Source organism: Melitaea cinxia, chromosome 27, assembly GCF_905220565.1.
Source record: "Melitaea cinxia chromosome 27, ilMelCinx1.1, whole genome shotgun sequence".
Taxonomy (NCBI): Eukaryota; Metazoa; Arthropoda; class Insecta; order Lepidoptera; family Nymphalidae; genus Melitaea; species Melitaea cinxia.
Genome location: NC_059420.1, coordinates 354,613 through 474,062, shown reverse-complemented (window position 1 = coordinate 474,062; position 119,450 = coordinate 354,613). Strand labels below are relative to the sequence as shown.

General features: G+C 40.8%; 1 protein-coding gene and 1 long non-coding RNA gene across 2 annotated transcripts; one reads left to right on the top strand and one right to left on the bottom strand.

Annotated features, from left to right (window-relative positions):
- Window positions 1-17,007: 17,007 nt before the first annotated feature.
- On the bottom strand, window positions 17,008-104,453 carry LOC123666816 (spectrin beta chain, non-erythrocytic 5). The gene is made up of 80 exons (XM_045600842.1): window positions 104,294-104,453; window positions 87,359-87,526; window positions 83,947-84,063; window positions 83,261-83,418; window positions 82,668-82,783; window positions 82,034-82,146; window positions 81,179-81,366; window positions 80,352-80,490; window positions 79,336-79,422; window positions 78,614-78,744; window positions 77,443-77,665; window positions 76,607-76,898; window positions 76,317-76,470; window positions 75,342-75,477; window positions 74,356-74,568; window positions 73,306-73,455; window positions 72,779-72,949; window positions 71,924-72,110; window positions 69,954-70,126; window positions 69,259-69,449; window positions 68,986-69,183; window positions 67,879-68,053; window positions 67,492-67,604; window positions 66,823-66,935; window positions 66,010-66,134; window positions 65,686-65,831; window positions 65,078-65,180; window positions 64,477-64,550; window positions 64,091-64,184; window positions 62,876-63,030; window positions 61,749-61,857; window positions 60,831-61,021; window positions 60,221-60,458; window positions 59,485-59,703; window positions 58,931-59,124; window positions 57,668-57,770; window positions 56,580-56,725; window positions 55,440-55,674; window positions 54,621-54,794; window positions 53,863-54,226; window positions 52,791-52,879; window positions 52,061-52,174; window positions 50,719-50,848; window positions 49,645-49,845; window positions 49,354-49,442; window positions 48,903-49,043; window positions 48,339-48,472; window positions 47,826-48,011; window positions 44,219-44,360; window positions 43,690-43,794; window positions 43,030-43,176; window positions 42,625-42,730; window positions 42,038-42,213; window positions 40,892-41,019; window positions 40,230-40,342; window positions 39,194-39,267; window positions 37,835-37,961; window positions 37,260-37,434; window positions 36,998-37,099; window positions 36,311-36,421; window positions 35,414-35,768; window positions 35,151-35,275; window positions 34,344-34,483; window positions 33,576-33,724; window positions 33,170-33,351; window positions 32,620-32,781; window positions 32,165-32,313; window positions 31,015-31,201; window positions 28,869-29,004; window positions 27,471-27,666; window positions 26,618-26,697; window positions 25,836-25,941; window positions 25,330-25,496; window positions 24,268-24,506; window positions 23,559-23,746; window positions 22,795-22,864; window positions 22,083-22,171; window positions 21,407-21,757; window positions 18,965-19,055; window positions 17,008-17,441 (listed from the first exon to the last, which is right to left on the bottom strand). Exons 1-80 carry the CDS (start codon window positions 104,411-104,413, stop codon window positions 17,330-17,332), a joined length of 12,360 nt encoding a protein of 4,119 aa, XP_045456798.1. The 5' UTR covers window positions 104,414-104,453; the 3' UTR covers window positions 17,008-17,329.
- LOC123666817 lies at window positions 79,698-90,427 on the top strand. Its single transcript, XR_006745354.1, has 3 exons — window positions 79,698-79,948; window positions 82,721-82,725; window positions 90,416-90,427. It is a non-coding gene; the product is annotated as an uncharacterized LOC123666817 (long non-coding RNA).
- Window positions 104,454-119,450: the final 14,997 nt, after the last annotated feature.

Here is a 119,450-nt window from a genome sequence, read left to right as displayed (position 1 = left end):
TGGTTTTTTGACACTATCAATTAGCTTCATATCCATTTTGATTCACATACGACATCAACGATGTGCCAAGTACGCTACTCTTAGCTTCGTGCGCTTCGATCCGCACCATAGCTGATATTATTAATATTTTAAAAGAGTAATGAGATAAGATACAGCGAGATGTATCCTGCTCTAAATCTGGAGCAGTCAGACCGGGGAAGTACCTCAATCTTACAGAAGATCACAGCTAAATAATACTGCTTTGCCTGGGGGTAGGGTTTGCAACGAGCTTCCGATGCTTCTGGTATTGCAGGGGTCTACAGGCTACGATAACCGCTTACCATCAGCTGACGCTTGTTTGCTGACCTAGTCATGTGTAAAAAAGATTTCAAGCCTTGTGATTAGTCAATTCACAGTCCGCTCCGCTTTAATCCGCTCAGCTCCGCGTCAGTGGAACCGCACCTTAACTTCCGTACATGTAACATTTCTATTACGCAAACTGTTGCAATTTATACACATAATAAATTATAATTATAAAATCATAAAGCGTGTAAAAACATGTACTGATTCAAATAAATTACTAATTTATTTAATTGTGTTATATATATTACTCCTAACTACTTTCCTTCAAATGGGTGGTTCTGTAGGTGTTATAGATCACGCATCGCATGATGAGAAAATTTTTGCCATTTTTTTTAAATTTTACTTTGTCTCTGACAACATACTTCTGCATAATTCTATACTATTTTTCTTAGCCCGAATAAACGTCGATAAAGTCAAATATTTACACTAACTGCCGCATAGTACTAGGGAACCGCATATGGAAACGAGTTCTTTTTCTCGTAGATAATTTTCCATTGTAAATTATAGCTATTGTTACGAGCACACAAAATGGACCATGCGGAACATTGATCTATAAAAAAACCCTTTCATAAATCATCATCATTTCATGAAGCCGACCGATGGCGGGATAACCATCCAACTGCTGGCTTTGAAATACACAGGCCGAAGACGGGCAGTAGCGTCTTCGGTGCGACAAAGCCATTACTGCGGTCACCAACCCGCCTGCCCAGCGTGGTGACTATGGGCAAAACACATGAGTTCGCGTTGTTTTTGGCGTAGACTTGTGGAGGCCTGTGTCCAGCAGTGGACTGTATAGGCTGTAATGATTTCATAAATCAATGGTGCGGAATGAGTCTTTTAAAGTTATCGTCTATGTCAAATTAAAAAATGAGCTACCTACAGAACCCCCTTGTTGAAGGAACGAAGCCTGCTTCAAGCTAAGCCGAATATACTTTTTAGCATTTTTTTTTTAAATTTCACCTTTCCTCTTAACAATGTCATATAACTTTCAAAAAAAGTTGAACACTCTTTACGTGCGAAAAGTCAATTGTATTTTATACGAATATAATTAGAAACTCATTAATTCGTACAAACATTGGCCCCAATTTGTCGGATACAATGCGTTGCCCAAGAATCCTTCACAATAATAACCGCGGGAAACGTATAATTGCAAAAAAAAGCTTCCGTTTATTTCCTAATGATCCTCATTTTCACATCAGTCTTTACCTCGTTATGCTTAAATTCGGTAGCAAAAAAAGGTTTTTTATTTCGCAAAAAAAAGTAAAAAAAATTCGTTGCTAATTTAAATTGGCGCGAAAATTTAATGTCAAGACTTGTCATTTCATTTTTATGACCGTTCAAAAAAAATCGGTAAAATTTTAAAAAGTTCTATAAAATGTTATCGGTATTTTTAATTTTCCTCGCGTTATTTTGTTCTAAAGTGACATCGTGGACGGTTGATTTGGACGAAGTGAAAAAACATCTCAAAGATAATGAAGTGATTTTAGTTGAAACTGGAGATGAAGTTAAAAATGTTGAACAAAGTATACCGGATGAAAACTATGCAAGTGATTTGGAATTCGAACGCTTTAAAGAAAAAGAGGTATTATATATTATGTCAATTACTTAAAATGTATAATTGTGTTTACTCGCTAACGAAAAAAACCGACTTCAATTACATCGACAAGTAATACAACGTACGTATACAAAAAAAAATGTGAGGTCAATACGCGCTATCAAATATTACTCAAAAAGTGGTGATCAGATTTCAATCAAATTTAAATGAGACCGCAAGACAAACATCTGATTTCGATTAAAACAAGAATTATCAAAATCTGTTCACCCAGTGAAAAGTTATGCGGTATAATGCAACGTAGGTCGACGAAAAAATAGTCTAGTAAATACGCAATATTAGATATAACTCGAAAAGTATTTGTAAGATCACAATGAAATTAAAATGGAACCACATGACACGCACCACCTTTCGATTTAAAATAATTGTGTTTGCTCGCAAACGAAAAAAAAAACCGACTTCAATTACATCGACGAGTAGTACAAGGTAGATCGACGAAAAAATAGTCAAGTAACTAAGCGTTATCAAAGATTACTCAAAAAGTATTGATCAGATCTCGATAAAATTTATATGTGACCACATGACAAACATCAGCTTTCGATTAAATTAAAAATTATTAAAATCGGTACACCCAGTAAAAAGTTATTGCGGATTTTCAAGAGTTACTCTCGATTTCTCTGGGACCCCATCATCAGATCCTGGTTTCCTTATCATGGTACTAAACTAGGAATATCTTCTTTCCAACAAAAAAAGAATTATCAAAATCGGTACACCCAGTAAAAAGTTATTGCGAATTTTCAAGAGTTTCTCTCGATTTCTCTGGGATTCCATCATCAGATCCTGGTTTCCTTATCATGGTACTAAACTCGGGATATCTCCTTTCCAACAAAAAAAAAGAATGATCAAAATCAGTACATCCAGTAGAAAGTTATGCGGTATAATACAACGTAGGTCGACGAAAAAAGCGTCAAGTAAAAACGCATTATTAGATATAGCTCGAAAAGTATCTGTAAGATCACAATGAAATTTAAAAGGAACCACATGACACGCACCACCTTTCGATTTAAAAAAAATCATTGAAATCGGTAAACGCAGTTACAAGTTCTGAGGTAACATACATAAAAAATACAGTCGAATTAAAAACCTCCCCCTTTTTTAAGTCGGTAAGTAAGCAAAACAGTCTAAGATACAACGAAATATAGGTACTGGACCTTTCATATCAATTTGTTTATTTTTCTCATTCTAAATATCAAATATAAACCAAACTTGGTCCAAGTTACTTGGAACATTCATGACGAAAGTTCGTTGGTTTGCCCTTACGCTGCTTTTGAAAGAATGTTCGAAGTAGTTGAAAGCAGAAAGAAAATGAGGGATGAGTGCCTGTTATCGGCTCGACAAAAGAGTTTACTCAGGCTTATTTTGACACCTGATATTTTTAAAGAACATTGTATCTCATTTTGTTAAGTTTTCAGTAGAGCGTTTTACGATTTTGTTGCATTTAAAAAGTGGCAAAGTGATATTAAATAAAGCCGCATCCGTAATAAAGTAAATTATTCTACTATTAATTTTTGCGTTCTGTAGTATAAAATTGACCATTCATTAATTACGTGAGCTTAGAATGGGGGGTAGGGGTCCAATTGAATTTCACCTAATCTCATTTAAACCGAGGGAGGGGGGATAATCGAAAATCTCACATTAACTTAGAAAAATAAAAAAAATGTTACAGATATTAAGAATCTTTTTTGAGTGTTCATTTTGCCCGCTAAATTTAATTTCATGACTATAATAATAATAATAAATACTCTTTATTGTATGCCACAAAGAAACATTACAACAAAAGTGATACATGAAAAGAAAGAGGTGAAACTGATCGAAAAATAGCTCACGTAATGAATGCTTGATGATGCCTTACAATAAATTATTTTGAATTACAATTAAAAAAAAAACATATAAAAATAGTTCCACTGACCACTAGTATAAATACGGCTCCCAGATTGAAAGACACGTTATATTCTCCTCAGTATTTTGATGATATCGTTAGAAAACATTGTTTCATTAGTTACAATGTTCTTCATATCAAGTGTCAATTTATCGTCTTAATAAAAACAACCTCATTTTGTTCCAATGTAAATATTTATAAATCTGACGCAGTTTAGCCAGTTGCCTATTTTTTAACGGACTTCCAAAAAAGTAAGACGTTCTCAATGCGATTGTAGTTTTAATTTATTATGTATGTCACGTCAGAACCTTTTTAAGTATGAAAACTTTGTAATTAAACGCAAAAAAAATCACCATCTCTCAAAGATAAATTAGTAGACATAACTAAATGGGTAAAGATTTAGTTAGAACAAGAACCAAAAACAGACTCATCTACATACCGTAAATTCAATATTTACTATCCGGGTAATTTTCAGAAATAAAGGTTTGGATATTTTCGAAAGAAAAATCTGCAAAAGGTTGAGGAGCAGGATTAAAAAAACGCTAAGAAATTGATGCGTCTAAATTTTTCAAAAAAAAAAAAAAAAGAAAAAATAGGTTGAAAAGCCGATTTGTTTTTGGAAAAAATTCATTTGCAGTAACAAAAGTATATTTGACTTAACACGGGCACAACGTTTCTGAATCTGGATGATACCTCTACAGTTCCTCGATAAAAATATACAGAAAATTGTTAAGCACGCAGAAAGCAGTAGGTACATTAGCGCGGAGGTGTTTTGCGTTAGCAGGAGTTGGAAAATCAATTCACATCAACGGCATAACAATAAATTGTCTTGATATTATTAACAAATTGAGAAAATCATAGCTAAGGATTGGTCTCCAGAGTAACTTTATGTTCTAGCAAGATAAAGATTCCGTACAATAGAGAGCTCGGAGAAGAAGGTTTACAGCTTGAAAATTAACAAAAAAAACCGTTCTTTGGGAACCAAATTTTCAGTTCAGCTAGCACAGACAGTCGTTTAGTGACGCTGTTTCATGCAAGATATTACTAATTTTGTACTAAAACACAGATAATATATGATTTTCAAAAGAGTAACCGCGGAGTTACTTGCTGATTCTTCTCTGCAGAATCTACATTCCGAATCGGTGGTAGCTTCACTTTTACAAAAATAATAATCATTTTTAAAATTTTGGTTTGTAAAATGACAATGCTCTTGGGGCTTGAATAAAGTTGTTTTTGATTTTGATTTGACCCCTAATTAAACTGTGAGGTCTGTTTTTGACTGAAATTTTGATATGAGTGACATAACAATAATAATTACTATTATTTTTAAGCTTTTTGTTGGGACAATATATCGGTATTGAGTCGATAGATGGTAACAGAAAATGTTGTATATCTGTGGTGATTACAAATTATATTTTTTCTTTGTGTTAGTACTTTTACTTTCCAGCTTTAAATGTCGAACTATTTTTAATAATGTTTCTACATTGAAACATTATCAAAACTTTACATTGAATATTTTTTTTAAAGAATACTTGGGGTGTGATCTACAATCGATACCGAAGCCAAAAATATAGTTTTTAGAATTTTTGTCTGTTTGTCTACGTATGTCCGGGATAAACTCAAATAATACTGCATGGATTTACTTTAAATTTGGCTCGAATATTATTAAGAAGTCGGGTCAACATATAGGCTACATAATATCACGCTATCACCTACGTGGAACGAGCAGTGAACCTTTATTCCATCAACGCATTCTGTAACAACGTGTAATCTTACGACGCATATTTGAATGTTGTTGTTATTATGTTAATAACCATCCGATTAGCTAGCTTCACACTATAAATACAGACATTCTGTAGTATATTTAGTATCAGCATTCCACCCGTGCGAAGCCGGGGCGGGTCGCTATTGTGTAATACAATAAAACTACATAATAAATTCATGTACAAAACTCTTTAAACAAGAGGGCTTGTGCATTTTTTGCCCAGAGAATCGGCGTAGCGATTCAATGGATAAATGTTGCTTGCATTCTTGGCGCAATTCCACGCGGACATGATGGGCAAGGTTAATACTTAATATACTACAGAATGTCTTTATGTACAATGTTCACAGCTTTTTTGTCATTAGACAATACAAACGTGTCTCTCAAGCTATCTATTAAGGAAACCGCATCATTGCATCAGTTGCGTAGTTTTAAAGATCTTAAGCATACATAGGGACAGACAGACAGCGGAAGCGACTTTGTTTTATCCTATGTAATGATAAATTATGTAATAACGTTAATGTTGATAGTAAAAGTCTTAAAGGTAAAGTATAATTTATTCTTTTAGCACATTTTAAATAAAACCTTGTGCTTAAAAAAGTTTTTTACTTTAATTTATTTATTTACTACTTTTTAGTTATCGCTGGACAAGTTTCTCAGCCTGATAATTTCAGTAAATCCTTTCATCATTCAATCATCCTTAAAAGTCCGCCACATTTAATTTAGACCATCGTCACTTTTTTTTCCGTGTTACTCTCACCAAGCCCTTTCATTTGGTACCAATATTGCAGGACTGCTTTAAAAATTACTCTCCTGCCATCTTGAGTGTGGACGCCATGTTGGATTTAGAATAACGTCACCTAGCTACACATGCACTGTAATCCAAACTAAATATGTGTACAAAATTTCAGCTCAACCGGTGAAAGATATTTGCTTCAAAATTGTGTTTCACGATTCCGACCTAACAAACATACACACATACATTGCGAGTTAAATAAAAACTTCTAAAATATTTTGTTAAAAAATTAAAATATAATTGTGTATAGTATTGGCTAGCAAACGAAAACAACCGACTTCAGTTACATTGGCTGTCGTCACTACGATTTTCGAGGGATACCAGTCTACTAATAATTATTAAGAAGTAATCGTATGTCCAATGGAAACTTCTAATTACCGTAACATCTGCTGTTCTCGAGTGCACATCCCTAAATAAAAGTATTTGGCACATCACTACCGTACGCATCGCGTCTCCTCAGTGTGTGCCGAGGTCCATCAGCAGTTGTATGACTCTCATGTTAGTGTACCACCAATGAAGCACGTGAGTATATAATTACCGTAGCCTTGGTTAAAAACTTTTCTAATTACCGTTGTTCTTATTTTAATACTAGATTTTTAAGATAGACCCAAGTTGATCATGTAAATGGAGACAGTACTTTGGCCTCTGTACGTTGTAATAAGCTAGAATTTGTATACTGCGTCGGTTTTAAACATTTTTGTGAAAATGTATCGTTTTCTAATTACCGTATACCAATTACCATATGTTTATAATTACCGTTGTATGAAAAAGTAATACTTGTTTACCGCGGTTTTCGTAGATTATTATTATCATTGTCCGTAAATATGTCTATATTATATGCTGACCATTCATCAAATTATTTAATTTATAGGATAGGAAAACCCAAAAAGACCAAAGAGGAAGTTAAAGAAAATAGAAGGCTTGCCGCGCGACAACGCCGAGAACGAATTAAAAATGCCCTTTTTTGTATTAGCAATCAAAGAAAAAATAAAGGAGAAAGAAGGGTACAATAAAAAAAATAAAAAAATACTGCCTATCTGCGAAATGTCACCAAAAGCCGGAAGAAAACTCAAAAAAGAAGTAGAGAAAATTTTAGAACTTACTATGAAAGACAAAAGGAAAAGGGAAAATTGAAAACAATCGAGGAAGAAGGGACCTTAGATATAGAGGTGCTTGATAACAATATAACAGATCCTCTTGAAACTCTGTCACACCACATCTCAATGATTTATCATATTCGCTGCGCTAAAAAGTACACTAAAAGAGTACAAAATTGTCCCGAAAATCCCAAATCAAAAAAATAAGATAATCAGCAAGACGAAATTTTTCTGCAGTCGAGTTCTTTTGAAAAAGAATTAGTTCCCTTGAAAAAGACACCAAATTTTAAACCTTCTTTAATCACATCAACGCCGCGTCCATCTAGTGCTCTGTCATCATCTTCTACTGAAAGTATGTTATTTTATTATTAATCAATAATGAGCATTTGACCGAAAATAAACGAACGAGCGTCTTCCTTGTGTTCAACACCAACTTCACCATCTTCAAAGATAACTGTCGAGAAACCGATACGTAAAAAAATCTCACTCTTATTGTTATTTAGAAGGCATGTATAGAAAACAAATAAAGAAATGTCATATTTGAGACAAAACAATAGAGCTAAGAAGAGCAAAAGAAAAGTACAGGAAGCAAGCATTAAGACTGAAATATAAAACACGTTACATCCAAAACCAAAACAAAGTCATGATAAAGAAATAGAACCAAAGTATTTACATAATAATAATATAGGGACTACTGTAGAGATAACCAAACAAGACGCCCAAATTTTTGTAGAGCAAGATGAGATCAGTCACATTTGTCCTGGCAAGAGAGAATATATTTCAAGAAAAACGTGGCGTGAACTCATGTGTCTTGTCTTGTCTTGCCCATAGTCACCACGCTGGGCAGGCGGGTTGGAGACCGCAGGGCTGGCTTTGTTGCACCTAAGACGCTGCTGCCCGTCTTCGGCCTGTGTATTTCAAAAGCAGTAGTTGGATGATTATCCCACCATCGGTCGGCACTTTCAAGTTCCAGGGTGGTAGTGGAACTGTGTAATCCCTTAGTCGCCTCTTACGACACTCACGGGAAGAGAGGGAGTGGCTATATTCTTATTGCCGTAACCTCACAGCATATTTTCTAATTACCGTTACATTAAATATAAAAATTTTCTAATTACCGTATTCATAAATTTTTTAAGTCTCATTATCTAGAAAACCACAATTAACTGTTACATGCCAAATTAATTATTGAATTCGTATTTTTGATTTGTTTCATATTTTAATGTGTTTAAGTCAAATCAGTGAAAAATAAAAAACGTCACGGTAATTAGGCAAAGAACGCCGAATTGGAGAATGACCGTTATCATGGTACCACCCTTGGGATACCTCCTTTCCAACAAAAAAAGAATTATCAAAATCGGTTCATAAACGACGAAGTTATCCCTGAACATATTTTTGAAATCAGTTAAAATGATAATATATTTTTCTAATGTTTAAGCGAATTTCACTCATTATAATGAAACAACGTTTTAGGATTTTATCGCGCTTTATTAAGTTTCTTAAATGCTTCTTCGGATACTTTACAGTCACCATGGTCCTCTCGAGACCATGTGACCATTATAATAAAATTACATTGTCCATCAAGACTTATTAATAAACTTCTCGGTATCTTATTGAATAATATCTTTGTTTTTTTCGAGATTTCTCTAATGCAAAATATACTTACGGTATATTAAGAAGTATATATTGTCATACATTCAGGGCCCCGCTAGGGTCAAGGGCTCTGGGGCAAGGGGTGTGCCCGTATGATAAAGACGGAACTCTATGTATCGTGTACTTATTGGGTACAGTAAAGTTTTAATCAATAAATAAATAAAATAATATACCTACAGAAAAATATGGTACAATTGCGTCCGATTGGATTACGAGTAGTGGTTTGCAGCATTTTCTCGTTTAAGTCTTCAATGTACCGAAAGAAATTTGGATCGATCGTTTTATTTCCAGATGAGCAGTATCATTCGTAACGGTAGCGTCTACCTGGAAGGTCTGAGCAAGGCGCTGATGTCCTACCGCAATATGTTGCACAACTGCAGCCGCATGAACACTACCTTGGTAAGTAGAAATAAATACCAAACATGTTTTTTGTCATCACTATGGAAATATACAAGTCTCATGATAAGCGGTTACCATATGGATACCCGAAACTAAACGACATACAGCGCATATTATCGCAATATTTGGCTAGCTTAATTTAACTGAGGTAAGGCACAGCAGGACGTATCCTGTTCAAAATCTGTAGCAGTCCGACCGTAGCACCTCGACCTTACAGAAGATCACAGCTAAATAATACTGTTTGTTCCTGTGGTGAGTAAGGTGACCAGAGCTCCTGGGGGGAATTTGGGGGTAGGGTCGGCAACGCGCTTGCAATTTTTCTGATGTTGCAGACGTCTATAAGCTACGGTAATCGCTTACCATCAGGTGAGCTGTACGCTTGATTGCCAACCTAGTCGCAAAAAATAAATTACAGGAACGCATAAACGCTTGAGAGCAATTTTACGTGACTGTGACCTATAAGATATTCTATCTGTAGTTCGTCTTTGCCCTTTCATATAACCTTTCAACAGCTTGAAATAATTTTATATTCTATAATATTTATTTCTTCTTTATTGCTTTAATGAGGTTATTGAGGCTTTTGAGTTTTTTTTCAAAAACCACTAATTTTGTTTTTAAACGAAGGTTGTAATTGACTTTTAGGCAGAGCCCTCCAAGAAGCGCAATGAATTGATGTCTATCTGCGGTACAGCGGCCAACAACAGCGAGTACATTCAGAAGTTGTCGGAGCTAGCGCTGATGACGACCAACCAGCTGAAGGACAGAGCAGACGACAAGAAGGTGAGATTTTATTAAAATTATAATAATCTAGTTCCACGTGTAAATTGTAACCAGTTGATCTCTGTACACGAGAAAAATTAAATGTCTCATAAAAAAACTCTAATTGATACTATATTCGTCAGATAGCTTTACCAACAACAGGAGAAGCAATATCTAAAGAATGCACAACAATTTCTTGACAGGGTGACGAGAGGAATGAGAACGAGTTGCTCTTGCAGCTGGCGTGGCTGCTGGACCGACTGGCCTACCTCACCGGGTACGAGCCCGACCCGAAGGAGTACATTAGCACAGGCATGTATTTACTAACTTAAAATTTAAGGGCCTTTATATTTTTTGATTGATGTTAGTAAATATTTTGTAATATAGCTTTTTATTAAAGTACAAAAATATGCAGTGTCGGGTTTGTAGTGATAAAGTTTTTTACTGACAATTGGTTACGAAATTGTACACTTTTACTTTTTTAATGAAATTAGGTCAGAAAACAAGCGTACGGCTCGCCTGATGGTAAGCGATTATCGTAGTTTATAGACGTCTGCAACACTGAAGCATAGCAAGCACGTTGCTGACCCTATACCCAATTCCCGCCAGGAGCTCTGGTACCCTTACTCACCACAGCAACATAACACTGTTTGGAAATAATAATATTTAGCTGTGATCTTCTGTAAGGTCGAGGTACTTCCCCAGTCGGGCTGCTCTAGATTTTAAGCATGATATTTTTTGCCCTACCTCAGTTAAAAAGTGCTGTCGCTACAGATTCTTAGGTTTGATAGCGGCCACGAGTCTGGGTGTATTATATTATGTGTCTGTATGTATATGTACTTATAAAGAAAAAAGTATATTAGTCGACTGTTATCTAAAATACAGGCATTAAAATGCCTACCTAATGTGACTTACCTTAAGAACTGACGATTGCTTAATTATGTGTGTCAAACAAATTTATTTATATTTAAATCACAGAAAATCCTACAACACCAGACATTGAAGAGAAACAGAACAGCACTACCGAAAAAACCGATACAGATTCATCGGAAATTCTCGAACAAATGGAAAATGGCCGACCGACGTCAAAACTCCCGCTCAAAGAAAATGTCAAAAAGATACGAAAGCGATCCGCGGACCCTTTGGAAAATGTTATGAAGTATTATGTAAAATATAAAGTGTGGAATGGAACTAATTCTGACAATTTAAACAATAATGTCGAGGACTTTGATGTCCAAAATGAGTTAACGGTAAAACCCATCAGCAAGAGATCGATAAAGTTCGTTGGTCGAAGAAATAAATATAAATTTCGAAATTAATTATTAGTTTTTAATATTTTCTATTATTTGTTTTACTAATAAATGCGATTTTTAATGTAGATTATGTTTTTATTCATCATCATCATCATCATCATCATCATTATCATCATCATCATCATCATTACTTTAGCCTATCGCAATCCACTGCTGGACATAGGCCTCCACAAGTTCGCGCCAAAAATGACGTAAAATCGTGTGTTGCCCATAGTCACCACGCTGGGCAGGCGGGTTGGTGACCGCAGGGCTGGCTTTGTCGCACCGAAGACGCTGCTGCCCGTCTTAGGCCTGTGTTTTTCAAAGCCAGCAGTTGGATGGTTATCCCGCTATTGATTGGCTTTTTAAGTTCCAAGGTGGTAGTGGAACTTTGTTATCCCTTAGCCGCCTCTTACGACACCCACGGGAAGAGAGGGCGTGGCTATATTCTTTACCGCCGTAGCAGTAATTTCATTGATTAACTACCTGTGCCCGTGACTTAGTCCGCATGGAATTTAAAAAAAAAAATCAGTTCGCAGAGTTATAAAATAAATAAATTACTTAAATAAAAGTAGCCCAAGTTACTCCTTATTACATCAGCTATCTGCAACCGAAAGTGCCTCTAAAATCCGTCCGGCCGATTCAGAGATTAGCCGGAACAAAAAGACAGACAGACAAAAATTCTAAAAATGTTATTTTGGTATATTATTGGTATGAAATGAAATGAAAACTGAATTAATGAATGAATTTATTTCGCCATAAGGTTGATATACACACTTAACGAAAGTCAAAATAATGTCATTTACAAAAACAATAATACAAATAAATTTAAAAAAAACTCGACAATAATAAAAGAAAGTTAAGGTAGCAAAAAAATCAGACAATAAAATAAAAATTTATATCTTAACATTGGGTACATTACAAACTTAGGTAATATACCCAGTGTTATATGCAACCTTAACTTAGTCAAAATAATCAAAATATTAAGTTACTTTAAATTTCTAATGTCTCGGTAGACATTACCTTCCTATTATGTCCTCGGCTTTATTAAATACTAGCGACCCGCCCCGGCTTCGCAAGGGTGCAATGCTGATACTAAATATACTACAGAATGTCTTTATTTATAGTGCGAAGCTAACTTATAGCATGGTTATTAACATAATAACAACATTCAAACATGCGTCGTTATATTACGCGTTGTTACAGAATGCGTTGAGGAAATAAAGGTTCACTGCTCGTTCCCGGTAGGTGATAGCGTGATAATATGTAGCCTATATATTGACCCGACTTCTTAATAATATTGGTGCCAAATTTGAAGTAAATCCATGCATTACTTTTTGAGTTTATCCGGGACATACATACAGACAAACAGACAAAAATTCTAAAAACTATATTTTTGGGTTCGGTATCGATTGTAAATTACACCCCAGGTATTCTTTTAAAAAAATATTCAATACAGTAATGGTTTGACTTTCCTACCATTTTATTATATGTATAGATTACAATAAATAGGACAAACTAATGTCCCTAGTGTAGGCCGAGAGAAAAAAAAACCAGAGGAAAAAACTCTCGGTACTCCCCCCTCCCCTTTAAAAATTAAAAGTCATATACAAGACAAAAAGTAGCAGTATGATCATGAAATGATCAGGACAAACACGAGACAGCCAATCGTGTGCGTCGAAACTACCACACGTCACCTGCTCACAATAGTTTAATTATATCTATTTACAGATTGAGATCAAAGACCTAGCCTGGTCAAGCTTTATTCAATCCCATCAATCATCAAGCCTTTTTATCATTAAGATATTCATTGATGTTATGATAGGCTTTACAACTTAAAGTTCGCTTAGTAATTTTTTTAAACTACAGTAAAAGCAGAGATTGAAACGCAGCCGGAATTTTAATGTATAATAAGATAGACATTCCTATAAAGGAACTACTTTTTTCCTGAGTCGGCATTTAGGAAATATTAATTTGTGGTCGTTCCTGAGTGTTACACTTACTTACATCATGTAAGGCATGTCGATCACTACGATTAACACATAAATGCCTATTTTTCCGTATGTACATTATATTTTCATAAATATACTGCGATGCAAAGGTCAGGATGTTGATCTCTTTAAATTTCTCTTTTCTCATTCTTTACATCCTATTTGGTAAATATAACGGATGGCCCTTTTCTGCAGAATGAAAATGACATTAATATCAACCGCATTGCCCCACAGCAAAATGCCATAAGACATTATACTATGGAACTAGCTGAAGTAAACTAATCTAGCTGTATCGACATCTGTTAATAACCTTATCCTTTTAACCGCGTACGGTGCAGAACTCAGTTAGTGTCCGTCAATTGACAGACATCCATATGCATTTAGTAAAAAGCGGTTATTTTAGTATTACAAACAGACACTCTAATTTTATTCATTTGTATAGATTATCAGGCGGATCGTATACTTGTTTGCCATCTGATTGTGGTTAAAAAAACTCTTAAAGTTACCCTTTTTTGTTTGTGGCACTTTTGCTTGGTTGTAAGCAAGTTGTAAGCTTTAGTTTTATTTCAATTTTGTAGGTTATATTGACGTTCGTGTAACCGCTCTACAGGTTGGGTCGAAGAGAATCAAAGAGTATATTCACTACGTTTTACGTTACGTAAAAGTTCAAAAACACTGCACACATTACGGCGTTCAAATAAAAATGAATATGAAAACCACAAACTGTAGGTAAGTCTGCTTTTTCGGTGTCGTAATGTCAAGAACTTTCTTAATTCTAATGGACGCCGGTTTCGATGACTATAATAATACTTTTATGACAAATAGAAACTTCTAATAACTTCACAATAGCGTAAAATACTATTTTTTACATAACAAAAGTGGCAAACAAGCATACAATCCATCTGATGCTGGACGATTACCGTAGCTTAGACGCCTGCAACACCAGAAGCATCGCAAGCGTGTTGCCGATCCTATCCCCAATCATTCCAGGAGCTCCGGCTATCTACAGGATTGCCTAACACAGGAACAAAACACCACTTCCCCAGTCGGACTGCTCTAAATTTTGAACAAGATATTTCATATTTTACTGTATTTCATACAAGATATTACCCAATTTGTATAAAAACACAGTTTATATATATATATTTTTAAAGAGTAACTGCGGAGTTTCTCCTACGTAGTAGAGTAATTTCGGAGTTTTCGGATGCCGCGTTGGTGCAACGGTCACAGCCATGGATTGTACCTGTTGCGCTGGCGGTTGCGGGTTCGATCCCCGCACGTGACAAACATTTGAATTGGCCATACAGGTGTTTGTCGTAGTCTGGGTGTTTGTGCAGTCCTTGTGGGTCTCCCCACCGTGCCTCGGAGAGCACGTTAAGCCTTCGGTCCCGGTTTTTATTATGTACACCTGATAGCGATCGTTACTCATAGTAGGGAATATATCCGCCAACCCGCATTGGAGCAGCGTGGTGGATTAAGCTCTGATCCTTCTCCTACATGGGGAAAGAGGCCTATGCCCAGTAGTGGGATATTACAGGCTGAAGCGCAACTGCAGAGTTTCTTGCCGATACTTCTTTGCAGAATCAACATTACCGAATCAATGGTAGCTTCACTTTTAAAAATAATGAAAATTTTGATTTGTGATATGACGTTTCAAAGGTGTTTTTGAAAGTCTATTTCAATAAGGATATTTTTATTTTGATTACGCCTAACCTTAGTAAAACTTATTCAAATATTTATTTAAAAGGTTGAACTAAAAAAATATATCTATACAAATAAATAAAATTGGTGTGTCTTTTTGTAATATTAAAATAACCGCTTCTACTAAATGCATATGGATGTACACACGGTACATATACAAAGATAGCTTTATTTTTACAATTTTTGTCTGTTTGTTTCGGCTAATCTCTGGAACAGCTCGACCAATTTTGACGGCACTTCCGCTGGCAGATAGCTAATGTAGTAAGGAGTAACTTGGGCTACTTTTATTTTAGAATTTTATTCATTTTAACTCTGCGAACTGATCAATAACTTCTTCTAGTTCATAAATAAAACACAAATTATTATGCAAAAATATATATATTCAATATAAGTTTACAATAAACAATGTGTAGACACTCGTTCACGATCGTTACAACATACAATTACGATTGATTCTTAAACCTAATATTTAAAAATACTTAAAACTGACAATGGTTTAAAAGAAAACATGCTTTGACATGAGGCCGATTTGTGAATAGGGTTTTGACAAATGATCCTTATTTTAATCAGTATATTATTTAGCCCACAGCTTGGCAACGATATCTAAAGCAGAAGAATTTGGACTTTAATATAGATCAAGTGGAATATTTATACTTTCTTGATTCCTGCGTTTCGTCTTCAGAACAATTCGATCTAAAAACGTAAATAAGACAGACTCAGATAATTCGAATTTAATGTCATGCCTCATACTGATCAAAATATACAATCGTACGTTTTACACCCTAAAAAACAGCTTTCGCCACCAAATTCCTTAACAACATGAATAAACTCAGCAAACTCAACGACTACACTGTATTGGTGGTTGTACTTCGTCTAGAACAAAGTTTGGGGACCGAAGCCCAAGTATAAGATTACGCTTAGACTTAAAATCGAATGCTGAATGTCTGATTTTGATATTGGACAAAATTTGTCCATTTCTTGTAAATGTCAGAAAAACCTTTTATTTCTAAAGAAATATAAATTATTATTTTACGATTTGGTTAAATGAAACTTAGCCAGAAGAAATATCTTAAAATTGATTGTATATATTGTACTATATTTTTTTTATATGTTATTATTAGAATAATGTACAAAGCTCGTACATTGAGGTTAGGTTTAGGCGTAAGCTTATTCTTGGGTTATACATTTAAACAATGATTTTGGCTTAAAATCTGGATTATATTTTAACGATTAAACACATCTTAAGCTACGTTTTATGGGGATTACAAAACAGGAGAATAGTTTTTTAACTTCGCCCATATAGACATTTTAGTTCCTTTTTTCGTCACTAACGGCTTTGATGTTTTTTTTTTTCAAGTTCGTAATATTTTACTTAAGCTATCTGAGTGTTCAATTTATAACCGACTTCACAAAAAAAGGGTCTGTAATTATTCTGATTTTTTTGTATGTATTTAAATATTAGGGGTGAAATCATTAGGAGGTTATAATACGGGATGAAAATAGATTTAAAATTAATTTCAACGAAAACAGCTAACAATATAACCAATTATATATATGTTGGTATCTTGTTAATATGTCAAAACAATTTACATAACACCAAAACACATTCTCCTGACTCCTAATCCCCTACTATTCCCCTATTATTGTCAATTTCAAAATACTGGCAGATATTCCTAATAAAATACAATCGAAATGCGATTGGAATGTTTGTAAATCAAAACACAAAGTTTAGATCTGCCATTTATTACGCCAATTTGTGACTTAAAAACAAAAAAAAAAGTTAAAAAAATTACAATATTTCAGAATAAGACTGGTCATAAATATTCAAATGGACAATTTCGAAGGCACTTTACTTATATACTAAAAAAAAACTTTCAAAATATCTACAAATCAAAGGCACGAAACGACAAGGTGTATAAATATTTTTTTTTAATTATAAATTACATTAAAACATAACTGGCGACACTAATGTGTTGCCATTACAAAAAAAAGAATAATTATTCTTTATTAAAAAAATTGGTCCATGATTATACAATTATGAACGTATGTTTACATGTGACTCTGCGGTCTCTTCTTCCTGCTGAAAAGTCCTCCGAAGACTCCCTTTTTATCTTTCTTCTCCTTCGTACCCCCCACTGAGAGTTCTGACTCTCCCGACGATCTGTAGAAGAAATTAAAATTAACAATGACGCATTAGTTCAGCGGTGTCAGCGCTGGCTGTTGCGGGTTTGATACCGTTTAAGAGAAAAATCTTTTGTTGTAACTTGTACATCTATGCTGACGCTAGACCATTTCCTTTGCCCTAAGGTTGCCTGGAAGAGATCGCTTTTTAGCGATAAGGCCGCCCTTTGTACCTAATGAATATATTGTCAATATTTTTTTTTTCTTTCTTTGATATGTATTATTTCTGTTTTTGGTGTACAATATTCTCTTTATAGACCATTCAGTCCAATTTAGAAGAAAGCCCAGTGGTCACAGGATATGACTGTTACGCTACGTCACTGGTTCAATCCTTGCTTTTGACAAATATTTGTTTAGATATCCGAGCATAGGAGTTAATACCGCTGAGAGTCATTGAGTTTTAAGTGAATATTGATTTATTTCACAACATATTCGAGTAACAAGTAACAAAAAAGGAATAATAAATAAATATAAATATCTACACAATACACACACGGTCGTCTGTTCCTAAAGTAAGCAACCTAATGCTTGTGTTATAGGTAACAGCCAACTGGTATAGCTACATTTTTTTTTCGATAAACATACTTATAAATAATACATATATAAATATATAAATAAATATATATATTACACCCAGACTCGGGGTGGGAATCGAACCCACAACCCTCGGAGCAGAAAATAGGGTCACTACAAACTGCGCCAACGGGCTAGTCAAACAAACAAATCAAATAGGAACAATCAGTTCCTAAGTGTAATTTGAAAGTAATTACTATTATGATCTCTACTTCTCCTAGCTAGGTAGCCGCTATCTGTATTAAGGAGAAACGATTTTCCTCCCGAGAATTCTACAATTTTTTTTTTTCATTACTTTGCCATGAGTTGTTCAGAATTCAAAGTTACATTATATATTATATTTAGTAAATAAGGAAGTTAATTAAACAAATAGAACTTAGACGGTAAAAGGAGTAATGCCTACTGGTGGCTGTTAAGTTTGAGAATCTAATATATAAAATTCTCGTGTCATGGTGTTAAACATTGAACTCCTCCGAAACTCGACCGATTTTAATAAAATTTTGTGGGCATATCGGGTAGGTCTGAGAATCGGCCAACATCTATTTTTCATACCCCTAAGTTATAAGGGGGGGGGGGGATTAAGCGGGTTAATAACATACATGGCAAAGAAAAGTTTGCGGGGTCAGCTAGTCTATTTATATATTTGTATTAAAAATTTTGATGAAAACTAATAGCGCATTATAAATTCATATATGTATAACAATCGTAAAAAAAATCATTATCAAAAAAAAAACGGGTGTGCTTTAGACCACACGACTGAAGTAAAACTTCTATAGCTCCATCTAACTTATATCTCCCTCTCAACTTCCGTTCGCCTCGCCCGATCACACTTTTCGTAACGCTCTCGTCACGCATTATCTTACTCCCCAAATCAAGCGCGCGTAAAGAAGTTTTACTTCAGAAACAATCTTGTTTATTCAATTATCTCACCGTGAGGCAGGCCTCTGGTCCAGAGCGGGGGACCCTCCACTCCCGGCCACGGAGGCGGGTCTCGTGTTGTTGCCGCTGCCGCCGCCATACGCTGCGGTCAACAGGCCTTATTAGTGCATGTTAGATATACGTGTTGTACCATCACCCATGCTCAGTTTGGACAATGCGTTCTATATAATTACTATTAAACGGCTAGACCGACTTTTTTTTAAATTTTGTGTGCATATCGGTTAGGTCTGATAATCGATCAAAATCTATTTTTCATAGCCCTAAGTTATAGGGGGGATTAAGAGGGTTAATAACATATATGGCAAAACAACGTTACGGGATCAGTAGTACGTGATATGAAATTAGCCTTAATTATTTTTTAGATTTTAACATAATTTGTTTTGAAGTCTAATTACAAATATAATAATATATATTGTATTTCCATTTAAAAATAGGAAGAGGTCCTCAATTCGTACCTTATAACTTGTATACTAATATTACTGAGTGTACCGATTTTGATGACATCTTTTTTAAATGAAAGCATGTTATTGCGATGTCCCATTTAAAATTTTATCGATATCTAACAAGCGCTTGAGACATGGAGAATGAAATATGCAATGTTTTATTAAAAAACATATCTTCAGATTTAGATATGCGATATTTAAAACTGGCAGACAAATCAATTTAATTATATATACATATTTATATAGAACGCACGATCCAATACAAACAAAAACACCACACATAAGCCTCGACAAACTACAAAGAAAGCTTTCAACTTAAAAGCTCACCTACAAAAAAAAATATCTAAAAAATATTAATCTAGAATAAAATTAAAACAACACACTACAGTACAATAAATATATAGCTATATATAACATATATATATATGATATACATTGAGGGCATGTTCCACCGGTTGTGGATAGTTTATCCAGCAAATAAGTTACGAATAGACTCTAACATCAGGAGGTAGGAGGCCTAGGGTAGGAAACTAAAGTTTAGATTTAAATAATTATAGCGGAATGCAATGATGAAAAAGAATAATATGTCAAACTTTTATCTGTCTGATAACGTTATCCGTCAAATAGTGTTATCCACAACCGATGGGACAGGCTTACTTCTAACATCGTCAGAGACCACAAACATAGTAACCAACCATAACAAGCTGTAGAAAGACGCCGCGCCATACTTATAACACATAGCTATAGTTATGTAATATAAAAGCCAGATGATCAAAATCATTCAATATAATCAGCTACTAAAATCCCATCCCACTGCTGGGCATAGGCCTATTTCTCCATGTAGGAGATGGATTGGAGCCACCGTCTACTTCACTGCGGGTTCGTGGAAATATTCCCTACTATGAGTAACGATCGCTATTAGGTATTTATGATAACAATATTACTAATATTACGCTAAAACGTGTAAAGGTATGTTTTTTGTCGTCACGCAATAAATTACTTAACTGATTTTGATAAAATTCAGTACAAAGGTAGCTGGAAATCTAGAGTAACATACAAGATGGTCTTTACCTCGATTCTCTGTACAGAAATGTGTACAAATTACGTATTAGTAGCTGATTATATAATTCACACAAAGCGAAGCTACAGATAAAGAAAAACGCCACCGGTATCAAAAACACAGCCAAGCTTAATTAATAAAATAAAAAAATAAACTAAAGATTCTGCAAAATAAAAGTATTAAAACTACAGATAAAATATATTTAAAAAAATTGTCTTACATTAGAACAGATAATAAAAACTAGTTTTTTATCTATGGAAGAAAATTACATACAAAAGATAACAAATATATATAAAATTAGGTTATCATATAAAACATACATTGTACTTTGTGTAACACGTAGAGAATATGACTCGATCCTGAGCAGCGTGTGGTTAAAAAAAATATTAACATACAGATTAAAAATATCAAACAAGAAATGTCAAAAAAAAATGGCGCAAAGAAATATGACATTCGATGACAATTTGAAAAACAATATATAGGTTACTCCCAAAAATAATAATGTTAATAGTTAATCAAAAAAAAAAATAATTGACACTCGTTTTAAAATATCAGACATATTTCCGGGAATAACTTTTGCAAGTACTACGGAACTATGCATAAAAAGATTAATTAATTAATAAAATTATAAAAATATAGAATAGAGAATACAGTACATAAGCGTGGAAAGATAAGAGCCTTGTTATTATACAATAAATATCTCAACGAAAACCGAACCAACTAACTACTGCAGATGAATTTATTATAAATGTGGAACTTAGGAATGTTGAACTGAACAATAGAAATTGCATGCGTTTCTGCACGCGAGTGTGTGCGTGTGCTTGCTTGTAGATGCGTGTGCGGTGTATGTGCTTGTGATTGTCTCTGTGTGTGTTTGTTTGTGTGTGTGTGCAATATCCCCGCACCAACCATCAGAGCACTACAACTGACCGAGTTCGCTCGCGGAGTAGAACTGCGACGAGTCCGAAGCCTGCCAGTTATTGTTCTGCCGCTCGTAGTTCCAGCCCGAGCTTCTGGCTGGCTCCTTTTCAGTGTAACTCCGAGCCATCCTCTGCTGATAGCTGTTCACCAGTGCCGTCACCGACTTGTCGCTCTTGTCGTAATTGGACCTCTCTGAAGAGCTTCTGTCTGACCGGTCATATCTATCGGGCAGGTTGGCATTCCTGTCGCCCATCCTTTCGGGTATGTTCGGCCCGCGCTCGGGTAACATCGGCGCGCGTTCGGGGATCGTGGGCGGGCGGTCAGGGGGCCCTGAGGTGGGGAGTGGGGGGACTCCTTCCGCTGCTTTTGGGTGTAAAGGTTTGTTAAGTAACGCGGACTAAAGGTGCTGAATCTTATCTTATTTAGATATCTTTAGGTGATTAAAAATCTTTGTAGATGCGATAGCTGTATTTAGATTATCAAAAAAGAATCAGCCACTTTAGCCAAACGGCGGACGACACAATTGCGACAACACATTCGCTCGACATCACAACACAGCACCAAAGACAAAATTAACAGAAAAAATCCAAAATCAACAAAACATTTTCGTCTAAATCCTCGAAATTGGGTAATCTTGGCCAAAATTTCCTGAAAACTCGAGAATAATACGAGATATGATACTCACTCTCTCTTTGTGACTTGATAAAATCCATGTTGACGTCCCGTCCGTTGGAGAACCTCGAGCGGCCCCAACTTTGAGTTGCTTCGGAATTTCTGTGAAAAACGTATAGACATATAAATATTACGAATCCAAAACACTCACAACGCGAACTTTAAAGGTAGTTTAACAGAAGGCAAATTAACAGTTTTCCCGATCAAGTTACTGGTCAACGAAACAACACTGTTGTTGAGGAAGTAAAGCCGGGCTGCCTCAATAGGCGTTATAACGTTTAGCAGAAGGCAAATTAACAGTTTTCCCGATCAAGTTACTGGTCAACGAAACAACACTGTTGTTGAGGAAGTAAAGCCGGGCTGCCTCAATAGGCGTTATAACGTTTAGCAGAAGGCAAATTAACAGTTTTCCCGATCAAGTTACTGGTCAACGAAACAACACTGTTGTTGAGGAAGTAAAGCCGGGCTGCCTCAATAGGCGTTATAACGTTTAGCAGAAGGCAAATTAACTGTTTTCCCGATCAAGTTACTGGTCAGCGAAACAAGACTCTTGTTGAGGAACCGAAAGCTTTTCCATGATTTTTTTATATCTAATGTTTGTTAGATGACTTTTCTCAAATTCGCCAGTGGTACTTTCTTGAATCCAGAACACCATATATGCAAATGAAATTATTCTGTCGTTACTTTCGTTAAATAAACCACTTGATAAGTAACAGAGAGTGTACCTCAGTATAACTTCATCTTCCACCGCCGGAGGTGGCTGTCGGGGTGGCAGCGATGGTAGGACTGACGACTCTGTGAACAAAATAGGCCATTCTAAACATTTTTCAATATCATATCAAAAATTGACCGCTCCAGCGGGATTCGAACCCGCGTCTCCGACTGACCGTGTCGGCGCTCTAGCCAATTAAGCTATGGAACGATGTACCCGCCAGAGCGAAACTTTTGACATGATGATTTTTATTTTCGGTTTAAGCGAACCGTGGCGCCGTCTATAGTGAGTTCTTTACAGAGACCCGTAACTATTCAAAGTTTCATATTACAATGAAAATCTTTGACAGGAGACGACACCGTGCTATTTTTAATATGTACGATTTTATTTTTGTGTTACTCACTATAGACGGCGCCACGTTTCGCTTAAACCGAAAATAAAAATCATCATGTCAAAAATTTCGATCTAGCGGGTACATCGTTCCATAGCTTAATTGGCTAGAGCGCCGACACGGTCAGTCGGAGACGCGGGTTCGAATCCCGCTGGAGCGGTCCATTTTTGATATGATATTGAAAAATGTTTAGAATTCCTAATGTGTGGGTAACACAAAAATAAAATCGTAGATATTAAAAATAGGCCATTTTATCAAGGAACTAAAAAACGACTGATAGAGCATTGATTGCTGACATACTTTAGATGTTTGGTGACAAACACACATGCAGAAAAATTGCATGTATTAAGTTAATTAAATACTACAACCCCCCCTTACCCACTTACCAATTTTCCTCTCCGTGGTTTTATCCTCCTGCTTGTCTGCCGGCGCGTCTGCCGGTTTGTCAGTCTGTCTGTCAGGCGTGGCGGAGGCTCGCTGGCTGTTCCGGTGCTCCTGGAGTATCTCAGCCTGCGTGCGAGGCCGACGCTGAGGCTCTGGTGACGAGGCCGCTGATGATGATGATGACGCGTTCCTGGGGAAGCGGAGGTTAATTATCTATGAGCTTTTATTTACATTTAAAGCGGCAGTTTGTGGAAGCGCCGAAATTATTTATAATTTTGTGTAAGCTATCGCATTAGATAATGCAGATGTAAAATAATTATATATTTTTTTTGTCATGAAGTTAATAATCTGTAACGTCGACTATTGTAGTATATATAAATGTATTTTTGTCACCGTAATAATACATTTCATCATTACAGCCTATACAGTCCACTGCTGGACATACGCCTCCACAAGTTTACGCCAAAAATAACGTGAACTCATGTGTTTTGCCCATAGTCACCACGCTGGGCAGGCGGGTTGGTGACAGCAGTACTGGCTTTGTCGCACCGAAGACGCTATACATTATAATACATTTCTACCATAATAAATTGATAGTAACAAATGTTTGAGACTGTTACTTTTTCACACACTCAAAGTCTTTTGCAAGTAAATGTAATTGAAGATTTTCTTAACATGCTGTATATAACTAAGCTAAAGGGCGGCACTCACTGCTGCAGCCGCCTGCGGACGGCGGCGGTGGGCGAGTCGGCGGTGGGCGGGTCCGTGGGCGGCGCGTAGGGCGTGAGCTGCAGCTGGGGCGGCAGCTGCGCGTGGAAGGCGACCTTGGCGACCCAGTCGCGCATGAGCTCGCGCCCGCCCGCCGCGAACAGGTACTCGGCGCCGTCCGCGCACGCCAGCCGGAACACGTGCGCGCGCTTGGTGTAGTCGCCGGCCGCGGAGCAGCGCGCCTGGGGGGGGGGGGGGAGAACACCTCCTTATCAGCCGTGTATTTACAATTTATAAAAACTTAGCAGTATAAAGGAGTACAATAAACAAAATAATAGGAAACACAAAAATGGTAACGAGAAAGAAAAGGCCAACTAGGTTTCTGCCTCAGCATTGTTTGTGATAGCAAGAATTTGTTTCTAAAAAGGCTATTTTTATGGCACAACCTGTATAACAGTGACTAGAAGATGCAGTTGGGTGTAAGTTAAGGAGGGGGAGGGGGAGGCGTGCGAGTAACATTACTTGTAGGATCATGAAGCTTGGAGAGAAGAACGATTGTAGAAAATAGTGTCCTGGAAATATCGACGAAATAGCGTAGCGCTGCGATCGCTGTTGTGTCAATAAAAGCGCGGGCTGTTGTGCGCTAATTTGACTCTCTTACTTCAACTAACTTCATCTACTTGTACTCATAAGCACATGGCATAAACAACTAACTTTACAGACTATTTACAGACGGTAGCGCGACTGATGGCTGAAAAATGAACTATTCATTCTATAATTATGTACAAATTTTTAGGGACAGGCGGGCTAGTGCTTTAGTACGTAGCGATCGTTCTCCTTCTCACCAAGCTCCATGTGTAGGATAAAAGCTGTTGACATGTAGCAAAATAGAACATTCCAATACACGTGTGCTGCCATCTATCGATTGAATGCGTGAACTAGTTAGGGGCTGTCATAATTTTCTTGTATTTGAAAATGTAACGATAATGTCTGGTAACAAGGCACGAGACATTCGAGAGCCCGCGCTTGGGTCCCTTGTACAAGTGAAACAGCGCGGCGACTCACGTTCATGATGGCGACGGGCGGCGCGGCCGCCTTGCTGCTGGCGAAGTCCAGCTCGTCGCGGAAGAAGCACAGCAGCTGTCCGCACAGCACGGTGTAGTAGGCGCGCCACGAGCGCACCGTGGCGCGCTTGCCGCCGCAGCCCGCCTCCTGCTTGCGCTCCAGGTACCCTGGGGGGGGGGGGGATTTAGTAAAATGGCGTTTTAAAGGTGTGTTTTTATATCTCTATGGTCGTAAACAAGCTTGATGATCCACCTGATGATAAGCCGGAAGCTGTGGACGCCTAAAGCACCCTGTATATGTTTTTTTTTTTCGTTTTTATATATAACTCGGTCGGCAAACAAGCGTACGGCTCATCTGATGGCAAGCGATCACCATAGCTTAGACTATAGACGTCTGCAACACCAGAAGCATCGAGGAGGGACTGTCTATGTGTCAGTATGATTTGTTACGAATTTTAATCAAAAGACGATGGGTTGGTAATAGAGACGACAGAACAAGTCCGTTACCCTCGATCTCCACGGGCGGCAGGTCGTCGGGTCGCTTGTGTCTGCGGAAGCTCTGGGTTCGGCGTCGGGTCGTGAACGATGGCGTGCGCTTCGGTGTCTTTACCACCTACACAAACAAAAAGTATTCATAATAAATAAAGTAAAGAGAAAGTCACTTTTCATACGTGCTTTGACCAAAACGTGGACAGTATTGAACTGATGTGTTTGGACGGTTACAGCAATCTAATGATTTTGCGTTTATGGTTATGCTGGCTGTTGCAGGTTCGATCCTCGTACATGGCATACATTTGTATTGGCCATACAGATGTTTTTTTTTTTTGTTTTAAATATATAGACTAGCGCTTGACTGCGATCTCACTTGGTGGCAAGTGAAGATGCAGCCTAAGGTGGTGCGCGCTTGCCTAGAAGATGCCTATTCACTCTTGATTCAAAGATACCCAAGTTATAGTTCGTTGGAAAAACGGAAGCGTATTAGGAACGAGGAAGCAAATCGTTTTGTGCGAGGTCGTGGGATTTCAACCACATAGCGGTGTAGATTCATGCGATGCCTTGCGGTTCGGTGGTAGAAAGGTGATGGTGGAACCAAATTGTATAGTTCTAGTGTTTGTTGTTATCTGGACGTTTGTGTTTGTGCTTTTGTTTCCGGAGGCCTTTTGTTCTTTAATTCTGTATATGAATGAATATTATAAAAATTGCAAAAATCAAATTTATTGATATTACAAATAAACTTGATACTTTCGAAATAGTTTCGGAGACAACACATAACAATACAAATGACTCACACTCATGCTCTCCGCTCTCTTCACGTTGGGGTCCGGTTTGGGCAGTCTCTCGAACTGCGGAGCCGGACTGAGGGTCTCCTCTGAAGACGCCACCATGTTGATGCTCCCCACGGTACCGCCGCTGAGCTGACGTTCCACCTGAGGGTTGGGAGGTACATTCATATTTTGTACTAAAACTGTTACTGTAGAAGCACTCACTTATAAGAAAGTGCTGTTAAGTCTTTGCATAACTTTTTTAACTGAGGGCACAGCTAAAGATATCCTGCTCAAAATATGGAGCAGCCCGACTGGGGAAGTACCTCGACCTTACAGAAGACCACAGCTAAATAATACTGTTTTCAAGCAGTGTTGTGTTCCTGTGGTGAGTAAGGTGACCAGAGCTCCTGGGGGGATTGGGGATTGGGTCGACAACAAATTGCGATGCTTCTGGTGTCGCAGGCGTCTATAAGCTACGGTAATCGCTTACCATCAGGTGAGCCGTACGCTTGTTTACCGACCTAGTTATATATATATCTAATATATAAAATTCTCGTCTCACAGTGTTTGTAGTTAAACTCCTCCGAAACGGCTTGACCGATTCTCATGAAATTTTGTGTGCATATCGGGTAGGTCTGAGAATCGAACAACATCTATTTTTCACACCCCTAAGTTATAAGGGGGTGGGGGGGGGATTAAGGGGCTTTATAACATATATAGCAAAACAACGTTTGCGGGGTCAGCTAGTATGTATATATTATAAATGACCTAGCTACATCCAAGAGAAAGCTGCTAAAATTGCTTGACTCCTTTATAGCTGTCTATAATTAGTACTGATGCTGTGGGTAGTCGATTTAAGTAAACAGCCAGTCAGTGCTCACCAGCGGCGGGCGCGTCTCCGGGCGCTCCCGCAGCCCCCCCTCCCGCAGCCCCCCCTCCCGCCTCCTCTCCTCCGTGATCCGCTCCATCTCCCGGCGCTTGACCTGCTGCAGGCGCTCCGCCTCCTGCCTCTCTGCGTGCCTCTTGCGCGCCTCTTCCTCCGAGCTCTGCTGCTCTTTGAACGCTTTCTCGATCTGGAAGTACAATATCAATTATAAATAAACGCCTGACATTGACCGGTCCTCACTAGGATTTAGGATAGGACCCCAAACTAAATTTCACTACAAAATTACAACCGTAAAAAGTAGTACATAAATAAATAAATATCTATACAATACACACACGGTCGTCTGTTCCTAAAGTAAGCAACTTAATGCTTGTGTTATAGGTAACAGCCGACTGGTATATAGCTACATTTTTTTTTTTTCGATAAACATACTTATAAATAGTACATATATAAATAAATATTTATATTACACCCAGACTCGGGGTGGGAATCGAACCCACAACCCTCGGAGCGGAAAGCTGGATCACTACAAAGTGCGCCAACGTCGCGCTAGTCAAGTCAAAAAAGTAATATTAGTCGAAGGTCCTGTTACGCCAGTTATGGATAACGCTATTTGACGGATGATAGTGTCCGACAGTAATCCGTCCGATTCATTATTCTTTTTTTCCATCGAATTCCATTATATTTATGAGATATTTCTAATCGCATATATTAGATTTAAAGTTGCAGTTTATCGATTGAGGAGAAAAAAGTCCTTCTTCTTTTTCTTTACTGTTAATGGCTTTCAATAGTGCCAAATGAGCACAGATGATTTTGCCAATGTCACGTAGAAGAGAAACAGGTCCTACTGGACTATTCTACGTCCCGCTGTCAAAGTCTATTTGTATCGTCATCTATTAAATAGCGTTATCCACAACTTATGATACAGGCTCGTATTAATATTATAATAATATATGTTATTGGACATTTAAACAAAGAACAAAATTAACAATACAAGAAATTAAAGTCACAGATTGTACAACCAGAGCATCTTTTTGCAAAATAATAATCTCATCCAGATAACTTGATAATGAAAGTAATATTGCTTTGCAAATGTGAATAATAAAGCGTTTTCGGTGCGACAAAGCCAGCCCTGCGGTCACCAACCCGCCTGCCCAGCGTGGTGACTATGGGCAAAGCACATGAGTTCACGCATTTTTGGCGCGAACTTGTGGAGGCCTATGTCCAGCAGTGGACTGCAATAGGCTGAAATGATGATGAATGATGATGAATAATTTTATAAAGAGCTTCACATGCAAATTTTATGATCAATTATTAATTGAATGTAGTGAGTTTAAAATTAAGTCTTTTGCATTAAGCTATTCTTCTAAATATCTCAAAGATCCTCACCAGCGTGATCCTCTTGAGGGCCTGGAACTTCTCCTTCTGGGCGTCGATCGTCTCTTCCAGGTCGCGATGTCTGTTGATGAGCTCCTCCGTCTGCGCCAAGCTCTCCCCTAGCTTGCCGTCGCGGACCAGGGGAATTCTGGGGGGGAAATTATTTAGATAGTTATTGACTGAGATGATTAAATATTTTGATCATCATTGTCATCATCATTGGCCTTAGTCCGTCTATTGCTGACAATTTAGACAGTGTCAGACAGACACTGTGTCGCCTAGAACGCTCTTCAGGAAAACGCAGAGTTGCCTAAGCTCTGCGCCACCCTCTCGACCTCACTGGCTAGGCCCACAGGAACGACGAGTCGATACGTGTGGAGCCAGTTGGGCTGCAGGAGTCTTTCGCAGTTTAGAGCTATGCCACGAATGCTTAACGGAGACTTTATTCCGGGTTTCTATTGAAGTTTTCCTTCTCCACGACCCTGATGATTTTGAGCCAGGTAAATCCCTCGGTCACCTTTTATATCCCCCTCGGGAAGAAAACAAGTTTATGCCATGAGCGGGGATCGAACCCTTTAAAGACAAATACAAGACAGACTTAGTATTATATCACTTGAGATTGGCCAAATAATGTCCAAATCAGCCCTTTGGTGTTGGGTACCGCGCGCGCGCCGCCCACACGGTGTCATCAGTCCAGAGGTGGCAGCGGCGCGGTACCTGGCGGAGATCCAGCGGTCGAGCGCGGCGGCGTCCCGCAGGAACAGCAGCGCGTCCAGGTGCAGCTCGTAGATGCGCGCGCGCGCCGCCCACACGGTGTCATCAGTCCAGAGGTGGCAGCGGCGCGGTACCTGGCGGAGATCCAGCGGTCGAGCGCGGCGGCGTCCCGCAGGAACAGCAGCGCGTCCAGGTGCAGCTCGTAGATGCGCGCGCGCGCCGCCCACACGGTGTCATCAGTCCAGAGGTGGCAGCGGCGCGGTACCTGGCGGAGATCCAGCGGTCGAGCGCGGCGGCGTCCCGCAGGAACAGCAGCGCGTCCAGGTGCAGCTCGTAGATGCGCGCGCGCGCCGCCCACACGGTGTCATCAGTCCAGAGGTGGCAGCGGCGCGGTACCTGGCGGAGATCCAGCGGTCGAGCGCGGCGGCGTCCCGCAGGAACAGCAGCGCGTCCAGGTGCAGCTCGTAGATGCGCGCGCGCGCCGCCCACACGGTGTCATCAGTCCAGAGGTGGCAGCGGCGCGGTACCTGGCGGAGATCCAGCGGTCGAGCGCGGCGGCGTCCCGCAGGAACAGCAGCGCGTCCAGGTGCAGCTCGTAGATGCGCGCGCGCGCCGCCCACACGGTGTCATCAGTCCAGAGGTGGCAGCGGCGCGGTACCTGGCGGAGATCCAGCGGTCGAGCGCGGCGGCGTCCCGCAGGAACAGCAGCGCGTCCAGGTGCAGCTCGTAGATGCGCGCGCGCGCCGCCCACACGGTGTCATCAGTCCAGAGGTGGCAGCGGCGCGGTACCTGGCGGAGATCCAGCGGTCGAGCGCGGCGGCGTCCCGCAGGAACAGCAGCGCGTCCAGGTGCAGCTCGTAGATGCGCGCGCGCGCCGCCCACACGGTGTCATCAGTCCAGAGGTGGCAGCGGCGCGGTACCTGGCGGAGATCCAGCGGTCGAGCGCGGCGGCGTCCCGCAGGAACAGCAGCGCGTCCAGGTGCAGCTCGTAGATGCGCGCGCGCGCCGCCCACACGGTGTCATCAGTCCAGAGGTGGCAGCGGCGCGGTACCTGGCGGAGATCCAGCGGTCGAGCGCGGCGGCGTCCCGCAGGAACAGCAGCGCGTCCAGGTGCAGCTCGTAGATGCGCGCGCGCGCCGCCCACACGGTGTCATCAGTCCAGAGGTGGCAGCGGCGCGGTACCTGGCGGAGATCCAGCGGTCGAGCGCGGCGGCGTCCCGCAGGAACAGCAGCGCGTCCAGGTGCAGCTCGTAGATGCGCGCGCGCGCCGCCCACACGGTGTCATCAGTCCAGAGGTGGCAGCGGCGCGGTACCTGGCGGAGATCCAGCGGTCGAGCGCGGCGGCGTCCCGCAGGAACAGCAGCGCGTCCAGGTGCAGCTCGTAGATGCGCGCGCGCGCCGCCCACACGGTGTCATCAGTCCAGAGGTGGCAGCGGCGCGGTACCTGGCGGAGATCCAGCGGTCGAGCGCGGCGGCGTCCCGCAGGAACAGCAGCGCGTCCAGGTGCAGCTCGTAGATGCGCGCGCGCGCCGCCCACACGCCGCCCAGCGCCTCGCGCCGCGCGCGCAGCGACGACACGCGCGCGCCCACCTCCGCCGACATGAAGTGGCCCTCGCGCACGAGCTTCTCGCCTGGGGGGGGGGGGTTCCATGAATCAAGCTTTAGTGCAGGATAGTGGCCTCTTACCATCATACGGATTGGGGGGAGTGATTTAGCTGCCAATAGTAACGATAGATATCTGATATCCTTGAAAATATAGAGAAATATGTTTAAGTCAATCTGTAACATTCTACAGCTGGGTATAAGCCTCTCTCTCTCCATGTAGGTGAAAGGTCGGAACTTAATCCAATAATAAACACGAGTGACGATCCTATTCGTCGTAACATAAGCACTGAAACTGATAGCTTTTCGTGCTCTCCGAGGCGCGGTGGGGAGACCCGCAAGAACATACACTACGTTGTTCCTAAGCTCATCAGGTTATTGCGTATTCTAGACACAAAACTAGGAAGACTTTTTTAGATTTTCTTTTCGGACGAATAGAGGACACAATATTATATCACTTTTTTTTTTAATCTTATAATATACACACACGGTCGTCTGTTTCTGAGGTAAAAAAATTAACGCTTGTGTTACAGGTAACAGCCAACTGGTATAGCTAAATATTTTTTTGATGATATATTTTCACAAAAATTTCAAAATACTTTTTTCCTCAAATTTTTTTGAAAATATAATTATAGCCTATGTCACCCGCGGATAGTGTAGCTTTTCCCAACAGTGAAAGAATTTTTCAAATCGGTTCAGTAATTTCGGAGCCTATTCAATGCAAGCAAACAAACAAATGTTTCCTCTTTATAATATTAGTATAGATAATACACCCAGACTCAGGCGGGAATCGAATCCACAACTTGCGAAGCAGAGAGCAAAGTCAAAAAAAAAAAAAAAAAAATTTCGGCTTTTTGATTAATTCATTCGAATATTTATGAAGTATACAATAGTTATGAAGAGGATAATACGAGAATAAAATAATGTATGCAAGTATTCAGAGCAAAAGCAAAGATTTGGATATCAGTCATCAGATCATGGTACCAGCTTACCATCCGAATAGAAGGTCTGGAAGCTCTCCTCCTTGGCGTCCATCTCCGCCGCGATGTCCTGGTGCCGCGCCACCAGCCCTTCAGCGCCGGCCACATCCGCGCTCAACTCTGGCGCCGTTACCTTCGCGAGGGTCTCGTTAGTCCAAGCCCTGCATTATTACCAGGTTAGTACTTACAATAATAGGCTTATAGATTTGGGATGTCAAACTTTTTCAACACATTTGTAATTTTTGTTTTGTTTGCCCATAATATAATAGATATGAACAAGTCACAACATGTCGAATTCCTGAAAATAAACAACTGTAATAAAAACTTTTCATCAGGTCTAGTAGAATACCAAAATCTATAAAACCTATTGATATTTAATCTGTGGCTATTGCCCAAGACCCCTGGCCGTTGCCAGCAGTTCCTAAGCCAGATCACCCCTCCCAAACCCTTAGCTACTGTCCACTCACATGAGCTCCTGGTACTTGTCGAAGTACGCCTGCAGTTGATCAGCGAGTTCGAGTTGGTGTTCATTGTGGGCAGCTCGTTCTTCTAACGCTGCTAAAGATTCGGTCACATCTTCTAACTTGGCGAGTACGTGCTCCTTCGCGTCTGGGAATGCTGCACCCAATCTGACGAAGCAAAAGATATAATTAAATTATATTCTTCATCTAATAACGGAATATATTAGACTATAGACCAGAGTCCCACTAATTTCCTCTTAAAGGCCTCATCAAAATTTCAAAAACAATTATTCTAGTCCAAAGTATTTCAGTCTTGTCAAAATATTTCTTCTGAAATATTAATAAGACAGTCATAACGCAAACTTACTTGACAATCATATACCAATTTCGATAAGGATTCCAGGCAAAAATCAGAGAGAATCGATCAAGTTACTAGCCCAACTTATTGGATTGAACTTGGGTAGAAGTGATGTCAGTTATCAGAAGAACAGTCAGTGACCAGCCTAACAGTCTGAAGTGTCAAGTGATGTTATTTGTCACTTTTCTGTATACTGACCGTTCAGCCTCCTGCGCCAGGGTCTCGTGCTGGTCCCGGATAGCACGCAGGTCGGCCCGCAGCGCCCGGAGCTGGTGAAGGGCACGCGGTAACTGTAGCGCCGCTTCCTTTTCCGCCACCCAGGCTAGAGTCTCCTCAGCAGAGCGGTCGAACTCGTGCACTTGTCGAGCACCAGCCAGCGCCTAGAAGGGGTGAGGGGGGGCAGGTTAGTATTATTCACTTAATGTTTGAGACGGTCCAGGGATAGGAGTACTTCTGGTAGAGAACAAGCGGTCGCAATCCACACATCGTAAGCGATGCTTCTGTGGTTGTAGGCATTTATAGGCTACGGTAATTGCTTAGCAGTAGTCTGACCATACGCTTATATACCACCAAGAAACGGTGGTATAATAATAAGTAAGCTCACCTCCTGTCTAGCAATCGCCAATTCCTTAAGGTCGTCCCAGAGACCCCTGATGTCCTCGATCCTCTGCTTAACCTTGTCCGCCTCTGGAGTGTTCTCCTCTAGAAGAGCGTTGCCAGCTTCGCACACTGCTTCGATGCGACCCTCGTTGGCTGTAAAATATATTACTCAATATTAATCAAGTTAGAAGAGGGAGAACAAGTCTGAACTTATCCAAGTACATGACAATAAGCAATTTGTATACTATATTTTATCGACGCGTTGGCGCAGCGGTCGCGAGTACCCATATAGAAATTTGTCGTGGTCTGGGCGTTTCTGCTTGTGTATTGTATTTTTCCGGACCCCCGACACAAGAGAAAATCCTACTGGGTGCTAAGATTTTAGGGTCGTTAGATAACATTTTTGCCAGATAATAGTAATGTACTTTTCTTGTCTTTGTTCATGACAAATTTTAGGTCATACAGATGTTCGTCGTAGATGGCAGGGATTATATTAGTGTCGTGTGTCTGAAATATAGATACAGACTTTCACCCTACTGCTTGAAATTTTTTACTACTGGTTGATCCGGCAAACTTTACCCCTCAAAAATTCGTATAAATTATTATATCAATAGACTAGAAATGGCAAGGTGAAGATGATGGCAGAAACATCAATATTTTTGTCAATAAAGAACACAAACCCTACACCGGTCTATCAATATTAATTTTCTAAAAATTTCTTCTCTACCAACTATAACTCCGCTATCAATGAACCTAGGCAGTGTAGTCTCACCGTGCAGCTGCGTGAGGAAATTGTCGAAGGCCTGCTGTAACGTCTCTACGTGCTCCACGTCCAGGCCGTACTCTTCGCTGGCGGCGGTGGACATCTGCTCGCTGATCCATTCCTGGACCTCCTCGAACTCTTGGACGAACCTGGAGACGGGGGTACAAATATATTTAGCTTTGGTACTTTGAACTTATGATTTTAATAAGTGACCGAAATTAGTAACAAAAAAAAAAAACCAAACTTAACTACCTCGTCCAATTTTGATGAAACTTTTTTTACCGAAAATTTAATTGGAATTGAGTCAAATGAGTACAAAAGACATTTCATTTATCTGAATATATTTTGTTTTTGTATGTTGTGCACTGAACTTTAATAATTTCAGTTCCTGACCAGAAAAATATAGACACAAAATTAGCCATTAAAAATAGTCATGGAACTCCTTAATAATTAGAATCAGCTTTATTTTAATATATAATATATTAAAACAAATATATAATATTTTAGTTTTTTTACCGCTCTGGGGTAGTGGTATGCACCACTACACCAGTAGTCGCCTAAAGCACCGACGGTTTTTGGGTTCGGGTCTCCCCACCGTGCCACGGAGAGTACGTTAATCCGTCGGTCCCGGTTGATATCATAAATACCTGATAACGATCGTTACTCATAGTAGAGAACATTCGCCAACCCGCAGTGGAGCAGCGTGGTGGAATACGCTCCGATCCTTCTCCTACATGGAGAAAGAGGCCTATGCCCAGTAGTTGGGATATTACAGGCTGAATCGTGATCACCGTTGTATAAAATAAGAACACTCACTTGAAGTACTTCAAGCTCTGCTGCAGGCGCTGTTCTCTCTTCGCCGACATGAGCTTAGTTTCTTCGTAGCTTGCTTTCAGCTCATCCAGCTTCTTGCGGACCTCCTCGTCTTCGTGGGTGCGTTCCTGATCACGATTTAAGCATATTAGAAAATGAATTATTTGAAAAGTCTAAAATCAAAAAATAATAAAGTCCTCTTCAGCCGTGTAAAATCCGGCTCCACAGGGCCAACTCCTATCTTCAACGTTCATATCATTCCTCACCTGTAGCGTGCGTTCCAGACGCGTCAGAGTGGGCAGGAAGGCGTTTAGCTCCCGCTGCTGAGCGTCAAGGCGCCTCATCAGCGCCAGAACCGACTCCTCATCACGACCCGCCTCTCCAGCTGTTAGGGCGTTACGCCTCTCCGATAACCATACACCCGCCTCCCGAATCTCTGTCAGAAGTTGCAGTAGTTCACAGCGTTCCCTCAAGTCAATGCTGCGCTGCGCTGCTCTGTCCAGCAGTGTACGCTGTGCTGTCCGAAGGTCTCGAGCTCGAGCCTCCAGCTCTGATCCGGCGAAGTGTCCTCGTCTTGCTAGTGCGGTTGCGCGTGCGCATACCGCTGATATCGATGCCTCTCTGTTAAGGTTGCAATTAAGGATAAAATTAGAGCATTCGCTAAGACTACTTAATAGTTTTCGATTTTAGCTCTTTACAATAATACCCCCTCTCTTCCCGTGGTTGTAGGAGGCGACTAAGGGATAACACAGTTCCACTACCACATTGGAACTTAAAAAGACGACCGATGGCGGGATAACCATCCAACTGCTGGCTTTGAAATACACAGGCCGAAGACGGGCAGCAGCGTCTTCGGTACGATAAAGCCAGCCCTGCGGGTACCAACCCGCCTGCCCAGCGTGGTGACTATGGGCAACACACATGAGTTCACGCCATTTTTGGCGTGAACTTGTAGAGGCCTATTTCCAGTAGTGGACTGCGAAAGGCTGATTGATGATGATTATAATACTGAAATCAATTATTTTATGTTTACGACCCCTGCACCCCGAGCCGAGCGCTCAACATCCGTGCCGTTAGCTATAACCTAACCTAGGTCTAAACCATACAGATTTTATGATAAACATTCATCGTCAAAATAGCGAGGTACTGGTTGGCGGCCCCACCTGCCGATGAGCTCGGCCTCCAGCGCCAGGTGCTTCTTGAGCAGCGCCTGCGCGTCCGCCAGCGAAGCCCCGCTCTCGTCCCACACGCCGGCGCCCGCGCGCTCCGACAACCTGCGCGTGCGCAACGCATGCTTATTGGACATAATAACACATTCATTTCGATCCCATAAAGACCCACAGGTGTTTCGAAAAAATTACAGAAAGGATCATAGTAAAATTTTGGGTAACTTTTGAACTGGAAACGGATCCAGTCTTGAAATGTCCTTTTCCAGCCTGGCTGCAACTGTAGGACCGCTATACACAAATTAAATGTACATCTTTTAAATACACACACAGTCATCTTATCTACGGTAAGCAACATAATGTTTATGTTAAAATAAAGTGTGTGAGCGTGTGTGTGTGTGTACTTATGTAAGCACGTAAGAAGTTATACTCCATTGGCTAGCTGACTTCACGTTGCTAACTTCTTCGTTGTCTAGCTAACTTCAGAGTGTCAGCTTTCTGTGACGTTATGCGCGCAAATTTTTAAAAAATACTCTTTTCATTTTTCCCTAACGCGCCAAATAAAGTATAACTTCAAAAAAACATTGTTTTAAATAGTTTAAAATTGTCCCATCTGGTCATAACTAAAATCAGGAAATAAGGTAAGGAGTGAAGAAACACGGTCTGAGATGTCCAGGTCCCTACCAGCTGAACTCCTCATCAGCGTCTCTCTCCCAGCGGTGCAGAAGCGCCGCATCCTCCAGGTTGTCACGACGTATCTGCATTGGCTCCTGTAGTTGACGGTAGCTGGAAATTAAATGTTCAGCATTAACATCACAGACTCAAATCCATTTTTTTTATAAGACTCTCTCGATTGGTGCTGACGTATATTTTAACCGACTTCTAAATAGCTGTGTTTTCTCGTAAAACAAAAAAAATAAAATAAACTAAAGTAATAGGTTGTTACCGTTTGACGGCCTGGTCGGCCTTCTCCAGGATCTCGTCGGCCATGAAGTGGTGGTTGTCGGCCAGCTGTTGCGCCGTGTCGGCCAGTTGTGTGGCGGTGTCGGCCTTCGCGGCGACCGCTGCCTCCAGGCGCGTGTGGCGTTTGAGCAGCGCTTGGACCGAGGACAGGTCCTTGCCTGGAGATTGTTGTACGTTTTAGAAAGCTTCCGGGCTATATTCGGACATTATTAGGTATTAGGGGATGTATAAGTGTAGCCTAATTGGATGACTCTTACTAATGATAGTTAGATGTCAGGGGATACAAAAGTATAACACCCCAATTAACGAAATTTAAAACAAATACCAGATCAAAATCATAACAAATTTATTTTATTTTTAAATGTCTAAGGTTTTAAGCAGTTCCATCATCATTCAATGATTGCGATCCTTGAATCTGGTTACATCTTGAAAAAGAAAAAACCCAAACCCTACTCATTGTGATCCTCATTACGCAATCAATCCCTAACTGCCCCCCTCTATAGCCCCAGACCCAGAACCCCCCAACCTCCCCCAGTACTCAGCCCCGAGCCCACTCACCGTGGTCCTCACTCAGCAGCTGCGCCTCCACGTCGTCCAGCCAGGCGGTGAAGTCGTCCAGGCCCCGCAGATACACGCGCGCCTGGTACGCCTCCTGGAGTCGCTCGCGACGCAGCTTTGCAGCGGACTGCGGGAGATCACTCTTATTGGTTGCGAAACTTTTACATAAATATTACATATTAAAGATTACATTAAAACTGACGACTTTACTGTTTTATTAAAAGTTTTCACAAATAGTAATCTATACTAATAAATGTAGAGTTTTTTTGTTCGGTCCTACGTCAAAAACTACTGAACCAATTGGAATAATACTTATACCATAAGATGTTTCGAAGGTTTTAGTGTGTGATATGTTGGTGATTACTTATCGTATAAAAAATATGAACGGAGAGAGGTCGATAGTATACAAATAAACTTAGATATAATAAATGCATATCCTAACAGCTCTAACGAGAAACAAGAAGATTCAGACAAAAAATAACATAAGTCAAAATCAAAAATAACTTTCAAATAGGCTTCAAAAGCACTTTCGAATCGTCATTTTACAAATTAAAACTTTAAAAATAAATTATTATATTTGTAGAAGTAAAGCGACCACCGATTCGGAATGTAGATTCTGCAGAGAAGAATCGGCAAGAAACTCCGCAGTTACTCTTTTGAAAATAATATATAAACTGTGTTTTAGTTCAAAATTAGTAACATGTTGCATAACATGCATCTCTGCAATCTTGCACCGTATATATAATTAAAAGCTTTATACGCCTAAATCAAGTGACTATATCCACTTATAATTCTTAAAGAGTTGGTCAGTAAGTTTTAGCCGTTTTGGAATTCTAGTGTTATATGTCACGCTTCAGCCTGTAGTATCCCACTACTGGGCATAAGCCTCTTTCCCCATGTACGAGACAGATCAGAGCTTAATCCAACACGCTGCTCCAATGCGGGTTGGCGGATATATTCCCTACTATGAGTAACGATCGCTATCAGGTGTACATGATAACAACCGGGACCGACGGCTTAACGTGCTCTACGAGTCACGGTGTTTGCTGTAAAGTATCCGAAAAGTATCCGCGGATAGTGTTATATGTATCATCTATATATATATATATATATATATATATATATATATATATATGAATGTTTGTCTGTATGTCCTTTATAGAATCGTAAACTATGCATTTGATCATGTCGTGATCTTCAGCAAAGTGTTGTGCATGAGCCCTCAAAGGTTTCAGAGTTGGTACGACCAAAAAAAAAAGTGCAACAACGTGCACAGGGTACAACTCGTCCATGATAAAAGTGTTAAATATTTAATAAAATACACATCTACACATTTCAACAAGGAGTTCAGTAGCTCACCATGAGATCTCTCCACAGGTTCTCGAGGTCCTCGACGTGTTTCGCGATCTCTTGGGAGGCGTAGTGCTTCGCTTCTGTTGACAGAACGACTTCATGAAACTCTTGCAGAACATTGGTTTGGTCACAAAAGGGGTTTTTTTTTTCTTTAAATTTAAGCTTTACTTGGGAGACACTAATGATAATTTTTAGGCATTTAACATCAGATCGCTGCGGAATATAATAATATGATATTCTGTCAAAATATCCTATAAGTGTGTGTATATGCATATGTATGTGTATGTGTATATATGTGTATGCTATGTATATATATTGTCAGTGTGGATGTGCTGCTCTCTTTTTAATAATAATAATAATAAACATTTATTCATACTCACACACATACATCGATATACAGTAAAGACAAAAAAATAGAAATCACAATATAACAATTCTATTACAATATAACTATATAGATATTATGACAAATAGCTAAATTGGAAACAATGAACACAATATACAACCGAAATAAAAGACAATGAAATTAAAAAACAATAATAATAGGTAACTACCCACATAAAATCAACAATAACAATTAAAAAAGCAAAAAAAAAAAATAATGAAAAATAAGCAGCAATTTTTGTTGGTGTAGGTGGTGTATGGCAGTTGCGGATGTTTATGTTTTTCTGATATGTGCAGGATACTGGTGGTGTATGTTGGTGTCGGTTAAGTGGGTGGTTTAAGAGAGCTACAATTTGTGTGTGTGTGTGTTTGGTTGAGTGATGTCAGTGATGTCGCTCAAAGCGAATGACAACGAGGAGTCACTGAAAATCTGCGTCTCATTATTGTTGCAATGGTGTGGCAAATGTATTGTATTGTTCGTAATATCTGTGTGTAAACCGTAGTCATATTGTTATGATTTTTATTATTGTGAACAACAAAATTTCTTTCTTTCAGATGGTACTATCTGCTCATTTGTCCCTTGGCATAGAAAAGCACTTGATTGTTTGTATGTGTTATGGTGAGTGGGGAGGGGGTGGGCTAATGGAGGGTATCTCACCAATCAGATCTTCTCCGGTGGCAGCGACGTCATCAATACGCTTTTTGTTAGCCGCGAGCTCCGACTCGAAAGCCGCGTGCTTTTGGATCTTGCTTTGTAAGTTTGAAAGCTCTCTGAAAACAAAAAAAAAAATACGCTATGAAAATTATAAGGTATCTTTTTATGTGTTAGTTAATTTTTACTGGGTGTATCGATTTTAATGATTCTTTTTAAGTTTGAAAGCTGGCGCTTATCCATGTAGAGCTAAGTTTTGAGGGTAAGATTTAGCATCTTCTTGGTTGGAGTCTAATCCACCACGCTGCTCTAATGCGGGTTGACGTATGTTGTATGAGTAACGATCGCTATCAGGTTTACATAATAACAACCGGGACCGTCGGCTTAACGTGCTCTCCGAGGCATAGTGGGGAGACCCATAAAGACAGACATACAAACCGGAAAGAAATATTTGTTCAAATACAAATATCCATCCCGAGCGGGAATCGAACCCGCAAACCGTCGGTGTCTTAGCGACTACACGCACCTTCGAACCAGAGCGGTTGTTTTTTTAAGGGTAAGTCAACAATAATCAATAGCTAACTAGGCTTTTTACATTTCCTCACAGACGTTCCCTGGTCTTGACCACCTTGGTCCAAGACTCTGGAGCTAGTGTTTCTGATGGTTACCTGTAGTTGGTGTCGGTGGCTATCTGCATCTTGAGTTCGATCCACTCGCGCTCGTGATTCAGATCTCGTAAGAACTGGTGCAGTTGCTTCGACTGCTCCAGCTTCAGACCTCGGGCCTTGCAGCGCTCCTGGGGGTGGAGGTTGCGGGTTAGTGTTACATTTAGATGGGGGTGAAGATGATTGATATAAAGGGAGCGAGCTTCTTCCTTAAGCCGGTCTGCTTAACTTTCACAATACCTCTCATAATGCCGAAATATGACATTTGCTAACTCGACACGTACGCTGTAGCGCACGTACGAGTGAGTACGTGTGAGGTAGGCGTGCGTGTGTGCGTTCGTGCGAGTCTATACCTTGAGCCTATCTGCTTGATTTCCTCAATATCGTTCATAACGTACCAAACATAATACTAATAGTTTTTTTTTAATACTAATAAATGCGTTCAAGTATGCTGTGAGCGCACGCACGTGTAAAGTGCACGCGTGTGTGTATGTGTGAGTCTTTGTGCTTCTGCTTTCCTCATTATGCTATGCAGGTTGCCGCTTTCTTTCTTTTTTTTATATACATTTTGTTTATTTTTCATTATTTTGTTTTTTTAATTGTTATTGTTGATTTTATGTGGGTAGTTACCTATTATTATTGTTTTTAATTTTATTGTTTTTTATTTCGGTTGTATATTGTGTTCATTGTTTTTTTTTTTCGAATTGTTGAGTACTGTTGGCCCTAGCGGCCTTTACAGCGTCACCGGTGAGAGCGGCCGGGCACTAAAGGCACCGGCCGCGAAGGAAGAAGGGGAGCCCTCTGGGACTCGGGGGGATTGTGTTCATTGTTTCCAATTTAGCTATTTATGCACACCATTGAACAACACGTTAGCGCGATTTAATTGCGTACAGCGACATCTATCGTCGAGTTGCGGAATTACATACTTACTAAAATAATGTATATGACAATTTATTACAGAATTAAACAGTCATAATATCTATATAGTTATATTGTAATAGAATTGTTATGTTGTGATTTCTATTTTTTTGTCTTTACTGTATATCGATGTATGTGTGTGAGTATGAATATATGTTTATTATTATTATTATTATTATTATTATATCTCATAATGCCCCAAATACGGTATCAGTATGCGCGAGTTCGTACCTTGAGCCTGTCGGCCCGGGCCCTGGCCTCGCCCACCCTGTTCTCGATGTAGCGCCGGTGGTGGTGGCCGCCCTGCAGCGCGGCGGCCGCGAACCTCTCCAGCTCGGCCACTCGTCCCGCCTGCGACTCCAGCAGCTTGCTGAACTCCGCGTGCTTGCGGAGCAGCGTCTCCACCGCTGGGGAACACCACACATCAGCACACCCGGATAGAAATCATCAGCACACCCGGATAGAGATCGTCACCACCGCTTGAGTGCAGCAGCGTAGTGGATAAAGCTTCAATCCTCAATTCTTCTACTACATGGATAAAGAGGCCTATGCCCAGCAGTGGGATGATACTGGCTGAATCGATCACCACTTATAACAATACAATTTTTTTTTTTATAATATATTAAATGTTTTGCATCCACGTTTTAAGGAGAAAGTAACTTGTACAGTACTATCAACTAAGCTTGTTTTTTTTTTTTGTCTTGTTCACGGCAAGTCTTTGTAAGCAGTTTTGGCAGGAGGACATCTCACTGTGACTGTCGAGTACGAGGCGAGGATATTAAACAAAAAAAAAAAACAATAAATTTGACAAGCCTCACCGTCAAGATTCTCTCCGAGGTCATCATTGTTCAGGAAGGCCTCCTTTGCAGCCAGCCAATCCTCCACCAACCGCGCTTGCTCCTTCAGCAGCTGGAGCTCGTGAGCCTGGTCGAGGGGTGAGGGGATAAGCAACAGACCAAAATATTAAAATTACAGGCATTTGTAAACTATTATTCAAATTGAGATTTTTTTTTGTATTACCGACCATTCGTCTCAGACAATTGATAAAATTAAATCAAATACCTATACAATCCCTTAAATTTTCCTTTTTGTTAACCCCTAACATTATGACCCTACATTTCATAACTTAGGAACGCATTTGTAGCTTCTTCTGGTTCTGCCCATTCAACAACCCTAAAAATATTTTAAGCTAACTGGTAAAGTAATTTTTCAAATGTTCTCACCTGAGTGAGGTACTGCTTCCTCTGCAGCCAGGCCTGATCCAGGGTCTGTGATAGCTTCTCAACTCTCTTCTGCTTTTCAGCGTCACCGGCCTGCTCCGCTTCCTTCAGCAGTGTCGCGATCACCTTCTGGCGACCGTCGATTTCGGCCTGAAGAAGGTGAGGGTTAGATAAGTTTATTTTCATCATCATCATCATCATTCCAGCCTATTGCAGTCCACTGCTGGACATAGGCCTCCACAAGTTCGCGCCAAAAATGCGTGAAATTATGTGTGTTACCCATAGTTTATCTTATGGTATGAATATTGCTGACTCTTCTCCCCACCGTGCCTCGGAGAGCACGTCAAGCTGTCGGTCCCGGTTGTTATTATACAGATCTGATAGCCATCGTTAGCCATGGTAGGAATTTTTTTCCATCACTCCATATACCTAGCACAATATTTTTCCCAAAAGAAATTTTCTGAATTTTCTAGATTCTCAGATTTTCGATAGATTCTAGATTCTCAGAATTTTTAGACACTCAATTGATTACAAACTCAGGAGAAACCGTACGTGGCGACTAGTATATGGTACATTATACACATTTACAGACATTCTTTTGGCATAATTCTTTGGACACTAGACCAGACATTGTGACAATATTGTCAGGTCAAGGATACCCACCTTTCTCTCATGATGCTGTTCAAGTTGCGCCTCAGCATCAGCGACGCTTTCAGGCTCCGCGCCATCCATGCGCTTCACCGTCTCCGACACCCACAACTCCAATTCCTGGTGACGATGCAGTTTATATTAGAAAATTGTAAGTTAGAAGAATTTCTGTTTTTTTGGCTGGGTCGGTCTGAATCTTCAATTTGGAAGATTTAGAGTATGTTTTTGGGCTAAGTTTTGTTTTTCAGTTTCATTTTGGTTAATTGACCATTATTGACATGGATTGAATCATAGTTCACACAACCTAATGGGTTTTGGGGATAAATTCTGAAATGTAAGTTCATGTGGTCTTACAGACTTAAGGAAAATTGGAAGATATTTAGAGATTTTAGGAACTATTATTGGAAGTGCATTGGAAAAAAAAATGAAATATATTTTGATATATGTATAAAATAATCTATGTTAGTTACTGTTAGATAGTAACCAAGTTTGCCACAGGCCTTTAGATACTTCACAAAGTAGACAAAATCTATGTTTGACTAACCTTAAGGTTTTCCTCGAATTTGTGCTGTGCGATGGCTTCATCCAGCATCTTGGTCCTCTGAGCTGCGAGCTGCTGCAGCCTGTCCCATGCCGCATCCAGCTCTGACAGACTAGCTTCGATCTCACCTTTCTTGTCAGGGTGACTGGTGAGAAAGGAAGTCAATATTAGTTACATAATTTTTTTTTGTAAAAGTAAGCTTTTACCCTAATAGGACATCTGCATCTGTCTACAAAAATCTGGCTAACACACTACGGTAAAACAACACTGCTTGGGTGCAGCCATGTTTGTCAGTAGTCATCTGTAAGGTTGAGGTACTTATCCGGAGGACCTGCACCAGATTTGGAGGAAGATTTTTCCAGCAGTGACCTACCTCAATAGAACAAAAATTGAAGAAATAATAGACTTTAGCATCCAAAGAAAAGCTGGCACTTCACTGGCTTTAAGTCGATTGAGCGTTTGGGTCAGAATTCAGCTCCTGCGCCGCGCCCGGGTCGCGTGTGGGGGGTCGGTGTGGGGGGTGGGGGGTCGTACCTGTCGGCCAGGCGCGCGGCCGCGGCGCGCAGGTCGGCCACGCGGCCGGCCACGGCGGACGCCTCGGCGGCGCGCGCCTCGTGCCGGCGCCGCAGCTCCTGCGCCGCAGCTCCTGCGCCGCGCCGGGTCGCGTGTGGGGGGTCGGTGTGGGGGGTGGGGGGTCGTACCTGTCGGCCAGGCGCGCGGCCGCGGCGCGCAGGTCGGCCACGCGGCCGGCCACGGCGGACGCCTCGGCGGCGCGCGCCTCGTGCCGGCGCCGCAGCTCCTGCGCCGCGCCGGGTCGCGTGTGGGGGGTCGGTGTGGGGGGTGGGGGGTCGTACCTGTCGGCCAGGCGCGCGGCCGCGGCGCGCAGGTCGGCCACGCGGCCGGCCACGGCGGACGCCTCGGCGGCGCGCGCCTCGTGCCGGCGCCGCAGCTCCTGCGCCGCGCCGGGTCGCGTGTGGGGGGTCGGTGTGGGGGGGGGGGGGGTCGTACCTGTCGGCCAGGCGCGCGGCCGCGGCGCGCAGGTCGGCCACGCGGCCGGCCACGGCGGACGCCTCGGCGGCGCGCGCCTCGTGCCGGCGCCGCAGCTCCTGCGCCGCGCCGGGTCGCGTGTGGGGGGTCGGTGTGGGGGGTGGGGGGTCGTACCTGTCGGCCAGGCGCGCGGCCGCGGCGCGCAGGTCGGCCACGCGGCCGGCCACGGCGGACGCCTCGGCGGCGCGCGCCTCGTGCCGGCGCCGCAGCTCCTGCGCCGCGCCGGGTCGCGTGTGGGGGGTCGGTGTGGGGGGTGGGGGGTCGTACCTGTCGGCCAGGCGCGCGGCCGCGGCGCGCAGGTCGGCCACGCGGCCGGCCACGGCGGACGCCTCGGCGGCGCGCGCCTCGTGCCGGCGCCGCAGCTCCTGCGCCGCGCCGGGTCGCGTGTGGGGGGTCGGTGTGGGGGGTGGGGGGTCGTACCTGTCGGCCAGGCGCGCGGCCGCGGCGCGCAGGTCGGCCACGCGGCCGGCCACGGCGGACGCCTCGGCGGCGCGCGCCTCGTGCCGGCGCCGCAGCTCCTGCGCCGCGCCGGGTCGCGTGTGGGGGGTCGGTGTGGGGGGTGGGGGGTCGTACCTGTCGGCCAGGCGCGCGGCCGCGGCGCGCAGGTCGGCCACGCGGCCGGCCACGGCGGACGCCTCGGTGGCGCGCGCCTCGTGCCGGCGCCGCAGCTCCTGCGCCGCGCCGGGTCGCGTGTGGGGGGTCGGTGTGGGGGGTGGGGGGTCGTACCTGTCGGCCAGGCGCGCGGCCGCGGCGCGCAGGTCGGCCACGCGGCCGGCCACGGCGGACGCCTCGGCGGCGCGCGCCTCGTGCCGGCGCCGCAGCTCCTGCGCCGCGCCGGGTCGCGTGTGGGGGGTCGGTGTGGGGGGGTGGGGGGTCGTACCTGTCGGCCAGGCGCGCGGCCGCGGCGCGCAGGTCGGCCACGCGGCCGGCCACGGCGGACGCCTCGGCGGCGCGCGCCTCGTGCCGGCGCCGCAGCTCCTGCGCCGCGCCGGGTCGCGTGTGGGGGGTCGGTGTGGGGGGTGGGGGGTCGTACCTGTCGGCCAGGCGCGCGGCCGCGGCGCGCAGGTCGGCCACGCGGCCGGCCACGGCGGACGCCTCGGCGGCGCGCGCCTCGTGCCGGCGCCGCAGCTCCTGCGCCGCGCCGGGTCGCGTGTGGGGGGTCGGTGTGGGGGGTGGGGGGTCGTACCTGTCGGCCAGGCGCGCGGCCGCGGCGCGCAGGTCGGCCACGCGGCCGGCCACGGCGGACGCCTCGGCGGCGCGCGCCTCGTGCCGGCGCCGCAGCTCCTGCGCCGCGCCGGGTCGCGTGTGGGGGGTCGGTGTGGGGGGTGGGGGGTCGTACCTGTCGGCCAGGCGCGCGGCCGCGGCGCGCAGGTCGGCCACGCGGCCGGCCACGGCGGACGCCTCGGCGGCGCGCGCCTCGTGCCGGCGCCGCAGCTCCTGCGCCGCGCCGGGTCGCGTGTGGGGGGTCGGTGTGGGGGGTGGGGGGTCGTACCTGTCGGCCAGGCGCGCGGCCGCGGCGCGCAGGTCGGCCACGCGGCCGGCCACGGCGGACGCCTCGGCGGCGCGCGCCTCGTGCCGGCGCCGCAGCTCCTGCGCCGCGCCGGGTCGCGTGTGGGGGGTCGGTGTGGGGGGTGGGGGGTCGTACCTGTCGGCCAGGCGCGCGGCCGCGGCGCGCAGGTCGGCCACGCGGCCGGCCACGGCGGACGCCTCGGCGGCGCGCGCCTCGTGCCGGCGCCGCAGCTCCTGCGCCGCGCCGGGTCGCGTGTGGGGGGTCGGTGTGGGGGGTGGGGGGTCGTACCTGTCGGCCAGGCGCGCGGCCGCGGCGCGCAGGTCGGCCACGCGGCCGGCCACGGCGGACGCCTCGGCGGCGCGCGCCTCGTGCCGGCGCCGCAGCTCCTGCGCCGCGCCGGGTCGCGTGTGGGGGGTCGGTGTGGGGGGTGGGGGGTCGTACCTGTCGGCCAGGCGCGCGGCCGCGGCGCGCAGGTCGGCCACGCGGCCGGCCACGGCGGACGCCTCGGCGGCGCGCGCCTCGTGCCGGCGCCGCAGCTCCTGCGCCGCGCCGGGTCGCGTGTGGGGGGTCGGTGTGGGGGGTGGGGGGTCGTACCTGTCGGCCAGGCGCGCGGCCGCGGCGCGCAGGTCGGCCACGCGGCCGGCCACGGCGGACGCCTCGGCGGCGCGCGCCTCGTGCCGGCGCCGCAGCTCCTGCGCCGCGCCGGGTCGCGTGTGGGGGGTCGGTGTGGGGGGTGGGGGGTCGTACCTGTCGGCCAGGCGCGCGGCCGCGGCGCGCAGGTCGGCCACGCGGCCGGCCACGGCGGACGCCTCGGCGGCGCGCGCCTCGTGCCGGCGCCGCAGCTCCTGCGCCGCGCCGGGTCGCGTGTGGGGGGTCGGTGTGGGGGGTGGGGGGTCGTACCTGTCGGCCAGGCGCGCGGCCGCGGCGCGCAGGTCGGCCACGCGGCCGGCCACGGCGGACGCCTCGGCGGCGCGCGCCTCGTGCCGGCGCCGCAGCTCCTGCGCCGCGCCGGGTCGCGTGTGGGGGGTCGGTGTGGGGGGTGGGGGGTCGTACCTGTCGGCCAGGCGCGCGGCCGCGGCGCGCAGGTCGGCCACGCGGCCGGCCACGGCGGACGCCTCGGCGGCGCGCGCCTCGTGCCGGCGCCGCAGCTCCTGCGCCGCGCCCAGGTCGCGCCCGCACTCCGCGCGCGTGAACTGCGCCGCCTTGCGCGCCACGCGCGACTGCGTCTCCTGCACGTCCCTGGACACAGCGCTCACGTCAGACACGTATGAACAACGCTTAACGTTCGACGGTTTCAGGAGGAATGACTCCCGTGTCCGGGGTCCGGAAATAACGGATACACGCCCAAATGCCCAGACCGCGAAAAACATGTCAAATAAAACTAGGTACATTTAAAAAAGTCACGGTAGCAAGTCAACTAATAATTACAAAATTGCTACAATTCAACATGCAATAAACAACAAAAAAATTTTTTTGCTCGAATCGCCGTACGGCCGAAACAAATGCCACAGCGCCGTGCCGCCTGCTCCAGCACATCCAGCACTCATCGTCTGGGGAAGGCCTCACCTGTTGAAGGAGTGCAGCTGCAGCGCGGCGGCCAGACGCTCCCGGTAGGCCTGCAGCGCGCCGCTGAGCGCGCGCCACTTGGACAGGAAGGCGTCGCGGCGGGCGCTCACCACCTCGGCCTGCTGCGTTGGACCCTGGGGACGGATTCTGAGTATAGCTATCCCACTAATTTTATGGATGGTAATAACACTCTCCACATTTCTTTCTACCGGATAGGGTATGTCTAGTATTTTTCCCAAAACAGACTTTTCTATTCCACAATGATTTTTAACCACCCATGATCCACATCACACCTAAATGATAACTATCCCATTACTTTTATGGAGGGGTTACGGGTTGATAGTAATTTTCACTCCCAAAAAAATTATTTTTTCTAGCGGTTTTCTATCACTCATGTGATCCATAGTACCTTCTGACCTAAGAAATAACCATTTTATTCGAGAGTTAAAAGTAACCCCCCCCCCCCTACCACATTCCCTTAGAAGGTATATCTCAAAATTTATCCCGAGATTTTTTTCCACGATGGTTTCCCAGCACCCAAGTGACCCACAGTCAACTACATACCTGCTGTAGCAACTTGGTGGCCAGGGCCTGTATGGTGCGCACGTGTTTGTCATCCACCTTCATATCGCTGTCCAGGTCGTCTAGTTTTCTCAGCAGCGCTTCACAGTGCTCGTAGTCTCTGCCCGTCTCGTTGGCTTGCACCTGCGGATTTGAGGAACATTGATAGAATCAGACTGAGAGCCATCCATAAAATACTTCAAGCGGAATTTTTCCGATCTAAACCCATCCTTCCCCCTTTGTCACGGTAAGTCACACTTTCAGCGATTCATTTAGCACATATGACGTCATATGACGTCGAAAAATCAGCCCGCCATCCTCTATAAATGCCATTTGAAATGACGTTTATGGTTGACATCAAATTACATGAAAAAAAAATTAAAAGCAAGTAAATCATCCTTATTTGCGAATATATTTCACGGATGACCCCTAATAAAGTAACTCAAGTAATTACCATCATCTCCTTGTCTCTGATCCAGGCCTCAATCTTGTCCAGGTGCTGGTTGAACTCTAGAATATCCTGGGCCTCCTCCAATCCTCGGCCTAGAACAAAATTATTGTAGTAGAAAGTTGTACTGAGTCACAATCTAGGACTTTATAGAGGTCAATATTTAGTTTTCAAGTGGCATTTTTTAGAACAAGAAAGAATTCTGGAACAACATCCGCCAATCCACAAAAGACAAACCTGGTGGATAACACACTACCCAGCGGTAGGATAGCAACAGACTCTTACAACGACAGTTACCTCTCTGTTCCGTAGCCGTCTCCAGGGTCTCCCAGTCCTGATGAAGCTGTTTCAGCTCCTTCTCCACCTCGGGGTCCGGAATGAGCTGCGCTGCTAGGTTCTCTATCTCCTGGAGACGAGCCTTATTAGCGGCCAGTTCAGCCGTGAACGCTTGGTGCTTCTGGAGTTTCTTAATCTTATCCTCGAGGTTCGTCACTTCACCTGGAATACAGTGATATAGTATTATTTACGAAAAGATTTTGACACTCGATTGTAGTCAATTGTAAAAGAAATATTTTATTTCAATTTTATTTAAAGAAATCGGTTAAATAACTTTGAATGCTGTTTCATTGTTTTTTCAGGTAGATTTTCATATTTTACTAGCTGACCCCGCAAACATTGTTTTGTCATATATGTTATAAGGCCCCTTAATCCCCCCACCGCCCCTTATAACTTAGGGGTAATAAAAAATAGATGTTGTTCGATTCTCAGACCTACCCGATATGCTTATAATCCCCCCACCGCCCTTATAACTTAGGGGTATGAAAAATAGATGTTGTTCGGTTCTCAGACCTACCTAATATGCAAAACAAAATTTCATGAGATTCTGTCAAGCCATTTCAGAGGAGTTTAACTACAAACACCGCGACACCAGAATTTTATATATTAGATTTATTGTATAAAAGTGATTAAGGAAAAATTGTAAATTAAAAACTTTGTTTTTTCAGAGCAACACATGGTTTAATTTTCCGGTTCCAATTTCTAAGCATTCAACTAGTGTCTTATATATAGCTAAGTGGTAATTATCAAAACTAGTCAAGTGCACTAATCCACAGTTCCACATACAATAATATTTAGCAGTAACTTGTTTAAAGAGTTTATAACTTCCTTTTAAAAAATGAACTGACTTAAAACTGAGAGACATAAGGGTTTGACGGGATTTTAATTTGTTTCAACAATCATTAGAAGCATTGGATAAATTATGCTCAAAATTCTTTTGAAAGATTGGGACAAGACCCCTGACTTATGGGTGTAATAAAAATTTTAACTACATATTTAAACACTATTAGTTATGTGTATTTGTGTGTGTGGTACCGTGGTGAGCAGGCAGCTGCGCCAGTTTGTCGGCCACCCAGCCGCGAGCTTCGGCCGCGTCGCGCTGGAACTGCGCACGCGCACGCGCCCGGTGGAGGGCCTCGCGCCGCGCCGCTGCCGCTTCATACAGCTGGGGGAGGGGGGGGGGGGGTACATTTAGTCAATTTAAAATTCCTGCAGGCCGCAGTGAAACAACGTGACCAATCAATAAAAACCCGTTTCTATTCATAAGTAAAACAAGCTATTGCCAAAAAGTAAAACTTAAATACAGTCTGTTCAACGAGAAGAGATACCAAACGTAAACAAACCAAATGCGAGGTCATTCAACTATGCAGGGTTTTTAACCCTTTTTTTACTAACACAAATTTTTAAAATGTAAAATATATTTATATTTTGATAATTACTTAATTTAACATAATTAATTAAATACAATTATTTGTATAGGATTTGATACTTCTTAAATAATAATTATTAAAATATAAAAATCACCCCGAACGCTTCAGGACACGGAATAAAATAAAGATAAATAATACAAAATCAAAGGGCCGTCTGCGATCCAAATGTTTTCAAAGCCAATTAAAATATCGCTCGACCTTACAGAGAGACGTGCAGAAGATAGCAAACAAACAAGATAGAAAGAGATAGACTATGTCTGTCATATGACTTTGTTTGTTACGTCGTCGCTACGAAAAAATGTTGGGCTTTGTTTACGTTTGGTATCTCTTCTCGTTGAACAGACTTTAGGTTGTTTTAATTATCATTATAAATAAATGTATATCTTTAACGTATACACGCGGACGTCTGTTCCTATGGTAAGCAACTTAATGCTCGTGTTACAGGTAACAGTCGACTGTTATAGCTGCATATTTTTTTCGATATATAATACAGTATCTATAAATAAATAAATATACTTTACACCCAGACATGGGATGGAAATGGAACCCACAACCCCCGGTGACTACGAATTGCGCCAACGGGCTAGTGTAAAATTGACTCTTGTTAACTTATTTTAACGGAAGTCATAATTCCCAAGACACCAGTAGAACCCCCCAAATAGCTTTGCCTATTATACAGCCATATTGTTTTATAAGAATTTAGTAGCGAGAGGAAAGTGGTGTGAAAAATCACGTCCGCCATCGCAAAGGGAGGATCTTCCGACCAGACGGATGTTGTGTCTGGCAGGCTAACGCCCCGAATGTTATTGTCGTGTTCTTGTATATATACTCAATCACTTTGATAACTTTGATAGCGTCAGTTTTACGTCAGTTTTCTCTAGTTTGTATGCCACGCGATAGATGTCGCTACAAGAACATCAGATAAATTAATGTTCATAGCAGCCCACCTTCTTCCTCCTCTCGTTAATGTTCAGCAGTTCGTCGGCGATGCGCTGGCTCTCCACGTGGTTCTGCTGTAGCAACTTGTCGCCGTGACTGTTCAGGGTCGTTAGTTTCTCATCCTGGAGGGAAAAATATGGATGAAGTTTAGTACAAGCGTACGGCTCACCTGATGGTAAGCGGTTACCGTAGCATATAGACGCCTGCAACACCAGAAGCATCGCAAGCGCGTTGCCGACCTTATCCCTAATACCCACAGGAGCTCCGGTCACCTCACTCATCACAGGAAACACAAAACAACTTGAGAGCAATGTTGATGTTGACAATTTTTAATCGACTTCAAAAAAAGGAGGTTCTCAATTAGACTGTACTTTTTTTAATGTATTTTACTTCGATAACGCGTATTTACTTGACTATTTTTTCGTTTACGTATGTAGTATTACTTGTCGATGTAATTGAAGTCTGTTTTTTTTTTAAATCAGATATTTGAATCCATTTATGTACTGAAAGGTGAGTTAATATTCATAACTTCAGCCTATCCAGCAGACCACTGCTGGACATAGGGCTCCATAAGTTCGCGCCAAAAATGGCGTGAACTCATGTGGTTGCCATAGTCACCACGCTGGGCAGGCGGGTTGGTGACCGCAGGGCTGGCTTTGTCGCACCGAAGACGGAGTTTATATTACTATAATATGTTAATTTCCTTTCTATGTTAAATGTAGTCTTGTATCCCCTCACCTGAGTTGCGAGTAACTTTTCAAAAGCCTCGTGCTTCTTGAGCTGGTTGTCCACCTCTTCCACGCTGCTTGTAGGCGATATCTCGCTGCCTGTAGAGCGACGTATTATTTTTAATAGCGTCTCGGTAATATGTGAAGCCATTGTTAAACAGTCAGAGTATACTTGTGTGTCTGACTGCATGGTATTATTAATAACGCATTCAGCTTGTAATATCACACTGCTGGGCATAGGCCTCTTTCTTCATGTAGGAGAAAGATCAGAGCTTAACCCACCACGCTGCTCCACTGCGGGTTGGCGGATATGTTCTCTACTATGAGTAATGGTCGCTATCAGGAATTTATGATAACAATCGGGACCAACTGCCTAACGTGCTCTCCGAGGCACGGTGGGGAGACCCAAAAGGACAGACATCCAAACCGAAAAAAGAAATTGTACAAATAGCGCTCCCGATCGGGAATCGAACCTGCAAACCGTCGGTGTTTTAGGCGACTACTCGCACCACTACATCAGAGCGGTTGTTATAATATTTTAGTTATTATTAATAATATTATAAAGAGGTAAAGTTTAACTTTGTTTGTATGTAGGCGGTAATCTTCGCAAATACTGATCCGATCATGAAAATTCTTTCACTAACAGAAAGCTACACTATTTAGGAGTGATATAGGCTATATTTTATTGTAATTGAACAAAAAATTCAGTAAATAAGAAAAAGATTAAAATATAATATCAAAATGGTAAGTAAACTAACGCCATCTATCGCTATTAGAAAACAATTTATTAGTCTTTCGACGTTATTAATTTAGTCTATTGACGACGTTTTCTCGATTTTTGATAGATGGCGTTGGAGCAACATATTATTTATTTAAGTGCTATAAAATTTGTTCTTTAAAGTATGTTATTTGGTTAATATAATAATAATTAACGCCCAACGAAGTGGGCACGGATCGGCTAGTTATTATTAAAGTGTAAGAGATATGTAATGCAATTTGTTAGTTTAGTGCGCTAATGTGTGCGTTTAGTTTGTGTATTATGCGTGCGAGTGCGTATAAGTGCGGCTACGGCGGGTACGCACTGAGCGCGGCCTCCTGCGCGGCGCAGAGCTCGTGCAGGGCGCCGGCGTCCCGCAGGAAGCAGTGCCAGTCGATGAGCTGGTCCAGCGCCACCTGGCGCGCCGCCCAGGCGCCCTGCAGCCGCGCGCGCTCCTCCAGCAGCGCGGTGCAGCGCTCCTCCACCTCCTGCGCGGCCGGGTGCCCGGACGCCACCAGGCGCTGCCCGGCGTCCAGAGCGGCGCGGAAGCTGTCGTCTCTCGCGTCGATCTCTGCTCTGAGGGCGTCGTGGTGAGCTCGCTGGGCCTGGGCCGCGGCGGCGGAGCGCGCGGTCCCACTGTTGGACATCTCGCCGCGCAGGGCCGCGCACCACATCGACAGGTCGCGCACCTGAGGCGCGGGCGCGGTTATTAGATGGTAATTATGGTACGTTTGATTTAATACAGCCTAAAATTAACTTTACGCACCCTAAGTTCACAATTACAATGATATCGTATCGTTGAAGCGATTTCGCAAACAATACGGAAAGTACGAAATTACTCGTGTACTTAATATAGCCCAAGTTTGATTTAATATAGCCTAACCTGATAAGCCTAACAAATTTCAATAAGTTTAAATCTATGATGCTTTAGTCAAAAGCCAAGTAATAATTTCGTCTAAAGAAAAGTTTGACTTAATATAGGCTAACCTGATAAGCCTAACAAATTTCAATAAGTTTAAATTCGTGATGCTTTAGTCAAAAGCCAAGTAACAATTTCGTGTAAAGGATGCGAGTCCGCCGCACCTCCGAGAAGAACTGGTGCAGCTGCAGGTGCTGGTGCAGCAGGCGGCGCCGCTCGTCCGCAGCGCTGCGCAGCGCCCGCCAGGCGTCCGCCAGCGCGCGCTGCCGCAGCGCTATCTGCGCTTCATTGCCGCCGGGGCACAGCTTCTGCAGGCGAGCTCCTTCCTCTTGCAACACCTGCGGAGCGCAACGAAAATCTTCCGAGTGATTCGACTCAGGACTCGATTATGTTTTAAGAAATTAAGTAACAATTGATATAAAAATATAATATGACGTTGGTAAAACTAAAATACATATTACTAGTGAACTTTTTTTAAGATTATTTATGTAATTTTATATTGTCGACAAAAATAAATAGACATGTTTTTTTATTTTACTTAATAGTTTGAATTATTATTATTATTTTGGTTGATTTAGTTTATTTTACGGTATTCAACCGACTTCCAAAAAAGGAGGAGGTTCTCAATTTGACTGTATTTTTTTTTATGTATGTTATATCAGAACTTTTGACCGTGTGGCCCGATTTCGACAAAAATTTTTTTAATCGAAAGGTGGTGTGTGTCAATTGGTCCCAATTATTAAAAAAAAAAAAAAACCAGGAACTAGAAAAAATAAAAAATTCAAACTTTTTTTCAAATTGTGTTGCTTCTATACTATCCGAAGGAACTTCGTTCCTACCTGGTGTCCCATGACACCACATAATAATTAAGCCCTATTTTGTCCTTTCACAACAATAATAGCGGATCTGTCTTCAATGAAGCCACGTAGTGCAGGTCGCCTGTTCCCGTGGTAAGCCAGTACAGGTAAGCACGCCGGCCGTACCTGCACCTGCGCGTCGATGGCCGCCAGCTCGTTCTCGGCGGCGTCGTGGTCGCGCAGCAGCGCGGTGGCGGCGCGCAGGTCGCGCGGCGCGGGCGCCGGTTGGAGCCGCGCCCGCCGGTCCGCCGCGCGCGCCAGCAGCTCGCCCGCGTCGCGGTGGAAGCGGTGGATCTCGCCCGCCGCGTGCAGCCGCCCGCCGCGCGACTGGATCTGGTCCACCAGCTTCTGCCACGACTCGCTGCGGGCGACATCACGCCGTTCAATATAACATCTTGGAGATTCATTTGGGACTGATCGTTATCGCTTCAGCCTGTAATATCCCTCCCCCCCCCCACCATTCCTCCCCCACGCCTCTTTCCCCATGTAGGAGAAGGATTAAAGCTTAATCCACCACGCCGCTCCAATGCGGGTTGGCGGATATATTCCCTACTATGAGTAACGATCGCTATCAGGTGTACACGATAACAACCGGGACCGACTTATCATTATAAATAACGTGAATTTAGAAGAAGTAATCAAACAGCTTAGTGTACCATCAAATTACATGCCCATGTTAATTAGAAATCTGAGTCAATGCTAATCAAGCAAACATTGGAGAAATTAATTTTCCTTCTTAATTATGAAATCAACAATCTGCCGCGAACTGGGTAAAGTTTGAGAATCGAAAAGAAGGCGATACAACAGACAACAGATAACAGAACCCACAGATTAGAAAGGTCCTCAAAAGAAATGTCTGTATGTCTTTTACCTAAACTGTCTAACTTTTTTCCGGCAAATATTTTCTTTGAATATGCCAATAGTAGACTTCACGTGATACTGATGATTCAAATTACAATAATTAGGAGTTTATAGACACTACTACTAGTAGCGATCTCTATCTCGCTACATACGAACTAAGAACTGACATATCCCACATCGCGATATTGAACGTTATCCAATGATTGAAAATATATACAAGAAATCGATAACGACCTTGGGGGGGGTTTACAACTGCCCACCAAACACAACACTCGTCTGGTATCACCCTTTTCAATGGTAAATGAGGAACTTTACACCCTGTTCCTCTCCATATACTTCTGCTTGACGAAACCAGCAATTTCAGACCCACGTCTGTAACCCTAAAAAAATAGCCATAATACTGACCCCAAGGCCTCCTGCCTCTTCTCGATATCAGCGATGTAGGGGCTCTCCGAAGCCAGGAGTTTCTTGGCCAGCTCCTCGCACTGGTTGAACCGCTCCGCCCCACTCTCCACCCGGTGACGGAGCTCTTCGAATTTGGATCGAAGGATCTGAAAAAGATCGGGTATTCATTATTATTCCACTTTTCTTTCAATTAGCATTTCTCTCATTCTCACAACTTTTACGGATTTCATCGCGGTTTATTAAGTTTTTTAGATGCCCGACGTTTCGGATACTTTACAGCAAACACCGTGCCTCGGAGAGCACGTTAAGCCGTCGGTCCCGGTTGTTATCATGTACATCTGATAGCGATCGTTACTCATAGTAGGGAATATATCCGCTAACCCGGAATGGAGCAGCGTGGTGGATTAAGCTATGATCCTTCTCCTATATGGGGAAAGAGACCTATGCCCAGTAGTGGGATATTACAGGATGAAGCGTACAGCAAACATGGTCACGGGAGTCCTCCTCTCCATGAGTGAAATTCGCGTAAACATTTGAAAACAATACGTGACATTTCTCTTGTTCTTTCCAAATATTATAGATACGTATTGTTAATTTTTTTTATATTGCTGTATTTACTTTTATTTATAAAATTGAACTAATTTTTTTATAAGTTATTTAATTATTGATTAAGCCGGTCAAAGATCTTCGTACCCCTAAATTTATTGTGAATATTTTTTATTATTTTCTTTTATAAAATCCTTGACCTGACGATAACGAACAAAATAAACAGAATGATCAAAATTGGTGCAGTAGCAAAGTTACACGCGGTAAATAAATATTTTTAAAATAAAACAGCAAATACTTTATTATAGTTCTGGCAAGTCCCGTGGAATCAAGTGTTCATATGATTCAGCCTGGAAATTCCCACTGCTGGGTATAGGCTTCTTTCACCATGTAGATCGATCCCGGTTGTTATCATATATACCCGATAGCAATCATCACTCATAGTAGGGAGAATATATCCGCTAACCCGGAATGGAGCAGCGTGGTGGATTAAGCTCCCTTGTCCAAATGTGGCCGTGAAAGTTAAAAAACTAATATCTAACCAGTAGATGCTCATAGTCCTGGCCGAAGTCCTCGCTGGAGGCAGCAGCATATTGCTCCTGGATCCAGCTCTCCAGCTCCGCGCTCTCAGCCAGGTACTCGTGTCTGTAAAATAAACCAAAGATTCGGGTAAGACATCAGAGAAAACTTGGTGAAATTATGAATGCAAAAATTTCGGATTATGGTTAGCATACAGAAACTTGGGACTGGAGATGGATTGAAAAACCGATGTGATCAAGTTTACTATAATTATTTCAGGTTAAACGTTTTACTAAGCTACTAGCCGACCCGTGCCCATTTCGTTGGGCGTTAATTATTATTATATTAACCAAATAACATACTTAAAAGAACAAATTTTATAGCACTTAAATAAATAATATGTTGCTCCAACGCCATCTATCCAAAATCGAGAAAACGTCGTCGATAGACTAAAATAAGACTAAATTAATAACGTCGAAAGACTAATAAATTGTTTTCTAATAGCGATAGATGGCGCTAGTTTATTTACCATTTTGATATTAGATTTTGATATTTTTCTTATTTACTGAATTTTTTCTTCAATTACAATAAAATATAGCCTATGTCACTCCTGAACAGTGTAGCTTTCTATTAGTGAAAGAATGTTCATGATCGGATCAGTATTTGCGAAGATTACCTCCTACATACAAACAACGTTATAAACTTTACCTCTTTATAATCTTAATATATATAAATCTCGTGTCACAATGTTTGTCCTCAATGGACTCCTAAACCACTTAACCGATTATAATAAAATTCGCACACCATATGCAGTTCGATCCAACTTGAGAGATAGGATAGTTTAAATCTCATATTATAGTCGCAATTTTAATTTATTGCTAATTATTTGTCTGTTATTATTTGACAGTCACAATTATCTGTTAACTCCAAATGATTCTAACAGATGTCGATACCTTTCGACTGGGTTGAGTAAGTAATCAATAGATGGCGCTGCTATGGTAAATCTATATAACAAAAACTTTAGCCACAGCAACGCGTGGCCGGGTCAGCTAGTATTACTATAGATAAATGAGCTCCATTCATGATGGCTTGGTGTAATGATATCCAGGTTTACCAGATCTTTGTTTAACTAAGTCACCTTAAAGTATTTGTTGAAAATTATTGCATATGCTGGTATTCTTAAAGAAACCAAAAATTGGAATGGACTGTAGATTAGGAAGAACACTAATTAAACTTTAAAAGTCTTATTATCAATTTTTTGAAAGGACAAATATAATTCCAATCACCTGCAAACACTTTCCACCAGCGCAGCCTGTCGCAAGGCAGCGCGGCGCTGCAGTCTTGCGAGGCTCTCCGAAAGTTGGGCGTGTCGCTCCACTAGGGCTTCGCCCTCTGGATGTCCACTGGTAGCCATTGAGTTGGCGACATGGCCCATCTCCGCTATGATAGCCGCGTATGTGTCCAACTCTAGTTCCACGGCCTGAGGAGGACAATCGTGTTTAATTGCTTCGAAACTTGGTACGTGGCCGTTACCTGGTGTATACTTATATATACCAAATAATCTGACTCCTCAGTCTTGAGGAACATTAAAACCTGTTGCAACTTTTTATTTATAGCCGTTAGTAACTTAATTTTTCATCTGTGGTCTTTGCTTACCCTACAATATTTCCTACGACTATAATTCTTCTTGTAAGTAATCGGAAATATAAAAACCTATTGTAACTTTTATATTATAAGTACTAGAAAACTTAATTGTCATCTATGGTAATTGCTTGTTCATTACTAGCAAATTTAATTATGATTTTCAACCTAGGTCATCTTGAAGACCTAGATTCCTTACCTTGTGTCTGGTCAATAGTTGCGTAGCTCTGTGTCTATCGTTGCCGACATCAGCAGAGGCGAGTGCGGTGGCCTTGTCTGCGAGCCAGGAGTCCACCTCCAGGGCCTCGTGGAGGAATTGCTGAGCTTTTAAAGCTGCTTCTAAGCGGACGGCCCGTTCTTCTGCACCTCGAGATACTGCTGTGTATTCTTCTTCAAGTTGCTTGCATAGTTCTTTGATCTAAAAAAGAAACGATTTCTGTAAGTTTTTGTAAGCGAAGTAAACATCTGTAGCATAGGACTGTCATATTTTTACCCGACTGCCAAGGAAGGGTTATGTTTTTCGCGCGTATCTTGTATGTATGTATGTATGTTTGTATGTAATATTCTTTACTACCTCATATTTCCAGAACCACTGAACGGATTTACATAATTGAGGTATCGTTAGGTTTGTCTTAGCTGCCCAAGTGTTCTTAGATAGGTGACATTAAAAAAAAAAAAAAAAAAACATGGCGGCTACGCGAAGCCATTGTAGTTAATGAAATTTTTTTTTCTCGAATACTACAATATGGGTATCAAATTGAAGGGCACAATACAAGGATTTTAAAAAGGTATATCATGATTATTGTATCTTTTTTTTTATATAACTAGGTCGGGAAACAAGCCTACGGCTCACTTGATGCTAAGCGATTAGTGTAGCCATACATAGCGGCGATTCATTTCTATTTATCTAGCTAATAATTTAGTAATAAACTCACCTTATCAGCCTGAGGATGCGTCTGCGCAGTTGGATCCTCCTTCAGATCCTTCCCCCTCTCCAACACGCGCAGTATCAAGGGCCCTCTGCCCTCAAGTTCTGCCCGTAACTTCGCATGCTTCTTAACCGCAGCCTGAGCTGCTAGAAGGTCGCTGGGCATCACGGATGAGGATGCTGCAGCGGATCGCTCCGACACCCACGCCAGTTCGCCGACTACCTCGGCTGCGAACTTGTGTAGTCTGTGGGATTTTTTGGATTTTAATTATGTAGCCTAAATTTTTGGATCTTTTTTATACATAGAGTTACTACTGCTTACTACTGCTTTTATTTGAGCGATTGTATATATTTTATAAATGTATAAGTTTTTCAACTCGCTTGTATTCCCAATATAAATAAGTTTCAAATATAAGTTATAAAGAACTACCAAATAAAAAAAGAAAATCGTTCATAAACAAAAAATTCACAGAAATAACGACAGCTGGATAAATCAGAAACTCAACAATTATCGTTTTTGAACTGCAATTCGAAAGACACTAAGCAACGAACAGACTAACTGTACCGATTGCTTAGTGTCTGATCAAGGGCATAGATGATAGGACGAGGGCACCGACCTCAGACTGCCCTCCAGCGCTGCGCGGCGCTGCACCGCGCGAGGCCGCAGCGCCGCCGCAGCGCTGCGCAGCGCGGCGCAGTCCCGCTCGATGGCGGGCGCGTCGAAGTGCCCGCCGGAGACCAGGTCGCCGCCCTGCGCGCCCAGCGCCTCGGCGCGCCGCTCGCACTGCGCCAGCTCCTGCTCCAGCGCCTGGCGACAGCATCCGAAGGGTTCAATGGTTGTATCCAGTGCTTTACACAGACGCCGCGTTGTCGCAACGGTTACAGCCATGGATTGTACCTGTTGCGCTGGCGGTTGCGGGTTCGATCCCCGCACATGACAAACATTTGTATTGGCCATACAGGTGTTTGCCGTAATCTGCGTGTTTGTGCAGTCCTTGTGGGTCTCCCCACCGTGCCTCGGAGAGCACGTTAAGCCGTCGGTCCCGGTTGTTATCAACAACTGATAGCGATTGTTACTCATAGTAGGGAATATATCCGCCAACCCGCATTGGAGCAGCGTGGTGGATTAAGCTCTGATCCTTCTCCTACAGGGGGGAAGAGGCTTATGCCCAGTAGTGGGATATTACAGGCTGAAGCGTATCGACTGTTATAATCTGCGACTGGAGTCTGGGTGTGTTCGTTTGTATGTGTATTATTGACGACGCGTTAACGCAGCGGTCACAGCACTGGCTGTTGCGCTAGCGGTCGTATAGTCATATAGATGTTTGTCGTAGTCTGGGCGTTTGTGCTTGTGTATTGTGTGTTTCCGGAACCCCAACACAGGAGAAGATCCTCGTGAGGGAAGTTGACCGTCGAGCGTATATTTATTAATTTTAAACATTTTTTAATTCAAATATTTTAAAAGTCTGTTTTTGAGGAGTCGTACAAAATCGACAAATTCCACAATTATTGATGAATGAGGAGTCCTGTCTCACCTGGTGCTGCACCAGAAGTCTCTTGCAGGAACGCAGGTCCGATCCTAACTCCTGGCTGCTCAGAGCTCGGTCCAGCTCTAATAGACGAGCTTTGGCGTCCTCCACCGACCTGGACATATCAACCAAAGATATTATTATGTTTAGCTTAATGTTAAGTTACACTTAAATCAGTTAAACACTTTCAATTATTAGTAATAATTAGGAATACTAAACATTTTTTGAATATCATATCAAAAATTGACGCGCCATTCGCTTAAACCGAATGTAAACATTATTGTGGCGACATCTATCGCGCGAAATACGAACGACTACAAATTACGTAATTAGAGAAAACTGACGTATGCTACATCGCGCTATCAGAGTTTTCAAAGTGATTAAGTATATATACAAGATCCCGACAACAACCGTTGAGCCAGTAGCCCGCCAGACACAACACCCGTCTGGTCGGAGGACCCTTCCTTTTCAGTGGGGACGAGGAACTCGACACCATGTTCCTTCTCGCACCCAAATTATCATATCAGGAATTTAGATCTAGCGGGTACATCGTTCCTTAGCCATCGTTCCGTAGCCTTAATTGGCTAGAGCGCCGACATGGTCAGTCGGAGACGCGGGTTCGAACCCCGCTGGAGCAAGGCAATTTTTGATATGATATTCAAAAAATGTTTAGAATTCCTAATATGTGGGTAACACAAAAATAAAATCGTAGATATTAGTAATAATTAATTATAGTTTTGGTCACCATTCCCTGTCCAAAGAACCAAGCACAACATAGACAAATCATTGATTAGGCGCAGAATCAGTCATCTGATGACTTTCGGTCATTTTCCATTTTTTTAAGAACTACAATTATTATTATCTTTAACATTCCACTAAATATAATGCAAATATTAGATGATATTTAACAAAACTGATTTTTAGCAATTTATTTTCATTCTTCATATAATATTATTATCAGCTCTATAAAGACAATGTGGGTAGTTGTATAAACTAGATAAAAAACGATTCCTGTAACAAAAAAAAAAGCTTCCATCGTGTGTCATATTTAGCGGTAACGAAAGGCCCGTAAGCAAATCGATCCGTTTTATTATAACAGGTCTATGGGATAGGTAGAGAACGCAGGTAGGTACCGCCTCAGCAGCCGCTGCTGGGAGGCCTGCCGCAGCTTGCCGCCCTTGTCCCGCGAGGCGGCCAGCAGCGCCGCCCACGCCCCCCGCAGCGCCGCCAGCCGCTCCGCCACCGCGCCTGCGCGGGCGCTGTCCGACTTCTGGAGGGACTCGCCGATCTGGGGGGGGGGGGGATTACTTAAAACCTAAGTGTATTGTTTTGATGACTTCATGGGTTAATATTTATTTTAATATTGATTTATTAATGATTGACTGGGAAATTGGATCTAAAATTATATATATATGTCGGCGCGAGACACTCTCCGATGTCAAAAACCGGTTTCTACGAGTTGCTTCTACTTTATTATTGTACTAAAGCCGCGTTAGGTTCATGTTTAAACGTGTTTATACGAATTGATTACGTCAGCGCGAGGCGCGCGAGCGCGTTACCATATATGGTTCGAAAACGCTTTATAGGCCTAATATGAAACTATTACCATTTATAGTTCGATACAGCGAGCTACGACAGTCGGGCGCTTTAAATACGGTGCGACGATCGCGCTGGCAATTATTCTTATTCGAGTTGTCAGATTAATAACATTACTAATGTTTGTAACTAAGTATTACTGTTAGAATTTCTAGTCATTGAAATATTGTTATCAAGTGTTCGTTTAAGTTCTTGATAAAGGTGTAAAATTAAAGTGATTGTTTTGTATCGAAAATAGTTTTATTATGAAACAAATTATCACGAAGTATAGCATGAACATTATTATATTGAAGATAGTTTTATTAAGAAGCCTACGTTGGAGACTCTTTTCCGATATATATATTTTTTACATTATTTTGGTCAGTGGAAAACCCTTAAAGGAAACAATTATTTTTGGCCACCCCTCCTGCCCAGCGTGGTGACTATGGGCAAAACACACGAGTTCACGACATTTTTGGCGCGAACTTGTGGAGGCCTATGTCCAGCAGTGGACTGCGATAGGCAGAAGTGAGTGAGTGAGTGAGTGAGTGAATTATTTTGGGAGTTATACTTCTTTTGGCGTGTTAGGTAAAATTATGAGAGTATATTTTTACCATGCGCGCGCGCGCTCCGTCACGAAAAACAGACACACTGAAGTTAGCTAATCAATGGAGAAGTTAACAACGTGAAGTCAGCTAGCCAATGAAGTATAACTTCTTACGTGCGTACATAAGTACAAATACAAAGTTTTTTTTAATTAAAATAATACATACACTTTCGACGTTTCTAAGTTGCTTCTCATTCGCCTGCAGTTCTCTCTCGAAAGCTTCGTGCTTTTGCAGCTTTCGCTCCAAGTTTGTCAAGTCCCTACATAGAAAAAGATCGACTTAAATATAGAAAATTACAAGAAATTTGTCTTGCCTGTTTATCAGCACGATATTTGGTGAATAAAAAAAGTCTAAATCCAAATGACCACGACTTTTTTCTAATCTGGTCAAAATTATAAAATTTACCAGGCAAAAAATTAAAAAAAAAAATCAAGAAAAAAAAACACGAAATTTCAATTATCAACGGAAATTGTTCATAAAATATATCTATTGGGTTGCCAATCTAAAATATGATTATTAGCTACAATAATTTTTAGCTCAAATTAGTTCACCTGTAGCTCTGGTCGGTGGCTGTTCTGGTCTTGTCCTCGATCCACGCCTGCAACTCTTCAGACGCGGCCACGAACTAGAAAATACTCATTTATTACTACAGTTTTATATTTACAATATACATAAGTACAAAATTTGGACACCAAAAGATCACAAATAGTGATTTTTAAAACAATACTAGAAGGAGGGGACCTGGGTTTTACCTGATAGTAAGTGGTAACAGTACAATTTTTAAGATTAGAGGCGATGTGAGGACCTCAATAAAACATATAATACTCAAATCTGATGTCAAGTTACTCTATAACTTGAACTTTGAACAAGAAGTGGAGTAGAGGGCGCGTAACCGGCCTAAACATTGGTACAAATAACATGTAAGGATATTCGCTAACTGCCTGACGAGCAGCGTGATGGAAAATCGTTTCTGGGTACAGTCGTCATGACTGGCGAAGTATCAACCTCTCAGGAGATCACAGTTGAATGGTTGTGTAAGGTGATTAAAGCTTCTGGTGTTGCAGGCGTCCGGAAGCTATGGTAAGCGCTCACTGTCAGGTGGGTCGTATGGTTGTTCCAGGCGAATAGGAGTAACCTGGAGAACGCCAGTACCTGCTGGTGCGCCAGGCTGGCCAGCAGCGCGCGGCGGCGGTCGGCGGCCGACTGCCGCACCACGTCGCGTCTCTGGAGCACGGCAGCGCAGCGCGCCTCGATGCTGTGGAGTACACATCATTATATATTATAGCCTAGTTATTTCAGCAAAAGATCTTCGGAAAGAGTGTAGATGTTCTTAAAGTTTTCACAGTTGGCATCACTCAGCTGAGTTTAAATTTGTAATCTTATCATCCTTCTACTCGGAACCGCTGCCCGTATCACTTACCCGAAATGTAACTTTCGAAAATACTTTTCAAAATTATCTCGGAGTATTCACGAGTTTAATAAGGCCCCTTCATTATTTTGTATATAAAGTATATTAACATTAGTAAGCTTCTGTACGCACACGTGGACGTCCTAAGTACGGGTGTGTACGCACACGTGGACGTCCTAAGTACGGGTGTGTACGCAGACGTGGACGTCCTAAGTACGGGCGTGTAGTACGTATATTCTAGTGTGGCTACGTGTGTACGTGCATGTGTGCGTGTTGGGACGATTCCATGTGACATATAGGTTCAGGACGTGTGTGTGTCCGTATGTATGTATGTACGTCCGCGCACACATACCGCTCCCGGGCGTAGTGCGCGGGCCGGGCCTGCAGCAGCGCACTGGCACGCGAGGCGAAGGCCGCGGCGCGCTCATCTTGCGCCGCCAACCGCGCCTCCAGCTCCTCGTGACGCTTTAGAAGCGCCTCGGCTTCGTCCACCGACGACTGGCAACACAATTTTGATATTAGGGATAACTCAATAACTACTCATAAGATCCCATTCAAATTTAAATGGGACCATAACGAGCACTAGTTTTCACTTAAAAAAGGATTATCAAAATCGATACACTCAGTAAAAAAATCAGAATTCAGAACCTTTTCCATCAAAAGGCAAATTTCTTACCCCGCAGTGTTGATACTCCAGAACAGCTTCATGGGCTCCGCTGGACGCGTCGATCTGGTCTGCTTCGCGCTGGAAGCTCTGTAGTTGTAGAACCTGTTGCAGGTACTGCTCTTTGGCGCTCCATTCTAGATGACGAGGAGAGACGTTAAAAATTTCGTAACAATTTATTTGACATAATTTTTTTTTAGCAAATGCCCCTATGCTCAAGTACCAAGATTACCAAGCTGGTTATATCCGTGACATTCATTGGTCAATTTCTATTCTAAAAAAGCTTCCATCTCAAATTAACACATTCTTAGTAAAAAAAAAGCATTTCTTTTTTTGTTAGAAGGTGACATTTACATAACTGCTTCATAAGTTGAGTGAATTAATCGGATATCAGATAAATTAATCGTTTTCGGTAATGGTCGTCCCACAGCTGGTCAAAAGGATACTCCATACAGAAAAAACTGAAGAGTTGAGACATTAAACCACCACATTGCTTTTCAACTCATTTTTTTATACAACTAAGTCGGCAAACAAGCTGACGGTAAGTGATTACCGTAGCTCATAGACGTCTGCAACACCAGAAGCACTGCAAGCGCGTTGCCAACCCTACCTCCGATTTCCCCCAGAAGCTCTGGTCACCTTACTCACTATAAGAACACAACACTGCTTGAAAACAGTATTATTTTGCTGTGATCTTCTGTAAGTTCGAGGTACTACCCCAGTCGAACTACTCCATATTTTGAGCAGCAAATTTCCTGCTGTACCCTACCTCAGTTAATTGAAAGATTTCCTAAGCCTAGCACAAAATAAACTCCATCGCCATACCCTTAGCAATAGCCTCCTGGTCGGCAGCGAGCTGGCGCGTGGTCTCCGCCACGTCCGTGAGCGCGGGGTTGCTGCCCACCAGCTGGTTGCCCAGACCTATCACCTCCTTGAACCTGGCCACAGAGACATATTATCACTTAAAGATTCCAATTACGTTTGCCGTTTTACTAATCTTTTTTAGAAATTTAAAAAAGACATAACACAATAAAAATTTTGAACGTTTTTTTTATTTTCAAAAAAATTGTTGTTATTGGCTCTTTTGGCCTTTAAACCGGTGGGAGTGTCCAATCAATAAGGACAGTAGACGAGAAGAATGGAAGCTCTTTAGAAATTCGTGTTAGCACTCTTATAGTGAAATTCTGACCTTGCCTTAGAACGTCGTCAAAATCATAATGTTGACGGCATTGTCAAAGTTAGTATGAGTTACAAAAAAAATTCCAGTACTTATATATCCAGCACATACATATGGAAGCAAGTTAAGGCACTAAAATATTGTGCACATCAGCGTGGCGTTGGTATCAACAATCTTAAGTGGCCATACGCTTCCGCCTGTAATATCCCACAGCTGAGCATAGGCCATTTCCCCATGAAGAAAAAGGATCAGAGCAGATTGGCGGATAAGTGCCCATATTTTGGCTAAAAATCAAATCTTATCTTCAGTACACTCACTCATCATCATGTGCCTTGATGTCATCCAGCAGTTCTTGATGCTGTTTCAGCAGCGCCTCTGCAGTCGCGACGTCCTTGGCGTAGACCTCCTGCGACACCTGCTCGCGAACCTTCTACTCGGAACAGAGGACACTGTTAGTATTCGAGTAGTGTTGGCTAGTAAATAATACTATGACGATAAATAATCGAAAACTTGTATTTTGTATTTAAAGTATAATATATAAACCGCCATAAGAGGCATTACAGAAAAATCACTTATCAAGAGTGACAGATGCCACTATGCGTGAAGGTCATATAATAACTTTACCGCAGATTACAACGGTTATAACGAGTGGACACGGGTCGCCTACCTAGTAATGGTAGAGGTACAGAGAGTGAGGGGTATACCTGTAGCCAATCGCGTAGTTGCGAGGCGCCGTTGGCGAAGACCTGGCGTCCGACGGCGCTCTCGAGGCGCTCGCGGCGCTCCTGCGCCTGCGCGCGGCAGCGCCCCCACGCCGCCTCCAGCTGCTGCTGGCGACTCTCCACGTTGGCGCGCTCCGCCGGGTACTGGGACTTCACGCTGGGGAGGGGAGCGGGCGTCAGACACGCTCACAGATAAAAGATCGTCTAGATTTTTGGGAAGAAGGTTCTGACTCAATTTTGTAATTTTCCGATTTCAATAATTCTAAATAAAGATGGTACTCCTGAAAGTAATAAAACGGAAGGCGTACGAACCTCCTTCATCCTTCATCTGTTCTTAATGTAGAAAAAAAACCAACGTACCAGTTCACACGCAACCAATTCAACACGCTGCATGCAAACACAAGAACATTGAAACATATCTTTGATAATTACTAAAAAGCTAAAAGGGTAAGGTCGGAAGATGGCAGGGAAAAATATGATTGTAAAAGGGGGAAAGGGGAGAACCCCTTGATACCACATATCAATTAGCTGCAGTTTTAGCCCTGTAGAACTAGTCGAACGAGGGCTGCACGAGAGTGTATTGGGGAGAGCGGGGTGACACCTCAAGTAGGCCGTCAGTAGGACTCGTCGGCCAGCAGCGCCACGGTGCGCACCTTGTCGCGCAGCGGCCGCAGCTCCGCTCCAGCTGTGCTGTCTGCAGTGGGCGAGGGCACTCACTCGTCGGCCAGCAGCGCCACGGTGCGCACCTTGTCGCGCAGCGGCCGCAGCTCCGCTCCAGCTGTGCTGTCTGCAGTGGGCGAGGGCACTCACTCGTCGGCCAGCAGCGCCACGGTGCGCACCTTGTCGCGCAGCGGCCGCAGCTCCGCTCCAGCTGTGCTGTCTGCAGTGGGCGAGGGCACTCACTCGTCGGCCAGCAGCGCCACGGTGCGCACCTTGTCGCGCAGCGGCCGCAGCTCCGCTCCAGCTGTGCTGTCTGCAGTGGGCGAGGGCACTCACTCGTCGGCCAGCAGCGCCACGGTGCGCACCTCGTCGCGCAGCGGCCGCAGCTCCGCTCCAGCTGTGGTGTCTGCAGTGGGCGAGGGCACTCACTCGTCGGCCAGCAGCGCCACGGTGCGCACCTTGTCGCGCAGCGGCTGCAGCTCGCGCTCCAGCTGCGCGTGGCGCCGCTGCAGCGCGCGCACGGTCCGCAGGTCCGAGGCCGCGGCCGCGCCCGGCGCCGCCAGCTGCTGCTCCTTCTCCGCCATCCACGCCAGCGCCTCGTCGCACGTGCGCTGGAACAGCTCCACGCTGCCGACCGACAGGTCGCGTTAGTGTCACATTCGGCCGGCACAGGTCTACGGCTAAGTAAACGAATGAGCTCACCTGGACGCTCCCTCCAAACTCTTCTCCTTCTGCTGCTTGAGTCTCAACAACCGCTCCCACTGTTGACGCAGTTGCTGTCTCCTGGCAGTGGCCCGCGCCGCCTGACTGTGATTGGCGGCCACCAGCTCTTCCGCTGCAGCGTCGATGCTCTCCAGACGTTTGGATGCAGCTGACAGGTCCGTTACGAATTTCTGGAAAAAATTTGCCATATTAATAGTCAATTTTAAACAATGGAAACAATTGCCACACTTATATACATACAAATGTATAAATACAAATAAATTATTAAACGTTATGACGTTCACAATTCAGTCCATAACATCACACTGCTGGACATAGACATTTTTCTCATATAGGAGAAGGATCAGAGCTTAATTCTCCACGTCTTCATTCTCTGTCTCAGATTGCGCTGTCCACGAAATGTATTGCCAAATGTCCAGTTAAAAGTCCAGACCATCTGGACCGATACCGCTTTTTTCAAAAAGTTTTTATAAAAGAAAAATTTGAGAAAATTGCTCAGAAAATTGCGATATTTAAAAAAAATATAATTCGTTTTAAGATAAAGCTTTTAACGATTACAAATTACGAATATAATGATCATCATCATAACAATCATCTTTAGTTCACAAGACTACAACGTCAATGACATCTAGTAAAAGTATTGTTTTTCATCTGTTATTGATGTTGCCACTCACTTCATATTTCCTCTTCGCAGTGTCCACACTGTCCTCTCCATCATCAGTGCGCAGCATCTTTTCCTTTTCCTTGATCCACTTGTCGAAGTCGTCACACTCGGCGAAGAAGCTGTACAGCTTGATGGCATCTTCGAGCTGGAGACGTCTCGCCTCAGACAGCTTGAGTAGCTCCTCTGCAAGTAATCGGGATGTGTACGGTGAACGACCGTACATTTGCGCCAACTCGGCATTTTATATTATAATTAAATTTATTAATTTTTTTGTATGTTGAGCAATAAGTTCAGTTCACATATAACCTCGCGGGCGTGTGCACTCAGTAGCAATTTTTATCATGTTTTGACTATCATTTATAGAGAAAGAAATAGAGAGAAATTGAAAAAATACACATTACAGTACATTTGTTTTAAATCAAATCAACCGTATGATTCTCGTAACTATGTAAACATATGTAAAAAATACCATTTTCTTCCTCTTGAACTGAGAAGAGAAATCGCTGACTTAACTTATCTGGTTCATATTACTTCAAATCGAATAGACTGTCCTGAACTTTTGTCACAAATTACATTTAATATTCCATCAAAAACATTGCGAAAAAATCCTTTAATTTACCTACCCTCCGTCTCCTCAAACTATAAACAAAATACTTTTCTCTGGCGAGCAGGTAATAAATTCAATATGTTTGCGAATAAATTTGATATAGACCTCTTTGACACTAGCTGTGCGTCTGTTAGAAAGTTGATTAGCGACTCATTCTTTAACTCTCTTTAATTTTGTTGGTATTGTGATAACAACACTATTAAAGATACATTGATATGTCTTAGAGATAAAATGTGATATGTGGTTAGTGATGTATTTCTGTGGTGGTTTCTGTTTCTATATGTGGGGAACTATTATTGGCTTTATGTCTCTATGTAAATTTTGTATTTGGAAAGTATTTTAGCTGTTGTTCCTCCTCAAAATTAAATAAATAAATAAATAAAAATATATTTTGATTCATAAAAATATTGATATATCTGGTAGTTACAAAATTTCAAAATCGAATCGCAAAATTGATAAAATAAATCAATGTTTAAGGCACGATTACAAGGAAACGGCTTGTTCTGCGTTAATTAACTAAGAAAGCTTTTTTTCTAGAAAAAATTACCTTTAAGAATACGCATCGCGCAAAATTTTCAGATTGATAACTGGTGAGTTTTGAGTAAAAAAATGAGATTACTTTTTAAAAACCTAAAGTCGTAACGATACACCCCTCAATATTATTATAAGGGTTCAAACTTTCACGATAATCTTTCTTTATCATCATGAATGGTATTTACACAGAATCGGTAAAAAAAGGTTTTATTTTACCCGGTTTAATATATATATATATATATATTAAACCGGGTAAAAAATTAACAAAACAATTTATTAGCTATATGCTAAAGAATAATTATAATTATAGATGTGTGGATTTGACGATGCTGTCTAACTATATACAGATTCGGTGGTAGATTATTTTTTTATTCACTTGTAAAATTTCAAATAAAAATTATGTAGCGACATCTATCGCGCAACATACAAACTAAAGAAAAACTGACGTATCCTACATCGCGCTGTCAAAGTTATCAAAACGATTGGGTATATATACAAGATCCCGACAACAACCGTTGGGCCAGTAGCCCACCAGACACAACACCCGTCTGGTTGGAGGATCCTCCCTTTTCGATGGCCGACGTGATTCAAACTATACCATCCACCCAAAATTACTTCTAAATTGAATAAAGTAAGTTTGACTTTGATTTTTGACAGATTTGGGATTGGTGTAGTCGTGGAGGGCTGGTGGATGATAGCGGACTCAGTTCAGTTGTATTGGGGGGCTGGTGGATGAGAGCGGGCCCAGTGGGAGCGTCGCTCACCGTTCTGGTGTATGATTGAACCAGTGGGGGGTGGGGCGTGTGAGGTGTGTCGGGGAGGGTGGTGGCGCCGCTCACCGTACTCCGCGGAGATGGTGTCCATGCGCGCCTGCACGGGCGGCAGGCGGGCGGGCGGCGGCTGGGCGCGCGCCCGCCTCTGCGGCGCGAGCGAGCCGCCGCGCTTCACCTGCACCACCTGCTTCACCAGCACCGTCTTCTTCACGCGCTGCACCGTGCGCACCTTCTCCGGCCGCCGGACTTGCACCTGGGGGGGGGGGGTTACACTTATAACTTGTCTGGTCAATTTACGTTCACAATAAGTTAGCAGCTGCGGTTGCCAAATATTTGTGTTGTATTGAGTAATATGTATTATTTGACTTCTTTTGGTATCAGATAGACTTCTAAAGTCTGTTCAACGAGAAGAGATACCAAACGTAAACAAAGCATATCATTTTTTTGTAGCGACGACGGAACAAACAAAATATAGTCTATCTCTTTCTATCTTGTTTATTTGCTATCTGCTGCACGTCTCTCTGCAAGGTCGAGCGATATTTTAACTGACCTTGAAAACATTCGGACCGCGGACGGACGGCCCTTTGATTTTGTATTATTTATTTTTATTTCTTTCCGTGTCCTGAAGCGCTCGGGTTGATTTTTAAATTTCGATAATTGTTATTTAAGAAGTATCAAATCTTAAATACATAATTATATTTAATTAAGTAATTATCAATAAATAAATATATTTTACATTTTAAAAATTTGTGTAAGTAAAAAAAAAAATTTTTAAAACCCTGCATAGTTGAATGACCTCGCATTTGGTTTGTTTACTTTTGGTATCTCGGCTCGTTGAACGCACTATGTGTAAAAACTATCCAGTTTTTAAGCAGGATATTTCCTACCGGGGCCTACTTCAGTTAAAATAAAAGTACTCACCGGCACAACCCGAGGTTCGATCTCCCGCACGTAGTTGGCGGGCACGAATCCGTCGGTCCGGTCGGCCTTACGCACCGACCACCAGTCAGGGTTTGTCTTGCTGATGAGGAACATCACCTCGCCCTTCGCTATCGATATGCCCTGCCCGCTGAAGGCGTAAAGGGCTTTCACCTGGAAAATAGATTTTAAATGGTTTGTTAAGGGTTATGATAATAAAATTTAAATCTACAGGTATATGATGATGATGATGATGATGATGATGATAATGACGATGATGATGATGATGATAATGATTTGGCTGATGCATTTATTTACTTGGCAGATTTTATGAATTCAAAGACACCAAAAAAATAATTAAAATTGAGTCCCTTTAATTCATAATAAGTAGAACCAAGAACCTTCCAGACCAGTTATTGTTATCTTGGATGTAGTCAGTGATATAATTGAGTAGACACCTCAAGGCGAAGGTTAGTAGGGTTGTGGGGGTCAGTGGGTTGTAGGGTCATGGAGGATGAGTGGGTCTTTACCTGAGGCACGCTGCGCTGCTCTGTGACGGTGCGGTGCTCCAGGCGCTCCACGGGCTCCTCCTCCCACACCTCGGTGGGCACCAGCCGAGACTCCGACACCCACTGCTCGGCGGGCTCCAGGGTAGTACTGGCTTCCACCTCCATGGGTAGCTGTGAGAAGTTAAAATTATATATCTGATCTATCAGCGGATTTTTTGCAAATGGGAAGGTTTTTTTTTTTTTTAAATACAAGTAATACACATCCACGGGTTTTTGAACCCATGTCTTTTTTTATTTCTAAAATCTAAAACATGTTATTTTTTTAAATCAAGGTAGGCGTTACTCAGAAACATCATTCTTTAAGTTAGATTAATTTAATGTCTCCAACAGAGACGTGAGTCCACCGTCCGGTTCTTATTCTAACGTATGATAAAAAAAAAATTGTTTTTTTGTATGCAAAAAAAAAATGGGAAGGTTGATGAAGGCCTGCTTAAACAGACTAAACTAATTGAGAGTACGGTAGGAGAGTTCCGATTTAGAATTTGGAGCAGGCTGTTGGGGAATAAATAAATATTTTTCAACATACACACACGACCGTCTGTTTCCATGGTGAGTGAGTGAGTAATGTTTTTTTTTTTGACATATTTAAATACAAATATTACACCCAGACGCAGGGAATCGAACCCACCACCCGCGCAACAGAAGTCAGGGTCACCAGAAAGTGCGTCAGCGGGCTAGTCACGACGAGGAGCCTCCAGCTACGCCGAAGCCAGAGGCCCGGCCTCACCTGCAGCTCGTGGATGCCGCGGGCCCGCAGCGCGCGCGCCGCGTTGGCCAGCGCGTCCACCTCGGCGCGGTGCGCGCGCAGCTCGTCGTGCAGCGCGCGCTGGCCACCGGGAGGACCTCGCTGGCGCCACTAGCGGCCTCACCTGCAGCTCGTGGATGCCGCGGGCCCGCAGCGCGCGCGCCGCGTTGGCCAGCGCGTCCACCTCGGCGCGGTGCGCGCGCAGCTCGTCGTGCAGCGCGCGCTGGCCACCGGGAGGACCTCGCTGGCGCCACTAGCGGCCTCACCTGCAGCTCGTGGATGCCGCGGGCCCGCAGCGCGCGCGCCGCGTTGGCCAGCGCGTCCACCTCGGCGCGGTGCGCGCGCAGCTCGTCGTGCAGCGCGCGCTGGCGCGCCAGCAGCGCCGCCGCGCCCGCCGCGTCCGCGCCGCAGTCCGCGCTGGCCACCAGAGCGCGCTTCTCGCGCATCCACGACTCCGCCTCGTTGGCGTCGCCGTAGAACTGCACCGGCCCGTCGGGCACGCATTAGCACCAGAGGCCTCTCAACAATTATGCCATCTTGGACTTTCTTTTGGATTACTTTAGTTCATAGCACGTAATTATTATTTACAATTTTCCAAATTAGTTTTAAATTCAATTGGTAATGTTTTTTATAATATTAAAGGGGCGTCCATAAATTACGGAGATATTTTTTAAATTTTCTGTCTCTCCCTCCCCTCCTGGTGAAATGTCGTAAGATTTTATTCAACCCCCTCCCCCAACCCCTAATCTCACGTGAGATTTTTCAAATCTTGATCTCCTGACGCGAAAACAAAGGACGGGCTACACTGTACCGTAAATTCAGATTAAGTCGACCTATTTGGTATAAAACAAATATGGTTTGACAGTCAGTAGATGTATAACGTCGAGGTATGAATAAAATTATTTTCTTTCGAACGAATTAGTGAATGGTCTTAATCGTATGACGATTACGCTTAATATTAAATGTTAAGCTTAAAAAATCTGGATTAAATGGACCAAAATAGTTTATTTATTTTTGTTTCAATCAAAAAAAAATATTTCGTGATATTTGCCGAAGCCCCCCCTCTCTCCAACGTAAGATTAGATGAGATTTGACTCCACCCCCTCCCACTTTAAGCATCTCACGTATTTCATAACCGCCTAAAAGGGTACCTCGTAAACATCATATCCACTGTGAATCCGAGACCTATGTTAGAGGACCGACTTCTCCACAACTAAAGCCCCCCCCCCCAGGTCCTCGGTCTCGGCCTCACCTGGTGCGCCTCCGCGGCGTCTGCGAGCTGCTTGTCCCGCGCGTCGGCCAGCTGCCGCAGCAGGTCCCAGTGCGCCGCCAGCGAAGCCAGCCGCCGCTCGATCTCCGCGCTCTTCGGGTGCTTGGCGTCTATGAGGCTGTGGACAAATGGTATGGTGAGGGGTTTGTGTGGGTAATGTACGTATGTGTTGTATGCGTTATGTATTGTAAAAAAAAAACGAGTGCGCTTTAGACCACATGGCTGAAGTACACTGTGCCTTAGATATACGAAACGTAACTGGCTAAGGATGAAAGAGAGAGATAAAGAGAAAATATATGTGCTCGGAACTCTCTCTCTCTTGCTTCACTCGCCTCACCCAATCATACTTTTCGCAACACTCTCGTCAGGCATTCACTAACTTACTCCCAAGTCAAGCGTTCATAAAGAAGTTTTACTTCAAAAACTATTTTAATTTTAAAACACCATCTATAAGGTTCGTAGATAAGCAAGTAGCTGCAGGCACAAAGCCCTCTATGTTTCCTATTCGATTCCCGACTGCGCGAGCCTCAACACACTGATTGTATCTCCAATAAGTATCCTTTAAAATACTGGTATCAGTACTGGCATGTCAAAGTCACGCGTGTGTACATGTGGGTACGTGTGTGTGTGTGTGTGTGTGCGTGTACTGAAACTGCTCTAGCATAGTGGTGCGTGGACCTTTAACACCAGTGGTTGCCTGTTCAATTCCCACTCGGAATGGACATTTGTATTTGCATATTCGTTTTCAGTCTACAGTTAAGCCGACGGTCCCTGTAGTTATCACAGGCACCTGATAGCCATCGTTACTCATGGTAAGGAATATATCCGCCAAATCGCAGTGTAGCAGCTAGGTCAATTAAGCTCCGACCCTTTTCTCAGGTCTATGCCCAATAGTGGGATGTTACAGCTTGAACCAATTAAATAAAATGTGCGTTCGTGGAGTATGTATGTGTGTACCTCTGCCCCTTGGCGCGGTGGCGCTGTGCGACCAAATCCCTGGCACGCAGTTCATGGAGCAGTGCTGTGTGCTTGGCCCTAAGCGCAAGGACGGCTCGAAGGTCTTTAGCAGCCACGTCAGCACGGCAGATTCGCTGACGCTCCGTCACCCAGCCTAAGGACACACCACAATGTTAACTAAATTCTAGTCTCCTAAGGGCCTTCAACGGTCGTGAATAGCGCTATTTGACAGATAACGGTATCAAACAGATAAAAAATTCTGATTTCATATTTATAGTTCATTCACATACCTTCCTCTTCATCGTGATCTTCCAAGAACTGATACAAGTTCCTCGCGTCTTCCAACCTCGCCTTACGATCCTTAGCGGCGGCTACCAGCCCTGTATAATCATCTTCCAGACGTTGCAGCTGTTCATGGAGCTGGGCAGTAGCTGGAGCTGGTCCAGCAGCTGTGCGCTGACGTGCTAGACGTTTGATACTCTCGTCTAGAGCTCCTAGCTGTAACTCTTGTAGAGCATGAGCCTGGAGGAGTCGCTCTACGTCGACTAGATGGCGACCAACCTCTTCGGATTGGAATTGAGCCTGCAAGATTGAAGGAGAATATGTGTACTCGTGTTTTTTGGCTACGAAAATGACCAAAAGAATGACCCAACTTATGCTCTAAGAGACTCTATAATAATCCATATTACTTATTGTATTCCTTAACGGCCCCGGCTGTAATTTACTCCTGTGTCGGGAGTCGGACACACACGCCAACACAAATGCCCAGACCAAAATCAAAAACAACTTTATTCAAATAGGCTTCAAAAGCACTTTCAAATCGTCATTTCAGACATTAAAATTTTAAAGTTTAGATTTTTTATTAGTTTTACCACGGCAAACATCTGTATGTTCAATAAAAATATATGCCATGTGCGAGGATCAAACCCGCGACCGCCATCGCAACAACCACAAGCTAGTGGTGTGTGACCTTTGTGTGAGACCTTTGCTCGCGTCGTTAATAAGTAAGTAAAATTCCATTACAATCAAGTGACGTCACGATGAATCTCTCAAGAAATTGCTACTCCGACCGCTCGATCAGCTTCCTCCGGCACTACAGAGCACCAGCCCGAAGCGAGGACCGTACCTTCATCTCGTTGAGGGTGTGCGCCACCGCCTCCGCCTCCCGCAGCAGCGCCATGAGGTGCGCCAGCCGCGCCAGCGAGGCGCGGTGCCGCTCGAGCAGCTCGAGCAGTTCCTTCCATCGCTGTAATACGGCCTGCTCCGTGCGAGACACCGTCTCCGCGCCGTGGTACTTTTCCTTCACCAGCTCGGCGGCCATGGCTGATAGGTCCTCGAAGCGCTCCGTACTAGAAACACGATATTTTAGGGTATGTTAGACGAGGCTTCAAATTAAAAGCCATATATGGATAATCTATTGTGAAGAGCGTCATCATAAAAGTCTAAGCATGAATAATAATAATAACATTAAATCATTTATTCGAATGAAATGTAGTTTTACAGATGATACATAATTTCAGAGCATCTCAGACATTTCACCTTTGACAAGCAAGCGAATACATATTATGAGACTAGCGACCCACCCCAGATTCGCCCGGGTGCAATAACTATAAGTGCTCCTCTACCCCGCAAACGTTGTTTTGCCACAAATGTTATTAACCCCTTAATTATCCCTTCTCCCCTTTTATAAATAAATAAAATTTAAAAAGTCATTTATACATTAAATTTTTTTTTATCAATTAATGATGGAATGTTGGATGGTTTAATAATATCCTTTTCTGAAAAGACTACCAAGATAAAGAGTCGCTGTATAAAACCTTGACAGTGTTTAGGTGTAAGAGAGACAGGTAACATATGGAATTAAGTAACTTCATATTTTTCTCGAATATTTTTTTTTTCATCCAACAAGATTGGCAATCAAGCGTACGGCTCACCTGATGGTAAGAGATTATCGTAGCTCATAGACGCCTGGGAAACCAGAAGCATTACAAGCGTATTGCCGACCCTATCCCAATTCCTCCCAGGAGTTCTGGTCACCTTACTCACCAATAGAAACACAACACTGCTTGAAAGCAGTATTTTTTAGCTGTGATCTTCTGTAAAGTCGAAGTACTACCCCAGTCGGGCTGCTCCATATTTTGAGCAGGAAACTTCCTGCTGTGCCCTACCTACCTAGTTAATCATACTCAAATTATACTTCTGAACATAACAAACACTTTGGAACACTACATAACAAATACTTTGGTTCATTATAGACACTTATTAAAACAGGCTCACCAATCATTAAGCAAACTCACCGAGCCAATATGTCAGCGGAGATGGCTTCGTGTTTCTTGACCGTTGCGTCGACTTGAGCCAAGTTCGAGCCGTATCTCGGATCAGATAGCACTTGGATCATTTCTTTCAAGTATCCTTTTCGGAGCACCGACTGGAAAAATTATAAAAAGTTATTATTTAATATAGGCCGAAGACGCGGAAGACAACAGCGTCTTCGGTGCGACAAAGCCAGCCCTGCGGTCACCAACCCGCCTGCCCAGCGTGGTGACTATGGGCAACACACATGGCAACAACGCCATTTTTGGCGCGAACTTGTGGAGGCCTATGTCCAGCAGTGGACTGTGATAGGCTGAAATGATGATGATGATTATTTAATATACAGATATAATAAAATCCATGAAAATACCCCTAGGTTGCCTGGAAGGGTCGCTTTTCAGTGATAAGGCCGCCCTTGTTTATGATACTCTGCTACTATATCTGTTTTAGTGTAATAAGTGTATTGTTGTTGGTATGTTACTAAAATACATTAATCTTATGACGGGTTTTGAAGTTAAACTTTTTCACGCACGCTTGACTTGGAGAATAAGCTGGAGAATGCATGACTAGAGCGTTGCGAAGTGTAACCGGGCGAGGCGAACAGAGCAAGAGAGAGGTGCGAGCACACATTTTCTCTCTTTCTCTCATAGCCTTACGTTTCGTATATCTAAGGCACAGTGCAAGCTAATTGCTAATAACAGTTTACCTTTGTATGGAACTTGTAGGCCAGCTGTTCAAGTCTCTGCTGCCGCAAGAGTTCAGTCCTGAGAGCCAGCTCACGAGCGTGTTCAGCCTGGAAATAGCATTATTATATAGAATTAAGTAAAAACATTTTCGACGCCGCGTTGGCGCAACTATATAAAACTATATAAATATATTTTCTTTTTCATTGATTGATCAACCAATCACAACAAATCCGCATCCCATCTTTAGGGACTATTGTAGTGTCGAAATGAAAGTCTTCTCAGAAGGTGTCGATCGAATATATTTGAATAAAAAATGGTAATATATATATAAAACAATTAACAATAAAAAAGTAAGTATAACAATAGTCGATAACTTTTTATGACCAATCGCAGATGTTCATTGTCTAGGCCTTGCGTCTCTTTCTCGCGCGTGGCTCTCTTTTTCCCCGCGCGTGCCGCTGTCGATTACTCGTGCGCTTCGTCGCGAGTCGGAGGCACGGTAGCGCGGAGCGATATCTATAAATAGATCATACGTTCCCGCGTCTCGCCCTTTTCGGCGGCGATCGGCGCGGCGAACGGATCTCTGACGTGTACTTCACTCGGCGGCGGCGTGATTGTACTTCGTGAAGATCTGTGCATGTGATTGCTGGTGCATCCGCTTGCATGGTGTGCTGTGCTATTTTCCAACAGTTCTTTTCAGAGCTAACAATCTTGTTTCACGAACATTAAAACAGCTCTTTTCAGAGCTATGTGCTTTCTGTTTCACGAACGCGTCAATGTATCTTGGTAACGGTAATGGTTAAGGTTATGAACGGTAAAGGTATTTTTAAGGTAAAGGTATCGGTAAGGTTAAATGGTAAAGGTATCAGGTAAGTTATCTTGAAGCCTCATTGAATTACTATTACTACTTATGTAATAATAGTTCGATGTGGTAGGTAGCCACACATCCAGCACTTTGTCTTAAATTTCTTCTTTTACCTTTTCTTTGGAATAATTTTGGGCCACCATTTAAATGAGGCTTAAATCAATGACAAACCTGTTCCAGCTGTTGCCAGGCTCTCTCCAGGTCTTGAGGCAGCTGACCCTCGAGGGGCGCCCAGGGTTCGCCCACGAGGCTCTTCTGCATCGTGTTGATGTGGAAGTACAGAGCTTCGATTTCCGAACGCTCCTTGTATCTGAAAGAAAATTTAAAGATAAAAGGGGGAAAGGGGTTAGGTTAATTTAACCAAACTTATAATTATATAGATTCAAACAAAAAGTAACCACCCTTGTTATTTATGTGGCATGTTATTGCATTAAATCATAATTTTATTTACCCTCTTGTATTAAAAGAGGCCATTACTTAAACATGCAAGCCATATAAAGACGCGAAAGCAGACCATTTAGGGGAGGGAGGGTTCTCAAAAAGCAAATAGTATTTATCTATAAACTTGAATTTCACGCCACAAGCGAAAAAACCCTTTTAAGACCTGACATGGTCTATTATTTTTAAGTTCTCGCTCCTCTGCCATAAGTAGGTTTCCCAAACCCATATACGAAATCGCAAGCGATGCTTATATGAGACGGACTAAATGAAGTTAATGGAACAATTACACATTCGTAAAATCAAACATTACTCACTTAAGTGAAAGAAGAAGGCTTTACTTATTAAGAATGTGAGTTTGTTCTCAAACCAAACAAAAAAAAAACTCAAAAAGTACTCGTCCGATCTCGCTTAAGAATAAAAAAAGTATGATTGGAATCGGTACACCCAGTTAAAATCCATAAAAAATGCAGTCAATTTAAGAATCTCCTTCTCTTTTTGATGTCGGTTAAAGAAACTTTCAACAACTATCTTGTATGTATAAAAATCTTATCACTCACTTGGGCGGCTTCTCCACAGTTCTGTACTGTTTAAAGGCCAGCAGTAATCTCTGTATGCCGTCCAGAGAGTTGGGCAGATCTCTGCAGTTGAGCTCCTGGATCTTGAGGCGGATCCACTCCAGCAGCGCGGACACCAGGCGGCCGTACTCAGCCTTGCGACCGTCGCAGTCCATCAGCTGACCGATTATCTGGAGAAAGGTGAAGAAAAAATTTGGTAAATTACTGTAAATGTTGGCAAATGTTATTTATTTTTTATTAAAAAGTATGGGATTATATATTACAAAATATAATATTAAGATATATTTTTTAACACACACGGTCGTCTGTTTCTACATTAGGCAAGTTAGTGCTTGTGTTATGGGATAAATACATAGAAATAATACTTATATTTAAATATATACATTTATCACACCCAGGCTCGAGGCGGGAATCGAACCCTCAACCCCCGGAGCAGAAAGCACGGTCACTGCAAACTGCGCCAACGGGCTATTCTAAGATTCAAGATGTGGTAACAGTCGACTTTATACCCTAAGTAATTAAAAAGGACAAAGTAACTGACCAGCATAACGCAAAATCAAACGCTGGTCTAAAACTTGTGAACAGAGGTTTCTAAATAGTATTTCACAATGAAACGCTGATTTATTCATCATTTAGTAGTATTTAAAGTGTGTTTTAGTACACCATTAGATTACCAGTCTTAAAGAAAGTTACAGATTATGTAGTTTAATGAGAGGACAATTATTTCTTCCAGATACCCAAAAAAAATTTACGACATAGTATTCAAAATCCTCTAAAGATATCTGGACGCTCCAAAAAGCCCAAAAAATAGCATTTATTTTTGCAATATGAACTCACATTGGCTATCCTGCGGCCGCTCTTCTGCTCGTTCTTCATGCGCGCGAACGTGTGGTAGTAGCTCGCCACGTACGTCATCACCGACTTCTCGTCCGGTCGGCTTGTGTCAACGTCTGGAACAAACACACACACACACATTTAAACTTCGCCTTAAATTGGGATATTGTGTCCTAAAGTCTCGTATTGAAAGTTTAAATCTGTTATTATTATTAAATTATCACGGTAGCTATAAACACTTTGGGACTTAGTAACCCATTAGAATGATATCTGCAACATCACCGAAGTATCAGGCCTTTTAAAATGATAATCATGCTAGATAATTACTTAATACTGTCTACAATCATAGTTAGTGGAAGTTTCAGAACCTACAACCCGACTAAGGTTGTTGGTGGTAGTGCCTTATCAATATTATAAAACTCAATCCTTTATAGTATAATATCAAACATATATGTAAAAAAATATTTTTTAATTTAACCAGCAGCGGTGACCACTTACCATGATTTCCTAATCTTGTTAGTTCTTTACATTATAAGAATTATCAATCAGACTTGTTTAAATTATTTTATTTAATTTTAATATAATATCCATGATGTTCTCTGAGTTATAGGTTTTTAATAGATCCCGGAACCCTTACCTTCAGCGTCAAGCAGCCGCGGGATACCGAGGTGATTGTGGGCCACGTCGAAGGCATGGTTGAGGGTCTCCACGTGGTCGTTGACTGGTAGTTCCGCCCAGCGGAATAGGTCAGGTCTGTGAAAGAGTTATTACATAGGTATATAGTATAGGTTCTAAGACTGGTCGGATTTTCAAAGATATTTGAGAGAGATTTCAATCTTAATGATATTACAATTAAGTCAGCACAAATAGATCTTAGTATTATTATTTCTGTAGGGATAAGTTGACATATTGACCAAAATATATCCCAAACAATCTTGCTGTTATTCACATTGGATTTGTCTGAAGTCTGTCTGTCTTTGAGTAATAGAAAAAAGAAATCTTCTGATTCTAAATTTTTTCTAAAAAGCAATATCCCATTTTTATCCTTATGAGAAATAGTGTGACTGATTGATTCAGCCTGAAACATCCCACAGATGGACACAGGCCTCTTTCTCCATGTCGAAGGATGCCTTAATTCACCACGCTGGTCTACTAAGGGTTAGCGGACATATACCATACTATAAGTAACGTTCGCTATCAGGTTTATGATGTAGTGACAAGTAATCGAACCTGTGAGCGTGTATGAGGGCGTTGAAGCCGAGACCCGAACGCCAGGAGTCTGTAAAGTTGTGTATGTGTACGCCATGGTAGCCACTCGTCTTACGCTGACACCATAAGAGCAGAGCATCCTTAGCTGATTTCTTCTCGGATGATTCGTTTTCTTCGTCCTGGCAGAAAAATATAGCTTATTAGGATATGAACAAAGAGATTACAAATCTTCTAGCGAGTTAAGAATTCCAAAAGTTAAAGGGAATGTTGAGCTTAATTTGTTCGATTTGGGTCGACTGATCCTATTTGGTTGATGTTTGATTTTCCCTTAAGTGTAACTGGAAAACAGTTAAGTTTCAGAAGTAATCACCTTCACAAAAATTTGAAAAAGTATACTGATTTGTAGACGATGTGTTTTCTGATATGGTATAGACAATGCCTTAAATGACCATCGATTATTCGAACTACGTGAGAAACCTTTATCACCACATCAGTACCGCCATGCACTGGACTATGTCAGTAGCACTGGCTATTCGATTGAGAAAGAGGTCATAGTTTAGCTGGGCAAGACCATTCCTGCACATCCATAAAGAAAACATAGTCCAAGAGTGGAAGATCATCAAAGGCTGACAGAATGGACAGCTTTCTTATGTCATTATGATGATGATGATGACATTTATACATACAGGTTTAGGAGTATAACTTACAACATCAATTTCGATCTCCTGAATCTGGAAACGCAGGATGATGGTCCAGATCAGACCGAGGATGAGGCGAGGATTGCCATCCACGATATCCTCAGCGCCGATCGACTCGAGGCGCACCTGTGTGGTTATAGTAACATTAGATTGATAAAAATTATAGTTTTTTAGTGTATACAATTTTTAGGTTACTGTTGCCCGTTTTTGAAGTAACACTTCTTTAGAATCGCTGTGATTTGAAACTCGCAGAAACAAAGATGCGTCACGATTAAAAAACAAACATAAATATATAGGAGAGAATGAGATAGAATACATTACACAGTGTTTTATATTCTCGGTGAAAAAAAAATTTCGTAGGATACCTTTCAGAAGTTAAACTTCTGCCGTATGTGAATTGCACACCCACTTTTTTCTAATTGAATTCGTAAGTAAATAAACCGGTAAGCTAAAGTTACCTGTATTTTGCTACGTTGAACATAGTTTTATATTATTATCATTAATACGTGATGCCAAAACTTTGTATCTCTTTTTACGAAAATTCGCGGTCGGAGGAGTATGAAAGTTCACACACTTATAGTTTATATAGAGAAGAAGTGCAGAATACTCATATTTTTTTAAAATAATGCATAAAAATATATTAAATCAAAAAAATAAACATTACACACACTAACATGTATTTGACACACACACGCATATTATACTCTTTTCTTGATTGTCAAAGTCTGCAGTCAAATAATTAGAAAAAGGTTCTTTATTTTCATTTTTTTTTTTGGTTTTCTTAAATTTAAATTTATTAATAATAGTCGAATTTTGACCGCTGTGCGACCATTGGGTTTTTATTATTATTATTCTATAATAAAGTCGGTGGAGATAGCGAAGACCTTATCATTACTTCAACCGTTAAATAACGCATTCGCTAAGGACTCCTTCAGTGAGTGCGTGTATATTTATAATAATCTAATCTCTTTCAGCGATAAGCATTCCTTTGCCGTGTCCACTGATTATCTTTTATGAGTGAAAATACTAAATATGGCGTAACCTACCGGTGTTAGATGTGGATCAGTTCTTTGCTAGCTACTGATAAATTATATTTACTTTATTAAGATCCTGTTTGATTACTGAAGTAACACTTCTTTACGCACGTGAGTAAGTAGCTTTACGAAAGTCAGCTGGTGAAAGCTTGACGATAGCGTTACGAAAAGTGTGCTTGGGTGAGGCGAGCACACATTTTCTTTCTCTCTTGCTTGAGATGTTTTACTTCAGTCGTGTGGTCTAAGGCACACTCGTTTTTTCATTAGCTAGAGTATTTTGTTCAGAATTACTTTTAAGTCTTCAAATAAATTAAAATAAATTTTAGTTGTTACCTTAATTGCAAAACACGTGTAAATACAATTATCAATTATAACATTGTACAACAATTGTGTGTGTACTTATGTACGCACGTAAGAAGTTATACTTCACTAGCTTAGCTAGCCGTTAACTTCGTTGCTAACTTTTTCTTCGTTGACTAGCTAACTTAGCGCATCGTAAAAATTTACTCTCATCATTTTTACCTAACGAAGTATAACTTCGAAAATATTTTACTGTATTTTTCCTTGGGGTACAGCTATTAAAATAAATAACATTATTTTGAAGTCAGACAGTTCACTCCACATCCGGTCTGAATTAAAGTATTTCATGTCAGCCAGTATAGTAATCAAATACATAACTTGAACGTATAAAACAAATACATATATCATATATATGAATACGCTACGATTGAGATGTCTGCCTCCTTTTTTAGAAAAGAACCTCACAATTACTCCACATAAATTATATATCATTTTATAGATAATTGCTTGCTCTACCGGCGACAACAACTAAAAAAACTATTATTGCTTTGGTTTTTGTAAATTAATTGATTATTAAAATTATATAATTATATGACGGCTTTAATTTTGAAACAACGTCAAGATGATTGACGGTCGGTAAATATTTTAATTATTTAGTGCGAATTATTCGCACGGGTATTGCTAGTAATATATACTATATATTTTTTTATAACATATAAATATGTATATCTTAATTAATGTTTGAAGAAACAAGTTTGACAACAACAAGGCATTAACATTTGCGATGACAAAAAAAAAACGTTTTTAAATGGTAAGAATTATTGTAATATCATCGAAAAAATGTGTTTTAACAATTGTTGTATAATGTTATAATTGATAATTGTATTTACACATGTTTTGTCATTACGGTAACAATTAAAATTGAATTTAATTTACTTCGAGAAAAAACTTAAAAGTAATTCTGAACAAAATACTCTAGCTACTAAAAAATGAGCGTGCTTTAGACCACACGACAGAAGTAAAACTTCTTTGGCAATAGGCCTGCACTGTGTCTTTTACACTTCAGCCTGTAATATCCCACTACTGGGCATAGGCCTCTTTCCCCATGTAGGAGAAGGATCAGATCTTAATCCACCACGCTGCTCCAATGCGGGTGGGCGGATATATTCCCTACTATGAGTAACGATCGCTATCAGGTGTACATGATAACAACCGGGACCGATAGCTTAACGTGCTATCCGAGGCACGGTGGGGAGACCCACAAGGACTGCAAGCACCCAGACCACGGCAAACACCTGTATGACCAATACAAATGTTTGTCATGTGCGGGGATCGTACCCGCAACCGCCAGGACAACAGGTACAATCCATGGCTGGAACCGTTGCGCCAACGCGGCGGCACTGTGTCTTAGATATACGTAACTGGCTATGAGAGAAAAAGAGAAAGAGAAGAAAGAAAATGAGTGCTCGCACCTCTCTCACTTACTCCATTCGCCTCGCCCGATCACACTTTTCGTAACGTTCTCGTCACGCATTCACCAACGTACTCTCCAAGTCAAGCGTGCGTAAATAAGAAGTAATTACTTCATAAATAGAAAACAATCTAGGAAAGATGTGTTCTAAAGACTGAGGACTTGATTACTTGGACTTATTATTGACGTAGCTTAGATAGTACATATATATACTAATATTATAAAGAGGTAAAGTTTCTAACTTTGTTTGTATGTAGGCGGTAATCTTCGCAAATACTGACCCGATCATGAAAATTCTTTCACTAACAGAAAGCTACACTACCCAGGAGTGATATAGGCTATATTTTATTGTGATTGAACAAAAAATTCTGTGAAAAATCTTATATATAAAATTCTCGCGTCACAATGTTAGGTGCAATACTCCTCCGAAACGGCTCGACTGATTTTTATGTAATTTTGTGTGCATATCGGGTAGGTTTTTGGATTTTGAATAGAATAATTCCTATTATACCCTATCTCAAGAAATATTCTCTCGCGGCTCTAGTATAAGCTCTCCTCTTATGAAACGACAAACATTGACCACCTGTCCCTCCCCTACAATACATTTCTGGCTTACCTTAGTGTGTAGAAAGCTGAGCGACTTATTGACGTTCTCGATCTTGTGGACCCTCATCCGGCCAGAGTTGGGCCTGGGCAACCGCTCGCCGCTGATGATCTCCAGCAGCTTGAGAAGTCGCCGCCCGTCTGCCAGGTCCACGAACAGGTCCTCGACCTCCATTCGAGCCTGCAAGGTAAATTATGGTAATTAGTACCGAGACATTCAAGCTAACAGCTAAGCTGTTAGATAAAGCGTATTATTCAATGCAGGATTACATAGTTGATAAAGATGTGTGGACTAAGTGACGCTGTATTTATGCAACATGTTACTAATTTTGTACTAAAACACAGTTTATATAATTATTATTTTCAAAAGAGTAACTGCGGAGTTTCTTGCCTATTCTTCTCTGCAGAATCTACATTTTGAATTGGTGGTCGCTTTACTTGTAACGATAATTAAAAGTTTAATTTGTAAATTGATGATTCGAAGGGTCTTTTGAAGCCTGTTTATGTATAAAGTAAGTGTTGATTTTGATGTGAGAAATCCTCCGGCGCGCTGGACCGATAATCAACGTAAGATCGGTGGGGTTTGGATGAGGATAGCGTATAATCCGGATATTTGGTGCCAACTTGGGGAGGTCTATGTCCAGCAGTGGACTGCGATAGGCTGAATTAAGTAGAGTTATTACAAAAACATAGTACAACAATATAGTCGGCGGCCTTGTCGTTAAAGTAATCTCTTCCAGGAAAACTTGGATCAGACAAACTTGGTTCATATTGTTTAATTCGATCTCGTCATCATCACTTCAGCCTATCACAGTCCACTGCTGGACATAGGCCTCCCTAAGTTCACGCCAAAAATGAATTCATGTGTTTTTCCCATAGTCGCCACGCTGGGCAGGCGGGTTAGTGACCGCAGGGCTGGCTATGGCACCGAAGACGCTGCTGCCCGTCTTCGGCCTGTGTACTTGAAAGCCAGCAGTTTGATAGTTATCCGCCTCTATCGATAGTCACGGGCAGAGTGGCTGGCTATATTCTTTACTGCCGTAACCACATAGCACATGTTATGACAAATGTTTGTATCGATCGTACAGAGAGTATGAGTATTTTAAAAGAGCAACTGCGGAGTTTCTTGCAGACTCTTTTCTATAGAATCTACATTCCGAATTGATGGTGGCTTGACTTTGTTATAATTAATTATTAAAAACCAACTAGCTATAGCCGTGCGAATAATTAGCACTAAATAAGTATTATCATTTATACACACACACAATATATAATTTTAATAATTAATTAATTTACAAAAATATAATAGTGTTTGCAGGCAAACGATGAAAACCCGACTTCAATTATATCGACAAGTAATACAACGTAGGTAGACGAAAAAATAGTCAAGTAAATAGGCATTATCAAAGATTACTCCAAAAGTTGTAATCAGATCTCGATGAAATTTAAATATGACCACATGATAAACATCGGCTTTCGATTAAATTAAAAATCATCAAAATCGGTACACCCAGTAAAAAGTTATGCGGCTTTTCGAGAGTTTCCCTCGATTTCTCTGGGATACCATCATCAGATCCTGGTTTCCTTATCATGATACCAAGCTAGGGATATCTCCTTTCCAACAAAAAAAATATATCGAAATCGGTCCATAAACGACGGAGTTATCCCCGAACATACATACATTATATACGGTCGAATTGAGTAACCTCCTCCTTTTTTTTGAATTCGGTTAAAAAAAGCAATAAGACATTATTGTGGGTGCCAGTAGAGCGAACAATTTTATCTTAACACTTATTTTTAAAATCTGTATTAGTGTATGTTTTGTAAGTTGTCCTAAAAAAAAAAAAAATAAATAAATCTTTAAAATGATGTATAATTTATGTGGAGTAATTGTGAGGTTTTTTCTAAAAAGGGAAGCAGACATCTTAACCTTATCGTATTAACATATATGATACAATAACAATTCGTAAGGTGACGGTTCAACTTTAGAAGTTTATTTAAACAAGCATCTGTTGTTATTTTCCACCAACTAGACAATATCATCTTAAGAGAGATAAAAACAAGATTAAAAATTAATTTGTGTCAAGCGATGACCTCAGCGGCGTCGCCTCTTATCAGCCCTGATAACGCTCTGACTCATTGAGAGAACGAGGCGAGATGTGCTCTATCAGGAATAACTCTAAGTAAATTATTGTAATATATTTTATTTTAATACCAACTTATGTTATAAATAATTGTGTTTGTATGGAAACGAAAAAAACCGACTTCAATTACATTACATTTTAGTGTTATATAAGCCTACTACTTTCATTGGCAGATAGCTGATGTAGTAAGGAGTAACTTAGACTACTTTTATTTTAGAAATTTATTTATTTTATAACTCTGCGAACAGAACAATAACTTTTTTGTTAAATTCCATGCGGACGAAGTCGCGGGTACAGTTAGTAAACAAATAAATGTGAAGTTAGCTAGCCAATGAGGTATAGCTTTTTATGTGCATATTTTCATGCATACATAAATACATACACTTTTTTTTAATTAAATTTATATCAGATATTAACTTTTATTCATTATTAAAGTAATTATTAAGTTTTTCAATTGCTTGACAGAGTTAAAAGAGAATGAAAGTGGGTTGAGAATGGGTGAGTTACTCGTCAAATGTCTTCTATATGCTGATGACCAAGTATTACTTGCGTCCTCGGCCGAGGAGTTGCAGGAGATGGTAACTGCTATGAGTGGAGCTTTTGTTAGAAAGGCAATGAAGATGAATGTAAAGAAGACGAAAGTGATGGTGTTTGAAAGAGATGAGGTAGTGACAGACTGTAATATCGTGATTGGAGATGAACAAATTGAACAGGTGAATGAGTTTGTGTATCTGGGTTCGAAGTTTACAAGAGATGGAAAGTGTGAGAGTGATATTGAAAGAAGAGTGAATGCAGGAAACATGGTGAACGGAGCTTTGAACTCCTTTATGAGCAGTCGGAAGGTGTCTAAAAAGGCTCGTTTGGCTGTGCATGAGGGGGTGTTGCTTCCGACACTCATGTACGGAAGTGAAAGTTGGGTATGGCAGAAGAGACATGAAAGCAGAATAAATGCAGTTGAGATGAGAGCGTTAAGAAGCATGATAGGAGTTAAACTGAGTGACAGGATGAGAAATAGTGAGATAAAGAAACGGTGTGGTCTGAAAGAAGATGTAGTGACAAAAATTGAGAAAGGTATGCTGAGATGGTTTGGTCATGTCGAGAGAATGAATGAAGAACGACTGACGAAAAAAGTGTATAAGGCGAGTGTGAGTGGAAGTGTTGGAAGGGGTAGACCTAGGCGGACATTTCAAGACCAAATCGGGGACGTCTTGAAAAAAGGCCAGGTCAAGAGTACCCTAAACCGACGAGCATGTATGAAGGGAATAATGAAAGTGGATGAAGCGAAACAAGTATGTAAGGATCGTAGCAAGTGGAAAGAAGTGGTCTCTGCCTACCCCTACGGGAGAGAGGCGTGATTATATGTATGTATGTATGTATTAAGTTAACCAATTTTTAATTTTTTTTTTATGTCACTAGGTCGGCAAACAAGCGTACGGCTCACCTGATGGTAAGCGATTACCGTAGCTTATAGACACCTGCAACACCAGAAGCATCGCAAGCGCGTTGCAGACCCAATCCCCAACCCCCCAGGAGCTCTGGTCACCTTACTCACCAACAGGAACACAATACTGCTTGAAAGCAGTATTATTTTGCTGTGATCTTCTGTAAGGTCGAGGTACTACCCCAGTCGGGCTGCTCCATATTTTGAGCACGAAATTCCTGCTGTGCCCTACCTCAGTTAGAAATAGAATTAGTGTTGCCCAAATTCAGTCTTGGTCTTGCAGTCTTGGTCTTGTTCTTGCGTTTTTGCAAGACCAAGACCAAGAACAAGACCGCGTATTTTTAGCAAGACCAAGACCAAGACTGACCGTGCAAGACTTGAGCAAGAACAAGACTTAGCCTGCAAGACTCTTGCGTCTTGCAGCTAGGACTTAGCGCTATTTCACTGAGTAGTTAGGTGTAACAGTTCGGTGTATAGGTAGGTACGCTTAGGAATTCTATGAGACGCAAAAAACTGTATCAAAGAATATGAAAAACTGGACCTATGCGCATTACGACTAATACCATAAACATAGCGAATAAAAAAATATCTATTAAAATCAAACTGAGTGCATGCATAGTTATGTTTTAACCATCGGCACTTTGATAATGCGGCATCAAAGGTTTTGTACTTACTTCTCAAAGAAATTTGCCGCTTTTCGGAAGTACATGGTTATGATACACGCGCCGGCGGCTTCTTTTGAAATCTAAAACAATCGTTGCCGCCACGCCGAAATCATAACATTTGACACTATTTGATTGCCGCCATAGGGCGTAGGTATACTCATGCAAAATAATTTCGAATTTTAAGAGTACCTACAGGTGTTCCAAAGAATAAATAAGTTTCAGAGTGCTTAGAATGAAAATGAATACATTATACTGATCACGCAAGTAGTATTATGATTAGGATAAAATGGTAAGGATAGGTAGTAGATGTCATATTAATTCATTCTAGTAAGTATATATTATAATATTGATTACTTATATGGTTTTAAACTAATTACTTAGGTACTATTATTGTACATTTAGTCATTATATTTCTTAAGTTTTTACAAGAAAAAATAGCAAAAAGTGTTCAAATATCACCCGTTTAATAAATATTGTAGCCACTTTTAAATACACTTGAAACGTGTAAAAAAATTCTACAAAACTAATAAAATAATATAAAAAGCGTAGGTACTTACCTACTAATAAAATAAAAAGCCTGCGATAAGAGTTTTGTATTACTTACCAGCCCGAATATCTCTGAGAGAGATGATGAGAGTAAGTATTTACTAGCTGTGCCCGCGACTTCGTCCACGAGGAATAGTAACTTTGGAGGTATAGTGACGTTCAGGACTTATTTATTTATTTTAAAACTTCTGTCATCAAACATACAAACGAACTCTTCAGCTTTATAATATTAGTATAGATGTACGCCAAAACATTCACTTATATGTAAAGAATAGTGATTGGCACTAATTCTTTACATATATTTTATTCACGCGTCGCGTCTGTACAAGTAGGTAATATTTAGTGTGTGTTTGTACGCCGCACGCGGCATTGTTTGATTTGCGGCGGCATCCTTTTCATAGAGCCGGCACGTGGCGAGGCGGCGCGGTAGAAAGCAAGGAAACGTACTATAAATAAAGGAATTATTTTAATTCCAGTCATTTCCAATTGAGCTGTGCTTCGAGTCTAACTTAATAATTGTTTTTACTAATTCTCGTTGTTTTCTAAAAACGTATCACGTGTACAATTTAATATGAGTGACGAAGATTCAAATTATTCTAGTCCGAGTAACGAGAGTTTGAGTCACAGATCTAATAGACCCAAAAGCAAATTTGAGGAGTTTTTCGAAATAATTCATGCATCCCAAACTGCCTTCTGTAAATTGTGCCAACATAAAAAGATTGAAATAAAAATGAAAAACAGAAACACTTCAGGCTTAAGGAAACATCTAATATCTTTCCACAAAAAGGAATCAGAAATATTTCTTCCTGTTAAACCAAAATTAAGTGGAGATATCATAAGCTTTTTAGTAACCGCTGGAAGAAGTGGACAGGTAAGAATATTTTTTTAACAGTTAAAAGAATTTTAACTCTGCGTAGCTATTCATGCGATACTTTCAACAACGCCATTAACTTACGTAAGTATTTTTGAGTTAGTGGTGTTTTCATCTAGGGGTGCGACATATTAAGTATGTAATTATCGTCTTAAATATTTTTTATAAACACCCATATTTTCATTTAATCGGCCAGTAAAAACTAAGTACTTTATTTTGGTAAATTACAGTACAGTGCAACCTTAATATAACAAATATCAATTTAACGATTTTCTCGATTTAACAACAACAAACCTCCTCCTCTTATACGCTCAAACCTAGTATTATTAACACAAGATTTATTGTTTTGTTTCAGTCGGAAAACAGCAGTGACAACATCACGACAGCTACAGTTGATTGGGTGGTGAAAAAATATCTTCCCTTCTCATTTTTCGATGACGAAGCTACACAAGTATATTTTCGATGTATTTGCCCTAATATGGTGTTTCCTAAAAGGTCTACACTTAGAAGGAAAGTCAAAGAGCGATTTGAAGAGCTCCAATTGAATCTCAAGGAACGACTTCAACAATTATCATCTAAAATGTCTTTTACCATTGATGGGTGGACGTCAATTGCTGGTAGGAGTTACTACGGGGTTACTATTCATTATATAGACAACGAATGGAAGTATCAATCTGTAGTTCTTGATTTTATACCATCACGCGGTCGACATACTGGGGAAGATATTGCAACGATTTTCCATGAATGTTTATTGGAATATGGCATAATTGATAAAATACAAGGTATCACGGTCGACAACGCAACTGCAAATACCAAATTTATGTATGAACTGGGCAAACAGCTGCCGCCACACTTTGATTCAGACAATCAACATTTCCGGTGCTTTGCTCACATTTTAAACCTTGGTGTACAAGATTTATTAAAGACCTTAGCATTACACTGTGAGTCTGACACTAACGCGCAAGATCAGCAGTACGAAGACTATGCAGACGAAACTGAGGATGAGGAAGATGAAGAATCTGCACCAAATATTGCTGACTCGCGTACATCTGTAACAAAGTTACGCAGTATTTCCAGTAAAATAAAAAGAAGTGAGATAGTGAAGAAGAAGTTTCAGTCTGCTTGTGAAGCAGCTGGCGTGCCATCAAATCTAAATGCCATTATTGACTGTCCAACGAGATGGAATTCCACACATGATATGATTGGATTTGGTTTAAAAGTGAGAGCGGGCATTGACATATTGTGCAGTTCTGTCACCGAATTAAATGATTTTCAAATCACAGCTAATGAATGGCAGGTACTCGAAAAATTACATAAATTTCTAATAAACTTTAAACTTTTAAGTACAAAACTTGGTGGAGACAAATATGTTACATTACCGCTAGTCATTGTATCATTCAATCTCTTGCTAGATAAAATTGAATCCATGGTAAAACAGTTAGATGAGAAACCTAATCGATCTGAAGTGGATGAAAGGCTCATTCTAGCTTTCCAAGCAGCTCGAGACAAAATGCTTAAACATTACAAGAAGAGCAACTGGATTTATTGTACTTCTTTAATTTTAGACCCAAGGCATAAGGCTCAGACTTTTGACCTGACAATGTGGGGGAAGCAACTTAAAACAGAAAGTCTGCGCAAGTTCAATGAACTTTATGAAGAATATAAAAGTCTACACTCACTGAACAAATCTCTGGAATTACCAGAAAAAGAAAATAAAGTATGTGATGAAGATGAAGACGTAATAGACTTTGATAAACTTTATGAATGTCCCTCGACGTCATCTGGATCTTGTCTTCAAGGCTTAGTGATAGACGAGTTGGAGGAGTACCTGAGAAAACCAAGAACTGCCAGCTCGGAAGACATTTTAGATTGGTGGAGGACGCATGAGACAGAGTATCCGATTTTATCGAAAATGGCCCGTGATTTTCTCTCAATACCTGCAACTTCAGTACCTGCTGAGAGGTTATTTTCTAAAGCATCATTAGTAATTAGAAAACATAGAAATAGGTTAAGTGATGAGTCAGCCAGATGGTTACTTTGTATTAATTCTTGGTCAAAAAAATTGATATAAAGTATCATAACCTAATGATAAAGCTGTTGATTTGTGTTGTATTTTATTTTTTATTCAAATAAATGATAAATCGTAAAACTCTTTTATTAAATTTCTTATAAGTTGAGGGTTCAATCTCTTTCTAGACAGATAAGTATTGTTCTTTAAAATACAGTCAAGTTATTGTAATTAATTTGTTTTTTTACATGTTTTAGCAAATGTAAGCTTATAAATCATAAATGTTTATTAAGAAACAGTTACTTCCATGGAAAACGACATATAGGTCAGTTGATTTTTCGAATTTCTTATCAAATCTTCAGTTATTTATTAATCTGCTTGATCTTTACTATGGCTATGTTAATTCAAGCTCACAATGTTCCAATTCTAATACGTTTTTCTAAGATTTAAAGTAAACTTTAATAAATAGTAATAGACTAATAGGTAATTGCAAGACTTGCAAGACTCTTGCTGCAAGACCAAGACCAAGACTGGGAGCGCAAGACCAAGACCAAGACCAAGACCAGGTGTATTGGCGCAAGACCAAGACCAAGACTGGCTAAGTCTCGTCTTGTTCTTGCATTTGGGCAACACTAAATAGAATAAATAAAAAAAAAATATTATTTTAAAAGCCATCAATAACCTAAGATGAGTTTGTCACTTATTTTGTTTTATCTTTTAACTAGTAAACTCCTTAAGAATTTAGTAGCAGAAATACTTTCTTGTAAAATACAACACTCGTAATAAAAACTTGATAAACAGAACGGTAATAATTAATGTGTTTACATCTCTTAAAGCGTACAAAAAAATAAGTTGATAAAGAAATTCTTTTCAAGGAATACATTACTATTCCACGTGAATTTTCTCGTGTAACTTCTAATATATATAATATACGAAGAATAAGAATAAATTAATAATAAAAATAAAATAAATATATAAAATAAATAAATAAAATTAATAAAGAATATATTAATTACGAAATATATACTATTCACTAACAATCGTCTGTTTTCGGAATACATTGTAAACAAAATAATTTGCGCGTCGCGAGGTAACAATAGCGCCGCAATTCACGGTCAGACTGTCGTGAGTATTGCGAGGCTGTATAAGACTGTCGCATATACCATGAAACAACTCAAACATTCATAGAAACAGTTAATAAATAAAAAAATGATATAATGAGTAAAGTTGGTTTACGGACGATAGTTTAACGTGACAACGTCATAACAAAATATCTCCTCGGACGCATTGGCCAATCGAGTGGAAGAGAGATAGATGCGGCGCAAGCGTACAACGAGCGTAATAGGACGATGGGTCATCCTTTTTCGTGCATGCAGCCGGCGTTCATCTATTTATTAAACGTTGTCACGTCAAAAAAATGTTTAACATATACACACGATCTTCTGTTCCTAAAATAGGCAATTTTATTCATGTTTCTTCATTAAAATTTAATCTAGAATTGACGAGTATTTTTGAAGTAAGACTTCTTTACGTACGCTCGACTTGAGAAGTAAGCTGGTAAATGCGTGACGAGGGCGTTAAGAAAAGTGTGATCGGGCGAGGCGAACGGAAATCGAGAGACGATATAAGTTAGTGAAGATAGAGAGTTTCGTTTCGTAAGTTTTACTTCAGTCGTGTGGTCTAAAGCTCACTCGTTTCTTTTTTTGTTTTTTTTTTTGAGTTATCTTAATAATGTGTATTGAAGCCCCGCTATATAAATTGTCGATTTAAGCTGAACACATTTTTTTAGAACAATTATAAAATAGAATCGTGCGACTGTCTGAACGCGAATGGTCTCCTTATGTTGACAATATAATAGTGTCATCGTAATGGTGTCATTTGTCATTTATTTCTGTTAATTCAATTTAAATTGTTTGTTCGTTTTTCTGCTTTTAGTGTTACATGTTTGATACTGTGTGGATTTAGTTGCGCTATTTCACACGCAGGACATATGACTGAGTATGTAATATTTTAGTAATGTTTTGACGATCTTTAAAACGAGTAACTGTTGTGTTTCTTGGTGGTTCATCGACTGACTTTCCAACTGGTGAATTCATCATTATCATCATTATCACTTCAGCCTATCGCAGTCAACTGTTGGACACAGGCCTCCCTAAGCTTACGCCAAAAATGGATAAATATTATAAAATGAGGCCTTGTTACAGATTTACGTTTGAAGGAGGCTTTGAGGCAAATTAAAGCTATAATTAGGTAACCACCACGCTGACAGTACTATGTACTGTTGAGCTAATGTGGGTGAAACCGCAGGGCGGATCTAGTATGTATACATGTCTACGTTGACCCCGTTAACACAGTATATTGTTGATTCAGAATTCTCAATATTGTACACAAATTAAGCAAAATTTGTAATATATAGAATTTTTTTTTTATCTATAACATACACACACATAAAAAATGATTACATATATAATTCTTAAGTAGCACATAGAACAATTAATTTTTATAGACATATATAGATAGAAATAGTGTAAATAGATACATGTACAATGAACAAGGAGTAATAAATTTAAAAACTGAAATAGGGCACAGTAATATTTTAACGTAAGTCAAAGTAGTTCAATTGCTGGGCAGGCGGGTTGGTGACCGCAGGGCACAATACATTCAGCAGTGTGGAAAATATGACAGAAGAAAAATTATTACATGCGTACATACACGACACGCGCGAAATTCACCTTACTTGACGGTCGGGTAAAAAGGAATGACAATTTCGGAAAAAGTAGCAGGAGATACTGACACATGAATAATTGTGTTTTCTCACAAGTAATACAACGTAGAAAGTAAAAATAAAAGCCCACGTGATATCTATACTAATATTATAAAGTTGAAGAGTTTGTTTATTTGTTTGTTTAAACGCGCTAATCTCAGGAAGTAGATACTGGATATCGAGGAAGGCTATGGGCTACATATAATCACGCTAAGACCAACAGGAGCGCAGAACTAATGGATAAGGTTTCAAAATCGTTTTTTTTTTTCCTTTTGAGAACTTTCCAGCTAACCCAAAGTAACTCTTCCACGCGGACGAAGTCGCGGGCAGAAGCTAGTTGAAAATAAATCAAAAACTGCCAGTCAGATCTCGCGCAAATTGAAATAGAACTACACGACAAACACCAGTAAAAAGTTATGACGTAACAAACATTTTTTTAACTGAGGTAGGGCACAGCAGGAATTTCCTGCTCAAAATATGGAGCAGCCCGACTGGGGTAGTACCTTGACCTTGCAGAAGATCTCAGCTAAATAATACTGCTTTCAACCAGTGTTGTGTTCCTGCTGGTGAGTAAGGTGACCAGAGCTCCTGGGGGATTGGGGATAGGGTCGGCAACGCGCTTGAGATGCTTCTGGTGTCGCAGACGTCTATAAGCTACCGTAATCGCTTACCACCACGTGAGCCGTACGCTTGTTTGCCGACCTAGTGACATAAAAAAAACATACAAAAAAATAGAACACAGTCGAATTGAGAAATTACTCCTTTTTAAAGTCGGTTAACAACGACAAATATGATTCGATTCTATAAATAAAGTTGACTATCACCGCTGACCTCTCCGACCTCCGACGGCCTCTGATAGTTGCAATCAATTGCCTTTGACGAGATCAATGGCTACGCGACACCGACTCTAATCGGTAATTGGATGGGTCGGCGCCTCTTTTATGCTTTTTATTACATTTTTAAATGTGTTAAATGTTGTGTGTATGGAATTTTATTTATTCCACTATGCGGTATCAGAATGTATGTATGTAAGTATATGGCAATTAACAAATAAATCTATACTAATACTAGCTGACCTGGCGAACTTCGTATCATCTTATTTTTTTCTGAAATATAATAATAACATAATATATCAAAATAAAATATAGCCCATCTTTTAAGTTGGATCAAACTGCACACGGTGTGCAAATTTGACTAAAGTCGGTTAAGTAGTTTAGGAGTCCATTGAGGACAAACATTGTGACACGAGATTTATATATATTAAGATAAGATTATAAAGAGGTAAAGTTTCTAACTTTGTTTGTATGTAGGGGTTAATCTTGGCAAATACAGCTCCGATCATGAAAATTCTTTCACCAACAGAAACCTACACTATTCAGGAGTGATAATATAATAGGGGAATGAAAAATAATAATATATGTAAATCAAGTCGGAGAAATACGAGAGATGAAAACTTTATTATATATTTGCATCACAAAAATAAATAACACCCAACGAAGTGGGCACGGGTCGGCTAGTATAATATAACATATATGTACATGTAATATAGTTGTTGGTCAGTACGGAAGCGGAGGTAATCGTAAAAAAATGATTTATATAAAATGATATATATATATACTAGCTGACTCGGCAAACGTTGTCTTGCCGCTAAACACTATTTATAAATAGGGGTTGATTGTAGTGGGTTGAAAATTTAGGGTTGTATGTATTTTTTAATGTTGTATCATAAAAAAATAAAAAAAAATAATCTAAAAATTAAAAAAAAATATTGTTGAAAAATAGATGTTCTTCGATTCTCAGACTTACCCAATATGCACACAAAATTTCATGAGAATCGGTCAAGCCGTTTCGGAGGAGTTTAACTACAAACACCGCGACACGAGAATTTTATATATTTGATATATTTAGCATTCTAAACCCGCTATTAATACAGCACATCTCAAAGAGCTCTGGTCACCTTACTCACCAACAGGAACACAACACTGCTTGAAAGCAATATTACTTAGCTGTGATTTTCTGTAAGGTCGAGGTACTACCCCAGTCGAACGTCAGTACCAAACTCAATAATGATGCAGATAATCTCGCACTAAAAAAGCATTAGCAACTGATAGGCTATCTGATACTTTATCAACAGAATGGTAAGCAAGCCCTAACTTACTTTAACATAGTTATTTTATGCAATTTTGCTTCTAAATCAGTAGCCCAAACAAAATCATACGACGGCCTTGGGAGACATCAAAGACCTTGGATCATTTGAAATGGCACATACTAATTCTCCTAATAACGAACGACACCACAGTAATACGCAAGTGATAAAACTATGAGATTATACCATATCTGCTGTAGTCACTGTTCCGAGTACGTCATGACATCATTAGGAATGACGTGATCAAGAAATAATCCTCGTATTTAATACAATATTTTTCCTGTATGTACCGTTTAGGTATTATTTACGTTACTAATGTATTGATTATCCGGTAGATTTATGTTAATACAGGGCCGGTTTGTACCCGGGGTCGCCTGATAAATTTACAATAAAGGACTTTGTGATTATTATAACAAATAAATGCCCAGGATTATATGTTATTTTGAAGATATATTAACAAATAATTATACTTCGTGATTTTATAAACGCCTTAGACTATCCTTCTCTTTCAGGTAAAAAGTCTATGCCTTTTAACACACCACAAACAAACGGTTTGACTAGCCCGTTGGCGCAGTTTGTAGTGACCCTGCTTTCTGCTTCGAGTGTTGTGGGTTCGATTCCAACCCCGAATCTATCGAGTGTAATATAAATATTTATTTATATATTCATATATGTATTATTTATAAGTATGTTTATCGAAAAAAAAATGTAGCTATATACCAGTCGGCTGTTGCCTATAACACAAGCATTAAGTTGCTTACTTTAGGAACAGACGACCGTGTGTGTATTGTGTAGATATTTATTTATTGTTAACCGACTTCAAAAAAGGATTTTGATAATTCTTTTTTTATTGGAAAGGAGATATCCCTGGTGTGTTACCATGATAAGGAAACCAGGATCTGATAATGGGATCCCAGAGACATCGAGGGAAATTTGAAAATCCGCATAACTTTTTAGTGGGTGTACCGATTTTGATAATTTTTAATTTAATCGAAAGCCAATGTTTATCATATGGTCACATTAAAATTTCATCGACATCTGATTACAACTTTTGGAGTAATCTTTGATAATGCGTATTTGCTTGACTATTTTTTCGTCTACCTACATTGTATTACTTGTCGATATAATTGGTCGCTTTTTTTTTTCGTCTGCCTTCAAACACAATTATTTGTTATTATAAACGCCCATACCACAACAAACTGTATGGTCCTAATACAAACATTTGTAATAAGCACGTTCGAATCCTCGGTCGAAACATTATCGATCAGAACAGTCACTCATTTGGACCTGTATCTCTAAACTTCATTGTTTTCTGGACTAGTCTCTTGCCTACAATGTTATACAATGTTAATTAAATCTTGTGATCCACAGGACATTGGGTTCATGTTGATAACAATTCCTCTTTTTTGGTTCACAAATTGAATGAATACAATATACGAAAGTATAATAATAATAATAAACACTCTTTATTGTACACCACAAAGAAACATTACAACAAAAGTGGTACATGAAAAGAAAGATGTAGAAAGGCGGTCTTATCGCTAAGAGCGATTTCTTCCAGACAACCTTTGGGCATAGGACATATTGAAAAAAAAGAGAAGCGGGAGGGAAGTGTACAAACAGTTGATAAAGAATTGGCGTATAGTTAACAAACAGTATGATATTAACAGAAGTAAATATACATATACACATACATACACATACATATATACAAATAAATATGTTATAAAATATATGTTGTTAAAGTATGTTATGTGTGTAAAAAATTTAAAGGTGGACAATGTTCACTCTTATTACAGTGAACACAGCATGCACAGCTTCAGCTTAACTTAGAAAGGAATAGCCTTTTAGACTATGCACCAATCTTTACTATTATTTGCAATAAGATGTGAAGAGTAAAATCCCGCCGGGCAAGACTTCCGGTTCCGGAAGAACCACAGACAAAGCCAATAGACCAGAATAAACATCTATCAAAGCTATACGACCCATTATCACAATCTGGGGATCTTTAAGTCGCGAGTGAATAGGTTACTTCTAGGTAAGCGTGTGTCCATCTTAGACCGCATTTTCACTTATCATCAGGTGAAACAGTGGTCAAACGCAAGCCTATCATTGTATTTAAAAAAATCTACTAATTTATTGTTTACTAGCTTCTGCCCGCGACTTCGTCCGCGTGTAAAAGTTACTTTGGGCTAACTGGGGAAGCTGTCAAGAGGAAAAACAGATTTTGAAACATTCTTCATTGGTGCTCCGCTCCTATTGGTCTTAGCGTGATGATATATAGCCTATAGCCTTCCTCGATAAATGGGTCATCTAACACTGAAAGATTTTTTCAAATCAGACCAGTAGTTCCTGAGATTAGCGCGATCCAACAAACAAACAAACTCTTCAGCTTTATAATCTAATATATAAAATTCTCGTGTCGCGGTGTTTGTAGTTAAACTCCTCCGAAGCAGCTTGATCGATTCTCATGACATTTTGTATGTATATTGGGTAGGTCTGAGAATCGAACAACATCTATTTTTCATCCCCCTAAATGTTAAGGGTAGTCCACCCCTAATTTTTTATTATTGTTTTTAGATAAATTATTTATTTTTTTATTTTTAATAAATTAAAACTCCCTAATTTTCACCCTCCTACCACCAACCCCTATTTTTTATTTTTAAATAGCGTTTAGCGGCAAGACAACTTTTGCCGAGTCAGCTAGTATTAGTATATATTTAAATACAGTCGCTGAAAATATAGCTATGATATAAACCCCTGACACACGCTCCTTACCATATGTTCTGACAATTGTACCACCACATCTCAAACTAAGCTAATAAATGTGAACGGTGGCAACAACCGTGGGCGCATGTCATCTGACAACAGTGAGAAACGACATATATAATTATTACTCATATTATGACACATAGTACTGTCATCGTTTACACGTGCACAACTATGTTACAAAGGAAATTATCAATAAAAATACTGTGCCTCGAAGTAATGCTAACGCGGTTCCGGGGTGTTGGTTACTAACGCAAGAGAGGAGGGTTTTAGTGGGTAAAAATCCTACACTACCTGTCAACAATGGCTAAAAGGTGTCTTTTGAAGATTTACCTCCTCTCCATAAAAAATAAAAAATAAAATAAAATAAAAATACTGTGAACAAGTTTGTAAAAAAAATATTAAATAATAAATCTATATATATATATATAAATCACAGATCATGCTATCAATCACAAGCAATGCTATTAATCACAGCTAAATAATACTGCTCTCAAGCGGTATTGTGTTCCTGTGGTGAGGGAGGTGACCAGAGCTCCTGGGGTGATTGGGGATTGGGTCGGCAACGCGCTTGCGATGCTTCTGGAGTTGCAGGTGTCTATAAGCTACGGTAATCTCTTACCATCAGGTGAGCCGTACGCTTGTTTGCCGACCTAGTGATATAAAAAAAAATCAATTGTTGTTCGTTCGTCTCCCTAAAACTCGAGAATAGATGGACCGATTGGGGTAATTCTGACTTTGAAATATTATAATTTTGTTTTTGAATATTATTGGAAGTTCAGGGAAGATTTAAGCGGTGCGGGGGTCCAGAAATACACACTAAACACAACTACAAAAGCACAGATCATGACATAATATCTTTATGGCCAATACAAATATTTGGCATGTGGGGAAATCGAGCCCGCGACCGCATGCGCAACAGCCGTCAGCCGGTGCTTTGACAACCGCGCCTACTAATTTGTTTAAATATTTCATAACATAAAAATATAAATATGGGTTTCATATATATAAATGAATATCTGTCTGTATGTCCTTTATAGAATCGTAAACTATGCAACATCATGTCGTGATCTTCAGCAAAGTGTTGTGCATGAGCCCACAAAGGTTTCTGAGTTGGTACGACCAAAAAATAAAATAAAAAACGTAACAACGCGCACAAGTTACTGCTAGTCTATACTTATATTATAAAGAGGTAAAGTTTCTAACTTTGTTTGTATGTAGGGGGTAATCTTCGCAAATAGTGATCCGATCATAAACATTCTTTCACTAACAGAAAGCTGCACTGTTCAGGAGTGATAAAGGCTATATTTTATTGTTATTGAACAAAAAATTCAGTAAAAAATAATAGTATATATAAATCAAATCGGAGAAATACGAGATGGAAACTTTATTATATATTTTCATCACAAAAATAATTAACGCCCAACGAAGTGGGCACTAGTCGACTAGTAACATATAAATATGGATATCAGTAAGCTATTCGTCTATGACAAAGGAATCAAGGAGACCATTAGAGCAGACGATTGTGATAAAAGTAATCTAGACCTGAACTGGTGTTCATCGCGTCTCGTCATAATATTATAAAATAAAATACCTTTTGTAAAAACGAGTTGATCCATTTCGTGAATGTCTTCTTCTGGATGTGGAGCCGCTCCTCCTGCAGCGCCTTGATCCGGCCCTGCTCGAACTTGAGCGCGTCCTCGCGCTGGGTCATGTTGGTACGCTGCTGCACTGCCGTCGCGTACCCCCCGGGCTCATACTGGGGCCCTGGGGACAAAATATTATATGATTAATTAAATGTGTATAGCATACACACACGGTCGTCTGTTCCTAAAGTAAGCAACTTAATGCTTGTGTTATAGGTAACAGCCGGCCTATATAGCTACATTTTTTTTCGATATATACATACAAATAATACTTCTATAAATAAATATACATATATTACACCCAGACCGAGGCGGGAATCGAACCCGCACCCACAGAGCAGAATACAGGGTCACTAAATTTGACGCCAACGACATTTTTATGATTGATCTACTAAATAATACAAACGTTTTACTATTATCTAGATAAAAATACTATCTTATACATATACTAATAGGTTTACTTAACATTTGTATCTTCAAAACAATAACACAGGGCCGGTCTTTGCCGGAAAAGGGTGCGTGGCATTTTTCCACAGGGACGTAGCGGGCGGTAATTGCGGGAGAGAAATGGGGTGCGCGGCGTTATATCAGAGGAACTTAAGGGGCGGAAGTGGTCTCATTAGACAAAACAGTTTCATTATATAAAAAGTCAAAATATAGATACAAGCCAAAAATATGTCTCTGTGTAAACATGTATATGTATTACGTAAAATGGTACATTTTTTTATTTGTATTATATACAAACATCCACGGGTACGAAACTGCCCGTACCTTTTATTGAGACATCAAACTGTTATTCTTATCAAACAGGGGATTAATTACATAACCAATATCAGATCAGAAGCAGACCGATGACGGGATAACCATCCAAGTGCTGGCTTTGAAATACACAGAGCGAAGACGGGCAGCAGCGTCTTCGGTGCGACAAAGCCAGCCCTGCGCTCACCAACCCGCCTGCCCAGCCTGATGACTATGGGCAAAACACACAAGTTCGCGCCATAATGTTTCGCGCGACCTTGGGGAGCTTATGTCCAGCAGTGGACTACGATAGGATGAAGTGAAGTGATCAGATCAGCAATCTTGCGTCTGCCTAAAAATGCCACATTTAATCGGGGTTAATTAATCGGGGTTAAGGATGGGGAAACAGCATTTATGGTATATTCAATGGTTACCATATCTCCTCGACGGTTGGTACTCCTGGTAGGAGTGTATGCTGACGTTGCTCAACTGTCTCTGCATCGCGACATTAGCACTGACACTTATTGCACTGTCTCCTCGACACTCAAGATTTTATATTGACACTTTTTAAATTAAAAAGTTTGTTTATAATATTCTGGAATCGTCGGTAAATGATACTGTATTAATGTTTACGTCTTTTAAAATATACAATAACAAATCTATATTTTAATACGTGACGCAAAAACTTTATTTATTTTATTTATTTACACTTTCGCACACTAATACAAGGTTTTAACAACATAACAAATGAAATATAAAAATGAAATTAGCATCAGCTGCAACAGGCGACCTTATCGCTAATACAGCGATCTTTTCCAGGCAACCTTTGGGCAGAGGACTAAATAAGAAGTGTGGGATGGGGCGCAAAACTTTGTACCCCTTTTTACGATAATTTCGCGGACGGAGGAGTATGAAATTTTGTACACGTGTAGTTTATATAGAGAAGGAGTGCAGAAAGCTAATATTTTTTTTTAATTATTCATAATAATTGTGTTTGCAGGCAACCGAAAAAAAAACCGACTTCGATTATATCGACAAGTAATACAACGTGGGGTGACGAAAAATTAGTCAAGTAAAAACGCATTATCAAAGATGACTCCAAAAGTTGTAATTAGATCTCGGTGAAATTTGAAAGTGACCACATGATAAACATCGGCTTTCGATTAAATTAAAAATTATCAAAATCGGTACACCCAGTATAAAGTTACGCGGATTTTCGAGTTTCCCTCGATTTCTCTGGGATCCCATCATCAGATCCTGGTTCCCTTATTATGGTACCACACCAGGGATATATCCTTTCTAACAAAAAAAGAATAATCAAAATCGGTTCATAAACGACGAAGTTATCCCCGAAAATACATAAAAAATATATATATACGGTCGAATTGAGTAATCTCCTTTTTTAGTCGGGTAATCTCATTAAATCAATGAAAACAATATTACACACACTACCATGTACTTGACACACACACGCAAAAATACTGTTTGTTTATTATTATAGAAGTACTAGCTGACCCCGCAAACGTTGTTTTGCCATATATGTTATTAACTTCCTGAATCCCCCCTACCGTTATAATTTCGGGGGATGAAAAATAGATGTTGTTCGATTCTCAGACCTACCGAATATGCACACAAAATTTCATGAGAATGGGTCAAGCCGTTTCGGAGGAGTTTAACTACAAACACCGCGACACGAGAATTTTATATATTAGTCTTTGACAGCTGAACCTTAATAATGTTCAAACTTATAATTTAAATTAATTACGGTCGAATTTCGACCACAGGGCGACCACTAGTTATAATAAAATATATGACAAAAAAAATCAGTAACATTTCGGTTCAACAGACGCACACACAAACTCCACACACGAACGCGAATCCCTCGTGTGTAACGAACATAATTAAAACCATGCAAAACACATAACGGTACGGTGCAGAGATCAACAGACGTGGAACATGGCGTGCCAGCGGTTAACTGTTAATAGATCGCTAAAAACAGTGATTCTTAACCTTTTAGTGAGGCGATAAAAATATGTCTGTCTTGCAACTGACTGATTATTCCGTACAATTAGAAATTGTACTGTGTGGCTACGGCACTAAAGAATATAGCCACCCCCTCTCTTTCCGTGGGTGTCGTAAGGGATAACACATTTCCGCTACCACCTTGGAACTTAAAAAGCTAACCGGTGGCGGGATAATTATCCAATTGCTGGCTTTGTAATACACAGGCCGAAGACGTGCCCGTGCAGCGTCTTCGGTGCCACAAAGCCAGCCCTTCGGTCACTAACCCGCCTGCCCAGCGTGGAGACTATGGGCAAAACACATGAGTTCACGTTATTTTTGGCGTCAACTTGTGGAGGCCTATGTCCAGCAGTGGACTGTATAGGCTGTAATGATAATGATGAATTAAAAATTATTTCAGACGCGTAGGTACCTGATGATATTTACCTTTGCTCGCGAAGATCAAAATTGTAAATAAGCAAGAAAAAACGACGCGTCGGTCGACGGTCACGGCACTGGATTGTGGTTGTTGCGGGTTCGATCTCCGCACATGACAAAGATTTGTATTGGCCATAAGAATGTTGATGGTCTGGGTGTTTGTACAGTCCTTGTGGGTCTCCCCACCGTGCCTCGGAGAGCACGTTAAGCCGTCACTCCTGGTCATGTACACGTGATAGCGATCGTTACTCATAGTAGTTAGTTTAGTCTAAAGCTTCACCGGATATAAACAAGGGAAGGGGGTGGGAGGTAAAAAAGTAACCAAAAAAGATCGCGCAATTAATGCGTTTTTTACGATCCCAAATTTAATTCAGAATCAGACAGAAGATAAACAAACAACGGGGCAACGTTACCGTGTCGTTAGAAATGCTCACATTTTTTATATGCGTACGCAATTCCCGCTCACGACAGACATTTGTATCGACCATATAGATGTTGGTCGTGGTCTGGGCGCTGTTTGTGTAGTGCATGTGTTTCCGGACCCCCGACACAGGAGAAAAACCTACTGGGGGATCCGTTGAGCGTGAAGCGTTTATTAATTTATCATCATCATCATCATCTTAGCCAATCATAGTCCACTGCTGGACATAGACCACCATAAGTTCAGGCCAAAAATGGCGTGAACTCGGAAAATAAAACTATTAATTCTTATTCTTAAATATATTTAAAAACAAAACAACCTTACTCGAACCAACTGTATAGCAACATCTAGTGTTACAAATCAATTTTATTACATACGGCAATTTATACTAATATTATAAAGCTGAAGAGTTTTTTTGTTTGTTTGCTTGGTTAAACGCACTAATCTCAAGAACTACTGGTTCTATTTGGAAAATTATTTCAGTTTTAGATAGCCCATTTATCGGGGAAGGCTAGGCTATAAATCATCACGCTAAGACCAATAGCCGTAGAGCACCAATGAATATCATTTCAAAATCGGGCTTTTTTGTGGTTTCTTGATAGCTTCCCCAATTCATCATTACAGCCTATACAGTCCACTGCAGGACATAGGCCTCCAAAAGTTTACGCCAAAAATAACGTGAACTCATGTGTTTTGCGCATAGTCACCACGCTGGGCAGGCGGGTTGGTAACCGCAGTACTGGCTTTGTCGCACCGAAGACGCTGCTGCCCGTCTTCGGTCTGTGTATTTCAAAGCCAGCTGTTGGATGGTTATCCCGCCATCGGTCGGCTTCTTAAGTTCCAAGGTGGTTGTGGAACCTTGTTATCCCTTAGTCGCCTCTTACGACACCCACGGGAAGAGAGGGGGTGGCTAAATTCTTTAGTGCCGTAGCCACACAGCACAGCTTCCCCAATTAGCCCAAAGTAACTATTCCACGCGGACGAAGTCGCGGGCAGAAGCTAGTGTCGGTACATAAAACACAAGCTCGTCGTTTCCGTCCCACATCGAGTCCACGTAACAATAAGTTCACACTGCTCTCTCTGAGTCGCGAGTCGCAATCTTACTTTCACGGAATCAAATCGCACTGCTTTTGCGAAATTTTCTTTTTACAAAAGACACATGTATGTTAGTAGACATTGCATTTTATTTCATTCTAAGTTTGTTTAAAAGTAGTGTTTATCTGAGGTAGGGCACAGCAGGAAATTTCTTGCTCAAAATACGGAGCAGCCCGACAGGGGAAGTACCTCGACCTTACAGAAGATCACAGCTAAATAATACTGTTTTCCAGCAGTCCTGTGTAAGGTGACCAGAGTTCCTGGGGGATTGGGGAAAGGGTCAGCAACGCGCTTGCGATGCTTCTGGTGTCGCAGGCGTCTATAAGCTACGGTAATCGCTTACCACCAGGTGAGCCGTACGCTTGTTTGCCGACCTAGTATATAAAAAATAGATATATAACATAAAATAGATAGATAGATATATAAAAGTAAATTAAAATTCTAGTTTAACTGTAACATTTATTTAAACAACATTTCCTACAGGGCGCGTCTTATCACCGATAACGATAATAAAACTAAAGCCGGATGTGAACCTTGTACAGTTGTCATAAGGACTGTTTTTAATTTTTACATATGATTAATTTAAACAAATATTTGTCTAGTGCTGGCTTGTCAAATATGTTTACTTTTGACTTGATGTTATTCTACATTTTCGCGCGATAATGATTTGATGTTAAGAGTAACAGCGTAATGAATTATACGCTTCAGCCTGTAATAACCCACAGCTGGGCATAGGCCTCCACCACGCTGCTCCAATAATGCGCATTGGCGGATATATTCCTTACTATGAGTAACGATCGCTATCAGGTGTACATGATAACAACCGGGACCGACGGCTTAACGTGCTCTCCAAGACACGGTGGGGAAACTGTCATGTGCGGGGATCGAACCCGCAACCGCCAACGCAACAGTCACAAACCAGTTCTGTGTCCGTTGCGCCAACGCGTCGTATGTCGTGATGTATTATAGCCTATGTTATTTCTGTATATATGTTATTTCTTTATAAGTTTATATTAATAATAATAAATATAGTTTTTTTCTAAATTGTAGGTATGTGCGGAATTGCGGACTTTCCTGCCGATTCTTCTCTTTAGAATCTACGTTCCGAATCGAATTCACTTTGAATGACGATTCGAAGGTGCTTTTGTAGCCTATGTGAATAAAGTTATTTCTGATTTTGATTTTGAGAGTTATCACAATATATCATGCAGATTTACAATCTCTCTTTATAGCATTAACAAGATGGTTTAGTTATTAGAATATTCGGATGCAAAACCATACGGTCGTTGATTCAATTTCATCAAATTATTTGAATATTTATAATAAATTTGTTGTAATTTGTACACCTATGCTATCGCTAAACCATTTCCTTTGCCCTAAGGTTGCCTGGAAGAGATCGCTTTTTAGCGATAAGGCCACCCTTTGTACTTAATGAATATATTGTTAATATTTTTTCTTTCTTTGCTATGTATCATTTCTGTTTTTGGTGTACAATAAAGCGTATTATTATTATTCAAATCCGGGCTGCGAACATGATTATCAAATCCCTACTAATATTATAAATGTGAATGTAAGTTTGTTTGTTACGCTTTCACGCGAAAGCTACTTAACCGATCATCATGAAACTTTGGACACATATTCTTAGAGGTATTAGAAGTAACATAACTAACTTTTTATTTAAAAAAATCGATGCGGGCGAAGCCGCGGGTAAAAGCTAGTGTTTAATATATATTGTGAAAAATAAATTAAAACAAGTTTATTGTATAAGACAAATACATACGAATATTTATTACTCTTTGATTTTTTCACATATAAATTACCCAATCGACTACGATAAAAAACTACTCCTACTAACTAAATTACGTTTCACCTTAACATTCCCACAAACCCACAATACAACTTTACAAGTAAAACCAGGGACAACTGGTATAGCACACGAGGGCGATATTGTCTTTCCAGTGCGAACCGCTAATAACTACAATAAACTGGTTCGAACTGGTTCTAAAAAAACGGTTATCTTGACGAAAATGTGAATTGATATTGAGTTTCGGTACTCTCGACGTTAACATTTCAACAACAAGAATTTTTGATGTGAAACTTCTTTAAAATCGTTTCGATTAGAAACTCGATGAAACGAAAATGCGTCACGAGAAAGTAACAAACACATAAACATATAGGAGAGAATGAGATACAATACATTACATAGTATTTTACTCCTCATTGGTTACTTTTCAGAAGTTTAACTTCTGCCGAATCGCTAATAACTACAATAAACCGGTTCGAACTGGTTCAAAAAAACGGTTATCTTGACGAAAATATGAATTGATATTGAGTTTCGGTACTCTCGACGTTAACATTTCAACAACAAGAATTTTTATTTATTTATTTTTTTTTTATGTGAAACTTCTTTAAAATCGTTTCGATTAGAAACTCGATGAAACGAAAATGCGTCACGGTAAAGAAACAAACACATAAACATATAGGAGAGAATGAGATACAATACATTACATAGTATTTTAATCCTCATAGGTTACTTTTCAGAAGTTTAACTTCTGCCGTGTGTGAATGCTCAAACACCTTTTTATAAAACTAAATGATATACCTGATTAGAAAAATAGATGTTGTTCGATTCTCAGATCTACCCTATATGCACACAAAATTTCATGAGAATCGGTCAAGCCGTTTCAGAGGAGTTTAACTACAAACACCGCGACACGACAATTTTGTTTATTAGATTAAGAAAATGGACTGATTTGTAAATAAATTTATAAAAGTTATTGTACAAATCATTCGCCATAGCCAAGCTACATTTTTAACATAGGCTATATAACATTACGCTATGACTCATTTAAAGAAAGAATACTAACAAGCGCGCCATAAATTTCGTAAGCGTTAAAGAGTTAACAAAAGACCCATTCATGTCCATATAATCAAGAATATGAAGAATATCCAATAATGTCAAGAAAATAATAATAATAATAAAAACTGTTTATTGTACACCAAGCAAGTGTGTGAGCAAAATTACAAAAATAAAAACAGGAGATAAGTACAAAAGGCGGCCTTATCGCTAATGAGCGATCTTTTCCAGGCAACCTTTGGGTAAAGGAAATGGTATATATGTAGACAGTTTAGGTTTTACAAAGCGGTCAAGTGTGAGCAGTACTCTAACACGAAGTGTTCTGTACCATTTTAGTGAAACTAGCTTTCCGCCCGCGGGTTCGTCCGCTTGGATTACACAACTATGCCTTCCTTTTGCTCCCGTTAAAATATAGCCTATGTCACTCAGTGATAATGTCACATTGTCCTAGTAGGTAGGTCAGTAGTTTTTAATTATGCTTCTGTGATTGTAGACGAACAATATGTGTATATATCAAAGGGTTGTTACCTATAACAATGGCATAAAGTTGCCTTACCTGAGGAAAAGACGATCGTGTGTATGATAAACATACATATGTACTATTATTATCTAATATATAAAATTCTCGTGTCGCGGTGTTTGTAGTTAAACTCCTCCGAAACGGCTTGACCGATTCTCATGAAATTTTGTGTGCATATTGGGTAGGTTTAAGAATCGAACAACATCTATTTTTCATCCCCCTAAGTTATGGGGGGGGGGGTTGACAAGGTTAATAAAATATATGGCAAAATAACGTTTGCGTGGTCAGCTAGTTTATGTATAACTAGCTGTGCGACGCGGTTTCGCACGCGTAAAGCAAAAACATAGCCTATGGCCATGTTCTGTAAATAGACTATCTAAAACAACATTAATTCGATCGAACCAGTACTTCCTGAGATTAGCGCGTTTAAAGAAACGTTCACAATCTGAAGTGTTTGTAGTGTTGTATTACTGATTTCAAAACCTCTACGTTATATACTATGCCTGTAGTAAAAACACAATAAAACTTAAGGACTCCCTTGTATCGTTGCAAGTCGGAAGTAAAAAAAAATCGCCACAAACAGCCCGACGTCAGCTTTATTTGCCATTCACGCTCCGACAGACGACTTTATGAGCCGTGAATTCTATGGTATATGAAATGATGCATACATTTATATAATTATAGTTGTAGTACTGAGAATATGATGATTTAAATTAGAAAATATATTTTAAAGACAGAATGCTACCCAAGAGACGGACAGAGGAAGCGTGGAAGACATAAAACAAGATGGGTGGACGATATCAGAATGACAGCTGGCTATCTGTGGACTAGGGATGCGCAGAACAGGGCTCAATGGAAATCACTGAAGGAGGCTTACGCCAATAAGCACACCGAGATAAGGGATATTTTTATAAACACGTGTATTATGTTACTATTTTTTTGGTTCTCGGAAAAAAGGTTTTATTATTATTATTATTATTATTTTAAAGAAAAACCTTGGTAGTAAGGTGGTATTGATGGTAAGCGGTAACCGTGGCCTATAGACGTCTGCATGTTATAGGCTGAATTTAAGCGATAATTAAAAATTTTTTTTTTTCAAACAGTTATTCGACGGTGCTTTGGAAGCCCATTTGAATAATAAATTACGATATTGAATCAAATCGAAATTTTCGTCACATAAATCTGTCGCACGTCCTCACGTGTACAGCAACAATAAAGCCCGTCTCAAGGCCGCGCGGATTCGAACTCGCTCGATAACCGCCGCCGGACAAGATGGCGGACCACGTAACACTTACAGAGTCACTGTCAAGGTCAAATATTTCGTTACATCGCGGTATGTGACCAGCGGCTTAATTTTATTGTATTAGCTAGCTTAGCTGGCTTTATCAATAGTAATATTGAAATCAATATTTACTTATAATTCAAGTAGGCTTCACACTTGAAACTTGAAACTTATTTTTACAACTTTAAAAGTAAAAAAAAGGATGATAAAGATGTGTGGACTTAGTGACGCTGTATTTTATGCAACATTTTACTAATGTACTAAAACACAGTTTATATGTATATTATTTTCGAAAGTGTAACTGCGGAGTTTCTTGTTAATTCTAATCTGCAGAATCAACATTCCGAATCGGTGATAGCTTTACTTTTAATAATAATAATCACTTTAAAATTTTAATTTGTAAAATGACGATTCGAAAGTGCTTTTGTAGCTAATTTGAATAAAGTTGGTTAAAAGTGAAGCTACCACCGATTCGGAATGTAGATTCTGCAGAGATGAAAGCATATCATCTATTGTTGATAAAACCAATCAGCAACTTATGTGCTCGATAAAATGTATCAAAAACAAGTAAATCCTTCATCTTTTAAAAACCGTTATAGCATCACAACGACAAACCTTCAATAAAAAGTACAAAAAAAATGTAATCAGTAATTACTAAGAAAATATCAAATAACAATAACAAACACATGAGTTTCGTATTTTTTAACGTTAGCGTGTAATTAACAATATTAGTAAATAATAATTAGGATATCAATTGTTCAAACCAATGGTTCTCAAACATACATAACACAATCCCCGGGATCAAAATAAACACGAAATCACAAGAGGAATATAACTGTAGAAGATAGATAGTAGATAGAGTAAGAATACATTTCTTAAACGACACCCATTAAGAATATTGACTTTAATTTTGTAAATGAGATAACTCGTCTTATTGTCTCCACTGGTGATAAGAGGGCTGGTACATTTTTGCCCAGAGAATCGGCATAGCGATTCAACGGGTAAATGCTGCCAGCATTCTTAGCACCATTCCCCGGGGGACATGATTTATACCGTAACTATCTGTAAATTTTAGTTCTTAAGATGTGTATTTATTAATTTTTTTTGTTTAAGATTTGTGCATATGACAATAGTAATATTATAGTAATTATAATTGTCTTACTTACTGGCTCTTTGGTGATTTATATTATATATTTTTTCTAACTCTGCCCCGCGGTTCTAACCGCGTAAATTTGAATATTTTACAGCCTTTTATACATAGAATTCATAATTAATGAAATAAAATAAATCTTAATTCAAATATAAATGAAACTTAATTCAATTTAATAAAAGCTTTGGTAATTTAATTCGTTTTCGTTTTAGACAACTATTTTTACAACATTACAAAAATAGGTTAAGAATACGCTTTAGAATTAATTATTTAACAAATATAATAATCATCAGATTTACCGCAAGCTTTACGGTTAGAGGAAAAACGTACGAATAAATATAGACACGTAAATATAAAGATAATAATAATATGTTTTTAACATGAATAATAACTATGTACCAAAAAAGATGCATAAATTGTTAAGCGAAGCGATTTAAAATTTCTTATACTTTATTGTTATATTATTTAGTAAGGAATAACTAGAGTAGGTAGTCTTAAATATATCTAAGTGTAAATTTTTTTGTATGTGTAGAGTCATAGAGCAAGTTAAGCTGTCGGTACCGTTTGTCATCATGTACACCTGATAGCGATCGTTACTCATAGTAGGGAACATAATATCCGCCAACTCGCATTGGAGCAGCGTGGCCGATTAAGATCTGATCTTTCTCCTACATGGGGAAAGAGGCCTACAATTCTTTGTCGTGGTCTAGCTATGTGTATATTGTTTGTATATAATTTTTTATTAAGACGATTGGGAGACAGCATATATGGCATTCTCAGGTTGATTGCGTCACGCACAGACTGCCCAATCCAACATTGATGTGTTTAGTAATAGGGCAACACTGATTTATTGTTCTTTTTTTTTCTTTTTTTTATAATTTCTTACCCCTATCCACTCAACAAGGAGCCATTGAGCATGAAGCTTTTATAAAGGAACGTAATTAAAAAAACTTTGAGAACTTATGTACTTGGACAATATAAAACTTACAGATTCAACACGATACACGTAAAATAAAAAAAGGTATAATATTCGCTGGATAAGGCATTAATTACACCTACCATAAAAACACAAAGTAGAGGCCAGGCACCTGCCACATGACATAACGCTTGCTCGATTAGCGCAAACAACATACAACTCGAAAAAAAACGAAATAGCGCGTTATTCTTTACCACAATGTTTTTCAATTCGTGGGTCATGATCCCCAGTGTTCAGAAACCTTATTCGGATCTCAAAATGTTCAAATGAAACCCCAGAGGGGTCGCTTTTACGGGGGGTACTCGGGAGGATACAGATAAATAAAAAGATAATTGTAAGGCTCACTCGACACTTTAAAATCAGTGAAAACGCTGCTCTATCTGTTTATCTTATCCGGCAAACAAGCGTACGGTTCACCTGATGGTAAGTGGTCTGTTTGTTGATTCCGGCTAATCTCAGAAACGGCTGGACCGATTTTGACAGGACTTTCACTGGCAGGTTGTTAATGTATTAAGGATTAATTTAGGCTACATTTATTTTAGAAGTCTTTTTATTTTGTAACTCTGCGAGCTGAACAATATTTTTTTTTAATTCCACGCGGACGAAGTCACGGGCACAGCTAGTCATATATATTAATACTCTATGTTTAGAATGTTTTCCTGCCTTTTTAGAAGAAAACAAAAACTTAAAATTACTCCACATAAATTATATATCATTTTATAGATAATTGCTTGCTCTACCGGCGACAACAACTAATAAATGTATTATTGCTTTTGTTTTTGTAAGTTAACTCATAATTAAAATTACATATATAAGTATATATACATTGAGACAATACATGAAAATGTTTTTGGTGGGATAAGTATATATACATTGAGACAATACAGCAATGCTGCCATCTGACGGCTTTAATTTTGAAACGTCAACATTATTGACGGCCGGTAAATTTTTTGTTCAATTTCAAATCAGCTCACGTATAAATAAGTGATAATTATTATACTTATTTGGGGCGAATTATTGCTAGTCTTATATCTATATATATATAATCAAATTTGCACACCGTGTGCAGTTTGATCCAACTTGAAAGATAGGCTATATTTTATTTTAATATATGTAATTCTTATATTTAAGGCAAATAAGGCAGTACGAGGTTTGCCAGGTCGTCTAGTATCGTATAAATGTTATATATGTGTGTTTCATTAAATGTCTCTCGCTTATATAACGATGTTTTTATACATAAGAATGATTCATATTTGAAAGTTACGACAAACGCGGATTTGAAACGTTTGATGACATGTGTGAATATTATTTTTAACTTTATAAATCTTACCTATTTCTAAAAACATTTAGCGCTAAGGCAACTTTTTGTATATATATATATATATTATTCTTTCCACTACTATGTACTTGACACACATGTAATACATCCTTTTGTTTATTATTATAGAAGTATGTCTCTGATAATTGTGTTTGCTCGCAAACGAAAAAAACCGACTTCAATTACATTGACAAGGAATACAACGTAAGTAGATGAAAAAAATTAACAAACGCACTAGTCGTCACGATTTTCGAGGGTTTCCCTCGATTGCTCTGGGATTTAATCATCAGATCCTGGTTTACTTCTCATGGTACCACACTTGGGATATCTCCTTTCCAACAACAAAAGAATTATCAAAATCGGTTCATAAACGACGAAGTTATCCCTGAACATACATAATATATATACGGTCGAATTTAGTAACCTCCTCCTTTTTTGAAGTCGGTTATAAAGAGAATCTTAATTATGTTCAAACTTATAATTTAAATTAACTATGCTCGAATTTCGACCATTGGCCGACCACTAGTAATTATAATAATTAGTAAAATATCGATTGAAACGTAAGTAAACGAAAGTAATTTTTGATTTCGATTTTTATTTGTTATAGAAATAATTTAGTTAGTGATATTCCTCTGAGGTCCGAAGATCATCTTTAAAAAGTAACAAAAGATAAAATAAATAATTATTTTATTGAACTAAACAAGAAATAAAGAGAAGGAAGCTACGTACGCTTGACTTTGGGAGTAAGCTAGTGAATGCGTGACGAGAGCGTTACGAAAAACGTAATCGGAAGAAGCGAATGGAAGTTTACAGAGATATAAGTTAGTGAAGATAGAAAGTTTTACTTCAGTTGTGTGTTCTAAAGCACACTCGTTTTTTTTAGATTTTTATTCATTCGATGTACAGCACATATGTACCTACGCCACATGTACAATGTAGGTCAGGCATCGAACCCGCGACCTTGCGTATCGAGTTCTACCGCTGCGCCGGCGGTGTCGGAGTCAGGTAAGCGATACGTGTTCGCAGTCGTGATCGGCATTGAATGAAACTTTCACATGGAGAAATTGTCTCTCGACACACATCGACAGACGATTCTGGTGACATTATGGTAATTTTTTATTATCGAGACACTTTTACGATCCCCAACATTAGTATAAAAGCGAAATTTATCTACAAAGTTAAACAAGTCAATGACTTGATCTAATTATTAAAAGTAAAGCGAAAACTTTGGACCCCTTTTTACGAAAATTGCGCGGACGGAGGAGTATGAAATTTCGCACACTTATAGTTTATATAGAGATGGAGTGCAGAATGCTAATATTTTTTTTTAATTATGCATAAAAATATTTTGAATCAATAAAAAAAAAACATTACACACACTACCATGCATTTGACACACACACGCATATTATATTCTTTTGTTGATTTTCAAAGTCTATAGTCAAATTATTTTTTTTTTTAAAGGTTCTTTATTTTCATTATTTTTTAGTTTTTGGTAATTGAAATTATTTATTATGGTCGAATTTCGACCGCTGGGCGACCACTAATTATTATAATTTTCTAAGTAAGTAAATACAAGAACTTGACTCTCGTGACCAGCTTTTTTGTCATGTAATGACGTTATATGTTGACATTAAACGTTTTAAAAGAAAAGATTACTTGATTATTTTTAATGCATTAAAAATAAAATATTGTGTTTTTTTTAAGTTTTTTTATACTAATTTATTTTTAACATTTTGTATTTTGAATCCGCAGAAAGCTGGACCAATACAAACTGCGCTAACGGGCTAGTCAAATTATATTATACAGTAATTACTAGCTGACCCCGCAAACGATGTCTTGCCATATATATTCTTAACCCCCTTAACCCCCCCCCCCCCTATAACTTAGGGATAGGAAAAATAGGCGTTGTGTGGCTACGGTAGTAAAGAATATAGCCACCCCCTCTCTTCTCGTGGGTGTCGAAAGAGGCGACTAAGGGATAACACAGTATTAGGCTGAAGTGATGATGATGATGATGATGAATCTCAGATACAACTTGTTCGAATTGTAAAATTGTTTTTGTGTTAAATAATAGGCTATTTTTTATCATATTAGCGCGTGTGAAACCGCAGGGCACAGCTATATATATATATATATATATATATATATATATATATATATATATATATATATATATATATATATATATATATATTTTTTTTTTTTTTTTTTTTGTTGTCACTAGGTCGGCAAACAAGCGTACGGCTCACCTGATGGTAAGCGATTACCGTAGCTTATAGACGCCTGCAATACTAGAAGCATCGCAA

Excerpts from the sequence above, each read along its gene's own strand:
- LOC123666816 (XM_045600842.1), bottom strand. The coding sequence starts at position 104,413 with ATGACCCAGCGCGAGGACGCGCTCAAGTTCGAGCAGGGCCGGATCAAG. Across the intron at positions 70,127-71,923 it reads CACCATCTCCGCGGAGTACG|AGGAGCTACTCAAGCTGTCT; the intron begins GTGAGCGGCGCC and ends GATTACTTGCAG. Across the intron at positions 24,507-25,329 it reads CGCCCGTCGCCATCATGAAC|GCGCGCTGCTCCGCGGCCGG; the intron begins GTGAGTCGCCGC and ends CCCCCCCCCCAG.